The sequence below is a fragment of the Rhipicephalus microplus genome, chromosome 6, assembly GCF_043290135.1.
Source record: "Rhipicephalus microplus isolate Deutch F79 chromosome 6, USDA_Rmic, whole genome shotgun sequence".
Lineage (NCBI taxonomy): Eukaryota > Metazoa > Arthropoda > Arachnida > Ixodida > Ixodidae > Rhipicephalus > Rhipicephalus microplus.
Genome location: NC_134705.1, coordinates 118391486 through 118513381, shown reverse-complemented (window position 1 = coordinate 118513381; position 121896 = coordinate 118391486). Strand labels below are relative to the sequence as shown.

General features: G+C 44.0%; 1 protein-coding gene and 1 long non-coding RNA gene across 2 annotated transcripts; one reads left to right on the top strand and one right to left on the bottom strand.

Moving 5' to 3' along the window:
- The first annotated feature begins 17400 nt into the window (after positions 1 to 17400).
- On the top strand, positions 17401 to 67563 carry LOC142766004 (uncharacterized). The gene is made up of 3 exons (XM_075867815.1): positions 17401 to 17473; positions 26506 to 26725; positions 67188 to 67563. The coding sequence occupies exons 1-3, from the start codon at positions 17401 to 17403 to the stop codon at positions 67561 to 67563; spliced, it is 669 nt and encodes a 222-aa protein (XP_075723930.1).
- Positions 67564 to 102920: 35357 nt separating this feature from the next.
- LOC142764899 (uncharacterized) lies at positions 102921 to 109730 on the bottom strand. The gene is made up of 3 exons (XR_012883951.1): positions 109665 to 109730; positions 103785 to 103876; positions 102921 to 102983 (listed from the first exon to the last, which is right to left on the bottom strand). It is a non-coding gene; the product is annotated as an uncharacterized LOC142764899 (long non-coding RNA).
- Positions 109731 to 121896: the final 12166 nt, after the last annotated feature.

Genomic DNA, 121896 nt, shown 5'->3' with positions numbered 1-121896 from the left:
TCATATGCTATAATGACTGTATTCGGTTCTCACTGTCGTGTGTGCACTACGAAATCGCCTTTTCTTTTTTCTTGTTATCGCCTGTTAACTTCAACTTATATTGCAAACCACGTCATATTTTCATTGTGCTGATACGCTTTGTGACGCGTGAATTAATTTTGTGTGATCTGTAAAACTTCACCAATTACCCCCCTTACTCAATGCCCTGTAAAGGGCCTCTAAGGAATTTTAAATAAATAAATAAATAGAGTCCGTTTCTCACGTCTTTTTCCAATGGAAAGAAAATCTATGTTAACGTCACAGGCCACGACTACTAATGAATGACTGGGACTATTTCTGTACATAGATATGTACAGTGGGGACAGGAGGACAGCTTAGAAGTCTCCTTTCTATCACTTTCTTCACAGCATGCCTGTTTAATATGTTTAATATTTGATGACCTACACTCTAAAAAAATATCGAGTAAAAAGGTTGCCTTTTTGTCCCGCAACAATAATCGTCATCAGGCTTGCGTGCGCTTCCTTTCTTGAAAACTCGGCGCTGGCCATTTTCCTATCGAGAATACAATGTAACCCTGATGTTGGGCATGTCGATCGTGACCGGAATGTACCGGGCGCGGGGCGATAGCGCAAGGATGGAACGCAATATAGGTGACGATTATTGTTGTGGGACAAAAAGACAGCCTTTTTACTCGCTCTTTTTTTAGAGTGTAGTCTACGCTGAGGTTTCATATATATATATATATATATATATATATATATATATATATATATATATATATATATATATATATATATATATATATATATATATATATATATATATATATATATATATATATATATATATATATATATATATATATATATATACATATATATATATATATATATATATATTTATATATATATATATATATGTGTGTGTGTGTGTGTGTTGGGAGGGGTAATTATGAGGTTCAGGGCAATTACGCATACCCGCTGTACACTGTACGTGTACATACGTATAACATTTTTCGCATTAAAAATGATTGTGAAATAGCTATTCCTGGGAGTGTGCGTGTTGTATGTGCTCTAATGAATTCAGGCTTCGCAGTTTATCATAAAATGCTTTCTTCAAATGTAAAGGCCAACAAGACGAAATGAGTGCTAACAGCGCTAATACAGTTACACGTTTTGAGATATTAAACGAGAAAACATGCTTAAATATGAGTGTTTTAATGGTACTTGAAATAATTCTTGCAACAAGGTGATTTGTAGTCACTACAAGAACATGTCATTATGTCCTAGCGCTGCGTTGGAACATGCTTCTCAGCAAAAAAAAAATAAACTAAGTATTGCTGCTCTAATTACGGTGGTGTAGAGGATCACTTGGTTCCACTGAAGCACCTATTTGTTTCCAGGCTAGCGAGCCTCCCCGACTCCACACATTTTTTCGAGCTTATTAGGCAGAGGCTGCGTGCGTACTATAGCCCCTACCTCAGTTGTTCCTCGCCAGCACCCTGTTCTTTGCCATTTTTGTGACATTGCTTCATAAGAACCTCGTAACAGATCTTACATAGAGTTTTAGTGGTTTTGTAACAGTAACCTGACATGTTGCGTTTTTTTTCAGAAATGGCTGAGCAATCAGAAATGTCGGAGTACGCTGTGGAATCGTCTGAGATGTCCGGTATGTAAATACTTAGTTGCTTGTATCAACAGAAAAGTAACATCGTTTGGTGCACCCTAGCCTGGTGCACGTTGAAAAACTTCAGGCGGTCGAAATTTCCGGAGCCCTCCACTACGGCGTCTTTCATAATCGTATGATGGTTTTCGGACGTTAAACACACACACACACACACACATATATATATATATATATATATATATATATATATATATATATATATATATATATATATATATATATATATATATATATATATATATATATATATATATATATATATATATATATATATATATATATATATATATATAATGAGATCTAACAGACAGTAATGCCAAGGAATGTACAGGGGAAGGTATTAGAAGCAATGGAATGTAAATAAGAAGAAAGAGGAAAGAAAAGTGGATGAAAAAATAACCAGCCGTGAAGAGGAATCGAACCTACGACCTTCGAATAACGCGTTCGATTCCTGCTCACGGCTGGTTATTTTTTCATCCACTTTTCTTTCTTCTTTCTTCTTATTTACATTCCATTGGTTCTAATAACTTCCCCTGTACATTCCTTGGCATTACTGTCTGTTAGACCTCATTATTATTGTGTTAAAAACACGGAAAAAACGAGCCCTTAGGTATACACTTCTTTCCCTTATATATATATATATATATATATATATATATATATCTTGGTACACCCTAATTGTGGTAAATTAAAATGGCTCTATTACTTCCGTCTGAGCATCTGTCGGAGAATCTTGAATACAAAGGAAGAGGAAGGAAGGATTCGTAAACTAAGGTTCTGTTTGAAACAAAAGTTAGTAGGTATAAAAGTATCGTTATTTATAGATGTTCGCATATTATAGGATGTTCTACAGGTTCAATGCATCATTTTAGCACTTTATGGGCTGCTAAATTATCTTTACGCTGCTCCTCATCCTGTATGTAGAATTCTTGAGAATATTTTGTTGCTAGACAAGTAACAGTCGGCGAAATATCTAAAACAAAAAATTAATGTTCGATAAAATGCCAAAAGAAGGGCGTTTTTATAAGTGATTGCATGATTACAAAGTAGAGAGCCCTCCTTCCCTTCCAACCTACCTATGTCGCAACCAGACGGGCTAATTTACGTAGAAGTCACTGCGTCATATCTGAAGGCAAAGCCCACCGTCGTTAACACAACGCAATTGAAAACGATTTCAATATTTGCAATCAGCACGAAGAACTTCTGAAAAGTGATTTTAAAAAGGACACCTTATTCTACTCATGAAAATGAAATAGTAGTCGAATAAGCATGACAAACTGTGCAGCCTGTGTGACTAAATCGTGAGGTGCTGTAGTCGGAGCTTATCAAGGGGGCCAGGTTTATTGGGAATTTAAATTAGCCGTGCATCTACAGCCTCTGTTTTTTTTTTGGCTGAAAAATGCTCATTCACTTGCCCGTTTGAGATCTATTTTATCATTTTGTAAATTCTGCAGGCGTTGGACTGTGCTTACATGCTCCGAAGTAATTCCTAAAGTGCTTCAGGTTCCCTTGAAGTGTATGATAAAACATCGCTTTTTTCTTTACAGTTTCGACTGAACCTTCTCAGCAAGCAGATAAATGAACACAAAAAATTGACATACCGATACATTGTATTTATCTCACCAGAACTTCATCTTACCATAACCCTTTCAATCCCAGCGCACACATTTGTGTACGTAAACATTGAAGGCGCGTCACACGCCACATATTTCTTGAAATGACCTGAGAAAATTGTGCACATTACTGCAGGCTTCCTGAGTGGCCAACCAGTGGTCAATTTAGATTTTAGTGCTGCTTAATGCTGTAACAGATCACTTTTCTAGAGACACTGCCATGTTGGACAATATTTCATCCCGCTGCGTTCTAGGACCACCGAAAAAACAGTTCTTTTTTTTTCCGCTGGAATCGAGTACAACCAAAAAACAGTGTGAATGTTTTTGAGGCCCAATACTTGATCAATTTTATCAAAGTACAAAAGCTGACTGGTGGCCGAATAATTACATAAATGGTTATATGCTCGTCACCATTATTTGCTGAAACTTGCAAAAAACAATCCTTTATTGTATGTTTTTTAATATAATACTGAGTACCTCATAATTATGCCATGTAGATTTTATGCGTTTTTGGCAGGGCATCATAATTCGTTACTGTAGGGGACGAAATGAAATAAGGAAAAAATCAAAGGTACTGTTTTATTTTCTGAGCTTTACTTTGCTTGGTGGGAGATGGTGCCGTCACCAGAAATCTGTGGGCGAAAACAAGCGGACAAATTACGTAGTTTTTGGTGTAACTGAGAAACAGAAAAGCATGCAGTTTGTACGAGTGGCGCACGACAAGAACCGGCAGTGGAGATAGTGTTCGACCTAGCTCAAGGTTGCCAGTATTGCCATGCGTTGGTAGAGACGTTAGTTTGTTTTCTGATTGTGCTAGCTGGTAGTACTAATTTATTAGAGAATTGGCTGCTCTCCCATGTCAGTTTGTTGCCCTATAAGTCACGTGTCACGTATTTTGGTGGCAACGTGTCATGTTATTAGTTACGTTATGTAGCATGATTCTATTCCCATGACTAGTACACAACTTACGTTACGTGCCTTCAGTCATGTGACTTGCGGTTACGAGGTTATTGGCCAAATAATGTCACGTGACATGTTGTCACGTGATGTTACGTGATTGTAGTCACGTAACCAATTGCTTCATAAGCTGTCTTTAGTCACGTGCATAAATATTACGTGATTTTACGTGAATTTTTCGTCATGTAATTCACTCGCCTATCATAACTAATGCACTCCACGCCAAACCAATCGGCACACGTGTGATGGAAGCGGAGAAAAAGTTGCAGAGGGCAAAGTCTCTTGGTTCACGGTGATGATAATTAATGTTTACCCTACCCGGCTCACTCAACAAGCTATTATCTTCGTACTTACAATCAATTCGATGGTCTGAGCTATCGACCCCGCTATACCACTTCGCAGTAAGTACCTGATCGCTGCAACAGGGCACCTTGATGAATGGCCTCGAAAAAAATCACGCGATAAAAATTCTCATGCTTCTGAATAACAGGATGACGCATAATAATGAGTGGCATTACCGTCGCTGTTCTTGACTCCACATCATCTCAAGTTCAAATGTTCGAATCTACTAGGTCACAAAAGCATGGCCGGTGGAGCCAGTTAACAGCTAAAGAAGTGGAAGGCGTTCGCAAAAGGAGTCACTTCTGCGGGGGAACGTTGACTGTCCCAGTTGCCAGCAAAGTGAAATGTATAGCGAGTGGTTGCGCAGCTTTGACAGAGTGGCGGCCGTTGTGGCGTGACAACGTACACAGAGCAGCTATGTAGAATGGCCTAAGCTTTTCACGAACTTTAGTTTGCCTCGAGCTCGCACTACGTCGGTCACAACACGAGAGGAGCGCGGAGCGTGTGAAAGCAGCGTTGAGCAAAAAAATTAGCGTCCCAAATGCATGTATAGTAGCGATTGAGGAGGTTTTCGAAGGAAAACCACGTGCGAACGCGTCAGCGCTGCCACTCAGTCAACATTTCAACAGTGCAGCAAGTCACTGTGATTGTCGAACTATCTCTACGAGATGAATCTCACCGCTTACCGGCATGTCCGTGGGTGTCAATATACCTCTAGGTGAGGTCTTTCGTTTCACCCAGAGCATGGAATTTTCCACTCTCGATTACCAAAAGAGTGCATACGCAGCACTTTTGTGCTGCTCGTCTCAATTCTATCGAGTATTACACGCGAATATATTGACAGGTTACTGTTATTTACAATACACGTCTGAAGATTTTTTTCTGGAGAAAAGAATTAGTAGAAGCAATGCCTCGAAAGTCATTATTCGCCCCAAATGTCAATGGGGGTGGCCGTTTCATCACAGCAACGCGATTGTGAGTGGTACTTCGTGAGCGTGGTGAAATAGATTGCCTTACGTGGTAGCCAAATGATGAAAGGAATTATAGAGAAGAACTTGTATGGAAGAGCTTATCCCTGTTTTCTTCGTGCGTGAGTGCATTGCCTGCGCAATCGTCTTACAGCTGAACCATATCAGCTGAACCATATCACTCGCTGGCGTAGTGGCATGAGCACAGATCATCTGCAAGCGCCAACGTGGTGGGTGGGCTCAACCTTGCGCTGGTCGTACGTTAACCTGGTTGACAGGTGAATTCGGGTTCAAAACTGTTGATTCTAGAGTGCTCCCGTAAAACTCGTGACTGTCACAAGGCCGGTAAACTATCAAGCGTTCCCAACTCTAAAATATCAGTGGACAAGCACTGTTCGTACGCTTGCAGGTCCCGAGATTGGCCTAGGTGTCATCATAGTTCTTATCTCTACAAAATCTATGGAGGCATGCACTGTCAACTTGAACATTGCAAATGAACTGAGGTAACATGATCGTAACAGTTAGGTGTCTTATTGCTTTGTGGTAAGTTGCACATATTTTCGTTTATTTGGAAACTCCCCCTCCTTTTCAAGTGCGTTAGCACTGCCTGGTAGATATGAGTATTTTTGGGAACCCCTCGTTAATTCATGTTTATATCAAATTTAGTTTAAGAGTGATGTATAAGACAATGTTTTATGTGTTAAGTGATGTGAGCAGCTAGTTAGCGTGATTTCTGGAGATTTTCGTTTACTCTGGCATTTGTGTGCAAATCGTTCATGTGAAGAACGATTCTGCGGTTCATTTCTCATAAATGTAGTAATTAAATCAAGATGTCATTTGTTCGAGAGAAACTCGCACTTTGTTCCAAATAAAATACAAGCCTTGGCCGGTGTCCACTAATTGTGTCACTAATTGCACCGTCAACCCTTTTGCAGAAAGCACGTAAGTCATGGAATGTTGTTGATCTACTTCTTCATCTTTATCAATTGTGCTGCCCTTGAAACCGAGAAAGCGTGATTGGTAGAGAACTAAATATATAAGCTGCCTGCAACTTTACACTCGTGTGCTCATATGATGCGCGTGAAAGAGCAGATTAACAGTACTGTTTTCTTTCCAACCCTGTTCTATACATTAGCTCCCCAGCACGCATTTGCGTTATTCTCAGCTTTTAATATTGATGTTCTAACACGCTATATGAAACTTCTGCACTCATTTCAACAATGCACTATGTTTGTCTTCATAGATAGGTTCGTGGCTGTATGTTATGCATCTATTGAAGTGCTTCTACAACAATCGAAGTTGAAAGATTATCTGAAGAGGAATCTACGCTTGCGTACTCCGAGAGATTATCTGAAGAAGCATTTACGCTTGTCTTTCCACACGAAGGCTTTTATATAAGCAGTCAATAGAAATAAAAAAATAAAGAACAGGCATTCTGAGTTTCTTAACAGAAACAGCAAAAAGTAGCACTAAATAGAGCTTTGCGTAGCTTTTCTGAAAATACCACAGCAATAGGTGATTGCAATTCCTGATTGGCTACGTCATTGCATGCCAGGGTCCACCATGGCTCCACTGACGTATTGCCGTCATGAAAATGACGTTGTAAAATATATGCTGACTGATTGCAAAGAAAAAAATGTGGCTGATTCCTATATCTAATAATCGGTAAAACACGAAAGTGAAACATCTTTTTACGGACGTAGTTTATACTTATTCGAACAAATACTTCACAGGTCCCTACGTTTGGAACATTGTATGAGAGAGGAAAAAGACAGTAATAATCAAGAACTAGAAAATGGTACAAAATATGACGAATTCAATAATTAACTACAAAAAAATGCACGATTAACAAAAACATTGATAGGCATGGAATGAAGCAAAGCAAAACACGCGTTTCTTGTGCAGTGCAGCGTTTATGGTGCATTTTTTCGCCACAAGGCCAAATGCTACCACAACAAACTGCAATGTCATGCAAAGAACGGAGAGCATCAGCAGCTCAAAATTTACAGAGCGCACATCAAGCGGAAACCACGCATAAAATGAGCATACACAGGACGAGCGTGGACTGACAACTGTCACCACAGCTCGACCCTCAAAGCGCGCTCTACAAACAAAAAGAAAGGCGCACGAAACGAACGCTCATTTATACACAAGACAAGCGCAAACACTTCTTTGTGTGCGACCAGCAAGTTCCTTTCGTAAATACGGCCGCAACAGCGAGCGAACCGACCTTCGAGCTCACTCGAAACACAATTCTGATAAGCGTGCGCGCAGGAGAGACCACGCTCCTTGGAGGCGGTGCTCTCCAGAGAAACGACAACTTTCAGAACGGGCCCAACGCGTGCTCACAACGCCAACTCACCCCTGATGACGAAAACGCAGTGAATCTGTGGAGCTCTGAGGACCGCCAAATCACATATGGTGTATATGTATAAATGGCTTACTGTTAGCTCTCTTGCCTGCATGCGCACTGCGGCGTGGTGGCTATAGCGCCGCGCGCTGCTGTTATAGAATTCACTGGTTCGACGCCCCGGAGCAGAGCTGCTGCCTACCGATTTTTTCTTTGCGATCTGTTGTATAGATTGTACAATGTCATATTCGCGACGGAAAAACGTGAGTGGAGCTGCGGTAGAACCCGCATAGAACACATTCGTGTTAAAAAAAAGAATACGAAAAATTCCTTTGCGCAGCTTAAAACTCGACGTCCAGGAGGCCATCCTGGCTTAGGCAGAGAAGGTTGCAGAGGACTACCGAGCGTAGCAACCTCTTCTTATTTCTGTCTCATTGTCCCTTTTCTTTACAAAGAAAAATGAAGCTTTACCTAACTAACAACCTAGCGTGGTGTGGAACCAGCAACTTCTAGATTCACAGCGCGCAGCCCTATAATACTATGCGACGAAGCGTGAGTTGTCGAAGATGCTAACGGCAAGCCATTTATATACACCATGTACCGTTCGGCGGCCTTCAGAGCTCCGAAACGTTAGCGCATTTTCGTTATCAGTAGCGAGATGGCGTGACGGGCGAAGTTGGGCGCTCTCCACAGGTTGTCGTCTCCACAGAGCGTGGTCTCATCAGCACGCGCGCTAATCAGACTCGTAGAAAGACTCGGGATAGATTCGGCAAAGGACGAAGGTCCCTTTGGTTGCTGCTGGGGCCACATTTACGAGAGGAGCGGGATGCTAACAGACGTTGATGTAAGAATTCGGACAGTTGTTCGTGCTTGTCCCGTGTATACCTGGGCGCTCGTTTCGGGCATCTACCTTTGTTTTAAGAGCGCGCTTAAAGTGTCGAGCGGTGACAGTTTTAGAAAGTACTCACTCTTCATATGCTAATTTTGTGCATGCTTTCTAATTGAGGTGTGTGCTACAAGTTCTGAGCCGTTTGCCGTTACTGTTGCTGAAACAATGCTCTGTAAACACTCGACTACCTGTGTAAAGACACGCTTCGTTTTCGTGTTATACCAATTTTCAGAAAAAGGAATCAGCCACGTTTTTTGAACATTTCGCAGATTTGAGCCCTACTTAGACATACCAGCATGTATTATTACACTAATTTTGTAATTTCGTGAACCTGAATCGGAGGAACATGTCCCTAATTGCACGCATTAAGAGTTAAAAACATGCATGCTTACCAAAAAGTACGTCCACTTGTAGGTATACTTGTATTAGCATGTCTTGGGGGGAGGGCATGGTGTATGCGTGTGTCTCTCAGTGTACTTGGACTGTTTTACAGAACCCTGTTTGTGACATTGTAATGCAGCATGAACACACAGAAATACCTTCTTGTAATTTGAAATGAACCAACGAAACTTTTTATGTTACGCTGCTATATAGTGAGCTATTTCTGTAGTTTGCTTCATACGTGTTAAAGTAGAATTGTAGGTTTTTAGGCTTCAGATGATTATCGGTTTTTCTTTTTTTCGCTGTAAAAGACAGTCAAGAAAAAATGACGCATCTTTTCAATACTTAAAACAAAATAAAACCACGTGAGACCTGACAATTTAAAGAAGCAAAACTAGTACTTTCATTCCCAAGCTGCGCAGCGAAATTAGCGAGGGCACAAGTTAACAATGCTGCCTGTACGGGTTCTCTATAAGAAAATTTACACAAACTAGCCTATAATAGTAAATAGTATAGGTCGTTTTGTAATTTATTTATTTTTATTTTCGAAAGTACTGATTGTAGAAAGCGTAGTAAAATTTCAATACAGAGTAGCATTGATAAAAGAGTGCGTGAGGACATAAAAAAAACAAAAAGTATCATCCAAACTTGCTCCTATAAAAATCTAGCTCGAAAACTTTCTAGAAGGGCGGATTGAGCAAATGCTTTCCTTGTTATGATTGGTGTCTGTTTTGTAATTGGCAATGAGCTGTGGGCTCTATATCCCTGATGTGGCAAAATATGCATGGATGCAGGTGTGCTACAGGTGGAATATGAAGCATTCAACTATGTTCCCGTTTGTACAAAATTATATAGAGCCATTACATTAAGAATCAGTTAAAGTTGACGTCCACCTTTGGGGTGCCCAAATGACTTCTTTGGAAGGAACCATTGGCTGGGAACGCAATAAGGACCGCATTATCTTGAGAAGAAGAATATTCTGGAAAATGATAGCAAATTATTATTGTATCATTGGTATGCAGTTATGATGCTGGGTATGTTTGTTTCATATGACTAACACTAGTGAATATCTTCGAGCAGATGGTTCCTGTGATCTCGTTTTTTGCCTACATTGTTTTTGCTTAAAATTAGAGAAATACTTTTTAAGCTTTGTCACACAATGCAACAAGATGTGACACGTTTATCATTAACTGCAATGAATAAAGGCATAATAATAAAGCCAACGAATAAAGCCATAATTTACTGTTGCAGTGTATATCATAGGCTGATCGCAACAGTTACGTCAGAACAATTACTTTTACCGCAGACAACTTCTCAGAATGAAGAATTTTTTTTCGAATGACTTCGACAGGGGCCAACTTCTTTCTCCGTAGCTCAATGGTCATTAAATTATATGAGGTATATTGAGGCAGTTCAGGCTCTCTCATATTTGTGGTTGAATACTACGTTTGAAACGCTTCGTTTTAGTTGCAGATCTATTGAACTCCATTGCACGAGTTTACGAGAAGCGATGGAACGTTGCAGTGACGCTAATTGGTTAAGCAGGCCTCTCCGTGACAATAAGTTGTGTAGTCAATAGCCAGTTTGAAACAGTTAATTGTGCTTAAAAATAGAGGTCATGGAAGGATCGTGCATAGAAACATTGTTAAAGGCATTATCTTCAGCACCATTCTAACAGAAACCATTCTCAAGGTGGTTTCTATGGCGATTGAATAAAGCATTAGCAAGCATTGTTCGCGCTGCAAGTCAGTTTATATGCTGGATTGTTCCGAGTTGCCCCTGATGACTGACTTTGTCATTTTTCTCCGGACAGTGACAATCGAAAGATTTGGGCGGGATTGTGTTGTTTCCTGATCGCAGCCCTCGTTCTATTGTCGCTACTGTCTTCTTCGGAGGAGACTCGTGAGTATGCAAATTTTTAATTACGAAGTGGTGTAGAATATCAATTTCATATTCAACATAGAGATTAAAAGGTAGGTTCTTGTCCTAAAGCTCTATTGAAGGTCTTTTTTTCTTGGTTCACTCAAAAATAGGCACAAGAAACTGATTCACCGTGATCTGTTTCTTGTACCCGTTGCTGACGACTTTGCCGGTTTTGTAAAGCTGCATGCACAGTGTAGAGGCTCTGTATCTCCAACGTGATAAGTGACGTTTAAGGAAACGCTCACGCTAAACTTCTTCTTATTCACATTTTTTTTACAATAACAGGCAATTACTGTATGTACGCAAAACTAATCGCCAACGTTACGCATCAACTTGAGAAATGACACAGACGACAGCGATCTCGTTTTTTTACGTCCATCATTGCGAGCTTGTTTATTTGTTTAAGGTTGCATATATTACAGGTCCCAAGTATACATTGTCACAGAAACATATACGAGAAGGGATAGGCTTAATTACGGCAGGTGCCTCAATGATGCAGTAGGTTCGAATTTTGTCACCGTTGTTCTTGATTGAATGATAACCTTTTACATAACCAGGTCAGCGCGTAGATGTCTAGTAAAGCTGCAAAGCCATAGTGGCTGAAAAATCTCTAATAACACACCATGTGACGTTCACTTTTGTCAATTTTTGTGTCAAGAATGAAAAAAAGTCAATGTCAAATGGTGCCTTATTAAAAATAAGAAACTTCGAGTAATCTTTTACAACGTGTGCTATGAAAGTGGGTGAAGTTGGTTGCTCTCTTGAATATTGTGTTCTATTGCAAAGAGATACGTTTGCTGCAATGGAATTACGAAAAGCATCAATTCATATATAGGCCACCATGTACCAATTTAGGTGCATCTTTAAAAACGCTGAGAGGTTTTGCGTATTATCTGGCTTATTATCATACACCAGATCGCGCGCTGTTCACAACAATCCTACACCCTATTTATTTAATAGTTTCTGGAATTACATGACAGGGGGGAGGGGTAATTGAAATGAGCACGAGCTCATTTGCTGGCATACGCGTGTCAGTTGGTCGCCGTGGAATTTATCCGGATCAACTGTTGGACTTCTGCTGTTTCGTACATCAGGTGCGACGCTGTGTATTTTAGGGAGGCTTCTAACAGTATAGGCATTCACTTCAAGAAATAGTCCAATGGCTTTACCACTCGTAAAATGATTTCATTTCCTCTTTAGCTTGAGCAATAAATTTAAGATGATTTGTACGTCAGATATGAACAAACACCGCCATTGCTTTAACAATAGGTCGTTTTGGACCACTTGGAGTCGCTTTCTTTTCGCTCTTTAGTGTTGTATGTGTAGCGCGTCATGACGAATCGTGTGCGCGCACATGCTCGGTTCGCACGAGCGTTTACAACGACAAAAGACAAGCGCAATGACACATCTCACTGACCGAATTTTTCGCAAAGCTTCCGCAACATTGCACCTGATGTATGAAACAGAGTATAGTCGTTCACCTACCACCAAATACCTACATCACGTATTATAACTGACAACGCTCATCCTACAGTTAGCTGCTTGGTGTGCCATTGTCTTATCACGTATAAGAACAAATTTCAGCAAAGGCTATAAATTCTGTTAGGCCAAGTTTATGCTTAGGCTTAAATAATGTTGAAAACTATATTAAGTGAAAATGCATGCAAAAAAGAAAGCTTGACGGCGAGTGTGCTCATTGATTTATATGATTTTACTTTCAAGTTGACGGTGTTCTTCTCAACGTAATGAATAAAATAATTCCTAAGCATTTTGATTCACTCTAATCACGTTTGCCCAATTAGATGAGTGTTATTGTGCCTTACCCATTCAGAGAGTGCGAGTTTGAAATTTTAATGGCTAGTGAAACGGTAAATACGTTGCACTGTATGTGAAACAAGTGACACTCAGATTATGCGAAACTCAGATTTTGGAGCAGTGAGAATCACATGAAATTAAGCTCGACATTTTGTAGGATTTCGGATCCACGCGAAGTAAATTGGGATGCAACTCGAATCTACGAAAGAAAACCGTAACTCTGAAAGAAACTTCGCGATTTTCAAGAAATGTAAACTGCGAAGATTCACGGCCTTAGTGATAAAACTACAATTTCTTGTTATACCGGTCATTGCGACGTCCGTGGGGCGACACTATAAATATTCGCTCATTTTCTTCCTCATAGACGTGACTGATGAAGGCGGTGATGGAGGTGATAGCGATGCCCGCTACGCTAATTATCCTCCGTCGTCCGGCAACACACCTCCTGCCGTAAGTAACGGTCAGCGCTGCATGAGTTGGGATTTTGGCAACAGGGACAAGTGGGCTAGTTGGTCGTATTTCATAATGAATGGCAGTGCAAGCACACGTCAGCAGGGAAAAGAAGGCACCCGAAACACAGCGCATAACTCGGGAGTGAATCTCGTATTTCATAAACGACACTTATGACAAAACCATACACGTCGCGCAAACTGAAGGAATTAAAAAGGGTTATATAGGCGTGTGTTGCCACCGCGGCTCTACGAAGAAAACACGATGGGGACAGAGCAACGGTCAAGCAGGTGCCGGCGACGATCAGCATGAGGCGAGCTGGAGGAGCCCAGGACCCAGTACCCAAGCGGCAGCGATGTTCTTGCCAACGATGCGTTTTTTTCTTCACGATTTGCCCCCGAAAAAAACGAGCCATCCTGGCGACCAAAGAGTCTGGAGGCATAGGGCTGTGATATAGCTTAAGGCGAGCGACGTGTACGATGTCACGTCCATGCCTGCGCATGTCGTCAGATGGGGAAAGATGCTCAATGAGAAAGTTCACCGGCAAGGTTTGTTCCAAAACGCGGTAGGGGCCCTCGTAATTAGGGACGAGTTTCGAGGAAAGGTTGGGGGTTTCATAAAGAACAGCCAGCCAGACAATTGATCCTGGAGAATAACTGTGGCTTCGTGAAGAGTCGGCGTTGTTTTTATTATGGCGCTGCTGTTCTTGTGCCGTAAAGGTGCGTGCGAGTTCACGACACTCTTCCGCTTTTCGGGCAGCTTCCGAATGCACATAGATGGGCATTAGGATGTGTCAGGACGGTATGGAAGGAGAGTGTCGATAGTGTGGGAAGGTTCGCATTCACCAAAAAGAAAGAAAGTTGAAAATACAGTGGTAGATTGTGCCATGGTGTTGTATGCGAACGTGATGAGTGGAAGAATGCGATCCCAGTTAGTATGATCAGATATCACATACATCGCGATCATATAGCCGACGGTGCGGTTAAATCTCTCCATGAGCCTGTTAGTCTGCGGGTGTTAGTCTGCGGGTGGTAGTCTGCGGGTGGATGAACAATATGGCATTCAGAAAGCAGAGCCGTGACGACTTCTGATAGGAAGGCTCGACCTCGGTCACTGACTAGTTCTCGAGGTGCACCATGTCGTAGTATGAAGCGACGGAGGACGAAAGACGCTACGTCCTGCGCAGTGGCACTTGGAAGGGCGGTGGTCTCAGCGTAGCAAGTTAAATAGTCCACAGTGACTATGATACACCAATTTTCACCTGATGTTATCGGTAGAGCACCATAGAGAATAATTTCGATCCGATCAAAAGGTTTGGCAGGGCACGGAAGCGGCAGAAGCGCACCCGACGAGTGGAAAGGCGATGATTTGCGGCGCTGACAGTCAGGGCAGCTCATAACAAAGTTTCTAACAAAATTAGACATGCCGTGCCTGTAGAAGGGATGCCGAATTCGTTCGTAAGTTTTGAAAACTCCGGCATGGCCACATTAGGAATCGTCATAAAAGGAGGCGCATATTTGTGATCGCAAGTGGCGGGGGACAACGAAGAGCCGCTTACGACCTTCAGGGGCGTAGTTGTGTCGGTGTAGCAGCTGATCACGAATGGCGAAATGAGCAGCTTGACGTCGGAGAAATCGTCATACCGCAGTGGTCGACGATCAAGAGAGACAGTCAAAGAGGGAAGCGATCCACTGGTCCTTGTGTTGTTCACTGGCAAAAAAGTCAAGGTCGAGAGATGCGACGGAGTTGGTACCATTGGTTCCGCGGGCCGAGTCGGGAGGTAAGGGCGAACGGGACAGGGCGTCGGCGTCAGAGTGATTTCGTCCGCTGCCATAGATGACGCGAACGTCGTACTCGTGGATTTGCAGAGCCCCCCGAGCTAGGCGGCCAGAAGGATCTTTGAATGTGGCGAGGCAACAAAGTCCACAGTGGTGCGTTACCAGGTCGAATGTGTGACCGTACAAATTCGGGCGGGACTTGCCAAGCACCCACACTAGCGCTAAGCACTCCTTTTCAGGGAAGCTGTAATAGGCCTCAGCTTTAGTGAGCGTGCGACTCGCATAAGCGACGACGTATTCAGAGTAGCCCGGCTTGCGTTGGACGAGGACAGCGCCAAGACCAACCCCACAAGCGTCTGCGTGAACTTCCGTCACAGCTGTTGGGTCAAAATTCCGGAAAATGGGAGGAGAGGTTAGCGGACTACGGAGCGTAGCAAACGCGACTTCGCAGTCGGGAGACCAGGATGAAAGGTCTGCGTCACCGCGATGGAGGTTGGTCAGTGGTTTCACATCATCGATGTGAAATTTTGAACGAAGCACTGGAAGTACGAGCATAGTCCGACGAAACTGCGTAATTCCTTCAGTGTAGTATGTTTCGGGAACTTTTTGACTGCTCAAAGTTTTGCAGGATCGGGTAGAACAGCATGCTTGGACATGATGTGTCCTATGATGGACAGCTCTTACGCAGCGAAGCGGCATATTTTAAGGTTCAGCTGGAGCCCAGCGTTGGCTAAACACGCCAGAAACAGTGGAAGCCGAAGCAGATGTGTAGGAAAATCGGGAGAGAAAATGGCAATGTCGTCGAGGTAGCATAGACACACAGACCACTGCAGTCCACGCAGTGTGTTGTACATGAGTCGTTAAAACATGGCAGGAGCATTACAAAGCCCAAATGGCATTGCGTTAAATTCATAATGGCCATCTGGTGTGATGAACGCAGTTCTCTGGCGATCAGCTTCTGCCATAGTAACCTTCCAGTATCCAGATTGTAAGTCTAAGGAGGAGAAGAATTCAGCTTCTGCCGTCAAGGGCGTCGTCGATGCGCGGTAATGGATAGATGTCTTTTGGCGTCACCTTGTTTAATCGCCCATAGTCGACGCAAAATCGAATCGATCCATCCTTCTTCGAACTAGAACGACATGAGATGCTTAAAGACTGTGCGATGGCTGAATAACGCGACGGCGTAGCATCTCTTCGACCTCGTCGTTGGTGAGGTGATGTTCTGCAGCAGAGAGACGGTATGGTCTTTGACGCAATGGCTGATGTGAACCAGTGGCAATGTAGTGGAGCACAGGGGAAGTGCGACCCAATTGCGGCTGAGAAGTGTCGAACAAATTCGCGAAGTGCTGGAGGAGATGAAGAAGCTCGGAATGTGCTTGAGCACATAAGATTTCGGCAATAGAACTAAAGAAAATGTCTTTCGAAGAACATTCCTGTGGGAAATGGGCATGAAGTTCGGTCGAGGCGCTACTGGACATATATCTGGCATGTTAAAGAAGGAAGAAGAATTAAGGTACTCCACTCGACCGAGGCATTCGCCGGCAAGTAGCGTACGCGGTGGAGAAGGTGGTTGTGGACGAAAATATTGCTTTGGCCAGCAGTGACGTCATGTGAAGTGAAATGCAAGGAAATGGCTCTGCGGTGCATAAAAATGTCCGAAGGCGTAAACGTTACTGTAGCATCGTTATGGTCATCGACACAAACAGAGACAACGATAAGAGAGGCTGGCAGAATTTCAGTGTCCTCCCGCACGACGAGTTTTGGCAACCACTCAAGAGTTTCGTGCAAAGGTTTGTCACACAGGTGCGAAAATTGAGCTTCACCGCGTGCGCAGTCGATGACGGCATGATGATGTGACAGAAAGTCCCACCCGAGGATAATGTCATGCGAGCACACCGAAAGGACGATGAACTCGACAACGTACACAGAGCCTTCGATGAATATGCGGGCCGTACAGGTGCCGAGAGGTCAAACTGGTTGTGTGCTAGGAGTACGAAGTGATAGTCCAGAGAGTGACGTGGTCACTTTGCGTAGGAAGTGGTAGAGCTGGGCGGCCATAACAGAAGCGGCAGCACCTGTGTCGATGAGGGCAAAGGTAAAAATACCATCAACAGATATGGCGACGACATTAGCAGGTGAAGTGTGAGGACTTGGGCGTTTCGACGACAGCGCAGTTCTTGCCCCTAGAACTGCGGCGTTCAATTTTCCCGGTTAGAGGAAGCGGGTTGGGGACGCATTGGGGACAGTGATGGCCTGCGGGGAGACGAGGAGCGGGGACAGTGAGTCTGAGGTGGGGGCTGGGGTGGCTGAGACTTGGGAAGGTTAGTGTAGCCATACTGCGGTAAGGGATAAGGAGCAGGTAGGTGCATTGGCTGTGGGTCATACGGGAACGGCCGAGTAGCGTCGTGGAGTGGTTGGAAGCGACGGCGACAATATCGTGCCACGCATCCTGGAGTACCGCAGGCGTAGCAAATCAATCATTGTCAGAAGTTCGCCAGGAATTGCCGACTCGCAGTGCGGCCCAATGTCTTGAAAGAGAATTGGAGCGGGGAGAAGTGAAGACATGGGCAGGAAATGCTGCTGGCGGGGTCTGCTGCGTACCACCTGGGCATACGTAATAGGCGCGGCTACGGGCTGCATAGCAGGCGCATGCTGAGCAGGCATGGCCACAGAATGCTGGTGGGCAGCGACGGGAACAGCCTGAGCTACCTCTTCGGCAATAACGTCGTGGAGTGGTGAGGGCAGACGAGAGGATGGCGGCTGCTGCATGAAGGGAATCAACGACTGTTGCCGAGCTACTTCTTCACACACAAAGTCTTTTATCTCTTGCAGAGTTGGCGAGTGATCGGGAACAGAAGTAAGACTAGAGAGCGAGTGGGCGTGTGAGGAAAATGGCCAAGTCAGGGCGCGCTGCTTCCTCAACTCGTCGAAATTTGGACACAAAGTGACAATTTGCGCAACGGTGGCAGGATTACGGGCCAGGAGCATCTGAAATGCGCCGTCATTTATCCCTTTGAGGATGTGCTGAATCTTCTCCGACTCGGGCATGGTGGTGTTCACATGGTTGCAAAGACCAATAATGTCTTCAATGTAGCTGGTGAACGACTCCGTTGGCTTCTGTGCGCGAGTCCGCAAGTGTTGTTCGGCTCTGGAATTGCGGACAGCGGGTCGGCCAAAAACATCAACAAACGACGTTTTGAAGATGAACCACGTCGTAATGTCGTTTTTGTGGTTATACAACATTTCGGCCACGTAGACGAGGTAAAAGGTGATAGTCAACTTGTCCGCGTCATCCCACTTGTTGTTTGCACTCAGCGGCTCGTAGTTAGTGAACCAGTCTTCCGCGTCGGTCTCATCAGCTTCGCTAAAGACCTTCGGCTCTCGCAAGCGAAGGACGCTGGGGTTGCTGGAGGATGGAGTGGAAGAGCCAAGTTGTGCGTGTTGGTGGCCATGATGGGAGGTAGCGTTCGGGTGCGCAGATCCAGGTTCAGGCGATGGCGAATGGCAGCACCCAAGTTCAATTGGCGGGGAATGTAAGCACCCTCCACCAATTGAAAAGGGGTTTATTGGCGTGTCTTGTGACCGTGGCCCTAAAATGAAAACATGATCGGGACAGAGCAACGGTCAAGCATATGCCGGTGATGATCAGCACGAGGCGAGCGAGAGAAGCCCAGGACACAGTGCTTGCTAACGATGCGTTTTCTTCACAATATATATATATATATATATATGTATATATACATATATATATATATTTATATATATATATATATATATATATATATATATATATATATATATATAGAGAGAGAGAGAGAGAGAGAGAGAGAGACTGTTTGGCGTGTGGATCCTATTACGCTTCAAGCCACCTTACCTTGACAATCCCAAAAGCTTTTGAACGCCTTTTATTTACACAAACAAGCTTCTACTTCTGTAAATGATTTTGAAGGGAAATACCACAGTACAAACACATAACTTCTGAGGTGGTAGTTAAATGTTAATGACTTCATTGTAATGTGGTGGTGACGCCTTTAGCGAATTACTCATTGAGAGAATGGCCCTACAGAAAAAATTATTGATAGATATGTGGGGCTTAACATCCTAAAACCACCATATGCGTATGAGAGACGCCGTAGTGGAGAGCTCCGGAAGTTTGGACCACCTGGAGTTCTTGAATGGGCACCCAAATCTGAGCGCGCAGGCCTACAGCCCTTGAGACAAGGCCCCACGCGAGCAAACGCAGTCAGATAATAGGGGAGTTTTCGAAACAGCAAGTTTTTTAGGGTGCTTAAATCTTCTATATAATCTTGTTGGACCGTAGACATAACTTATAGGTATTTAATGGCTTTCCTTGTGTGGCCAGCAGACACTCTGTAGTAACAATTATAAGTGATGCATTAACTTCAGTGTAACTAGAGCAGCTTTTGTTTAAAAATAGCTTTTGCTTCACCCAAGTCTTTTTAGACAATCGACGTAGACGTTCTCTAATAGCAGTGGGAACACCAGATGGGCCGCTTTCCAATGGGGTGCACCGGCGAAAATATACTGCGATTGACTGTACATGCGCGGGCTTATGTGTTTAAGGGGCATTATTCTGAGACAAGCATTAGGGACCTACTAGCGTTAGGTCTCCCCACAGCTCCTTCAGAAAAAAAAGTCACAAATTAGCCGCAAAGGCGAATCAATGAACGCGATAGCAACAAATTGGAAGGTCACGCGCTGAATGGAAAGCATATCGAAAGGTGCCCCGTGTTTCTCCCACACAAAATATGCACGAAACGTACTAACAGGTGCAAATGCACGCGAATAAGCGTCTCAGTTCTTCCTTCGATGTGTCTGAAAAGCGAGCGCCTTTCGCAAACCGAGAGTGTAATGATTGCAGTGATTTTTAATTGTGCTCTCAGTAAGTACAACAGAATTTTTCCAGTTAAGGCCCGTGGCCAGCCAAGACGTATGACTCTCACCTCCTTCCCACCGCGAGAGAAAGGCGCGCGAGGGAGCGTCGCCTCCCTCCTCTGAGCGGGACTAAGTACGCGTGGAGGATTAGAACGCACGCCGCCGCGCGATATGCTGACGTACGCTCATCGCGCCACCTCGCTGGTAATACCGAAAACACAATTACCCCAGATATGCCCGTCAGCGGCGGTAAGTGGTAGATATAAATAGCTTGCCGTTTCAACGGTGGGGAACGTGCTTCTCGGTGGCGCAGTAGTTAAAGCCTTCCACTCTCGATTCAGAGGACCCAAGTCCAACTCCGTGCGGTGAAGTCTTTCTTTCGGAATTTTTTCTTTCTTGCACTTCCAATATATAGATACGTATAAATTTATGTTGAGTGACGGTGACGCCAACGCTTACGCTGGCGGTGAAATCCCGCCGAGAGGGTTCATATAATTGCTATCACAATTAAAAAAACGCCAATGCTACAGTCGCAGTCACGTTCCGAATGTACACTGACGAATGAGGCGAGTGGTGCTTATATTATTAAGTGGTACTACATTGGTGTGATCGCATAGGCCTTCCAAAGAACGTGTATACACAGCATGTTGCAGGCCGGATCTGGCCAGCTAGCTGTTCTGGGGGAAACTACCCAGACACCTAACTCTAGCATATTGTACCGAGGTATCACAAGTGTTGTTTCAACTTAGAGCGGTGCTTCTTTGTTCTAAGGAGACTGAGCGCGCACACGTATGTATGCGCATGAGGGGACCACGTAGAGGAAGGCGCCCACCTATGTATCGAGAGGTTGCGTTCCTATTCTTGAAGAGCATCGTAGTCAGTCTACGCAGACAGTCTAGAAGACAGCACCGAGCCCACGTTGTCCGAGATATGAAACACGTCTAGACAGCTTCTACGCGATGAGGCGCCACCTAGCGTTGAAAAGAGAAAGCTAAAATAAACTTGACTGTTGATTTTTTTAGCTTATTGTGAGTTAAAATCTAAGACAAATTAACTGTACTCGCATTGAGTGTCTGGAGAAGCGTTTGTTTGTATGCAGACGGCTATTCCGGCGAAATCCCAGCTATCCGCTACAACCCGAGTAATTTGCTCAGCCACCATCACGGAGGAAGGAAAGGTAGGAGAGGCCCTGACGTCACTCGTTGTGAAGCCGCGATGGAGCCGGAAGTCAGCCATATTACTATCAAATTACCTATCTGATAGGACACAGTACGTCGAGATAAATAATGAAACTTCCTCTATAGCAGCAGTAACTTCCGGGGTACCTCAAGGCTGCGTCCTAGCACCTTTGCTGTTTCTTATATTTATTAATGACTTACCGCTGAATATTCCTGTTACTGTAAAGCTTTTCGCCGACTATTGCATACTGTACAATGAAATTAACTCCCACGAAGATCATATAGCGCTAAACAATGCCCTAGAAACCGTGTCAAAATGATGCGATGATTGGCAAATGACAATTAACGCCAATAAATCCGCTCTTCTGACAATAACTAGAAAAAAAAAACAGGTCTACTTTCTCCTACATCATTAATAACATTCCCCTGCTACGAGGTTACGAACATAAATACCTCGGACTAACAATAACCCAGGATCTCAGGTGGGACTCCCACATATCCATAGTAACCTCAGCTGCGTTACGGCGCTTGATGTTCCTTAGACGACGCCTTCGATTAGCTCCTGCAGAAACAAAACTAATTGCGTACAAAACGTTCGTCAGACCTGTGTTAGAATACGCCAATATTGTCTGGTTCCCATTTTCTGTCACCAAAATTAACAAGTTAGAAGGAATTCAGAGGAAAGCAATTAGGTTTATTTACAATAAGTATCGATTTTCTGACTCACCCACTGAACTTATTAAAAAAGCTAGAATCCTAACTCTTCAAAACCAAGCCAAATTAGCACGACGACGGTTCATGTACCAACTGATACATGGAGAGATAAAGATTAATACATCCAAATACATTTCTATTGCACAAACAAGACTGACACGTCACACACATTCTGAAATGCTTGACGAGTGCTCATTTCACACAGATTCATTTAAATATTCATTCTTTTCATTGACAATAAGGGAATGGAACCGGCTGAGACCTTCTATACTTCACTGTACTTCACTGGATAATTTTACCGCAGCAGTAAAAGAGCATTTACAGGGCGACAACGAATAACCCGTCTACATTGCAGACTCTCTGAATTACTCGTATTCTGTACGAATTTTGTGTTTTTGTTAAATCAATAAAAAAAGTAGTTGTTGTCAGGTTGTCATGGGTACGAGTATCAACATTGATTGTTGTTTTATTCTATATACTGCGGGACTTGTTTGTCATGCTCGTCACACTAGGTACGATGCAAATTATGTTACGCCTTTACTGTTCATTCCTTTTTCAAACAATTACCCTGTGCTAAAAAGTGCCTAGCCCTCAACATGTATTCCCCTCGTGTATGTATGTGTTATAACTTGAAAGCCCAAATGATTTTTTTTCTTTCTTTCTATTGTTCACATTCTATGAAATGCCCTTCTTGCTAAAATCCCAAATAGGATTAGCAGGATCTGTAAATAAATAAATAAAATATTGACTGCGCAAATTCTTCTCTCTTGTTTGCATTCGATATGTAAAGCAGAAGGCACGGCTCTCTTTCCGGCTCGGAAAGCCCGTGAGCTGCGCAGCGCGCGTGTCGTGACGATTTGAAACTAATGAAACGGGGCTCAACACTCTGGGCCAGTGCAACACCTTCGGCGAAATCATTTCGTCACAGTATTACCAGCGAGTAACAGCTCACTGAAAACGAAGCAAGTACAAGAGAAAACCGCACTAGATGCATTGACAACGGTGAGTGTTCTCACGTAATTAATTCAGAAACTGTACAGACAACATGATCAGTCGTGCGCCTTCTACTGTTGCAATCCGCCACGCGGCCGACGCAGCGTCCGGCCACTGAGTCCGTGTCCCGCGTGAAACTCACCGGCGTCAGCCATCTGCGACCGTGGTGACTTTGAGCACAGTGCAAGTGACACTTGAACGCGGTTGCTGTTACGTGTAGATTACATGCAATGCTTGGGGAGAGTATACGAAGCGGAAGGGAAAAGGTGTTTTAATACGCACATGCAAGTTGTTACTGTACACACACAACATGAAACTGCATATGTGCACATGGTCTTCTTTGCGTCTTGCTGGGCTCAACAGCGTCGTCCGTTGTCACAAGCAGGAGCACTGCGCAACCGTCACCGACCTGCAAGGCGTTGGTCGTCGTTCCGCTTCGTCATGGTGCCCAGCGCAATTTCGCTGAACACTAATTGCTTCATCCGCGTCATCCGCCACACGACATATGGATACGCACTCGTTCTACGAACTGTTAAAACCCCGTTATGGACAAAAGGATTTGTAAACGTTGTTAAGTGTACAGTAACTCCCAGGAGAACACTGCGTAAACAATAACGTGGCGCAGAGCACGGATATTGTCCGCCATGGCTCAGCACGAGACCTGGGGAGGCACACAAGCCACCGCCAGCCACGACCGCTCACTGCTAGACCAGCTCCAATGCGAAACGCGTAACCATAGCAACGCCGCCATTGTGCCCAGTGAATATGGCCGCCATGATGTCATTTTCTCCACACTTTTCACGCCGCGCGCTGGCTGGGCATGCCCTGTCCTACATTTCCTTCCTCCGTGGCCACCATCTTGCTTGGACAGCAAAGTAGCCTGCATCGTATTTGTCTATGATGCAGTCTTCTCGAAGCCGTCCATTTGCCGGCTACGTCAGAATTGGAATCAGACTTAAGATGGCCGCCGCCCATGGCGACTTTCTGAACACACCCTAGAGATAGAAACCATCGCGATTAGCGCCACGAAGCAGGACACATGAAAAAAAAGCCCCGCAAAAGAGCACTCAAACGACTGATTTTGTTGAAATCATCCGCGAGGAGGGCGCAACGTTAGTGCCGTGTGATTACTCGGTTATGGCCATGCACGTTCTTAACAACAATTTTAGCCGAAAGTCCTGGTGAAACGTGTAAAGAACTCTTTGCTTGCCATTTTCATTTCAGAAAAGCAAACGCTGGGAGGTATTTATCAGATGCACGCCATCGATTTGTTCTAATTTTTTTTTCAGCCATCGCAATGCTTGTAGTCTTTTGACTTGACCAATGGCAGGTTAGAGCTGTGGGATCCCACTTTGAACTCCTCCAAAAATGGGAAACACTGCGAACGCTTATGGAAGCACAGACCACGTCACATTTTCTTAATCTGAATGCTCAGACAGTGAGCACTCACCACACTCGTGTTGCTAGTTAACTCTGGATAGCCCAAGTATGTTCATTGTCCTTATTTTGACAAAGACACTCGGGGACAGCAGGCAAACCGATGGAAAGTGACGTTTAAAATAGAACCAGGTATTTAAATTTGTAGTTTGCCGAAAAACTGAAAATCGCATATTCCGGGAAGCACCACGATAGACTGCCTGTACGGGAATAATGTGGCAAATCTGGCCAGTGCATCCTTGAAGACAGCATCCATAACACTGTATGAGTTAATGACGAGTTCTAGTGCATACACGCCCCTGCTTAGCGGGGCGTGTATGCGCTGAACAACCAACTGCTTAGCGGGCAGTTGGTTGTTCAGCTGTTCAGCTAAACTCATATCAAATCTTTGTGTGGGCATTTAAGATCAGAACATGAGCATTATTGACATGCACTAAGACTTAGGTGCCAAGCGTCAGGTGAGCCCGGGATAAAAAGTCATAGCATATCCATGGAGTGAATGATGAGAGGGGCGAAGCGTCTGTCTGTCTGTCTGTCTGTCTGTCTGTCTGTCTGTCTGTCTGTCTGTCTGTCTGTCTGTCTGTCTGTCTGTCTGTCGAAAAAACTCGAACGATGCGCGCGCCATTTTGTGAATACTTCGCGCACAAGGAATGGCTACGGCAGACAATCCTTACGCCTTATGAAGCTTCACCCCCGAAAAAATACTTCTTCCTTTTATAGCGTAGCAACGGTTTTCTACACAGCCGCAGCTCTGCTGATCGCTGGTGTCCGTGGTACCAGGACCGGGCTCAGCTTTTATTTTTCTGTTCGTGTATCAGCTTATTGCGAAATTTCATATAGCATTTTGCTGAAAATTATCACAATCTACCATATTTTTTTTCATGCAGACACCGCCTTCGACTGAAAAACCTCCTCCATCTCCTCCTTCGAACTCAAGCAAATCAACTACAACCGAAAAGACCACACCATCTAAGACTGCATCAACTAAGACCGGATCAACTAAGACCAGAAAAAACTACGACCACGAGTAAGTAGTGCTTACTCTTAACAAGCAGATAAACGGCTAAGATAAAATATAAAGGCTAAAGGAGGTCAATAAAAATAGGGTAGAGCATATTCAGCAACTATTATCAAATAACAAATGTTAGTTTGTCTCTATCTCTCAAGATGAAGACATGCGACAACCGAGTGTTGCCCCTACTTACCTGCGATGCAGAAACCTTGTGGATTACAACGTCGTTTGTACTCAAATTGAGGACAACGTAGCGAGCAATGAAATGAGAAATGATAGGTCAAACTTGAAAAGAGAAGTGGAGTGCGGAGTCGGCCAGAGTTCAAATGAGTGTTTTGCACACCTCAGTTTAAATTAAGCAGAAGAAATAGACGTGGGCCAAGCACGCAGCATGTAAGAAAGGCAACAGCTGCTTTTTAAAGAGGACATGAAGACCTCCTCGAGCCTGTTGAAGTAACAAATCCGTTGGAAGGAAGACACGGCTATGAACTGCTTAGCCAAATATTGCAGTCATCATCGCTGCGTAAAGGTTACAAGCGGAGCGTTAAGTTGCTGTTTTGGCAGTCAAGCAACTCGCAAGCAGAAGCTGCCTGCGTCGGCGTTTTCGAAGTTAGAGAGGGGGGAGCATTGGAGCGGAGAGAAGGGGTAGAAGACGCGCATGCACTGCGAAGGTGGTCATGCTGCACACGAGATTCAGCTCGGCGCTAAGGTGCTTGGCATCTAAATCCGTCACTATTATCGGCGTTGTGATATTTCAAAACCTTGTGCGACTTTCAACGCAGCTCCGACATGTCTGTCTAAATGCTGCTATTATTTCTCTCTGACTGCTCTGACTCTCTGACTGCTCTGACCTATCTATTGTCTAAACTGCTCTGACCTCCATTTCGCCACCATATGGACCACTTTTCATTATAAATAATAGTGTCTAGTTAAAGGGATCGGAAAAATTCGCCATTATAGCCACAGACTCATCATATACGCGGAATGGTCCTTGCGTTAGTTCTGTCATATTCATTTCTTTCACAGCAATATTTCTTTTTCTCCATCTTCAGCGAAAGCTTTATTTTAATATTTTTGTATTATTGAAATCAGAGTGAAGTGTCAATTGTTTACGCGAATGCAGCGACGACTCCTCCTCCACCACTGATGTGCTCGGTCAGCGAAACGGCCACTCATCAGACCATGTACCCGGGTGACGGCATTTGCGACATCCTCATGTACACCGACGTGCGACTCCTGAATCAGACGTTTGAAGAGCTGATCGTGCCCGCCTCTTATCAACTGTTTCTCGAGCTCTCTTCTAAGACATATATGAAAACGACGTGTGGATCACTAGACGTGCGGTAAGTGCAGCGACTGGCGCTAGCGAAAACCGAAAACGGGAGGCCACGAGGAGTGTTTGTACAAAACCTTTAGGTAGAGGCAATGCTTTGTCGTTTATTTATTCATTTTTTTTTCATTCCAGTGAAGGTTGTTTTGAGTGAACAAATACAGTAGATTTTAGAACGTAGTTGTGCGCCACCACCAGTGTTCTTAAACATCAACGCGCGAAATAAAAAAAAAGAAAAGGCCGGTGATCTCCACGCTTCGCTGCAAATGTCCTCCATATCGACAAATTCCACCGGACTTACGTCACGAAAGTGCATGCGGTGGCGCTGTCTTGGTAGACAAAAAGTGCTCTACCTACCACAGTTTCTGCTGGGTTTGTAATAGTGCATACAGTGTTCTTAGTCGTACAACGAGAAAAACGATTGGCAGCATATCCACGGAGTGCATGATGGAGAGTGGGGCGAAGCATTCGTCCGTTCATTTGTTCTTGCTTCCGTCCATCCATGCGTCCGTCTGTGTGACCGTCCATGCATCCATCTGCCCGTCGGTGCGTGCCTCTGTTCGTGCGTACATCCCTGTGGTTGTCCATGCATCCGCCCCTGCGTCCGTTCATGCGTCCATCCATGCATCTGCCTGTGTGTCCGTTTGCCCATCTATTTAACACTCCATGTACCACCTCTCGCATCTTTTCATCATATATTCCCCATATAGAAGCACCACCATCCAGCGGACATTCCAAGGACTAAACGAGAGGTGGCACACGCACACTTTCTTACGGCTTGCGCTTCGGGTCTACTTTCCACCTTTAACCACATCGAGTTCATGGTATATACTAGTTCACTGTATTCATGACACTGCGGCCGAACGCTTGCTAAACCTTTAGAAAACCAAGGAGGTTACGCCCAGCGAGTATGACGTAGCAAACTTTTTCAGTCAGATTGTGCTCAATGTACATGCCAATGGCTGCTAATGGGAAATGAGAGGCTGAGAATTCGCCTTTTACTTTCTTACGGCTTGCGCTTCGTATCTACTTCCTATTTTTAACCACCTCGAGTTCATTCATGGTATATACAAGTTCATTGTATTCATGGCACTGCGGCTCAATGCTCGCTAAACCTTTCTAAAGCTGAGGAGGTTACACCCAGCTACTATAGCGTAGCAACCCTTTCTTGTCAGATAGTGCGCAATGTACATGCCTATGGCTGCTAATGGTGATGACAGCCTGCGCGTTAACTAAAAGCCGAATGCTCCTGTCTCTCATTCCCCATTAGCAGCCATTGACATGTACATTGAGCACTATTTTTTATTGTTCAACAACGCACAGAAGAAGTCTCTCACCGGCACCACCTTGGAGGTCAAAATGTTATACTTGTTACACACTACGGGGGACGAACGGGTGCCGCTATAAGGAGTTTCGCCCCTAAAAGGGGTGGTGCACATTCGAGAAGGAACCTCTACTGACAAATAGTATATTGCCAATATGTGTCGACATCTGTTATACTTGTTGAATTTGAATTTTGTGTCCCCTCATTCAAAAGCAGAATGAAATTTGTACCCTTTGTTCCACTTCACCTGAGCAAATGTATGGGTGGAGGGACCTTAGTCAGGCAGACGTAATCTGCCTTTAGTCCCTTCAACCTAGGCAATCATTGTTTTTGTCTGAACAAACAGTGAAGGAATGAATGAATGAATGATTATCCATCAAGAGGAATGTATAAAAGAGCACCGCCTTACCCGTACGTACCTATGGAGCAAAAAACTTGTAGGAATACTGGAAATAGGCATATATTTATATATAAGGCCATGCATGGTGAAAACGTTAGTCTTGAAGTGCTTTCCCGCTTCTTTGCCGCTACATACCGGCAGGATCCTGTCCACGGCAAGTTATATTTTCACCCTCTTTTCCTTCTTCTCCTTTACATTACAATTGGCCTAATACCTTCCTCTATGCTTTCCTTGGCATTATTGTCTGTTGGATATCATTATTATTGTGTAAAAAAAAACGAAAAACTAGCCCTTCAATACACTTGTTTCTCTGATTCATTACGAGGGTCTTGTACTGGCAGACTTGGTGCCTTTAGGTTGTATACGGGGGACTATTGGTCAGCTGCCAGTAAGTAATAAGTTCACGTGCTACGTGATGCCAAAGAGGCTCATAAAGAGTTTCCCACACTCGCAGCCATGGATACTAGTGGCGCTGGCTGACACTCTCACGTTTAAATTGACATAGATACCCAAAAAATTGGCTGGGGGGATAGCTGTCGTGGTTGCTCAGTGGTAGAGCATCGAACGCTCTATTCGAAGGTCGCAGGTTCGGATCCTGCCCACGGCAAGTTACCTTTCAACCACTTTTCTTTCTTCTCATTTACATCACAATCGGCCTAATAACTTTTCCTATACTTTCCTTGGCATTATTGTCTGTTAGATCTCATTAATATTGTGTAGAACACGAAAAATGAGACCTTAAGTATAAACTTGTTTCTCTTATACATATATATATATATATATATATATATATATATATATATATATATATATATATATATATATATATATATATATATATATATATATATATATATATTGTGAAGAAGAAGATGTGCCAGCAGCAAGCAGCATCGCCAACGCCCGGCTCTCTCGGCTCGTGCTTCGGTTCGTTGCTGTGCCGATCGCTGGACGGTTCTTCACGCTGTCTCGTCGCTGCCTTTAACGGCTAATAAACCTCTTCACATTTGGTGGAAGGTGCTGTTAATCCCCGTTGCTACACCCTGGAGCTGCGAAGCCGCACGTTACCACCTGTCATGACTGCCAACGCCACTACATCGACGCCTTCGCTCCAGTTCAACTGCCCTGGCCATCCTACGCTACGGGAGCCGAAGGTCTTCAGTGGTGCGGATGGGACCGACGTCGAAGACTGGCTCGAGCACTACGAACTGGTGAGCGCCAACAATAAGTGGGATGAAGCCGACAAGCTGGGCCACGTGATATTTTATCTCACTGGCGTCGCCGAATTGTGGTTTAATAACCACAAACACAACATCCCCACATGGAGTGTCTTCAAGACGTCATGTGCCGAAGTGTTCGGTCGGCCGGCTGTCCGCAAGCAGAGGGCAGAACAGCGCTTGCGCGTCCGCTCTCAGCAGACTGGCGAAACCTTCACCAGCTATATTGAGGACGTCGTCGACCTTTGTCGACGTGTGAATGACACCATGCCCGAATCTCACAAGGTCAAAAACATCCTGAAGGGCATCGACGACGGCGCATTTCAAATGCTCTTGGCAAGAAATCCGAGCACAGTTTCCGAAGTCGTCAGCTTGTGTCAGAGCTACGACGAGTTAAAGAAGCAACGCACTCTGACTCGACAGCCTCAGCATGGTGGTGAGTCATTGTCCAGTTTCGACACCCTGCCGGACAATTCACCACTGCTTCAGCAAGTTCGAGCCTTCGTCCGTGAGGAAGTCGCCCGCCAACTTTCTTTAGTGCCCTTCACTCACGAGACCACCACCCGTCTACCTGCCCCGCTTCGCACTGCTATTTCGGAAGAGGTTGCCCAAGCTGTGCCTGTTGCGCACCACGAGCCGCCTCTATCCAGCCTTGCCCACTGCCAGCGTGCCGCGCAGCCGGTAGGCCCTCCTGTCGCCTATCCGCCAGCCGTGCAGCCTGTGGCCGCGCCCCTAACGTATGCAGCGCAGCCTGTGGCTCCTCCTGTCACCTGCTCGCAAGTGATGCAGCCTGTAGCAGCGCCGTTCACATATGCAGACGCTGTGCGTAGGCTTCCGCAACCATCCTACACCACGCGCTCACAGCCCGCACACCCGGCTGCTTACACTGCACCTTGGGCGGCAGCACCAGTCGCCAATCCCCGGAGGACGCCCGATAACCGCCCGATTTGCTACGCCTGCTTCACTCCCGGACACGTTGCTCGCTACTGCCGCCGTCGACCTCAGGCGTTCGGCGACTATGTCCGATCGTCGCAAACCGGCAGCCAACCCTTCGCGCAATACGGGCCGGTCTCGTCACCTCGCTATGCCCCTCCTAACGACCCCGACTTCGTGACGCCGCGCGCACCCTCTCCTCGTCGGCGATCGCCCTCCCCCATGCGTCGCCGGCCCAGACCTGACCAGGAAAACTAAGCACCGCAGTTCAAGAGGCAATAACTGCGCCATTTTCGAACTGTCTAAGCCCTCGCCCCTCTCCTGCTAACGTGGTCGCAGTAACTGTTGAAGGTTATTCTACTTTCGCCCTTGTAGACACCGGCGCCGCTGTTTCTGTAATTGCCGCTAATGTCTGCCGTGTATTACGTAAAGTCACGACGCCGCTTTCTGGACTGTCACTCCACACCGCAAGTGCACAGCAAGTAACGCCTCTCGCAGCCTGCACTGCAAGAGTGTCCATCGAAGGCATTGTTTACACTGTGGAGTTTATTGTCCTTGCTGTCTGTTCGCATGATGTCATCCTCGGATGGGACTTCCTATCCCGCCATAATGCCGTCATCGACTGTGCACGCGCTGAAGTGGAGTTTTCACCCTTTTGTGATGTCCCATTACTTGACGCTCTTCATCAGCCGCCGAAGTTGTTTGTGCATGAAGACACCGATATTCCGCCTGAAAACTTCGCACTTGTTCCGATTTCATGCAACGCCTACACTGACGCTACAGTCTTTTTTATGCCTTCCGATATCTTCACGAGTCGTCGAGCTCTGCCGCTGCCTTTCGCAACGATTGACCTTGCCGCCGGAAGAAGCAATATGTTCATACTCAACCCGCTTTCCACAACTGTCACTTTGCTTGCGGGAGAATGTCTCGGCCGCGTGCAGGATCTCGACCCTTCGTCTTTGGTTGATGTCCCGGATGAATACTGCGACCACCCAAAATCACTGTCGGCCCTCGAGGAGTCGTCTAAGGATACGTTTTCCAGCGCCATCGCCGACACCCTTACTCCCACCGAACATGCCGACCTGCTTGATCTTCTGCATGAGTTCCGGAATTCCTTCGATGTGTCCCAACCTCAACTAGGCCGCACGTCGCAAGTCAAGCATCATGTTGACACCGGCCTACACCAGCCACTGCGTCAAAGACCATAACGTGTCTCCACTGAAGAGCGCCGCGTCATCAACGATCAAGTCGAAGATATGCTTCGTAGAGAGGTTATTCGACCATCTCACAGTCCCTGGGCGTCTCCTGTCGTCTTGGTGCGTAAGAAAGACGGATCTATCCGATTTTGCGTAGACTATCGTCGTTTGAATAAGATAACCCGCAAGGACGTATATCCTTTGCCGCGCATTGATGACGCCATCGACACCCTTCACGGAGCGGAATTCTTCTCGTCGCTGGATTTGCGGTCTGGCTACTGGCAAGTTCCAATGGCTGAAGCCGATCGCCAAAAAACTGCATTTATTACACCTGACGGACTATACGAGTTTAACGTCATGCCCTTTGGGCTTTGTAACGCGCCCGCCACGTTTGAACGACTTATGGATAATACGCTACGTGGCCTCAAGTGGAATATGTGCCTCTGCTACCTCGACGATGTCGTGGTTTTCTCGCACGACTTTCCTACGCACCTCCTTCGCCTCAGGCAGGTTTTGACTTGTCTGACCGACGCTGGCCTGCAGCTTAACCTGAAAAAATGCCGCTTCGCTGCACGCGAGCTCGTCATCCTAGGCCACATCGTGTCGAAGCACGGCGTATTACCTGACCCAGCAAAACTTCGAGCAGTCGCAGAATTTCCCAAGCCGACGACCATGAAGGAACTTCGCAGTTTTGTAGGCCTATGCTCATATTTCCGGCGCTTTGTTCGCAATTTCGCATCCATCATGTCACCATTAACCCAGCTTCTTCGCGGTGACGTGAACCTCTCCTCCTGGTCCCCTGCATGTGACGTTGCCTTCACTACTCTGCGCCGTCTGCTCACCTCGCCACCTATTCTTCGCCACTTCGACCCGACGGCTCCTACCGAAGTGCACACCGACGCCAGCGGCGTCGGGCTAGGTGCTGTCCTCGCGCAACGAAAACCCGGTTATTCAGAATACGTTGTAGCCTACGCTAGCCGCACTCTGACGAAAGCCGAAACTAATTACAGCGTGACAGAAAAAGAGTGTTTGGCTCTGGTGTGGGCGCTTGGAAAGTTCCGGCCGTACTTATACGGCCGCCCGTTCGATCTAGTAACTGATCACCACGCGCTTTGCTGGCTCTCCACGCTGAAAGACCCTTCTGGCCGCCTTGCGCGATGGGCACTCCGCATCCAGGAGTACGACATTCGCGTCGTATACCGCTGTGGACGCAAACACTCTGACGCTGACGCCCTGTCCCGCTCACCTTTGCCACCAGATCCGACGTGCGGAAACACGTGCCTCCAGTACTTGTCATCGTTAAATCTTGACTCAATTGCCACCGAACAACGTCGTGACCCGTGGATCGCATCTCTTCTCGAATATCTATCCGGTACGCCCAACCTTCCGGTATCTCGATCCCTCCGACGTCAAGCTTTCCATTTTGCCATCCGCGATCAACTTCTCCATCGACGCAACTACTCTCCTGATGGCCGCCGGTGGCTACTGGTCATTCCACGCGCTTTGCGATCGCAGGTATGCGCTTCTCTTCACGACGATCCACAATGTGGCCACGCCGGGGTGTTCAAAACATATGAACGCCTTCGCCATCGCTATTACTGGCGCGGCATGTACAATTTCGTACGCAAATTTGTGCAGTGCTGTCCTGACTGCCAGCGACGCAAATCAACACCGCTACGTGCTACTGGCGAATTGCAGCCACTTCCGTGCCCTGCCAAGCCTTTTGATCGCGTTGGCGTTGACCTCTACGGCCCCCTTCCATTGACATCAGATGGCAATCGGTGGATTATAGTGGCGGTCGACCATCTAACACGCTACGCCGAAACCGCCGCTTTACCGAGCGCTACCACTCAGGATGTCGCCTCTTTCATTTTACGTCAATTTATCCTTCGACATGGCGCACCTCGAGAGCTCCTTAGTGACAGAGGCCGCGCTTTTCTCTCCGAGGTCGTCGAAGCTCTGCTTTCAGAATGCCACGTCATTCATCGGAAAACGACAGCATACCACCCGCAGACTAATGGGCTAACGGAACGGTTTAACCGCACGCTGGGTGATATGCTCTCGATGTACGTGGCATCTAATCATAGCAACTGGGACCATGTTCTCCCATACGTGACATTTGCATACAATACTGCAATACAAGCAACCACGGGATTTTCACCTTTTTTTCTTCTTTATGGACGTGACCCTTCCCATACAATTGATACTCTACTTCCCTACCATCCTGATGCTTCAGAATGTCCACCTATTTCCGATGCTGCTCGACAAGCCGAAGAGTGCCGCCAGCTCGCCCGTGCGTTCACCTCGGACGAGCAGCAACGCCAGAAAGAAAACCGTTGCACCTCTATTCCGGATCCCAGCTATGCCCCAGGGTCTCTCGTGTGGCTTGCCATCCCATACCAAACTCCGGGACTCTCATCAAAACTTGTCCCCCGGTACGAGGGGCCTTACACCGTTTTAGAGAAAACCTCTCCGGTTAATTACCTAATTGAGCCAGTTTCCCGATCGGATGACATGCGCCGGCGTGCACGTGACATCGTCCATGTTTCCCGCCTAAAACCGTATCATGAGCCTCTCCCTGAAACCTCTTAGGTCGCCAGGATGGCTCTTTTTTCAGCGGGGCCGATTGTGAAGAAGAAGATGTGCCAGCAGCAAGCAGCATCGCCAACGCCCGGCTCTCTCGGCTCGTGCTTCGGTTCGTTGCTGTGCCGATCGCTGGACGGTTCTTCACGCTGTCTCGTCGCTGCCTTTAACGGCTAATAAACCTCTTCACAATATATATATATATATATATATATATATATATATATATATATATATATATATATATATATATATATATATATATATAGATGTCACTACGTGGTATGCTATATTGCTATCTTCACTGGTAGCGTACGCCCCTAGCCGACCCCAAGATCACAAGAGGCACCGTGGGAATTTGCTTTACGTCCCATTTATGAACGAATGATTGCAGTGGTTGAACTGCGCAATATCACTACCTTATGGGGAGAAAAAAACTACAGAGGGCGTTAGTGCGCAGTGTGAGCTTGAGTGCGCGAACACGAAACACCGTAGCCTGCTTATCCCTAAGTCTGTGACCTATAGTAAGATGAATCGAAACATCTTTTTCGCCGATGTAGATACCGCTGCAATTGAGGTCTCATGAGGTTTTCTCACGCTGTCGCAAGGATAACGCGACCGTGGTAGTTATTATTACGTGCGTCTTGACGGTGCGCAGCCTGTCAACCTGCAAAGCAATGCCTGCAAGTGCCTGGGACCCAAAAAACAATATGGTCTCATCGATGGTAAGTGAGCCTCCGTCCTGGGCACTGTATTTAGCGCTCAGTCCCTCACAAGTGAAGATTTCAGAAGTTCTTGTTTTTATTGCGAAATACAAGTACTGTGGGCATTTAGTATACCAATCCTCTTCATCTGTACATTATCATCATCTTGGTTCGTTCATCTCAGCTGTCGGCTTATGATGGACCAAGCAGCCTTATGATGGACCAACCAGTGTTGGTCCATCATAAGGCGTCGTGACTTTTTGAAGACGGGTACACAAATCAGCACGAATAATTGAAAACCCAGCCCCAGTCTCCACCAAAGCATCAACGTTCACTCCCTCAACTGACACTGCAATCATACTGTAAGGGCGCGCTGGGGGAATCGGAGTACTGTGTTGGAATGCAGCCCGACAGCAAGACAGAAAGCTGGTTTATGATGAATCGCATCGTGCTGTATCCTTTCAACCTGGAGACGAAGTGCTACTTTTGACGCCTATCCGCACACCTGGTTTGTGCGACAAATTTCAGCCACGATTTATCGGGCCGTACACAGTTCTTGAAGAAACTTCATCAGTGAATTATCGCGTGACGCCACTTGTAGCCCCAGCAGATCGCCGTTATCGAACTACTGAGGTCGTCCATGTCTCCCTTATGAAGCCCTTCATGCGACGTTCTTTGTCCCCTTCACTTGCCGCGGCCAGGCTGGCCGCTTTCACTTGGGGGGAATCAGTGTGGGCATTTAGTATACCAATCCTCTTCATCTGTACATTATCTGTATCTTGGTTCGTTCATCTGAGCTGTCGGCTGCCTGTTCCTCGGGCCTAATAAAGGTCTTCAAAACCAAGACTTCGTAGTACATTATATCATATTTTCCCACTCGTGGAGTGTGTTAGATGTGGTCAGAGTAAACTGTATTCATTGTTGACGTGTCTAAAACAGTTGTGTGCTTCGGCTGTGTGTTTCTCTTTGTTGTATATGATGGCCTTTTGTGTGACAGCTATAGATGAAGAGTGTTTTGTTCCCACTAACAAAAACAACAACAACGAAAAAAAACAGAATGACCTCTTTCACCCGTTGCTGATGCTTTGTTTATCATGTTGTCTTGTGACACTCATCGATGTATCGATTACCCTACGCCCTCACAGTACCTGAGAAATAGCTGTTTTTTAGCGGTGCGTTCCATTTGTTTTCGTTAGCTGTAGCAGTCGATGTCTTAAATGTCATACGTGTATCCGTAATCATTGCATGTAGCAGGAACCATTGCTCAATGTCTACAAAAAGCATGCCTTTATAATCCTAAATGTTATTTAGGCGAGAAGCCACAGTCTCGAGAGCCGCTTCCATGCATTGACATGGAAGTATAATGCGGTGATATGTCGCTTAATTGTTGACATTTCAGGAACTGCAACTGTAGTGCGAGTATACGAAGAATAAAATGATATTTCTGCTGCGTTCTTTCATAATTTCTAATAAAGAACTCTTGAATTCCAATGTATTATAGCTGACTTCTTTTGTTGTTCAAATAGTGCATTCAGTTCTTGTGTAAAGCTGTAAATCACTAAGGGCCAGTACTAAAGTGTCCTTTATTGGAAATTAAAAATAATGTGAAATGAATTTAGAAGATCAGTTTTCTGAAGGGGTTACGAAACTTCGCTTCTTAGGTAGCTTTTTGCCTATGGCACAGCGCGATGATTGAATAAATTTCAGTTTAAGCCACGGGCACGTACGGTATTTTCGCGATGACGCCCACATATTGTATTTCGGGAGGCATTTTTATGAAATCCTCTGTCACGTGTGATGTTACTTGTAAAGGTGTGCTCGAAATTCACAATTAACCAATAATGACTTCATGACGACCACCTGAAATAACCTCAGTTAAAATGATTCGACTTTCTATCATAACCACGTTTAGAATCAAGAAAAATAGGGCTTTAAAAGTGGTCTCAGTTCGAATAACTGTATATGCTTCTGACGCAGACACAGCATTCTTTCAAGCATGCCGCGACGTAAAAGCTTCGGCAAAGGACTTACAAATTGTGCACATTCTCTGTTACAGAAGAATACGATCCCCATGACGACTACATCGTTCGCTACCAACGCAAAAATAGTTGCTTTCGCATTCCAGCTGGGCGTGTTGAATTTCCATATGCCCGTAAGGTTTATGAAGCCGGAGTACGCGGCGTATCGACGTTGTACCCGTTTTGCTATAGGCAGCAAGCCAGAGGTAAGGGTGTGCTACTTAGCATACGGTTTCTGGTAGTCACTGCTGCGGGTGAACCTGCTCGAGAAAATTCGATTCGAGCATCGTAATGTGCATGTACAAAAGTGTCGCAAATGCAAGGCACAGGAAAGCTTATCGTTTAAGTCCGGTATTCCGATACACTTGGGCTTCCACCGCAAGTTAGCAACCCTAACACTAATTGCTCATTCTTGTGCCCGCATAGTACAGTGCCCGCACCAAATTTTCGTCATACTCTCGACAATGTTGATCGACATGTGGGGTTTAACATCCCTAAACCACCCTATGCTTATGAGAGACGCTGTAGTGGAGGGCTCCAGAAATTTCGACCACTTGGGTTCTTTAACGGGCACTCAAATTTGAGCACACGGGCCTACAGCATTTTCGCCTCCATCAAAAATGCAGCCTCCGCAGCCGGGATTCGAACCCGCGACCTGTGGGTCAGAAGCCGAGTACCTTAGCTACTTGACCACCACGGCGGGGCGACTGTTGACAATGTAAGAGTATACATGTGAGAAGTATACGTGTATACATGAGAAGTATACATATAAAGTATACATGTGTATACATGTATGCAAGTATACATGTGTATACATGTGCCTGAACAGTTATTGGCCAAGCACACCCACGCATGTAAAACATTTACAGGCAGCACTGCCATATTTTTGGAAAGACAGATAACTTATTTCGTGTTCTTTATTTTACCATAATCGTGAAAAGCCTTTTGTGGATAGTTGGCGTTAGTGTCGTCTTGCTTTCTTTTGATTTGTCCATGTTGCTTCGCACTATATTCTTTCCTAAGCCTTCGATGCCAACTCAACTATCTGCTGGTAATTGTGCCCCGTGATTCGAAGCCTTCCTATGTTATCCATATTCATACCTTTGCCTTACTCGTTCTTACGTTCGAGTACTCATCCATTGGTGTTAACTTTTGTTTTTCACACTAGCACTAGGCGAAGGAACACTGACAAGCAACATTAATAGGAAAATAAATGATGTACCTATAACGCTAATATAGTCACACAGGACGATGTCGAACTAGTAATCCATGCAGTCACATCATCACATATAAATGCATCTGCGTAGACAACACTCGAGTGCTTCGTAAATGTGAATACCTGCGATGTGCTCTAACATGACGAAGAAGCCCCGAAAACCACGGACGAGGCCTTCTGTAATGTGGGAAACATTGGCAAGATGGAGCTGCTTTGAGTATATAATCAGAGAGCTCTTCCAAAAAGGGTCTTAGTGTTATGCTGGTACGTATACAGTGTCTAATATTGTGCTTGCGCATACACCAATGTTACGCGTGCACAATCACCGTAATATTAGGGTTCAGAACAACTGTCCTAAAGATCGATCAACAGAAGTGCTAAGAGTGATGCCTTATCAATTACGTAACCTTTGCAATACCCTATCCAGAAAAAAGAAAGGAACAGATATAAAAAACATAAACTCTAAAAATGGTGGCTACCTGCCTCACTGCAGTCCGCCCTTGTATGACAAATTTTCGATCCTGAACTAATACTGAAGTGGAACAATGAAGCATGTAGGCAAATAATTTTGCATACATGATTCTGTGCGTGCCTTGTCGTAAGCAGCACCTAAGTAGCTAACACCAAAAAGCTATCAATGTCCCAATCAAGCAATTCTGCGTGTCATGGCTCTTGCGAATAAACATTACAATTGCACTATTACCGTACTGTCGAAGTTGAGGTACAGAAAAAAAGCAATGCTTAGGACTCTTTTGTTGATGACGCATCGAAGATGGTTAAATTGGCACAATAGTACTTAACATTAGTACTTACGCTCGGAAGATAGTCGGTATTTTTCAAACCGTTCGAGTGCAGCGTCAGCATGTTCACCGCGCTGCTGCTACCACGCCAAGAAACAGTCATGTTTCGTGTGGAGATGAGTCCTTTCATCGACTCACAATTTTCAATTCAAAGGAGGGACATGCCTTTTGGACAAGCTTTGAGAGTGCATGATGAAGGCTAGAAAGATGACATCTGTGGTTGGTGGAACAAAACGTGAATGTCTTTCCGTTTTGTCACATGTTTGCGACAAGCTCAGCACTCATGCAAGTACAGGGGGATGAATTATTTCTAGGTCACTATCCCATGTATTTTTATGAGAGCATGGCATGGGAGCTTTTGACCCCCCTCCCCCCAAGCATTGGCAGTGCTGTCGCAAGTAATGCTCCCTTATAATTTAGAGGGCAATTTATGAGGTGCGACTTCCAGCGGATTATCAAGTTTAGACTGGGCTATAGAGATTTCCTAATTGTACTCGAGAAGAAAATTTGGTGTTATTTTCTATGAAAGCTTCAACGTACGAGGCTTCAACCATCACCCGAGAGATGGGTAGCACACGGATTTGTCTAATCTTCGTTCTTTGATTTTGTCGTTCCAGCGTGTGGCCGTGTGGCCTTCAGCCACTTTGTCTCAAAACGAAGTTCAGAAATAGGTCAGCAGTCTCTCTTCTGCACCTTCAAATATTTAGGTCCATCATTTCAAATCGGTACATGAAGTTGAGAACGATCCACTGTTTTGTTCGAAAAAAAATATGCCTAACACAACAAATAAAGCTGCAAGTGTGTTACAAGACAAGAACACAGCATTTAGACAAATCCTTGCACCACCTATCGTTCATGAGGGCTGAACAGCCATAGTGCCAGAGTTACAGTGAGTATTGCAGGAAACTGAATGGTCTAGACAGACGTATAGACGGGGTTTCTTGTGAGCGCGACGACCACCTTAGTGAGTTTGAAGGGTTATTCAGGAGACCGTTGGGAGATTTGTGTAAGAGTGACGAGTCAGGTAATGTTATCGGCATTGGTCATGAAGCATGCAATATCCGTTGCAGCCAGTGAGTCCGACTGGGAGGAGGCACTCAGGAGCCCCAATCTCCGAAACCAACTTAAGGCAGTCCAGAGGGCCCAAGAACTGGCGGAACGCCACCACGTTCCCGCCCCGACTCGGGCGTCGCCTACGGTAGCGGCTGCTAGGATGTCCCACGTGGGCACCCTGGTGGCTTAAACTCCTCAGGACCATATATTAAAGTTCTTGACTGACTGACTGACTTCGTTTTTTTCGCATAAATATACCTAACAATGCGTGTGACAAAAAAACATGCACCAATTAAATATTGTTCAAGCATTGACGATGCAACGGGGTTTTTTGTTTTCAGCATAAAACTGTTTATCAACATGAAAGCGTGGTGATTCATTTCGCTAATGAGCAGTTACGTGCTAGAATGTTTGCGCCGTTTCAGCACGTGACACCTCGTCGTTTTGGTAGTGCAACTTCGACATGCAGCAGCTTCGCAGGGTCTTACACTGCCAGTGCAGCAGCAGCGACTGACAAAACTGTTTAGGCGCCACATAAAGGCTACAACATCTTTAGGCGAATATCATGCAATACATGCATCAGTGGAGTGAGAACCATGTAAGGAAAAATTGGAACGGCTAACTACGTTCAGGGTTCAATCTAGGAACCTAGGAAATCTAGTGTTGGTGAAGCACTTTGTGGTACACATAGGCACAGGCATAGCTTCCTGTATAATCAGGTGAGGGCACCTGATGGCGTTTCTGTTCTCAGTTGAGGACGTTTTAAGCTAGCTTATATGGATCATCCGGGTTTGTCATGCACTTATGGATGTCATCTTTGTGCGGAATTTAACAGACGATGCTAACTACTTCAGTTGCCAGAAATGTTTATTCATGAGCATGGTCACTAGTCATCGGGATGGCGATGCGCCACCATTCGTCAACGTTGGCGCATCCGCGTTAACCGGTGCAATAGCTGCCATAAAATTACAGGCACTGTGCAATCTTACCTATATCAATGAACAACAAAGCACCAACTAGCAGTGGGACGACATGGCTCTGTTTTGTATTCTACCGACTTTTCTATTTGAAGGACAACCATGTTCTTTTATTTTTCGCGCGTAGTTGATTTCAGTTTTATAGCAGCAGTTACTATATAAGATATAAACAAATAGGTATATTTGATGTGCTATCACGTTCACTGCCATAAAGCTAGTCATACGAAGCATACCGTGCCCCTAACAAAAATTATTTGTGATAATCTGCGCAAATGAGAACCTCAGCTTTTGATTTACACGTCTTTTTCATCCGTTCTAGTCATGCGAAGGCAATAACACGGAACTACAAAATGAGAAGGTAATGGCTGGCATTAATACAGCTGTCAACAAAACTTTTTTCATTACCTTTGATTCGCTGGACACAATGAAGGAAAAAGGTAAGACTTCTCATTATTTCGATAATACTGCTTGCCGCGCTAACTTTAGTTTCGCTTGAGGTGACATCCTCATACGTTTCTTTGTTTTATAAATAAAGATGACTGCAGGTAAGGTAATTTTTAAAGTTACATTTGACTTCCTTGACTGCGTGACAGGTGCATAGATTGGAAAGTATCAAAAATTCATCTGATCACCGATGCATAGAATCATGGTTTCGCCCTGAAGATGTGGGCTTGTTTAGCATAAATCATTTCGAAGAGGAAACTAACAGCAGAAAACAAACCTATAGAGGATGTTTTCAGGCTGCTACACGTCACAAAAGAAACGCGAATGCCGAGTGCCAGACATTGTTGTAATAATATATAGAGTTATACACGGAAGGACTGTGGTTTGAGTATGAGGTGTGTCGTAGTGTGGCTCTCAGAAAATTTAGACCAACTGGAGGTCTTCAATTGCACTGAAAGTATGCTATACACGAGTCTCTAAGATCGCAGCAGGTTATATTTACCAGTGAAAGGAAATATTTTAAGCAAATATCTTCATCGGAAACTGTATATTTCAGCATGACTGTTCGCGCAAGCCCCATGAAATATACGCTAGTGTCACTGTAGGAATGAATAAATGAAAGCGATAGGAACAAATTGTATTGTTCATATATACAAAGCGAGAGATTATCTCTATAATAGTAATTGCGATACTTTTGTCACCATTATATTAAGAGATACATGAGTTAAAATCAGAAAGACAACCAGAAACCGCTATTACCTTTTTTATGGCTGTGAGATATCACGTTGATTGTCACGATAAGTTAAACGTACTGAACTGGTTTGGCACAACAATAAACTTCCAAGCCAGAATATGTACCTGTGGTACTCTTGTGAAATAAATGTCCACACGCAAATGAAAGATATAGAAGATGTGATTTATTTCATGCTCATGGATGAAAGCACAGTGGAAAAATTTATTCTGCTTGTGTACAAAGTATGCCCTACCACTCACAGCCATGTAAATAATCATGACGCACCTTTTTTGTCCTAAACAGCACTTCAATATAATAAAACAAAGCCTACAAAGATGAAGTTGGCTCTCCCCATTGGGCTCGAGGAATGAGAATGTGTTTAAATACATCGCCCAGCTGATGATTTTGAATCACTGTTGAAGCACTATTTCTTATCTCAAAATCAGTGCCTCTAAGAACAAAAAGAGATGATGTTGGGTGTGATGGAACTAGCTAGGTGATTCAGAGATTAAGACATCTACTCTATATTATTGTAAGTGTTCATATTTCTGAATTGCAATGCTCGGCAGTAATGAACTCATCGTGTCTGACTGATTGCCGAGTCATTTGTTTTTCAAGCAATTATTGAGCTCTTCTTAATCTTCTTTTGCAGGCTCATTTAGTTATGAGTAGCAAGGACAGAAAACACAAATTCACTTGGTTTCTCTTCAATGTGCACTTGACGGACGTCACCAATGTTTGCTTCACACCAAAGCCAGGAGTAGCTCCCAGTACGGAGATGCAACGCTTGAAAAAATTCAGAGAGTTCTACTACGCAGTGAGCCAGAAGGACATATCTGGATATACAAGCGAAACGGTGGCCACCGATTATTTGCGTAAAACATGCAGCCCGAGTTGTTTGGTTTTTCGTTTTTCATGGGGAGGGGGGTCGCATGAATCTATTCTCATTCTCACAAAGATAATCCGCGTACAACGCCATACAATGGCGGTGTACGTGGGTCTCTGAGATAGTTTGGTTACGTTAATTAAAATAGTCGCCACATAGTCTAAGCAGCTGTTGAATGTGCTGTCTGTGCACTAGGTGCACACAGATATCATCTTTGTGGAAAGAGGATATATATGTGTACGCCTCTTCATGGTGCAGCACTTCTGGACGGTATCGAATGTGCATGTAATATACGAAGGCATCTGGCAAAGTGTTATCTGCATATGTATTTCATACACAAGAAACAATGCGTCGTGCACCTCAAATATATGATACTTATGTGTCAACGTGACAGAACGATTAGGGTTAAAGGTGGGCTGAGCGCGGCCTTCCGAGTGAATACTGCAGTTGTAGAGATAAAAGTGCAAAATATGTCTATGCTTCAGGAAGAATCCTTTAGCGGCAAACGGCAATAGGTTCGGCACACCCGAATTCGTGGAGCAGAGTTATGCAGTGACGCTTGCTCCTTGTTGACGAAAACATGCGAGCGATCCTTCGCGTACAGCCTACTTTGTGTTTCTTTCATATTTTGTTTTTAACATGAAAGTATCTTTGACACGGTTCACCAAAACATTAGTGACATATTTCAGTCAAGGATATGACGTGAATAAAATGAACGCTACCAAATCTGAAAGAGTCATTTTCTTAGAAAAACAAATGACCCCGTATCTGCACATTTCACTGCAAATGTCGTCTAAAGACGATAGTTTTGCGTCTGAAGAGAGGGAACGAAACACTTATTTGATGCTCTGCGCTAGAAAATTAGTGAATCTTGTTCTAGAGGCGCTGTGTTAGAGTGTCTCGATTCGTGCAGCGAAGGCGAACTAGCGCATTGAGGCACGTTAGACACGAGCGCTATCTGGCACTTATCTTCAAAAAAGAAGGAAGGCGTGCGCGCCTGTCTCAGAGGCGATCAGGTATAGAACGCAAAGCGACGGGCAGGCGCCACCACTATGTCGTCTTAGAGAAGCGTTGAAAACACTCGCCTTTTTGAGCTAGGTGTTGCGTAGTCAGCGCAGCGTGATAAACGCTATGGTCTTTAGAATTGTTTATGTATGCCTTCCTTAGTATTAAAACACACATAAGAATAGTGACTTGTTGTTATAGTGCCTAGCATATGCGGAATAATCGATTTTTAATTGACAATCACACAAGTATGAACGCTTAAACTTGAGCGATATTTGTGGGTGCTGCAGATGGGGTTGGCCATTTGGGGTACCGTTACGGCGATCAAGCAGACAGAGAGACAGTTAGACCAAAACTTTTGCGTCGAGGTGGTCCAAGAGAGACTATTGTCTTTAAAAAAACCACGGGGAATAAAATCTACGACTGCTCGGGCAGCGATGGTATGCGCCCGACGCTGTGCTAACTAGGGTATTGCAACAGGTCAAGGGCATCCTACAAACGTGCCTTGTACCACTCAGACGTTCCCTCTCGCAAGGTTCTCTCTGGTAGCAGGGCGGGGTGGCACTGTCGTCTGTCTGTGAGCGATGATGAGGAGCATTGCGGCATACACCTGATGGGGTCAATAGAGACCATTCGTGGACGAAGCAGCTAAAACATGGCTTCCTAGAATGCACGCCGGCGAGCAATCATGTGATCGTTTAATCATGGCGATAGCAGCAAAAAGCCCCCGACGCGCTCGCTTTGGGGGCTCACTTTCGGCGCAGTTATGGTCTTTGCCTTTCGCTTCGTGTAAACTTGTTACGCGTCGTTCTCGAAGCAACTTTCATGTGCACCAACGGTGCTTCACCACCATTTACCTCGAGTGCGATAGCGCAGACCAATCAAAATCCTGCAGTAAGTGTTGCATAAGGGCAATGATGTCGGCGGGAGTATGGCGTACCTTGGTGGAGCGAAACAGGAGCCTGCAGGACGTTGAACGTCTGCCCGTGTTCACGGCTCAAGCTACGAATCTCTACCTCCCATATTCCTGTGGCGCATTGGGCTAGTGTGCGGATGAGCACAGGCGTAGATTACACAACTACTCGAGAGTGCTCACTATTACCCAACACATGTAATTAGATTGCTAAAACAAGTGATTGGTGAAGGTGAAAAAACCGTAGGCACGACACCGATGCATGTGAACTTTAAAACACGCACACAAAAAGAACGACGTTTTGGCTTCAACAAGGGAGCTTCTTCACAAGTAAAATGCGAACATGTGAGTGACCAGATAGCGTCATATAAGCTATATATAATATATCACTCGGGCAGTGCACATACACTGGCGATGTAGACTGTCATCATTCCTCGTGTGCAGTACTGCATGCCGAGCAGCACAGAGGCCGCTTGCTTATGCAGAGTTACATAGCGCGACGCGCGAGTTTTTAAGGCATTCTCATGCTTATATAAAAAAGAAGCAATTAATAACACGATATTAGTTAGAATTAGCAAGAAGGAAACAGGGCAGGGTGGTTGGTGATTCCCTGCAAGTTTCGCAACGCTATTGATCCGCCGGCTAACTAACACCGTCCTAATCCAAACCCTAAATCATCGTTCTTGCCGAGAGTGCGTGCAGTTGTCTCTATTATGAATAACCCAAGATAAAGGTCATCGCGAGGTCTTTTTCTCTAGCAAAAGTATTTGTGTTCCCCCCGTCATTTAAGTGTCTCCCTGAATCGCGCTCAGAGATGACACCGGAATAATCAATTGTCTGCTTCACGTCATCGTGTTGCTGCTTGAGAAGCATTTAAAAGCAACCATTCCTGTCAATATACATGTTGTGAGAATCCTGGTGCAGTAAAACGTACACCACACCGGGGAACTTTGGGTAGTTTGTCCTTCCCACTGACGAGTCACTGTCAATGTTTCTGGCCTAGAACATGTATCACTTGGTCTTTGTAGGAACGTAAAATGTGGCTGAAGGCTTAGCTAATAAAAGGATATAAGGTATTCTCGTGCACTTTCCACCAAAGGCAGCACAGGGCATGTGCGGATGTGCCATTTGTCATTCGACAGCGTTCAAGAGAGATTTGGGAGAGCCACAAGTTCACAATTCCTGCCGAATTAAGCTTACGTTGGTAGCGTATAGTCTTCTTGCCGTGTGCAGCTTTTCTGCGCGTGTCGTAGAAGTGCCTACGGCTTGTTACTTGCACCATGCATCATTCTAACCAGACCCACCTCCGTCAAACTTCAAACTTCAAAATAAGTGATGGATCAAGCTTCTTCTAGGAGGTGTTTGTTTCCAGCGGAACAATGCGAGCTTCCACGGAAATGTCAGTTTAGCTCATATAGAACAAAGCAACGAGAGTGATAGAATCAGTTTAGAACGTCATACGATGAACGGGAAGCAACTTGATACTTGCGGAGCTTCGCTCAAGTCAAAAGAACACACACACACACACACACACACACACACACACACACACAAACACACACACACACACACACACACACACACACACACACACACACACACACACACACACACACATACATGCACACACACACACACACACGCGCACGCGCACACGTACACGCGCGCACGCACGCACACACACATGCGCACACGCACGCAAGCACACACGCACGCACGCGCGCGCACACACACGCACACACACACGCACACACACACGCACGCACACACGCACCACACACACGCACACACACACACACACGCACACACACGCACACACACACGCACCACACACACACACACGCACCACACACACACACACACGCGCACACGTGCACGCGCACACGCGCACACGCGCACACGCACGCAAGCACGCAAGCACACACGTACACACGCGCACACGTGCACGCGCACACGCGCACACGCACGCAAGCACACACGCACACACGCACGCACGCGCGCGCACACACACGCACACGCGCACACGCACACACACACATACGCACGCACACACGCACCACACACACATACACACACACACACACGAACGCACACACACACACACGCACGCACACAAACACACACAGGCACACACACACATGCGCACACGTGCACGCGCACACGCGCACACGCATACATGCACGCACACACACACACACGCACACATGCGCGCACACACACACACACGCACACACGCACCACACAAAAACACGCACACACGCACACACGCACGCACGCACGCACACACCACACACCACACACACACGCACACACACACACACGCGCGCACACGCCAGGACAGTGAATTACTTGCTGTCACAGCTCGACTCCCACACCAAGCTGTTCCAAGAAGGATGCTTGAACCTAGAGCATAGGTATACAAGGACAGATGAAAAACCAACAACTGCCGCATTTGTAATTTCAACGTTTTTTATTGTCAGACTGCGAGCGTCTACGGCACCGAAACCTTCTTGTTGAGCACTGCGGATCGTGGTGTGACTCCGTTGTGATGCTGCTGTGCGTGGTGTTCGAAAAATCGCCAGGCATTCCACATCGTGAATGAGTACAGAAAAGGACCACATTTAGAAATAAAGCTTCTTGGGAACTCTAGATCTTCATACGGGTTCATTCCGCCCGGACACCGTGCACTGTCGAAGCGCAGGTGGAAAACGTCTCGGCGCAAAGCTGTCTACACAGCGTACATAAAATGAACCATCATCCCGTCTATCCGCGCGTTTGTCCGCTCGTCCTTTCATTTATCCGTCTTTCGTTCTAGTCGATGACTTCAACCCAGATGTATTGAACCTTAGGACCCAGTTTTGCTCTATCATCAGCATCCACTTCATCTACTTTCATTGCACGTATCAAAACCTGTTGTAAATAAATCAATGAGCGTTGCTTTAAAGGGCAGCCTTTGCACCACCTCGCTGCCGCTTATGACCACGTCGAAGCACTTCCGAAATCTGCGTACCGGTAGCGCTAATTGATTGCCGCTAGCATTCAAAGAATGACTGGCGTGTGGCATAGCTGTCTAGCGTGGCATGCAGGGTTCAGAGTGAATAGGGAGAAGTCCGAAAGTTGGTGGCGCACATAGAAAACTGTTACATGGTTTGTTTAGGCTTTTTATTTAAATATATATACCCGGAACTTGATGGTGACGGCGATGGCAAAAACTTCTGTGAATAGTTCTATATAATTGCTATCACAATCAAAACACGTAACGTCGTTGAGGGAGCAGTCGAGTATTTGTAACCTTGAAGTGGGGCATCTTGCTCTCTCTGGAGTGGCGGATGAAAGTAATGTACAGAAAAAAGAGCTGTCAGGAACTTTACATTTACAATAACGAAAGCGTCTGTCCATGCCTTCCTCGAAGGAGCGAGTAGGGTACATATCAAATTTCTATTAGCGCCACTTTACATCTCTGTTTACGTCGCTTGAAGGCACACTATATAATGAATAGTGTTGCTGTATCAATTGATCTGTGTATGCACGTGTTCCTTACTCTCTATGCATCACTAAGATTTTTTATTGCATAAGCATTTAGATGTCAACTTCATTAAAACCCTGTGCGTCGTGGTATCGGTCATAGGAGACATAGCAAAAGAACTGCGTAAAAAATAGTCTGAGTGGTAGTGGGCTTGAAAACATGAAATTTATGCCTGCACGCACCGGAGACGGGAGTTTTCAATATCGCTAACGTCCATGTTTGCCAAATCTTGAAGAATGTAAACCCTGTCAATGCTGGAAATGCTGTGTACTGTTTATAAGATGGAATAGCCAGCGCTGGAACAAAAATGACGTTTCACGAACATTACGGTCTGCTTGAAAACCACTTCCGAGACCTAGCCTGGCTGTGCGGCAGAATACGTGATTGCCACGCATAATGTGGGGTTGCATTGCTGCTGGAGCCATGATATTTATTCTATGCGTTCGTCGCTCGCCTGTGCCAATGCCAGATTTTCGAGGCGAAGCTTCTTAGCACCGACCTAGTTGGCGTCCATCACGCACCTCAAAACACAAACCGAAACTAAACACCTGCAAGAGAAATGGGAAGATATGTGTAAACAACCAACCTTGTTTTTAATAAACTATATGGCAGCACAATAAACGATCACCCCTGCCGTCCATCTGTCCGTTCGTTCATGCATCTGTCCGTCCGTTCGTGCATGCGTGCACACGTCCACATGTCCGTCTGTTCATCCATGCGTCCATCTGTCCGCACTTTATACTAGTCGGCGACTTCAATGTAGAAATCATGGATGTTAAAACCTACAGGTTCGACCACTCATCTTCGTAGTAGTTGCGAGACGTGGCGTGGCTCTGTGGCAGAATACTTGGTTGCCACGCAGAACGCAAGGCTTTGATTCCTGCTGGGACCCTGGCATATTTTTCTTTACATTCGTTGGATCAACGCAGCCGATGTCAGCTTTTTCTTAGCGCTCACGCGTTCAAGTTGCACATATGTTTTACTAACTGTCAATCACCAGTGGCACATACTCGCCCGCGCTTATGTAGATAGATAGTCATCTAGATACATAGACATACGCCAAACTTGCTTGCAGTACGCAAAGCAATGCTTCGCAGTTAATATGGCACAATCGAGGCACTTGCGATAAGTAATCAATTTGTCTTCTGTAGCAGTCCCACTTACAATTCGAATGTGTGCTCATTGATATCACACTAGTTGTCATTAGCAATAAAGTGGTCACTATTCAGACGCCAATCAATCCTTCCTATTCGCGATCGCAAGTAATTCGGTCGGTAGGTTGATGTCATACATTCTTGTAACATTGAATCATGGACATCAAAGGAAGACTCAATAAAAAAGCGATTCATTTTCTTTGTGTAAACTGTGACATGACCAAGTCACTAGTGATAAGAAGCCACTTCGTTTTTTATATCGTTTCCAGTTACACTTTGAAGGTGTTCAAATCGATATGAAATGAACTGCCAATAAGTGAAAACTGCTATTGTCACCTTTGCGAGGTGAATTTCTCCAACCTCTATCGAATTTCTAGTGACGTTCTCAGATGAATGATCTTGTACAATTTTGTAACATTGTGTCCTGAGTATCAAATAAATGGTCATTCAAATGGTGGTAAAGTTTGGCACGTAATATAGAGCATGACTTAGACAATTGGGTTAACAACTGGGATCACCTTTATGGTAGTCGTACATCTAATTTAAGTCAATGTGTGACATCAAACGTTGTCGTTAAGGGAGCACTGTGGTAGTGATCGCTAATCACCCCGATGCATTTGCGATCACGACTACTATTTTTAATGATAGTCTCGCACATTCCTGTAACAGTAGTAGGAAATGTCACTTTGGTTACAGGAATTTTTAGTAGCATTGACTATCAAAGCTGGGTTTTGAGGCACCTTTGAATTAAATTGAACGCTATTCTTCACCGCCTTTTTTAACAAATGGTGCAATATCTTCGGAAAGTAACGAAAAAAATCTAACAAAAACTCAGTAACGTTTGCTTGCATGCTCTTTATCTGTTGCCCGGCACTTCCTTGAAGTACTGTATACGCATAATGGCCCCACAAATTTTGTAAAATATAAACATACTGTGGTTGGCCAAGTACAACTGATTTTCATTGCAAGTTGAAAAAAACTAACAGTTCTACATGAAACTTCTTCTTGCAACCCGTTTCACTTAGTTCTTGCAGTGGTATTTTTGCGATTAACGATTGTGCAACAACAAATGAGTGCAATAAACATCTTTCATTGATTGATTGAAGGAGATGCTGGTGCACAATTATGGTACCGGCTATACTCCTTAGCCCTTGAGTGAAACTTGAACACGTATCTTAAAGTAAAAACATAAACATCCTAATCATGTAAGACTACGCATGAGTTTTTATTATGCTGGAGGTACTCCGCTGAAACTTTGTTTTCTCTTCTTCTTCGAGAGGGCATTATGTTTTTCATGTAGGCCAGCCAATGCCAAATGGCACTTGTGAAAAGTAGTACACCATGAACTGGTAACTGAGAATGTCGCATATATATCTAGAGTTTTTGTTTCCTGAAAAAAATCAAACTGCGGCGGTGAATTTATTGGATATACCTCCCCTTTTACTCTTTTTTCTTTTCCCTCTATTTTGCGCTCTTCCCTAATTCCCATTATCGGGGAGCCAAGAAGACGTCTTTCTGGTTAGCCTCCCTGCCTTCTCCCTTTTTGTCTACTTGTTTGCTGCCTTTTCCGTGATGATTCAATATTGTGGATAAATAAATTGAGGAGGCCTACGTTGTTGACACATTTTTGAGATTTCACGAAAAACTCGCTTGGACATTCTGGTATTTTAAGCTGTTTCGGCGCTAATTTATAAGCGCTGAATATCTCCCAGTGGAGTCAAGAGCACTAAAATGGGCGTTAATGTCCTTGTGCTAACATGGAAATAGAGCATCAGACACCATTCTTAACTGTTGTAATTATCGTGAACAAAATGTATTGCGCTACTCCTAACAGAGGTGCGACTTCTGGCTCAATTTAATAATTCTTTCGATGGGGAAGAAATGAACTATATGTCGGCGACCTTGAACGGCCCGCCACGGTGATCTGTGCCTACGGTGCACGGCTGCGGATACAGCCTTCGTTCTGGGTTCGATCACGACCAAGGCGTTTGAATCGGGGTAGATGAGAAATGACAGAGGCCTGTTTACTGAGGGATGTCAGCGAATAATAAAGAGCGCTGGTTGGTCAAAACTTCTAGAGCCCTCCACACCAGGGTCTCTCATTATAGCATTTCGGCTTTGTAACGTAAAACCACAGATGACATCATGATTATTGCGACCTGAAAATATAGATGATGTCCCAGAAATGATGTAGTTTAAAATAAGTTGGTAGTCGGACGCTTTGGCTTGCGCCAGACTAACGTTGTGAAAACTCAATAATTTGATGTACTAAGTTTTGATAAGTCCCTAACGCGTACGCTAAATGTGCATGACATGAAGTAAGGCTTTAGCCATTGTTTTTAGTGCTTTCTTTCTTGTTGCCGCTGATATTGCTATTTGCTACTTAAGTTATTCGCTAAATTTTTCTATTCCTCAATGAATAACTGTACAAATAAAGTTCAGGCTTTGGCCACGATCTTGGTCACTTCGTAATTGCGGGAAGGATCTTACATCCCGAGAAAGCTGAACTTTCAAAGAAGTGTGCTTTAGGTTCTTCAGTAGATGTTAGTGTATGCACGCAGTACTGAACTTCGATATTTTTTGAATATTTGTCGTCAAGCAGCACACACCAAAGAACTGATTCCACCAAAAATCTTATGAAAGAAAACAATATACCCACACTTGAAAAACGTCAAAAAGTTCACAGGCTCATTTGTCTTTTTCTTTTAAATAACAAGAAGCAGTCAGTAAACCGTGATTTATATCTGAAACCGCTTACGACAAGACAAACCCTGTATCGGCAAACTCATTCATTAACACCGTATTTTGCTAGAACAAACATTTTCAAATACTCTTTCTTTCCTCGAACCATAAACGACTGGAACTGCCTACCTCAATTGTTAACCGGCTCTGTAGAGGCACTTGAGCGTATTTAAACATGACCTATGTTTTTGTATCTTTTGTATATGATGTGTCTTTTTATTTTTCTTGCTGTTTTACACCTGTGTGCAATGTTATGATCTTGCGCCTTCTTCTGGGGCCCTTAATTGGGCCTGCAGTGTTTTGTAAATAAATAACAAATAAATTACCACCAGGTCCGAGTAATTGCAAGCAGCTTGCTTTCCATCCTCTATGTCCCAACGCCGAAATATTTTAAGAATGAAGGCAGCCAACTCACATTAGATAGTGTGCCTTCCTGTAACGGTTACAAGAAAACATAACTCTGCCTGCTTATGTTTTGGGATGATATAGCGTTTCTGATAATATTACACAGCGATACCACGTGAAAATAGATATTTGAATAAATTCAACACTCTTCTTATTTTACTCGTAATAGAGGGCACAAAGCTACCGCTTTACTTTCGGTATAATTCCACTGACCGGCTCTAAGTTAGCCTTGTGTGGTTGATATGGAGAAATAACGAAAACCCAAGAAATCATTCAACAAAGTGTCCTGGGATTAGAGCAAAAAGGACGCAAATAATTATTTTTCATTTGCAAGAAGAAGACAGAATAGAATATATGTCTCTTTTTGATAGCTGTAAGGTAACTTGAGCCACATGTAGCGAAGCTATATATCTTGATAAGCAATGTGTTCATCCGCGAAATGGCACAATTTTGAACATAAATATTTCCAAATGTTCTGCTTGAAGCATTCCAGAATACATAAATGCTTGAGCAGGGTGAATTCATACCACCAAGACAAAAATTCTAGATGTAGAGTGGTTTTCGTTGCCCAAATGCTTCGAAGCGTGTTTGCACTCCTCTGTTATTGCTGCATTAAAGCTTGGTGTACATTTTACTGTCGAATTGTATTCGTCCAATAAGACGGGGTGAGCTTGCTGTGCACTTCATATAGCTGATAAGCACAAAGACAATATGAAGCTTCTATATCTTTCCTTATCATCATTGTGTCACCTGTAATGCCCTTTGATGAGCAACGATAAATCTTGGATGTGAATGGTTTATAGAACAGCACATTGCGCGTGGCGATATAGCGCATTTCGACGAATGACATAACGCATTGCGACAAAACGCCAGAGAGGATGGCGCCACACAGGCAGCACAATGTTTACTCTTTTGCCCTGTCCCTAACCTGTCGCGGGGCACAGCTCCTTCATGTATATCAGCATCTACCCCACCATAATTGTTTTCTGAATGCTTGCTGCCTTCAGTCACGATTTATGATGCACTGCCAGAAAAGTTTCCAATTCGCAAGACCGAATTTTGATGAAGTCATTATCTTCTTCCAAGAAGAGAAATGAAAGATTATGACGTTCTGCGCGAGTTTTAGTAAAAAATGTTAACGAGTCTGTAACTAACTGCCTAAATATTCTACCACAACCAAGCTCAATTACTTCCTGCATGAAAATAATCAACTATTTGGCGTGAATGGTTTACACAATTTGCTTTTCGGTTGTATTCATTTCTAACGGACAAGAAAAAAAAACTTTTCAGATGTGTTCTCGAATGCAGCACGTCAAATGATCGTCGAACACGGTAGTGTCTCCAGTGCAGTGGTCTTATGCAGCAGTATGGAGTGCAATGAAATCAATTGACGAATAGCTGTCCACTGAGATTAATTTTAAGACCTACCTTTCTGCTGTCCTTGTCTAACTCCGTAATCATGAGTTGTAATTCATCCCCTGAGTTACTCAGCAATGCAATGTCATCGGCGAAGCGCAGGTTACTAAGGTACTCTCCATTAACTCTTATCCCTAACTGTTCCCATTCTAGGCTTCTGAAAACCTCCTGTAAGCACGCGGTAAATAGCATTGGGAAGATTGTGTCTCCCTGCCTTACACCCTTCTTGATTGGTATTCTGCTGCTTTCTTTATGAAGCACTATGGTAGCAGTTGATTCCCTGTACATTTGTTCCAGAATGTTTATATATATTTCATCTACGCCCTGATTCCGCAGTGTCTGCATGACGGCTGATTTCTACTGAATCAAACGCCTTTTCGTAATCTATGAAGGCTATGTATAGTGGTTGGTTATACTCTGAGCATTTATCTATTACCTGACTGATAGTATGAATGTGGTCAATTGTTGAGTAGCCTGTCCGAAATTCTGCTTGTTGCTTTGGTTGATTGAATTCAATGTTTTCTTTACTCTGTTAGGAATTACCATTGTAAATAGCTTGTATACTACAGAGAGCAAGCTGATCGGTCTGTAATTCTTTGAGTTCTTGTCATCTCCTTTCTTATGTATTAAGATGATGTTAGCGTTCTTCCAAGACTCTGGTACTCTTCCCGTCAGAAGACACGTCATAAACAGGGTGGATAGTTTTTCTAACACAATCTGTCCTCCATCTTTCAGCATATCTGATGTTACCTGATCCTCACCAGCAGCTTTGCCTCTTTGCATGCTCTCTAAAGCTTTTCTGACTTCTTCTATCATTACTGGTGGGGTGTCATCGGGGTTACTGCGAGTTCTTAAGTATTAATCAGAAAGGTGGGTCTTAAAATTAATCTGCAGAAAACGAAAGTAATGTACAACAACCTCGTAAAGGAGCAGCGCTTGGAGATAGGTAATAGTGCACTTGAAGTTGTAAAAGAATATGTCTACTTAGGGCAGGTAATAACCGTAGAGCCGAACAACGAGATTGAAGTAACTAGAAGAATAAGAATGGGGTGGAGCACATTCGGCAAGCACTCTCAAATTATGACAGGTAGATTGCCGCTATCCCTCAAGAGGAAGGTATGTAACAGCTGTATCTTGCCTGTACTTAGCTACGGAGCAGAAACCTGGAGACTTACAAAGATGGTTCAGCTTAAATTGAGGACGACGCAGAGAGCAATGAAAAAAAAATGGTAGGTGTAACCTTAAGAGACAAGACGAGAGCAGAGTGGATTAGGGGACAAATGGGGTTTAAGGATATAGTTGAAATAAAGAAGAGGAAATGGACATTGGCCGGGCATGTAGCGCGTAGACAAGATAACCGCTGGTCATTAAGAGTAACTAACTGGATTCCCAGAGAAGGGAAGTGGGTTAGGAGAAGACAGAAAGTTAGGTGGACAGATGAGATTAAGAAGTTTAGGGGTCTAATTTGGCAGCAGCAGCACAGGACCGGGTTAACTGGCGGAACATGGAAGAGGCCTTTGTCCTGCAATGGACGTAGTCAGGCTGATGATGATGATGATGATGATGATGATGATGTCCACTCAGAAAGGCTACAGGAATGTTCAAGCTGAGTTTCAGGCCATTTGAACAAACACCCGGCGTGTGACGCATTTTTGAATTTCACGTACACAATTCTGCACACCCTTCATAAAGGGGTTTAACAAGGGACAATTACTTTTTTGACCCCTGGTATTATATCTGTGAACATAACTTTGCAGGTGCTAAGATCAGGTTATTAGGTACTGATCCACAGCTTCTTCACATCCAAAAGCTAGATGGCAGCACTTGTCTTGCGCTCTTGGTAGTGTTACGTGTCTCTCGAGCTTAGAGAAGCTATGCATCCATCAAGGCACATAGTGCGAGTACTGAGGGGCTGGTCAATTGGTTTCTAGCGTAAGATAGAAGTTACAAGTCTGAGAATCTATTGGAGCGTTGATAAAGGGCAATATTCTTGCATGTTTGAACAAGAAGAAACTCACCACTACATCTGTCCATGCATTGATAACAACTTCTGAACTTGTTCGAGTTTCCACTGAACCCGCTGTACAGGAACACTTGACATTGGTCTTGTGTAGCATTATATGACCACACGATAATGCCCCCAATCCCTTTTCCTTTTTCAGCAGCCAAGCTACAGATTGGTTTCTCTGGAACACCACCTGTGCAAAAAAAATAGTAGTGTTGAATACGAGATCTTAGGCAACATTTTTCTTAGCCCTCGATTTAGCAAGATGCCATGGCATATCTCACTAAAGCGCATAAAACATTAGCCTCTGTTATTTTCGCGTTATTTGTGATTGTTCACGCGTCACTCTTTTTTTCCTGTCCTGGATGCTTTATGCCGTTGGCAGTTACGACGAACTACAACAAAACCAACGTGCAATATTAGTTCGAATGAACTCATCAATGCTTGCGTTGTGTAATGTCGTTTGAAATTGTCATGATGCCAATTGAGAGAAAAACGTTTTTTTTTTGTTGTAAAAACAAGGTATAATTTGGACGTACCTATACTCTGGCATACTTGTGTGTAGTAATTTTTTTCAGCTGATGTTACGCGCATTCGACTGCTCGCTGAATATCAGTATTGACAAATATGTGACTCAAAAATTTGCATATTGTAATTTACAGCATTACTACTACTGTTTATTCTTCGATAGAAAACATGCCATACTCTCCTAATACGCCAGTTTGGTAACTGCGGATCTGCTTTGCTTTATTCCTTGTATTTAAATGCTGTCAAGTTCTTTAAAATTTTTTCTATTTGTTTCTGGTTTTGTACATGCTATGTAATATATGTTTATTACTGAAATGAGCTGGTAATTTCGCTAATCTAGAGCTCTTTAATATATTAAGTGTTTGCTTAAAATAGTGTAAATCTGATTATGTTCAAATATTTAACACGCAACACAGTAGGATGCCTAAGTACAGAGTGTGAGTGCTAATGTGAACGAATGACCCTATTACGAATATATCTCCCACGGATACTTTTTGATGCTTTTCTACATTCACCTAACGCCGTGCTTTTCCATACAGCTGGATAGAGAACCGCCAATGTAGAGAAGGTATTCAGTTACGTAAGCACCAGCGTTGGCACTGTCCTTCCGAAGAAAACCTGTTTAGGTTGCCGTTGCATCCGCCGAAGGTGAAAGCCTTGCATTTGCGGCTCTCAGAATCAAAATACCATGAAGTAAACGGACCTCTCCCACATGCGTTCCCCGGAGCTTTCGGCTTCAAGCAGTAACTGGGGGTTTTTTGACTGGCCCCTATCAAATGATGTAGAAGAATTAAACGATTGACATGATTAGAGAACCTAAATACTGCAGAAGCAACTAAAAACTTGAAACTCTAGACTAAAAACAGTCTGTGGTGCTGAAAGACACGAACAGAACTTGCATCGTAAGCGTATTTAAAACGCGAACAATGAAGACGTTATTTGAAATATTTCTTACTTGATAGCTGTGTTTCGAAGTTTTGATACTTGTAACATACCACGCCGTGCGACACAGAACCAAGAAAAAATTGTGTGCTAACATATACACTCTGCATGTAGATTATGAGTGGTTCGGAAACTCTTATTGAAAAGAAAGCTTGTTCCTCGTTTGCGAGCATATGAGATCATATCGTTGTGAGTCCTTTCATGCTGAGAGTTTGCAGTTTCATCTTTAGTATTAAGGTTTCATGGACGTGCAATTCAATCTGAAGTACTGCGCTCTTTGAATGTGCATACATCCATTAGACACTAAAACATAACCCCCGTACTCCCAGGCACAGTAATGGCAGGCAATGTTCGCATTTCGTTAGCACCATATGTATGCTGACGCCGAAGGTACAGCTGAACATCATGGGCTGTGTCATTTAATTACTTCATTCGTGGCTGTTTGCGTTGAAGTGTCGCCACAGTTTCCCAGATGGAGCAGGTTGTTACAGCCTCCGGGAAATGAGTTATTGACTTATGCCCTATACATGTTCAGTCCATACAGCAAATAAGTATAGCTGAAGTAGGTGGTAATTACATGTATTGAAGTACTAGTGCTCAATATAATTGTTGGACTTACTGTACTGCTTACGGAAACTATACTGTATTTTGTTTGAGTTACATTTCCTCCCACAGAGAACATTTGTATGTTGAGCGTGATGGTGTTCAGTAAACCTTCATTTCGTCCAGAGAGGTTGCAGAACAGACCTCACGCCACCCGGATAGTTCCACGCAGGCACCGTTAAGCCGAGCTTGGAGGGCCAATCGTGTGAACTATGGGTGTTAAGCATTGTTTAATTTTGAGGACATCACGCCAAATAATATTGAATATGGCAACTGCTCATCAAAAAAAAAGCAAACCAAAATACAAGTACTGTGTTTTATATAGCTTTACGGATCCGCAAGATATTTTTGTACGCGACATGGTGTTCTCATATAATGTAATTCCCTGATTACGTGTGCCCTATTGATAGCAACCGCCCCTGTGAAGGTCCTTATAAAAGTGGTGATGACCCACTTGTAGATAGTACATGCTGAGTCATACGCGCATAGTATCTAAACTGAACACCCTAAGTGTGCTTCAGATTGGCAAGCTATGGATTCCGTAGTCCACCTGAAATCATTTTACTCCTGGGAAATTTTCCTGCACTGATGTGCGCGGTGCTTAGCAACTATACTTCCAAATAACAAAACGTGAATAAACATTGATGTTATAACAAATTATTAAAGAATTTTTTATGTAGTCGTTAGTACCATGGACGCAGCATCTAGTCAAACGACTTACCATAAATGTGGCAGACCCTAGCAAGACACACAAGAAGTACAGGCGTACTATTCATGCTTAGGCGCATGTTCTTTAAATCTGTGGATATCAAGCTTTAAGATATCACTTCAAGATTCCTCCTCAGTTCATAAAATTATGTGACCAAATTTTCAGGTTTATTTTGTGTGGGAATATACCTGAAATGAATAAAAAATTTCAAATGTACATAATACAAACTTCTGCTTATAAAAACACTATTCTCAAAAATATACAGTATAGTCATGTTTACACCAATGTGCGCCGTCTTCTTTCATTAATTTTCTCAGAAACTAAATTTGAATAATGAATGTACTTTTCAGCATATAGTAATGAACAGTGTTTCAGAGGGTGTGATTATCATTCCAAACATTTATTTATTTATCTCACAATACCTCTAAAGGCCCCAGGAAGGGCTATTACGTAGAGGAACAGACACATGAATAAAACTATGTATGTTTTCGGCCAAAGAAAGTATACAAAATGACAAGAGCACGCTATGCATTAAAATCAAACAAATATTAGAAAGGGAACACTAAAAGCACCACAAATATTGAAAATACAGGAAATACAGAAAATATTGAAAAAGGTGAGAAGAAAAAATGAACCAAACTAAGGGCACTAAGAAATGCAGTACACAAGTAAAAATTATAATGCAATCATAACTGTACAAAGCACACGTTCGCAATAGATTGAATAAATACAAAGCATCATAAACAATAAATTAAAAAAATTGTGGACAAATGATGTGAACAAAAACATTGAATAACACTTGATGGTGTCTAAAAGAGCACTCGTGGTGGATATTTAATTATAAATATTGCGTAAAACTTCCTGAAAAGTTGAGAAATTGGGTTCAGTGGTAATGTGGGATAGCAGATTATTCCTCGGAACAATTGTTCAGGATTGAAATATATGCATAATGAGTTCAGCGACATGTTATACGTTTTATCTTGAAGATACAAACTGTGCGTGAAAAGATAGCTGCTGGTGTTTTGAAAATGCGGTGTGGGCACGAGTGGTGATAAAATTTATGGAGAAGTGAAGTGAAAGACGGACAGTTCTGTGGAGATGAGAGAAGTCTTCAAGTTGTGCGCGAGATTTTAGTGCTGAAAGACGGGTGTAGGGTGAATAATAAAATAATTATGAAACGCACTACACGGTTATGCAAAGACTCGATGTCATGGGTGATGTAGATTTGTGTGGGATCCAACATAGCTGATGCATATTCAATTTTAGGGCGTATTTGATGTAAGCTAGCCTACGGAGAGTATCTGAAGCATACATTGAGGTTACGTTTGAGCAGACCTAATGAGCCGTTATTTGATGCCAACGTCAGGAGAATGTGATGATTCCATGTGAGGTCTGACTGCACGTGAACACCAAGATAGTTATATGAAGCTGTATGTTCAATTATGTTGTTATTGATTACGTATGATTTCGGAATGTGGTGGATGCACCGTGTAAATGACAGTAGCTGTGTTCTATCTCTATTAAGTGTCATCAGCCAAGTTAGAACACCAGGCCCCGCCGCGGCGGTGTAGTGGCTAAGTTACTCGGCTGCTGACCCGCAGGTCGCGGGTTCGAATCTCGGCTGTGGCGGCTGTATTTCCGTGGAAGCGGAAATGTTGTAGGCCCGTGTGCTCAGATTTGGGTGCACGTTAAAGAACCCCAGATGGTCGAAATTTCCGGAGCCCTCCACTACGGCGTCTCTCATAATCATATGGTGGTTTTGGGACGTTGAACCCCACATATCAATCAAATCAATCAAGTTAGAACACCACGTGTTTATTGCATTAAGATCAGCTTGAAGAATGTGTTTATCATCGTTACATAAAAATATTCTATCAATTACGCAGTCATCTGCGACAAGTCTGCTGTGAGAGCACGCGCAGTTAGGCAAGTCTTTAATATAGATCAAGAAAAGTAAAGGGCAAAGAACACTGCGCTGCAAAACACCGGAGGTTACGCTAGTGGAAGACAAGGTGCTGTTGTTAACAGACGTGTATTGTGATCTGGATGAGAGAAAATTTCTAATCCATCCAATAACGATTGAATCTATATTAGGGTGTTAGTTTTATTTTTAGTCTATGTTGAGGGACGCGATTGAAAGCTTTTGAAAAGTGAAGAAATATGGCATCAACTTGACGTGCTTAGTGTAAACATGAATTAAGTAAAAAGCTGGCTAACTGCGTTTCGTATGAATAACCTCAACGGAAGCCAAGTTAGTACTAGAAATGATGTTGTAATCTACTGTATCCTTAATCATTTCAGTGTAGATGACATGTTGAAGTAACTTGCAATTGGTACTGATTAGAGAAATGGGTTGATGATTTAATAGATGAGTCCGTTCTGCAGACTAGATATTTGTATTACTTTATCTACCTTCCAGTCGCTTGGAATAGTGTCAGTAGATAGAGACTGTCAGAAGAGTGCGTACAATAATGTTGATAAGCTAGGAGACAAAACTTTCAACAGTTTATTAATAATGCCGTTGTAACCGGATGCTGAAGATGTTTTAAGGTTATTTAGAAGAGAAGAAATTCCTGCCTCACTAATGGCTATTTCAGGCATAGATAGGTCGGTGAGGTGGACAACAAAGAGTGATATTGTGGTGTCTTCATTTGTAAATACGGATGAGAAGGCTTTATTCAATAGATCCGCATATTCTGAGTCATAAACCATATCGCCGGGCTCGTCAACAAGCATTCTGTCAGGGGAGCTCTCAGGATTTACTACACGCCAAAAGCGTTGTCGATTGTAGGTGAGAATGGAGGCATGAGCGAAGAAAGTCATGAGCGAAGAAATGTCGTTTTGATGATTTCAAGAGCGACCGATATTGCCCATTACAGAACTTGTAACGATGCCAGGAATCGAAGAGGCGGTCTTTGTCGGTTGAACGAGGCGTCGAAGCTTTGAGGTAAACCAAGGTAATGTTGAAGAGCAGGCTATTTTTGTTAGTGGAATGAAACGATTGATCAGGTTGGTAAAAGTGGTTTTAATCATAACCAGTTACGTTCAACAGTTTGAGCTTTGTAATTTTTAAGGAAAGCTAAAGTAAACGCATAAATTTCGAAGTTTATGCTGTTGAAATCAGCTCTGTTATAGCATCGCATGTATTTATCTAAACAGTGACGCCTTGGAAAGAAAACTGTTAAAGTGCCTGTTATGATGTCATGATAAGAAAGCACATTTTGAAGAGTTAGGTCAGAGCAAACGTCAGGACCATCGGTTAGAATAAGATCTAAAATGTTGGCTGAAGTAGTTGAAGACCGAATGGGATGAGTGATAAGCTGTGTCAGAGAAAAGTCGAGGCGTGACTCCAAAAAACCACGAGCCTCCGATGGGTAGGTTATTGAAAAGCAATACTATAGACGATTTGTTTACAAGAAGATATTGTTACAGAACGGACAGATACTTATGGCGTATTCATTACACATTTTCAAGTATATTTTGTGGACGCTTGTCACACTTGATGTTACAATTTGGATCTTGTGAAAAGCGAGAGGCACAAGAATAGTTCAGAACAATGCCAGTTTTTTTAGTTGAGTCATTTTTTTTTTGTTTCAAGAAAATGCCTTCGCACTTCATGTTATATATTTCCTCAAGCAAGGAAACAAGCCACTAGGTGAAAAAAGGGCGTAAATAACTACAATGAGGGTTGTAGATTGTGCCTAAGCCTCTGTATCTCCGCGTGATGTTTTCTTCTACACGTACGTCTCACTAACAATAGTTTGTAGAACACTATTACGTGTTCTAGTTAGAAATGTATGCACACATAGGTACACGGATGTCTAGGAACGTGCCAGCACATTATAACATTGGGGTCTCTATGAAAATGAGTATTTTTTATAAAATTTTACATTTCAACGAGAAAGCACCCCTGTAGTAAGCCTAGCTGTGCTGAGATTTGTGTTCTTACTCACTCGTGTCACACGTTCCACTCTTTCCATTTTTTTCGCAAAGTCTTCATACATTGTTGCTGACCTAGTGTTGTCAATGTGTGGAGGCATATTCCTTCGTGCCGCATGACTGGGTGATTGCGTTTCGTGCTATTTGGCGGTGTTGCACGCATGAAAGTATTGAGTGCACCACTGAGAGCAGCATGACCACTGCTGTGGAACTAGGTTGGCTAGAATGGGGAGGTGTGATGAGCACGGCGCTTTTCGCTTGCCGGAGAAGGCTCTTTGGTGCGCCGATGCCACTAGGGGCGCTGATGGCAGCGGCGTGGGTAGTGAGCGGTGCAATTCGCAGAATTTTCCTCGGGTGCACTACTTTTTTTTTCACAGGCGGTAGCTGCTTTACAAGTACTTAGTCAACCGATGATTGCGCTGGTTGTCTCTGAATTGCCTGAAGGTGTCAACGACAAAAAGGTAGATCTAGCGTCGCTGCATTATGCTTGTCCGCAAAACTTAATGCTTTAGCTCAGCCTCTTGAAGAGACCCAAGGGTGGCAACGCGGATCACTTAGTGGAGGAGTCTCTCAGTCTGTAGAAAAACTGCTGCATGAGATGGAATAAAATGAGGAAAGACATCCATCTGATGCACTAGCAGTGTCTGTCGCCCATGAATTGTACACCGCTGAGCGGTGGATGCCCACCCTCTATAATATGTGGCAAGCTACGCTGTGAGAAATCTGGTACTGTGTAATAATCGTGATGAGTGCAAGAACGCCCACCTTGTTTCCAGTGTTGGTGGTTACGCGTTATAAGTAACACCGTGACTGGTATAGCACGTTACTTCGGCAATTAGTATTTGACGCACTCGTTATACATGTAGAAATAGAGCTGCTGCGTAAATTGTGTGAGTTGTAGTTGTCAGCAAGTCGTTCCTGCAACACGGTAGCACTATTTATCAGTTATGTTTCCAAAATAAAATTTGCTTCTGCTGATAGTTTGTAGTACGTGGAAAAGCAAGGCTCACGTTTCCATAAACAGTTCCAATTCTTGCGGGCTTTGTAAAGGTTAAAGGGGCAAAAAGTATTTACACTGCAAATATTTTACACTGCAAGTAGTTGCGACTATGATCCGCCAGCAGATGCAAGCTGCCGGAATTACTGTAGGCTTTTTTTGAGGTCAGTAATCATATATTTTCAGAGAGGGTTGCCGGTTAAATAATATTTCGGCTGGCTTTCTGTGACAATGAAAAATGGATTTAACACGCGCCACGATGTTATAAGCCTTCACATGCAACTCTCCGGTGCACATTAGGCCACTGTGTTATACGTCCGGCAACTTGTGCAAAATTTGCTAGTTTAATACACCTAAACTAGCTATAGTTGTTTTGGTCACAGACTTCATTTCGTTTCTATCAATAGGTCGGGAAGCACGGGACTAAAAGCTCGAGGGATTGACAAAGTACCGACCCAGTCATAAGTTAGCAAAGCAGCAATAAACGACAGACATTTATACATGTAGAATAAAAAATAAACTTTACAAGTATAAAATGACACCAAGTACGAATGCAAAAGTTATGAAACAAAGATCTACAAATAGAGAGCGAGGGAATACATATGTATCATGGCTTGGCGTGAACATGAAAACCAAAATAAATAAGTAGAGTGACCGAAATTCCGGGAGATGTACTATTCGGGAAAGTGAATAAGCTGGGCGAAGCATCTAATGTGACAATTTTGATTACTTAAAATTACATATATCTACAGCGCTCTAGTTGGGCATCAATCTTAAGGAATTATGAAACATAATATTATAATGAAGTGTCACAAATCATCACGACCAAAACTATACACTGGCACACAGAGACATCACAGTAAAAGATACCATGCAGTATAAGAATTATAAAAAATTCGCAAGACAGCCAATTCTAGCGAAGTTTCTTGAAATATATAAATAGATTCATCGCAAGCTCTCAATGGCAGAAGAAAGTACGAAGTATGAAAGTCTTTATGGTTTAAGATGGTCAATACGTAAAATACCCTGTAAGACAATGTTCATCCTATACACTTTTAGGAATAGGTAAAATCCACAGGTAATTCTTCATGCCTAGTGAGAAAAAAATTGGGGTTTATGTTCATCTTAGCAAGATTATTTATGGTGCTAGAACCATGTTTGCCGAATGCTTTATGACTTGCTAAATAAAAATACGAGGTTTATTAAAACGATATTCTAGCTCCCGCAGTGGGGCGCATTATTTCAAACTTCTGATCTTGAATTATAATCGATTAAGAAGCTCAGGTGGTCGAAATTTCTGGAGCCCTCCACTACGGCGTCTCTCATAATCATTTCGGGACGTTAACCCCTTCCCCCCCCTATATAAATCAAGGAGTATAATCGAAGAAGACGTACGTTATTTTTGTTTTGGTAACGGTAACCCGTTGTCTTTCCTGCAGGTAACGTAGGATGGTAACGCGAATGTTTATTGTTAGCGTAGCAAGTAACCTGTCTGGTTACGTTTTTTCAGTATTATATACAACACTACTTTTAAATGCGAAGCATTTCTTAGTTAACTTCAGTGACTTTGAGCGTATCTATCTATCTATCTATCTATCTATCTATCTATCTATCTATCTATCTATCTATCTATCTATCTATCTATCTATCTATCTATATATCTATCTATCTATCTATCTATCTATCTATCTATCTATCTATCTATCTATCTATCTATCTATCTATCTATCTATCTATCTATCTGTCTGTCTATCTATCCAGCCACTTACGTTTGGGGGCTCTCGTGGTCACCCCCTCAACTTGTCGTGAACCAAAATGGGTTTGGTAGGTTAAAGTGGTTTGGCGAATATGATGCGCTGGTCACAATCCCATCACGTGCGTACGTCGTCAACACATACCGCCTGACCGCTGGTATTTGGGTATGTGCCACAGGTGATTGACACTTAGTATCCGCCAAGGAACGACGACAACACACATGGGAAATTTTAACGCACGAGCGTTAATACCCGACATCAGTAACGTCGACCTGACGAATGCATAAAATAATTGTCAGGGTCCCAGCTTGAATCGAACCTAAGCATTCTGAGTTGCATTGAGAATTTTAGCACACAGCTACGCCAGGTCTCGGAACTACTTTTCAAATAGATACTAATCTTCGTGAAACGTCCATAGTGGTTGCAGTGGTGCCTATTTTATAAACATTACATATGTACTCCTTTGATACAGCCGTCGCGTCGGGTTGATGCCAATCGTGATTAGTTGCCATGCCCTGAAGCTTGTTTATGGAGCAATGTCCAGGGCCAGCATCCTCGCGAGCATCAGCGCTTCATACCAGCTTCTGGTATTGCTAATACGCATGTTACATATAACATCGTTGCGCAAGTGCAAACAATTGGTTATATAAACATCTGCAACTCTTCAACATATGTTTGTGCGTGAAACATTTGTACATATATTTAACGACATTTCATGACGTGTTGCTCAATAAAAAATTGCAACACGGTCACCTTCCTTTTGCATGCTTCCCATAACGTCGATTCTCAGGCACGTGGGATCTGCCGAATTTTTTCAGCACTAGCTCATTAACCGCTTCGCTATAGTGCGTGCTGGCAGGGTAGTCAAGTAAACGGTACTGATGTTTTTACATCGATCACACGTTTTGTAGCGCAACCTGGCCAACGAGATGTCACCTCTTGTCCAGTGTTGGTATTCTGGTGCTGGGAGTTTGTTGCATACAAATGGCTCAAGCTTGCTCTCTTCAAAGAACTGTGCTGGCCTGATACTCGAGATCGCATATTTTTGAAAGGTGGGTGGGTGGCAGGACAGGAACACGCCCGACGCTTTAGCTGAATTTGTAGAATAACAGAGACGTTATCCGAAGGTTCTAGGTTTGGTTCCTACCGTCAGCAACTTGTCCGTTCATCCACTTCAATTTCTTCACGTTAATGCTTCATTGTCTGTCAGTCTCATTGAGTGGTGTCTGGTAAAAAAAAGCCAGGGCTTCATCAACTCCTGTTGCTTCACGCAGACGTGTATGCAATAATTTGTGAGGAGTGAATATCTTAAGTTTTCTATAGGACTTACCAACAACTTATCCTGCTACCCAGGTCATTGCACACGGAACACGGCTTCGTGTTGGTCTGCAAGACGTACTACAGCGAAATCCAGTCCTGGTTCGTGGCTCAAGGTTTCAGCTTGTTCGACCTGATGATCAGCGGCCTCCTCCCCGACGATCCAACCATGTTTGCAAACGTCGCCGAACGCACCATTACGAAGCACTTCCGCTGCTACATGACTAGTCTGGAGATGTCCATGAACTCGATGGCCGCCATGTTCAGCTGGACGAAAGGAATGCTACGCAGTACCAAGCTGGACAACGACTCCAGGCCAGTCGACTTTGCCAGGATGCTAGAGAAGGCGGTTGCCCAGCTTTTCCTGTCCAGATACATGACGCAAGACATCGAAATGTGTTCCGAAGGGTAGGGCACCGTGTGCAAGAGGGACTATTTGAACACACTTGAATCAATCGCCAACGTAGCCGTGCAAATGGCGTCAGTGTACAAGCAAGTCTTCATGGAAGGGGCAATCGCCATAATAGTCGCCATCTCCCAGCACAGGGCTGCACAGCACGTGTTACGTATCTGTCTGCGATTTGCCGTTTCTGTGGGAAATCACTTGATTTTTTAAGTCTCTTTCTCTCAGTTACTACGGCGTTGGACTTTGTTTTGAGTAGGATAATTTTTTTGTTTCGGTAGATGGAAGCACCGGCAAGCAAAACGAGCTGATCAATCTTTTATTTGCTAAGTCGTTCGTTTCGTTAGACGAATGCAACTACAAGTAGCAAGCGCTGGTTGCTTTCCGTTGTTATAATCTAAGAAATGAAAGAAACTTTACGATCAAAACGCCCGTCTCATTTTTAACGCGTTGAATAACTCGTTGTGCGTTAGTTTTGAGAGAGAACTGTTTTCCGCGAACCAAATACAAAAGATGCAAACAAATTTAGTAGTTTTTTTGCTTTGATTGAAAATCGAACCATGTTTAAGAATCCCATCGCTAGCCATTTCCCCTCACCCGAAATGTGATCACCGCCACTGGGATGTGACCACCGCCATCATCGGGTTAGCAGCTGAGTACCTTAGCAACTTATCCACCACAGCAGATCATTCAGATACATATCCAATCCCTCAGAGTATTCTCAAGTGAAAGCAATGGGTTCGTTAGTTCGAATAGTTTTCTTGATAATACAAGTGAATATTTTATCCATCAATTCTGTAATGCAATGTCCTTACAATCCGCTCAACCCTTTGAGTACGTAGTTTTAATGGTCTCAGCTCGAGGCATTATTAACGTCATCACCAGCTGGCCGATTCCGCGGAAGATCAAAAAACGTGGTATACTTGATATCTCCTATTTTTCTCGTACGTTTTATACCATGCCCGTGTGATTTAACAGCTTGAAATTACAATTTTTTCTCAACTGACATTTTTTTTTGAATCAAGGAAAAATTGAGAAGCATCGCCGGGGCACGACGGCCATTTTTTTAAAAGTGGGTTTTCGGGAATTCGCGATCATGCTAACAGTGGCGCAAGCTAAATATCAGAAATTCTTTTTGCTTATCACAGCTAGAAGTAATGAAGAAATAGCTTATATGATTTTATCAAGCTCTTGGCAACCTAGGTATTTCTAAATATTATCGAAAAACGCCATGTTTATAAAGGTCGCTCGTTTTTTGGGGGCCAGATTCTGTTTCTGTGAATGTTATAGCTTGTTCATACTTCCAGCATTGATAGCACCTTAAATGAGTAATTATTCTCTGCATTTTAATTTGTCCAGTAGTTTTCAAAGGAGTGAATTTTGTCGCTCTAAACATAAAAACCTATATAAAAAACACACTCTCAATTTCGCTCAATGTTTTTTTAAGTTGTACTCGGTAAACTGCGTTATTATATTCTAAAAAAACATGTTTGCTCAATTTGATGAGAACAAACTTCGTTATTTTCAAACATTGCGTTTTCAGAGTGTGTTCACTTCCATGTATATGATATATTTTTTGGCAAAAAATACAATAACGCTGTTTTTCTTTTTTTGATTGTGTGAAATAACATTAGTGTGATATTTACTGAGAGTATGAATGTTCTCCTGAAAAACGACATTTCGAATGAAATGCATACTAGTATATTTCTTTAAGATTACGCAAAAATAAAAAAAGGACGGCACAAGAATCAACACCGACACGAGCAGCATTAACAACTCTTCTGTGGGTACTTTCCATCCCTATATTTTCTTGCGCAAACTGGTTAAAATAAACTTTTTCAACTCTGAAGATATAAAAAATACGAGCAAACCAGGTGGTATTAAGTATAGCACGTTTTTCGGTCTTTCGTGGAATCGACCAGCAGCATCGGCAACAGTAGCACCCTGACTATACGCGCTGCATGTTCCTCCAATCAAGCCCGTCCTGTACTTTCTGCGGGCGCGTCTTAGGCGTAAACTTTCTTCTTAATCTCATCTGTCCTCGCTAATTTTTTGTCTCCCTCTCACGTGGTTGGCTTCTCTTGGAATCCAGTCTAATGCCATTTAGATAACTTCAGGCCTGATCACTGTGACTGCCTCGTCCTCTGGCGTCACTCCGTTGTGACCAGCGTGTTTTCGCTGCACAGAAGTGCCTACACTTGCTCTCGTTGCTCGGTAGACAGATTGGCAAGCCAGGCGAACGTTTCCGTGGCGGGCTGGTGTGCTTGTTGGTGACGTGAGAAGACCGTCTTTTTCTGTGTCCGTACTCCGTAACCTGCTGCGTGAATAGGTGATGTGTTTTGTGCACTGGATATTCGCAATCTGTACGGCTGCAAATCTGAACGGTTGGGCGACGCTGCGTGCCGAATTTTCTTGGCAAATAGATCGATGTTGCGAGCGTTCTCGTTTCCTGAGGACAACCGAAGAACGAAATGGGAGTGTGTCGTACGTCAAACTGACGTCGACATTCGTTTTCTTGGTGACCTGAAGGTACGTGTGCCCGTACTACATATTACTAATTGGTTCCGATTGCCCCATCTTGACTATGTTCTGTTCTTGCTCTAAAATAAAGGTGTCATGTGTGCTTCTGACTTGTTGGCGTAAGCCCTGGCATTAAAATATTGAACGCGCATGCCAGAACGCTCTTCAAACAGGCGTGTTTACTTCAGGATGGGCAAGCATTTTTCTATCGGCGATTAGCGCCACGGACTTGTGCTACTTTAATTAACTTGGTCGACAAAAATGGAAGAAATGACTTAGTGCATCGGTTTTGTGCATATAGTATTTTCTTTCCGGTATCCACAACACTTTATTGCGGTCAGCACCTTAGCATAATTTGTTTGTTTTAAATTTAGGTTAGTGTCTACACTTACAGTAAAACGCTTCCTTAATTGGTTTTTAGTTATGATTTTTACCAAAAGTATATCGATACAAAAATCGGCAGTGAAGTAGAAGCGCCCAAGGGGGCTACATGATTTATTATAGACCAAGTACTAATACGTTTCTCAAGACCTAAAGTATATCACCAACTACGCACCACTGCGAGAGTACCCAAAGCAAAAGAGGAAATGCTGCTTCTTGTGTCAATCGCAACATTGTTTTTTTGAAACACTTTGTTTTTGTGTTTCTGTTGCAATGGTCATGACCCTGATAATATGCTGAATACCATACTTGTGGCAGCAGCACAAACTCTGCTCAATAACTACGTGTCTATGAAGACAGATGTTCAAGAGAGTACACATTAAACTGCAAAAGCTTTCCAGCTGAGTAAGAACAGATTCTCTGCATGCGCTACATAGTGTGTTTGTTTGCGAGTGTGTGAATAAATAATGATTAAAATTCGCCTTATTTATTTTGTCCGTTTGTTGGTTCCTCGAATTTTGCTTTTATAGATCGACCACACGTTCTATAGCGTACAATCTTTGACCTTATTGCGAAAAAAAAATGACTCACACGTGAATTTCTAAATGATTTGAAGCGCAATAATTCACTTCAACCAGCAACCTTTTTGATCCAAAAGGCAGGATAAAGCTGTTAAGCGTGTAAAACGCGCCGCGAAGGCTTAATATTTTTACCGGGAGACGATGGTGGCAGTGGATTCACAGCCTCCCGTACGCGCACTCGTTCGGGCAAAACGAGTGACGTCACAGTGGGAGCGAGCAGGCCTGATAATTTTCTAGGTGGCGTTGGTCCAGTCACGCAACATAGCAATGAAAGAAAGACAAAAGAGTACTGATTGATTGATATGTGGGGTTTAACGTCCCAAAACCACCATATGCTTATGAGAGACGCCGTAGTGGAGGGCTCTGGAAATTTCGACCACCTGGGGTTCTTAAACGTGCACCCAAATCTGAGCACACGGGCCTACAACATTCCCACCTCCATCGAAAATGCAGCCGCTGCAGACAAAAAAGTACTACATCGCAAACAATACAATTCGTGGCCAAGCACATGTTTTTTTTTCCTTATGAGCTTCAGAAACTACGGGGATAAGAACTCGCCGAAATTTGGTAGCTTCACCCAAACGTTTCACTAGAAGACGTTCCCGCGAGTAGAAAAGATAAATGCGTAGTAGAAAAAATCGTAAGGGGGAAATAAATGGTATAGCAGGCCAGTAGTCTGAATTTTTTTTTTGTCTGAACGGGTGTGGGGCACTTGCTGACGGCCTTGTCTGTTTGAGACACGTTCATTATTTATTCTCGGTTTAACAGCCCTCTATATCGAAAAAAAAGGGGGGGGGGATACATGGGTTTCTAGTGACACCGCGGCTAGGGGTCTCCTGAGTAGTACGATGGCCCGGTGGTAAAACAATGATCTGTTAAAGCGTTGGAAAATCTGGTGAGCGTTTCTACACTTTACGTTATCTTGCCGGGTAAGTGCATAATGTTTTCGCAATAGAACACCGTAGAGATGCTGCGCAGTACGTGATTTTATTACGACATTTGGGGAGACAAAAGCATGGTAAAGCCCACAGCTATACAGTAAAGGAAGGCTTTATACTTGTATAGTGACGCACAGAGCATTTATGCTAGGTCATACTTAAAGGGTAAAAAGAAACATAGAAGCATGATATAGCTCACAGCTACGGTAAAGAATACTTTATAACTTGTCTAGTAATAGCGCAGAACGTTAATAAAATATTATGCTATCACGTTAATAATAAAAACATATACACGATGACGCTTCCCACAATCACTGGGGAGATAAGGTTGAGGCAGGAAGTACAGATTGTCCCGCACCACGTACACCAGTCAAGTTTCACGATTTGTTGTTCCTGTAGTCCTTCCAACAAATATGGCTGAACATCGACGGCACTATCTTCAGAAGCCACGTCGGCTTATGTTGAGGAAAAATTTTCTAAACTCTTTGAGGCGCTCGAAAGGACCGGTGGGGTGGCACTTCTTGGAGAGATCAGTGAGATGGACGTTGAAAAGAAACCACGTCAAATTGGCCCTCCTCCTTCTGCTGTTCATGACAAACCCCGCCTGATAAAGAGGTGGAGGGAAAGAGAGAGAGAGAGCGATTACGGTAGGTTATATCAAGCGGAAATGTTCATGTACAAGCGCTTCAAAATTAGCCTCTATATGGACCCTTTTCATAGTTTTCAAGTGTGCTTCTCTGCACTGCATATTGGAACAAGTATTGGCGGCAGCTTTCGTGCCTCAAGTGGAGACGCAGTCCTACTTGAACGCTCTAGGACTTGTCTAATGTAAGTGTTTATATTAAAGAAGGTGACTCAATATTGTCCATGACATTGCGTAAGTAAACTAGCTTTGAACAGGCTATTTCCACCAAGTGACAAGCTGCAATTAGTTGTTCAAACTGCATGGCACAAAAACTAACCTTACAATTTTGAAAAGGGTCTATAACGATCACATGAATGAACGTTATACGGTCGAACATGGATGTATATAACGTGTAGGGGATCGCGATAAATTTATAAATATAAGCAACTTCAGATATCAAAAGTTCTTACAAAACAAAATACAGTCAACTAATTTTTTCAACAATAAGATAGCTACAGTACGATACACTGTTAAAGAGAACACTGCAGTGAGCTCCTCTATTTATTTTATTTATTTATTAATTTACAATACTGCTAGCCCTTACGGGCTGTAGCAGGGGTGGGAGGTGAACAATACACAAACAATGTTAGGCAAAAAACAAGTCCAGTCGTCGCTGAAAATCCTGTGAGGAACTACATCCTGTAAGTACCTCGGAAGGAAGCGCATTCCAGTCAACAATAGATCGCACCAGAAACGAAAACCCCTTTCGTATTGTTGGCACTCTACAAGTGAAAGTGGATGTGGAAACTGTTCTTGCACCGCACGAGTTGGCCAAAAAAGAAGTCAGTATTGTCTGCCACAAGTAGTCTTAAGCTAATTTAAGTCATTACCCTTTTGCGAGTCCACACACACCCCGCACGCAAGTGTTTTATTTATCAGTTTACACGTATGAGCAATAATTTGGTATATGTGGTTTCTGCCACATAATCATTGCGAAGAGCTAGGTGACTCGATTGATTGATTTGCTTTGAAATTATGAGAGACGCCACAGTGGAGTGCTGCAGGAGTTTGGACCACCCCGGGTTCTTTAACGTGGACCCAAATCTGAGCACACGGGCCTAAAGCATTTCCTCCTCTATCAAAAATGCAGCCGCCGCAGCCGGAATTCGATCCCGCGATTTGCGTGTCAGCAGCCGAGTACCTTAGCCACTAGACCACCGCGGCGGGGTGAGCTACGTGACTCGTCGAATGTGGAAATTAAGGAGTTTTCAATTAGGGGTCCCATAAGTTTGGGGCCCCAAAGCGCATTGCGTGTGCTCGCTTTGGCTCAACCAGAAGCTAAGAGTTTTCGAATAGGACTCGCCTTATCCGTCACTTCAGTGGGTGCCGTGGCGTTTTTCTGACGCAAAGCTTCGAGGGCATGCTTTGATGCTCCCGCTAAGTTCGAGAAATAGCGTTTTACAACTAAAACCTAAACCTTGTTTAGATTTCCCGCATGCGTGGAAGCCTCGACGCCATTTCTTCGGGGATCCAATACAATGGGGGTCCCAATTAAAAAACAAACTCCCCATTACGCAAGACATGGTTGGCAAAAGTAGTGGAGTCTCCTGAACGCCGCAATGGCAACAGAAGGCGCTGACTTCATGACTCTCCCACGCTTAATGCACATATACACCCCATAAACTGGAGAGGTAGATAGTTGCCGTGGTAGATGAGTCGATAGAGCATCGGACGTGCTATTCGAAGCTCACAGGTTTGGTCCCTGCCTACGGTAAGTTATTTTTTTCGTCTATTTGGCTTTGTTCACATTTACATAATAATATTACCGTCCCCTATAATTTTTTTGGTGTCATTGTCTGTTAGCTTTCCTTAACAATGTACATAACAAAAAAGGAGCCCTCAATGAAGTCGGGCGATATTTTTGCGACAGCTTTCTTTAGCATCAGCACGCGTGCAGCAATGATTGCTGAGGCGACTACAACAAGAATGATGGAAGTGGGTGCACGAAAAGCGAAGTTATGACTCCGCAAAGTTCAGAACTCGAGCAGACAAAAACGGGAAACGTTCTCTTTCACATTTCACTCGCCTGCTGACGCCAAAGACTGTCGAGTTTCGTAAAGGCATACCAGAAGTATCGCCTCATGGTAGCCTTCACACAATACCTCGCTACAGCATCTTTTGACGGCGTCGTCAGCATGGTTACGACTAACAACGTGCGTCGTGTAGCACGCGCTACCGTGGTCACACGAAAGATACATGCATGCACTTAGGTTGGGTTCATTTCTCGCTTTGCATGCAAGACACGTTTGACGGCAACGCTGGCGTCCGTTGAATATCGCATTTTTGATGGCGCGCGTTTCGGCCCTTAGATGATGGCGTACCATAGCCTCGATTAGGCACGCGGGGTACACATAAAGGGGCACTCCTGTCTCCTGTGCTTTTTAACCTGGCAATGATGAACCTCCCCTCTCTTCTAAGCGAGGTCGAGGGAATACAACACGCACTATATGCGGACGATTTCACAATCTGGACCAACACCGGCTCCTTAGCGCAAATCGAAGAACGCCTGCAAAAGGCTGCCCTTCTGGTGGACACCTACGCAGGTTCGTGCGGCCTGGAGTGCTATCCAGCTAAATCGGCTCTTCTTTTAGTCTCTCCGCTACCGCCACCTCAAATTTTTCTTCCGTCCAGGCCCGTCCCGTCAGTGCAAAATATTCGGGTTCTTGGCCTTCACCTCACATTGTCCTTGGATCCAAAGGGCACAATACCAGGCCTCAGACGCACTAGCGAACAGGTGAGCCGCATGATACGGCGAGTTTCTACCAAGCGCGGCGGCCTCCGCGGGTCTCAGTCCCTCCGATTGGCCCACGCGTTTGTGACCAGTCGCGTCCTCTACGCCTTGCCTTACCTTCGCCTGCGTCGTCGACACGAGCACCAGCTGGACGTCCTTCTTCGTTCAGTATACAAACGCGCTCTGGACCTACCTATTGCAACTTCCAACAGCCGATTCGCGGCTCGGGGGGTACACAACACCTTTGCAGAGATGCGCGAAGCTCTTCGCGTTAACCAAATCAATCGACTGTCGCAGATGCCTTCAGGGCGCCGTCTTCTACACAGACTTGGCCTTAACCCGATATCTGACCAAGACCCTCTGCAGCCGGTACCAGAGCTCTGGCGTCAAAAGCTATGGGTGAAACCTCCACCCCGTAATATGAACCCCGACCTCCATCCTGGCCGTAGACTAGCACGCGCCGCGACCCTTCATACGTGACACTCCGATCGTCCTGGTGTTTTCTACGTGGACGTCTCGGGTCCCTCCCCCTCGGGTCACTTCACGGCTGCCGTGATTACAGAGGGCAAACACGTAGAAGGCCTCTCCTTTCAAGCAGACACAGTAACGCACGCTGAAGAGGTTGCCATAGCTTTGGCCACCTCTCACCCTGCCTCATGCACCATCCTGACGGACTCGCGCTCGGCCTGTTCTCAGTACCTTCAGGGTTCCATTGCCCCGCTGGCAGCTAGCCTGCTACAGGCAGCCTCTTGGCGCTTTAACCCTCATCCCATTCGTACAGTCTGGACCCCAGGCCCCTCGGGCCTGCCCGGCAACGAGGCGACAAATGCCGCTGCCCGCACTTCTGCTGTCCGGGCCGTTGCCCCTCCATGTCCCGAGACAAAATCTGGCAATACCAACCTGACGCGCTTTCGCGAAATTTTGGCTTATTGCCGGGCTTCGCGCCGCCTCTACCCGGACCCCGCACGCGGTTTGGAGAAAGCGGACGAACGACGGCTACGCCGCCTGCAGACAAACACCTTTATCAGTCCGGCGGTCGCCAGGCAGTTTTTGCCGGAAATAAATGGCACCTGCTCGACCTGTCATGTCCTCGCCGACACATGTCACTTCGTAGCATCGTGCCCAGTAAATCCCGTCCCTTTCTCGTCCCCTTTTCCTATCCCAACTAGAGAGGCTTGGGAGGAGCACCTGCTCGGCTGCTCTACCTTGGCTGCACAACGCTTCTTGGTGGAGCGCGAACGGGCAGCTTCCTGCTGCACTGGCGTCCCGGAATAGGGTCTTGCCACTTTAGCACGCCGATGGGCCACGTCGGCACTCTCTGGTAGAATTTTTCTGAAATAAATGTTTTTTACCACCACTACCACCATAGCCTCGCTCGCATTGTAAACACCGTATACAGAAACGGTACTTGACTTGACTTGAGACCGCCTTCAATGCAGTGCGTTCGCAACGCGTCTGTGTGTTTGTGCTGCCTTGGCACGGCCTAAAGACATAGCGTTCGAAACGCGCTTGTGCAGCACCAAAGTCGGTGGCAAGTCAAGATCAAGTCAAGCAGCATTTCTGAATGCGGGGGTAAGAGTCATGTGCATTGTTCTGAAAGTGCATCATTTAGAAACAGGAATATTTCTTCCCGAGAAAGTATAAAAAGCGTTTTTGCTGCTTTTAGCATTCACTCACATGGCCTAAATACTAACACATGAATACTGCGCGCTACTTCTCTTGTCGAGCCAATCAAAAGCGAACTGTCTTTGTCGTCACGTCGCATGAGATAACGTCCCCTCTCATTACAAAAAATAACCGATGTGTGTCACCGTAGTCCAAAATCGAAGTAATTTGTCCCGTGAAATAAAATAATAACAGCTTCCATTTCGGCGTTGCCACTCGCGCAACAATATCGGCGCATCCCCTAGCACCAGAAGAACTGATGTGAAATGCATGCTCCACTTGTGTCGCAGGGCCCCTTTTCAATGTACACTTTATTTCATGGTGGTCGCTGCAGGCTCACTAAATGGCACTCTATGACGGCGTAAAGAAAATTTAAGGTGACCCAAGTTTGTAACTTATAGGAGCCCGGTGGTGGCACGAGCACATCAATGATTGGGTGCCATGGTGTACTACTAAAGATAACTTTGCATTTTGTAGCGCCACTGAAGTGTCTCTCAGAGGATGCATGAAGAGAAGCAAGGGTTTGAGAAGCGCTGTGCCAGGTTTAGCATTAATCCTAGCTGCACAAGACAACCACCTAGTATTTGAATAAACCCGTTAAATAAAATTGAATTAACTGACAGTCAATTGGACCAAAGTGTGAACGTATGCCCCGATATTGACCGCATTCAACATAACTCTGTAAACTTCAACGAAGACTTTCGATATTGTTCCAGTTTGATTTTTTTGCAAGAATTTTCGAAATGTTTAGAAAACCCGAAATGAGAGCTTGACTTGAGGCGCTTGGAAGAGAAAGATCAGAATCACTGGTTACTCGTGACTGATAAGTGACAGACAAAATGTTTGCACAAGTAAGTCAGGCAAAAGACTCTACCATACACACGCTCTGCACTGCTACAAGATTTTGCAGCAGACAAATTAGGGAAAGCTGATACCTTTTCCTTCATCGTTTGTACGGTGTCGTAGGTGTAGAATAGCTTTCTGTATTGCATAGAAGCCATGCCGCCGATTGCATACTCGCCAGTCAGCAGCGTTTCTTCCCGTTCGCAGATCTGGGAGCAAAACGAAACAAAACAAAACGCAGGTTTTTAATACAACATGCAAGAATGCATGGTTACATATATAGAGATAATGATGAATCGGAGGTTCTGGATAAAATAATCTTTTAAATGCACTTGGCAGATGTTAGTACGTACTATTGGATGTGGATTTGTTTGGTGAGAATCGGTTATGGAAGCCAAAGTTCGTTACAATTGGTTATGCTAGTATGCCCTCAATGTCGAAGCAAAGTTTGCCAAGAAAATGATATTGCTCCGGCAGCACGTTGCTGGAGCTAATCTTGAAGGTTACGCTTGAGTGGCAATAATGCGTCACTGAATCTCTGGCCAGCAGGAGCATAGCGAGAACTTTTTTGGAGGGGTGTTCAACCAATCTTGCATGCAACAAACGCAAGCGTAATTGAAAATTTTCGGGATCGGATAACCTTTTCTGGCTACGCCACTGCTGGCCGGTGTTGCGACAACACGCGAGGTGTGTGCATCGGATCAAATCGCTGATACGCTGGAGAAATGTAGGCCAGAAATCAGCGGCTAAGGAACATTGCGCGAACTCATGGGCAGACAATCTGTAAAAATCTGGACCCTCACATCCGCTCAGGGAGACTGGCATGACCTTGGGTTAGCTCGAAGGTTGCATTCGCGCATAAGGCCTTTACTGTGTTGCTATACTTGCAGGAATAAAGCTATTTCTTATAAATAGATCAAGGTCGCTATGAATAATTTCCATTAACTAAGATTGATGGTTCCAACAAATGAACAGATAGGGCTGTGGCGTGCAAGGTGACCAAGTCATCAAAAGACAAGCTGACCTGTGAACTGTCGCTGACAATGAAGCCAGTACAAGTCTTGTATAGCGCATCGGTGGGTAACCGGTACTCTTCGGTCATGTTGTAAATTAGGGTTCCCATCTGGAATGAGAACGCCAGAACCTGGCTCGGGGAGTCGAATTTCTCTTCAGCCATCGCCACTGCCCGATCCTGTACCGGTAGCAGAATACAAAAAAGAAAAGTTCGCGGTATGGGAAATTTTACGTCAGCAAACTTGCCATTTTGTAGATTTATACACTCCTACACTTAAAAACTCTGTTCATTTTCTTTCTGATCCGGCGTGCTTGGCAAAGACTTGATTTCTGTTTCATATGTAAGTCTTTTTCAATTAGTTGAAGCAGGTGGTGATCTCAAATAGAAGCATTAAAGTTCTTCATGCCAAGAACCCATAAGAAACTTGAGATTCAGAAAAAGTGGCACATAGCAATTATTGTGGTGAAATGAAATTCAACCAAGTTCAATGGCGAAGTAGACATTGAAGCGCCGATGAGCGTGTACAAGCTGACGATCAGAATGACGTCACTGGTCAAGACAACGGCTACAGAGGTTATTTCGTGTTCACTGAGGTATGTGTGTCATGCCCCACACAACTGAGTCGGTTGATGACTGATGTAACATCGCTCACTCATTCTGGATGTCTGAATATGGCATTTGCACTCTTCCGCTTTTTCAGTTTCGTTTCCGGCGCTGAATATGGCTGGCGTCATTACATAGGATTTGAGCGTGTGCTTTAAGATTATAACATTACGCAAGAACTCCACTCAAACACAAATTGTTAATGAAATTATGTTGTTGCACATAATAATATTGAAATGTTTGGATCAATTGCTAGGAAAACAATGACCTTTGTTTATTATTGCTCGCTTTCGCGAAGTTTTTTTGTGTGTGAAGTAGTGGCCGCAACTAATGCAGAAATTAGGTGGAACTAATCAACACGTTATGCTCAGTGCTCTCATAGGCAAAGGTAGCAAGATGTGTCGCGTATACGAACACGACATACAACGATAATATGTGGTGTTCGTTGGCACAAGGGCCGAACCGATACAGAACTGAAGTAGGCTACGCTCACGTGTAACGGAACCATTAGAAGACGAAGTACGTGAGTGAGTGAGTGAGTGAGTGAAAACAACCTTATTATGGTTCAGGGCAGACGCTGAGGTTGCCACGCGTTACCCGGCTACTCTCACGTGGGGACCAGCAGGTCTAGCCTGACGGCCCTGTCGCGGGCACACTGGACGGCCATGTACTGTGCATTCTTTCTATAGATAATTTTAATTTGTTGTTCTTTGTTTTGGTTGTAATTTTGAACCTTTTACAGAATACCTTTACAAAAAAGCTTATTTTTATGTTGAATACTGGCTCAGCTGCACAAACTGCGTTTACCAACAATTCTAATTTATCCATTCGTCTTTTTAATTTTATCGTGTATGGTTAACGTTTTTTTTATTCATTTACTTTTGTCTTTCGTCGACCAGTTTTTCAGAGGACTCTCTCAAGACATGATAAATGAAGAGCGCCGCGTGTCTGAAGGTGCACATGATACAGGAGATCACCCAATAGTTTACTTAGATTGGCGGACAAAGATGCTTGACCCAGCTACACACACGCCTAAAAAGCCCGACCACATGTACGCGTTGCAGGGTGCCAGCGTGTGGTATTCTGACGCGGCGCCGCGCGCCTTCTTCCTGTGTAGAGAGAGGGCACGTATCTGCAAAGTTGTGCACCCTTTCTCTTCGTAGGGAGAGGGTGAGACATCGTGTTACAAAAGCACTAATAAGTGATTCTAAAAGAGGGAAAAAGAAGAGCAAAGTGAGCCCCGTAACTGTCTGCATCACGGTGCGACACCTCAACAGTAGCTCACAGGGGATGGGGGTGAGGAGGGATTAAAAGGATAAAAGTAAAGGTATAGAGAAAGAGGTGTGCTAGGCCAGCGAGCGAGGACATATCGAGGGGATAAGAGAGACAGGAAAAATGAAAACACGGTCACAAGAGTCTGAGGACGGGGCACCACTTGTGAGAGCTCTTCAAAAGCGCGTGCTGACACGCTGCAACGCGTACATGTGGTCGGGTCTTAAGAGCTGCGCTCTAAAGAAGTGCAGAGTGGTCCCGTAAGTGACGTCCACACTCACGAATCTGGGAGGAATGTCGCTGACGCTTCTCAGCGCAGTTGGTGGCAAAGCGATGCATTTGGTCGCACTGGGTACGCTCAGCACGCAGGTGATGACAACGATTATGTCCTTCCTGCCCGTGGAGGAAAAAGAAATGGAGACAAAGGAACAGTTGTTAGAATTACATGTGTTCGAGATGTCAGCGCAAGTATGAGTGTATTGAATTCATTTTTTGTACAGAGTGAGTAGTGGTTTTGTGCGGAGATTGAAGAACGTTTTCATCTTTATGTATCTGTCGTACGCGGTCGTGATGGAATCACTTGGTCTTTACACAATCGGGGCATCGGTGCCTTAAAAAATTGACTTGCGTTGGGTAGGTAAGAGAGTAGTTAAATTTCGACTCATCTTGAACGACGTGATAAATTTTAGGGCTTCACGCAATGCTCTAAAGAAAGCTGATTTTGCTCGGTAGCGCAGCCACTTAGACGACTCTTGAAGTAGAGCAGATCTGAAAGAAAATTTCCGTATTTATGAGATTACCAAAGAGGGAAATAAACGCTAGACATGGACATGGCGTATGCCCAAACAGGCCAGCCGACTGAAACGCTAGCATTGACCACGAGCCATTTCGTCTCGTCGTCCATTTTCGTACGGAGTAGACTAATTCGCACTGAACTTCCGCTCTTACTCTCAGCTTACGAGAGAAGCTTCTATCAGTTTTCCTCAAAACTATCACTAATGACTGCTATGACAATTACTACTTACACTTACCACCAAGAGAAAGTGGAAGTACCCAGGTAAAATCTTTACTACCACAGTAGTCATCATCTCTTTAGTAGAGTTAAAGCTCGTCCCTACGTGCGACTGGCCAAGGTCGCATGAAGAATTTATCCGCAATGGAACATGTCGCAAATAAGCAAGAGTCACATATCGGCCTTATCTTGTCATACTGAGTAATAATCACTTATTACTTGGCATGATCGCACTGGCAGATACACACCAGTGACATCTTCAGTTAACCGTGTATAGAACAGACGCTTGTTGCCAATTATGACCAAAAATGCACACGCACATGCAAGCACGGAATATCAATGATTCTACGCGCAACACACCCCAAAAGATACTTATGGACTCCTTGTTGCACGAATTTGGGACAGCAATTATGGAAAGAAAGAGAAGACATGAAAATATAAATTAACTTTCAAACCGATTCCAAATATAGTATGGGCAACAGAAATAGGAATAATTACAAACACGTGACGCGTCAGAGCAGTTCCTTTTACTAAGCCTGAGACAATGGTAAAGAGAAGGCTTACTATTTCTCGCCAATTTCATTGAAGCTAGTGATGCTTTAGCGTAGTGCATTGAAGTTAGAACTGCGCTACTAATTTTTCACCTTTTTAAGCGTTTAGTTTAGTTCATAAGAAGTGGCACATAGGTTTACCGACGCTTCTTTGATTCCTAGCACAACAGCAGCAATTTAGTGGATGAAATTCAGAAACAGCCATGAAACCAAACTAGATTGCGCATTGATGATCCACAGATTATCAAAAATATTCAGGCGTGTGTTTTCAGCAAATTGTGGTATTAGAGCACGCAATCCCCTGATTCGGCTTTCAACCACAAATTACGCGCTTTTTTCAAAACATTCAACCTATTCAGTATCCCACACAATCATCTTTCCAGAACTATAGCAACAATAAGGTACACTGTAAAGCAGTGAAATAATGATGACCAGCATGCGCGCATGGCGGTCCCTTCCATCTTGCTGAAGCATGTATTTCAAATAAATGTCGTGAGACAAATGAATCTCACGAAATGCTACTTACGCTGCAGTCGCCGCAAGGACCAAAACCTGCAGATTCTGCCAGGAGCTGTTGTCGTTGTAATAGAAAAAGCCAATGCCATAAATAATCCTCGACGTCGGTCCCTTCAACGCTGCCATTTTCTGATATAAAAAATAGAAAATGATAAGAACTGTTATTGGAACGCTCGAGCTTTTTTGTTCGAAGATGTACAGTCGCGCTCAATAAAAGTTGTAACACGCTGTTTGTGGTTTACGGCCTCAAGGCTGAACGACAAAACCAGCAAACGCGTAATTGGTTCATAAAGTACCGCTCACTTGGACAGCTTAATTTACAAACTTTTTTTATACACATCCTTATTTGCAGCGTTCTCGCCATTTTGAGCCCAAAGAGCGAGTAGGAAGATGTATTGAGCGTGACTGTCAGGGGCGGCTCCAGGATTGTTTTACCGGATCAGTTCCTTCAGAGAGGCACCAAGGCGGAGGACTTAGCCATTGTGTTATGACTATAGTTGCCTTTGGGAGGGAGGCAACGAAGAGGACAGGTGAAGTTTGGGGAAGCTCCAGCCACCCTGTGCCCACCCCAGGTACCACCTCCGGCGACTGTACTATCAGCAGCAAATGTTTGCGAAGTGTTCGGTAAAGCTGAATTTCCGATTTGTCCGCGAATGTCACTTCGAATTAAGTGTTCCACACTGCACTTGGAATTCCGACCTACGCAGTCACCAGCTTGATTACAAGCACTAGGCACTGATATAAAAAAAACTCGCATTTGTTGTGGATCAAACATTCCGCAAACATTCACTGTTGATAGTGCAGATGTGATGAATAAAAAATTCGCTAAAAATGTGCGAAAAACGGAGAAGGCTGCTGAACTACCAAACTCATCCAACAGTCTATTGTTAGAAAAATGTACAGCTGCGCACAACCGTAGGCACGCACTGTGAAAGAAATTCGCTGGTCGCACCGACGACCCCTTGATTTGTAACCAAAGCAATTCTTAAGGGAATAGCATTGCTTTCTTTTACGAACGTTTTCCTGAAATTGTCGCTTGGCTCCAAGCCCTTACAAGCTAATACCAACGGTGTTCTAAATATGCCTATTTTGTTTTCTCAAAATCTCTGGATTCGATTAAGAGAATGCTTCACACAAGATGATAGAAAAGTAATGAAACAGTGTTCCTTATGCATCCTCCGAAAGTGTACATCACGACTGTATTGCGAAGGACAAGTTCTTCGTCTTTTTCTCATTCTTCTTATCAGTATAGGCTCCCGTGCCCCTCCGACGCTTTTAGCACCTCCTCCGGGACAGGTTTGCCTTTGACCGAGTTACAGTAAGATTCTTATTCAACAATTGGAACAGCAAAAACAACTTCATAACATAAAAAATCGTAACTGCAAAAACAAAAAAAAGAGAACACCCTAAAAGTTAAACCGAACCGACAAGGCAGAAACGTGAACCTGAAAGATAAAATATTTCTAGTATAATTGAATAACTTATCGCGCACAGATGACAAAACAGAAATAAAGTACAATATAACGAAATAGACCACGAAAGTTCGAACAACCAAGTCGAAGGAGGAGATGGAGTGTTGTTCAATATATAGAAATGTATGAACATTCACCTTTGCCGAAACTTGCTTTAAAGGGACCGATAACTATAGCTATAACGTGCAATTAGATCGCAGCATACATAATTGTAAAAAGCATAAAATATAGCGAAATATTCCAGCATTCCTTTTGCGTTGAGACCAGGATTTATATTTTTAAAATCACTCTTAAAATTACCAAAAACCGTTTTGTTGTGCAGCCTAGCGGAAGAACATTGAAGCTGGCTCATGGAATATGGAGTCCATCACTTTGCTGAACGTGGGTTCGTAGTGTGATGCTGTCGTGCGTGCCAGTCCTCAAAGTTTATTATTACTACGTTCATTATCAGCCATCTCCGCTCGATTTCGTGCTGTAAAAAAACTGGCATCGTGAAAAGCAGCGCTGTCGTCATGGCCGTCAGTGCACCAAGTCAAGCTGTTGCGCATGCGCGCGGAGTGCAAGCATGCGCAGTAGAGCACCGCGCTCAAACACGAACTGCCCGTGCACTCACTGTTTGCAGCGTGTGAGCATACGACTTACATATGCGCTGCAAATATTAGAACTCTAATTACAAATATTACGCGGCGTTTTCCACTTTACCGTTACGAAATCTGACTCACTGATGGGTAAAATTTCCTTCGTGTTAAAAAAAAGTTAGGCACCATAAAAAAAGTTGCTGTTCTCTTTAACATGCTAAAGAAGCATAATGATTGGGTACTAAGGGAGTTTTTCGTTCTCCCCTCTGAAGTATTTTCTTCAGTAGTTGCTGCAAGAGGTTTATTAATACGTGTGTGTTCTTTTCATTGGCCACACTTTATTGTAACAAAAAAGTGAAAGAGTAAAACTTCTAGCGTTAAGGAGATTACGATTTCGCAACACTAAAACCACCCCTCTTCCCACGAGAAATCTAGTAAGTGATAAAACGCATTAAATGAATTGTGCATAAAGACGCCATTTTCAAATGGCCGTATCGAACGCCATGACGTCATAGATGTCTGATAAGTCATAGGTTTTTCCCAATCAATAAACATGAGCAAAATTGTTATCTGATCAGACTCTTAAGTTAACACGCCACGTTTCGTGAAATTTTATCGAGCCAGTATCACCAAAGCACGAAAACTTTGCAATGAAATACAAGACGCTAAATGCAGAAGTTTCAGCATGAAATTTATTATTGAAACTCAGACCTTCTTGTTTTACTCTAGTAATAAATGTATAGTTGTGAAATGAACAAAACTCAAGTTCTCGGAGTACCATTCATCAATCTGACCCGACTAATTGTTCAAACTTAGTGCCCTTCATTTGCCACTATTCACGAATAAAATCGTTTAAATATGTCACGTCACAAACAATGCCAAAACTATGGGTGTTAAAGAAGGTGTCTTACTTCGAGAGCTGACTCTGTTAAGGGTGCGTAGTGCTTGACTCTGGAGGGGTAGTCGTACATGTTGAGGATTCCTAAGTGAACGACGTTCTTCTGTCGAAGCTGGGCGAGCTGCTCGGATACTTTGGTCGTGAAATACGAGGGATCTGCGAAGCTGTGAATGAAGAGAATGAGCTCTCACACATCTTTGAAATTGACTCTAACAGCCCTCTGATATGGAATAAATATTTGCTTACTCGAGAGAGTAAGGTCATGCATGTACCTATATGCAGAATACATATGAGTCGATGACCGCTATTGTCTGCTTTTCCGGTGACGGTTCCAAGAACAGTGCATACAGAAGTGAACAAACGAAGCGATTTCATTCTTGCTTCTTTGAAATGAAGTTTGTCTCTAAACATTTTGTGAGTGTGTGGATTCCACAAGCTGCCAGTGACAGTCACGCGAAACGACCAGTCCTATAGGCTTGCTGAGCCCTGCCGCAGATTACTGGTAAGATGAGGCGTGGTTGTCGTTCTCATAATATTTAGAGCTAGAAGCCTGCAAATATTTCGTGACTTAGCCCCCCCCCCCCTTCTTCTCATGTCGCATTTGATTTTTTCATAGGCCACCACTGCAAAACCAACGGCCCAGTTTTTATATATACTGAGTATTTACAGCCCTAAGAAACAAGAACAAAGAAGACAAACGACACCGACTTGTGCTTCGACCCCGTTTCTTACTCGGCATACAGCAAGACAAGTACCAACTAGCCCTTCAAGGAATTTTCGTTGGGGCAGTTTTGCCTAGGTTGTTCTGATAATAGGAACGACAGTAATGTGGATGTGAACAGCATTTTACCTTATGTGAAGTTTAATTCTTCTAACGCTTCCCGATAGATCTCGTCTACACCAGCACGGAAAATACCTCGGCGGCTCTCCGCTTTTCCTCTGCTTCAGCAGTCAAGAGTAGGAACCTGGGAACGATATATGCGGCAGATTGTAATTGATGACGCCTGTTCGCTGTTTTCCCCCCTCTGTTTCTCTTATTGGCTGCCTCCTCTATAATATTGTGGAAATCTACGACGCTGTTAGTGCCGAATTCAAGGGACTACGGGCTTGATTGATATATAGGGTTTAACGTCCCAAAACCACTATATGATTATGAGAGACGCCGTAGTGAAGGGCTCCGGAAATTTAGACCACCTGGGGTTCTTTAACGTGCACCCAAATCTGAGCACACGGGCCTACAACATTTCCGCCTCCATCGGAAATGCAGCCGCCGCAGCCGGGATTCAAACCCGCGCCCTGTGGGTCAGCAGCCGAGTACCTTAGCCACTAGACCACCGCGGCAGGGCAAGGGACTATGGGCTACGTGAAGCCAGCTGTTTGGTGACTAGCAACAGCATTGAAAGTTGGGTAGCTTGGTGAGGTAGCATTTTAGGTATATGCCCCGTCGCGGTGGTCTAGTGGCTAAGGTACTCGGCTGCTGACCCGCAGGTCGCGGGATCAAATCCCGGCTGTGGCGGCTGCATTTCCGATGGAGGCGGAAATGTTGTAGGCCCGTGTGCTCTGATTGTGGTGCACATTAAATAACCCTAGGTGGTCGAAATTTCCGGAGCCCTCCACCACTGCGTCTCTCATAATCATATGGTGGTGTTGGGACCCTATACCGGCGTCATGTCGAAAAGTGACCACATTAACACGTGTAATGTAGCATGATAGAACAGTAAAATAACAACCTGGTGACAGAGAACGTGAATTTCGTAATTAGTTTGTCACTGAGTCCTTCCAACTTATTGGAAAAGGCTCAACTGTAATTCGCCGTCGTCATCAGCTGTAGTATCAACAATGTGCCCATAATGCCTTTTATTTGTGTAGCGGGTACCTCACTCCTCCACAGAATGACAGCTAATGGCGTTGTCGGGCCTTCCCAACTTGAGAAACTTTATGATTTATGGCGAAGTACGTACCTTGCCTGGATTAAGAGCCCCAGAAGAGTTTAGAACAAGTTCTGTAAGGGCAGTTCATCCAAGCTTTTGCTGTGACCAGCTTTGTCGCGCAGGCCTGGCGTTCTTTTTTACCCGCTGTGAAGATTTTTACCTATGATGCACACGCAAAAGATGTGTGTGTGTGTGTGTGCGAAGGGGGAGGGGGCATGAGTGCGCTGTGGTAGAACTTCACCACTCGTGAAGGAAAGATAACTCCGTAGACACGCCGATTGTACCGCCGACCTTGCTTCTCAAGAAGGCTCACTTACCGCGCGTCGAAGGAGACACCACAGCTTGTCGTGGAATATACTGTGGAGCAGACCATGGTGAACGTCGTGTAGCTATCCGCGTCGTCAACCGGCGCAATGGTGCCTTGGTCCACGCGAACGTGCGTGTACATAATGATGTCACATAGGTTGTCGCCCGGGTACATTGAAGCCACCGTAGCCGTCTCGGACACCGAGCAGAGTAGAGGTTGCCCATTGTATGGGGCTGCGCAAAAAACCCGTTTCGGATCGCGTTTGAAGAATTTGTTAGTGAAAGTCATTACAAGGATGTTGGCAAACCTAGAATGACCACCATTCGTATAGGCTCGCGAAGAAATACCTGCGATGCAGTGTTACAATGACATTTGTTACATTCTACTTGCAGCCACATTCACGTATACATCCAAAATGAAATAATGAAATGCATTTAGCGGCTTTCCCTATGGGTAAGGATAGTGCTGCATTGATTACAATGTTTATTCGAAGTTTTCGACCCAAGCAATCCAAGGAATTTCCACGAGGCCCAGTTGCTGTTTTCAAAGGGGTGAGGTATTGCACACGTGTAAATATATATATATATATATATATATATATATATATATATATGACGTATGAAGGTAGCGATGGTTGGTAGAAGCCGAGAAGGAAGAAGAGAGAATGCAATAAACATGGGGTATGAGCCAGGCCACGTCACCCAGTCATCATAGCGTCACACAAGTCGACAGGATGAAGACCTCGCAACCACTTCATCGCCCGGCCATCATCATCGAAGACCTCAGCGAGAAGCAGTGACCGAACGCGGACCACCAACACCACCAAGCATCATGACAGCAGCATCAGACGACCTTCCCATCCCCAAGTACACCGGAGCAGCGGACGATGGACCTGTACAGGACTGGTTCGACCTGTTCGAGTTCCACGCTACTTCTGCATCTTGGTCGGAACGGGAGATGGTTACGAACTTCAGCGACTACGTCACCGGTGAGGCATTTAAATTTTACCTCACTCACATATTCGACAACGACGAGTCTTGGCAAAAAATAAAAGAAGAAATGATCGCCTGGTTTCAAGACTCCAAGGAAGATTAGATTAAAACACACGCTCTCAGTCCATTCGATCTCAGTCATCGCAGTCATAAGCAGCCTTCACGCGTTCGAGCACAGAGCAGAAGTTTACGATTCCCGTCAGGCAAAGTCAGTCATCTGCTCATAGAAAGACATCCTAGCCGTCTTTCTACAAGGCCGAACCTTCCACCTGGTTTCCCATGTACACAAATATCACCAACGCTAAACTCTTCCATACAATTCACAAATCAAGACAACATTCAAGCACCGAATGTACTTGACTCTTCATCTTCCTTACGTAAGCCACCACCTGGTTTTGTGCCAAGTAGCTCGTCTGGTGCTTGTCACTCTCATCGCACCCTTCAAGATATCGCCACATACGCAACTCACCACCTGAAATATCGGCCAAATACCTTGTCAAGCCACTGCCATTCCGAAAGCGATGGTACTTCAGGAACGCTTGGCTCAATTCTCCCGCAAAGAAACGAACCTACGAAATCGGAAACACGTCAAGCGATGTTTGCGGCGATGTCATTCTCAGGAACCGGACCAACCGAAAGTGGAAACATTACGGAGTCACCATTCCATGCGAGTCTCGCCGATAAAAACGAAAATGTATCTACTGCTTTTCTTGACAGAAATCATGCTTGCATCCCACTCGTAAAGAATGCTGGCAATACCGACAGCGTCTCCTTATTCAACGACGATGACCAACCACAATTTTCTCAGAGCTATCACCAAACCAAGAAAATACGACGACGAACGAAAACTTCAACGGAAGCACACTAACGACTTGAACAACTAAAAAAATTAAGGACTTTGATCCAAGGGTAATTTCAAGAAGTAGGACGTTTCCGTATGAAGGAACATCGCCACAGACGCTCTCTGCGTCTGCGGTTACACAGACAACACCACGGAAAACGCCCAGAAAGACGCGGAAGCACTTTTTGCACGCCGCCAGCTCACAGGCATCTGGCCGTCACGATCTCTCAAAAAGCACGCATTCTGGATACAATGCGTCTGTCGCAGTCACGACTCAAAATCCAACGCATTAGACATCCAACCTTCCAACGCTACAAGGACTCCCAACCTTGTTCGTTTTTCGCTACTATCCAGGCTGTGTCATCACCATTTTCCACGTCGAATGCAGGGTTATGCTCTCCAGAACGCAACAGCCAACCTCGCCCACCTTAGGTTTCCTAGATGTCACTGGACTGCCTTCCCTGTGAAGATTTTTGTGCAAGTGCATGGAACTGCCGTGTTACATGGAACTACTCTATTTTGTGATATTTTTTCCTATGATGAGACACCACTTGTTCATGCTTCATAGTTTGTAGCTCGCGCATTATTTCGGGGAGAGGGGGAATCATGTGACGTATGAAGGTAGCGATGGTTGGTAGAAGCCGAGAAGGAAAAAGAGAGAATGCAATAAACATGGGGTATGAGCCAGGCCACGTCACCCAGTCATCAGAGCGTCACACACACACACACACACACACATATATATATATATATATATATATATATATATATATATATATATATATATAACTATATATATATATATATATATATATATATATATATATATATATATATATATATATATATATATATATATATATATAACAGGGTTGCTGTTGGGCAAGATGCAACCCTGTGCACAGCCGGGAGGCCCCCACTACCCGCGTAATCCAGAAGCGGGCAAGGAATTCGCATTGCACCCGCTTGCACAGCCTACCGCAATACGGGGCAACCCTCTTTTTACGACGAAATGTTGACAGGGCGCGGAGTAGTTAAAGGCTTAGAACTTCCTAAAATGCCCGCTTACCAGCCTCTGCCACAATACGCAGCACCCCTCCTTCTACGACGAATTGTTTACGGGACTCCGAGTAGTTAAAGGCTTAGGACTTCCTGAAAAGCTCTTTTTGGCCCCACACCGAACCGCCAGTGCCAGGAGGGGCCGTCTAATCGGGAGGAATGCGTTAGTGAACGGAAACATACACAGACCGCTGACATGAGAAAGGTGAAGGGGAGAAGGGGGAGGTGGAGGGAGGAGGGGGGAAGTGGAAGGAAGAGTGGAAGGGGGGCGCCGGAAGGGCGTCCACCGTATATTATTTTTCTCTTCTTCTTGTCTTTTTCTTGTTTTTCTTTTTTTTCCTTTTTTCCTTTTTTTCTTTTCTGTCTTTTTTTCCTCTTTCTTTGCCCTCTGATTTGAGATTGTATAAAGCTGAGCACCAACAAACTGTATCTTTAATCCTGATGAAGGTGAGACTCTAGGCCGAAACGTCGAAGTAAACCACGTTGTGACCGCTCACAGAGGATCTACTGGACTATATAAAACGCTACGGCCACTCTACTACCATGCCTGCCTATATATATATATATATATATATATATATATATATATATATATATATATATATATATATATATATATATATATATATATATATATATATATATATATATATATATATATATATATATATATATATATATATATATATATATATATATATATATATATATATGGAAGCCTCAACGGAAGGTGTCACAGTTTACAGGGGCTGTCATTCGTTTATAATGCAGGGACCAAGAAATCGCGAGTAAAACTTTTCGCACAATCCAAGAACACGAGCAGGTGACCAAAGGAGCACTTCGTCGCCGGAATAAAAAAAGACGTCGCGATGCAAGCAGCCGTAACGCTGTTTTCGATCCTGTTGACTAGCTTCTGTGCTCAGCCGAACAAGTTGCCGACATTTTTGAAGTCTCAGAATCAACTGTTCGGGTGGGGTTGTGGAATTGTCAGTTTATGTGCGAAAGAAAAATAGCATCGATTGTGAATGTTTCAGAACGACCATAAAATAATTGGTATTCATGTAGCGCCAGTGAAATTTGTCATATGCATAATTGCATCTTGCCTAGAGTACATTTTTAATCTTTGTTTGACAACAGGCATTTCCCCTGGAGGCTTGCAGATTCCAAAGGCCACAGTAATATTTTATAAAAAAGGCGACAAGAATGATCTTTCAAATTACCGCTCTGTATCTGTGCTGTCTGTTTTCTGAAAGGTTTAGAGAAAGGGAAATTGGAGCAATTTCGTTCTTTGGGTTACCACTTTATTGTCATAAGTCCTGCACAATTCGGTTTTCGTAAAATACAAGTCAACTGATTTAGCCCTTATGACCCAAAAAGTGTTGATATTGCAAAAACTTGAGAAAAAAAAGTGCTCAGAATTTCTCTCAATATTTCAAAGCCCTTTGGCGTTATAAGTCATAATGCCATGCTTAAGAAACTTGATCACTATGGTATTCGGGGCGTATCTCATTCTCTACATCCTACCTTCAACACAGATGCCCATTCGTAGCTATAGGTGGGGACCATTCGCAGCTTGAATATTTAAAAACAGGCGTCCCGCAGGGGAGCATATTGGGTCCGTACCTCTTCATATTGTCCATCAATGGTCATAGTCAATGTTGACCCATTGGCAATGTGCGTATTTATGCAGACGATAAAAACATGTTTTATGAGGATGACTTAAGTTCCTAAATGTCAAATCGAGCCAATAGGACGCTTGCCAGTTTATACATGTGGGAAATGAGCAATTATGCTAAAATTATGGTAGAAAAAACAAATGCAGTAATGTTTCATTCGCGTAATAAACAATTTCAACTAAGCCTCATTAAGTTGATCAGTACTGAAATAGAAATAGTACCGTTGTTCAAATGACTTGGCGTATATTTTTCTGAAACATTGTCATGGGATTGCCGAGGGAATCGCTTAGTAACTTATCTAGAGCAATAGGTACTATGCGCCACCATTGCAGTTATCTTCTTACATCAATTAAAATATTTTATTTAATTCATTGTTTCTTTTTTGGTTCAATACAAAGCTCTAGAACTGGGGACCACTACAGCCCAAAATATCACTGAGTCGTAGTACACACACACAAAAAAAGCCATGCGCCTTGTTTGCAGGGTGCCATATATTTGGCATACAGCTCCTTTGTTCGAAAGCTTCGTACCATAAAAATTGAATCTTTGTAAACGTATAGGCTTTGTCTCATGTGCAGACAGGGAAATATTAAAAATGATGACTCCCTAATACAGCTGGCATCCTTACAGCAACAAAATTATTTTTATAAAGTTTAAAACTATGGATTGTTATCAAAAACGAAACTCTATACGGTGGCGAAATGCTACAGTTTCGCTTACCGGCTATTTTAAATTGGTTGCACAAAAAAACGGTCTTAGTGTATCCACTCTGTCACTAAAACGCCTACGTGACATATTTGTACGAGTGCTTGTGCTGCCATAGGTGTATCTGATGTTTTTTTGTTTTTTTGCTGCCTTCATCACTAGAGATATTTTTTTCTCTTGGTGTTGGAAATGTTTACACAATACCCTTGTTCATTATTTACCGTGTTTGTTTACGGTTCTCGCAGTTGTGTACATGCATTAGATACAGAGCATGCTTTCAACCGCTGTAACCACTCAGTGTGTGAGGTGGCCAGATTCTCCTCAAACTGCTCAGATCAACTTTTTCGCTTGGTCTCCTCGAAACGTTGTTGCGCAATAAACTCCATTGAATTCGATTCAATAAACGAGGTAGAATGGTGAATAGCCAGCAGTACGTTGCACTCTGGTATTGTGAGCAAACGTCACAAATGACAGGATGGTGTCGCAGTTGCCGTGAGCTGCTCCACTATACAAGAATATCATTTCAGTTAGTGTGTGGTGAAAGCTTTAAGCACTTCTTCAATAACTCTGGACAGAAAAGTCTTGCCGAAATCGCTAGCTAGAGTGCGAAGCGCACTTTAGCGCAAGACAATGTCTTCAAGGAAGAAGGTGACCATGTCTTAGGTAGAGCAAGAGTGCAGAGGAGTGATCTCCACGTACTGACACATGCCGGATGGTCGATCACTGTCATGACCCAGCAAAATACGGCCGACGTTACGGGAAGATGTTCATTCCAACAGTGGCAAAAATTTAGTTCCTCTAAACATGGTATCGGTTGTAACAAGCCAGCGGGAGGTGAAGTCGGCCACTTGAGCCATTGACGTAATGCGCACGAAGAGACGTACTAGGTAGACGAAATTGAGAGGTCAAGCGCGAAGAAGCGGCTCCTAATTAGGCTGTATGTTTTATGGAATCCGATGTTGCCAGCTAGGGGTTGTCATGGAAGGCCTCAAGAACTTGCGCACTAAGCAAGCGTGGTAGCACTGGAGTACTTCAGCGTAAACGTGCCGATGCAGCACGTCGCTGTCAAGTTTGAATTGCCTGAGTTCTCAATGTGATATGGCATTGGTCGAGGAGACTTTCTCCGGGGGCATTGAACATGCAATGGCAGTACGGATTTCACTGTTTACAGGACGACAACTGAGTGTAGGAAGGCGAAAACAGTACGTCAACAACCAATAGTTCTGATAACATAAGCGGATGGTGAGCCTCATCATTGGACGCGCTTTGAAGAAGCTTGTACAAACAAAATAGCAGTGGTGGCCCCGCCATGGTGATCTAGTGGCTAAGCTACTCGGCTGCTGACCCGCAGGTCGCGGGATCGAATCCCGGCTCCAGCGGCTGAATTTTTGAGAGAGGCGAAAATCCTGCAGGCGCGTGTGCTTAGATTTGGGTGCACGTTAAAGAACCCCAGGCGATCAAAATTTCCGGATCCCTGCACTATGGCATCTCTCATAATCATGTAGTGATTTTGAAACGTTAAACCACATATATGAAGACAGCAGTGGTAGTGAGCAACGAGATAGGATGATTTTATGTGTGGGATTAAATGTCCCCAAATCACCATATGATTATGACAGACGCCGTAGTGGAGGACTCCGGAAATTTTGACCACCTGGGGTGCTTTAACGTGCAATTAAATTGGAGCACCCGGGCATACGAAATTTTCGCCTCATTCGAAAATGCAGCCGCCGCAGCCGGGATTCGATCTCGCAACCTGCGGGTAACAGTTGAGTACCTTAGCCACTACAGTACCGCAGCGGGGCAGGCAATGAAATAGGGCGTCAGCATCTTGGTGATTTTTTCCAGATTTGTAAATAAACGTCAGCTGTGTACTCTTGCCGCCGGAAAACCCAGCAGCCGAGGCGTCCGGGCAAATTTTTCAGTGATGACAACCAGCACAAAACGTGGTGGTTGGTAATCACTGTAGGATGACGTCCATAAAAATATGGGTGGAATTTATGTACGGCCCAAACGACAGTCAAGCACTCTTGTTCTGTAATTGAGCAGTTTCATTCAGCATTCGTGAGTGCCCAGCTGACGTAAGGGACAACTCGAGATAGTCGTCGTTTACGGTCTGTTGTGTCACATTGCAGTACGACGGCACCGATGCTAGGGCCAATAGCATCAATGTGCAGGCCGGTATGGGCATGCTCATGGAGCTGTCTGAGAACGGGATCAGATGTAAGCGCCGAACTTAGGGTGTCAAAAGCAACGTCGCAATCGGTTGTCAAAGTGAAGGCAGTGTCCGACATCAGCAGCTTGTGCAATGACGACGCAATAGAGGCGAAGTCGTGAATGAAACAGCGAAAATAAGATGTAAGGCTCAGAAAAATTTGTAACTGCCTCTAAAGTGTGTCACAGCAATTACCTTGTCAGGATCTGGGTGAACGCCATCTCTACTAACAAAGAAGCCCAACATTGTGATGTTCGTTCTGGCGAAACGATTTTTTTTCGTATTGAGTGGCAGGCCAGCGTTTGATATACACGTCTAAACGTCGTCCAGCTGCTCTAGATGCTGAAGGAAAGTTATGGTCATCATTAGTATTTGGCGGCCATAGTGCATCCGTGTGAAGACGCATCAGGGCAAGAGGTTCGGTGTCTGCAAAACAGGCCACAACGGTAGCTTGGGAGAAAACAAGTGGCTTAGATGTAGTATTACACTCAGTAACAAACGCACTACTGTCATGAAATCCGGCCAAACTAGGCCCAATTACCATTATAACAGACAGCCACCAATCATAAGGTGCGAGAAACACATCACCATTAACGGTCGTGTTGGACGTCATTGCCAGAACATTCTCGTCGCCAGATGGTATAAAACAGTGGGAAACTGTGACAAAATGCAGTTTGCCAGCGTAATCAGAGGAAAGTTTTCTGTCTATCAAGTGAAGGACTCGCTGATGACAAGGCATCACGGCTGATGTTGTGACTAAGTCTCATCCTAAATTAAGTACGTGAGTACATGGCAACTGAACGAGAGCCTCAATGTGATGAAGTATGCCGTCGATGAAAACTCGAACAGTGCACACCCCAACAAGGTCAACAAGAACTGCATTGGCACACCGAAGGGGAGGTTCAGTATGCGGCGTTTATGCTTTCTTTAAAGCGAGCACAGAGTTCATTAGTAATAACGCAAAACGCTTTAGCCGTGTCTACCAACGCCTCAATCTATGTTTTCAACACAAACTAACAGTAAATTTTAGGGCTGCTGCAGAGGAGTTTACATAGCCTGAAAGATTTAGTTTTCTACCCGAAGCTGCAATATTTAGTTTTCTGGGTGTTGACCCGCGGTCGAAGTAGCTGGCCGAATGGGATAAGAGGAGCGGCGCATTGATAACAGATAGCGGCGACGCGGTAAACTAGAACCACTTGCTTCGTCGAGGCTCCGCAGAGATTGTGAGCGATGTTCGTAGCGTTGTTAAGAGGTACCGTGTTGTGGGAACAGCCGCACGAAACTAGTGTCTTTCGTAGTAGTCGTAACCGCGTCTCTCGTTCGTCTGATAGCGCCGAGAAAAGCTGAAAACGTGGCCGCAGGTTCCACATTAGTTGCAAACTGGTCAAGTCGGGCGCCAGGCGTTGGAGAATAGAGGCGACGGTGGTAGAACGTTTGCCGACCCGTGCATTGCGGGTGCGTAGGGTGGTTGCTGCTCAGGTGACGCGAGGGCCGCTAGGTGAGCGTAAGTTGGCGTCGGTACATGGTCACACCCGGTAGTCTCTGTACAGCTCATAGAAACAAGCTTACCCCTCACAATGTTCTGGAAGCTGTTGGCAGGAGGCGTAGGGAGCTCAAATGGGCAGTGAGTAGCCTTTGCTTGAAGTTTCTTGCGCATGATGGAACGAGTCAACGCTCGTAAGTCACTGTATTTGGTTGCGGTAAGATGAGATAAGTTAGGCTGTAAATGTAGAAGATGGAGTTCATTAAGGCTCTGTCTCGTGGCGATGACTTCTTCAGTGGTAGTGTGGTTTAGCACTGCAAGGGTGTTGAATGTCGCAGCCCCACCTGTGGCCCTCTATCATTGAGTCGTTTGCGCGTCGAGCATCGACAAAGTGCGAGAACATCTGTGTAGGAAGTGTGCGACTCGCCGGTACGACACGCTCCGATAACTTTTTTTACGCGATGTCGCAGCGGATGGACGGGTACGAGATAATCTCTCGTAACTGGTGTCCAGTTATGAAATCCAGTCGATGAAATCCAGCTCGAGGTTAAAAAACCAAGGGTTCGCTACAGCAGTCAGGTGGAATGCCACGCGCACGAGTTTCGCAGATTGGCTCAGCAGTTCAGTGCATTTACATAATCGAACTGCTTCAACCGGTCGTCAACGTCGTCTCTACGAAGTCCTGTGAACATTGGCGGGTCCTTCTGGGGTATGGTGACCAAGTAGGTGTGTGGGCGTAAATGGTGACCTCAACGAAGCTCTAGGGGCGTATTGGAGTGGGACTCGTAAAAACACCGGTAGAACGAGAGGACTGAGGGACCAAACAGCGTGATCCACAATTTGTGAGACTACGTTCAAGCAGCAAGCCGCTTCTTTATTGCCCTTGAGCCTGGGCCCCTCTGCTCATAGGCGGTTATGATGAGTATATACAGGTGATAGGATTCACATGCATAGATATTTTCTATTTATCTTTCTCTCTCTTTTTCTCTCTCTTCCTACATATAGATATACATAAATCATACTAAACCTAAAATCTCCAGTATACTTTCCTACATGGAGAAGTAGTTGGCCCGGTAGGAGCAGTAGGGCGTAGTGTAGGCAGTACTTCGGTGGACCAGCCTTCAGGGCCTCCGGTTCTGTGTGAGTAGCTCGTGATAGTCTTGAAGCTTGAAATACTCTGGGTTTTATAAGAGTGTGTAGGCAAAACCTGAAAAATTTCCACTTAATAATGAACGCACAAATGTACATTAATTCATTTTTGCGTGATACCCAACTTATTGCAGACTGCATGGCTCCCAAGCTGACACAAGTATATCAGGTGCGTCAATCATTCTTGAAGGGCTTGATTTGTTTAAAAATCATTACAGTACGATAACGTGACCACGAGAATTGCCTTAGAATCTGACCACGTTTACGAAAGCATTTATATAAAGATATCTCTATTTTCTTCGTGAAACAACAACCGAACACACATCACTGTCCTTCCCAATCTCTTCACTTTGAGGTACTATACAATAATACCAGGGAAAATATTTAAATCACATAAGCCAATGCGCGCTGCCACATAAATGACGCAATAGTCGTACCTACCGGGAGGCCGAGGGGAACAGAGAGTTCTTGCTGTCTCCCCATCACACTGTACCAGAAATGGGGAGCATATATTTTTTGAAAGATGTTCCTGTGTAACTCACTGACAAATATCGAACTTGAGGCCACATTTTTCTTCTGTTTGCAGCAGGGGAGTTGCGTAATGATATATTTTATTGGAATAGCAATTTACGGACACAATTTCATTTTCCGCTGTCACTACCATCACCACTGTCGCCGTGAGGCACTGTGTAACGTCGCAGGGCGATAGTGTCGACCCACTGATTGCATTTTCCATGTTGCAGTGAAAGTGTGCGAGAGAATCGCGAAGCGAAAAGAGGCGCAGCATAGATAAACAGAAACGACTGACACAAGAACAAGAAACAGAGAAAGACCCAATGTACTCATCGGTTTTGCGTGATTGTGTCATTCGGGTCTGTTCATCTATGGAGCACATAGTTTCACTTGGCAATGTCATACCAACTAGCTACAGTCGAAGCAAACGTGTGAGGGCAGCCAAATATTAGGCTTCAACCGGAAAGCAAATGCACAGGCATTCTTCGCTCCTGCAAAAGTCCGATGGGGGAGGACGGAGGAGGGGCTGCTTAACTCCAACAGAAAAATCACGGCATGGTATTGACAGGAAACAGGAGATGACTCATGTGCTTGTACTTGGATGTATGGTAACAGCCCTTTTTGCGTTGCATCCATCAACAACAAGTAGGATTGTTTCAATGACTACAGTGTCCCAAGGAGCGTTCGCGCACACCCTATTTTGAAAGGAATTAGCAGGAATTAGCAGGAATCACGCAGGTGTTCTGGTGTAAATAGCCTGCTAGCCTTTGAGCGGTCTACAACACTCAGAATCGATTGGCTTACTACAAGGGCTGCGTGGTCTAACGGCAGAGTTTTGTTGCATAGGACAGCTCGAATGCATAAGCACAAAACCTGCCGACGCACATGCGCAAGGCTTTACAAGCCCTATTTGTATCAATGACATCCTTTCGGAATGGCTTCCCGGGTACAGAACGCCTTCCTGCGTTCACGGTTCAAAATGTCACCTCACGTTCTTGAAGCACTGTGCCGTACATGTATGATGAGCACAGGCATACGTTACCTTATAACAGGGGAGCGTGCGCACAGGCGTCTCAAATGATGGCACTTTGACGCTTTGAACGAGTGCGAATCGATTAGCGGTCCGTATTGTGTGCTTCTTGATGCCATCTTTGCTCAGGATTCACCATATACAATGAACATGTGTATCTTGGCTACTTCAGCTACCGCAAAGGTTCATTCATTACCATGGACGATAGTTATCGGGATTGTGTTATGTGCTGCCTGGCGTCAATGGGGGGGGGGGGGGGGGGCATGCACATAAAGCATGCTATATAGCTGCCAAACACTAATATTGTGCAATCAATCCTTCGTATCTTCCCGCACATTTTAAAAGTAAACCACTTTTGTGAAGAAAAGTTATACTTTCTTGTTACACGGATTTATATGACAAATGGATCTACCATGTTTTTGTGCAACAAGAACAATCATCATCCGGCTTGCTCATGCTGCCATTTCTTATTATTTGTACCTCACCAATTACCTACCAAGAATGCTACGCCATGCTGCTCTATGACGCCGAGTGAGAGAGAAAGAAAAAAATAAGGAGAAAGGTGGGGATGTTAACCAGGGCTTAGCCCCGGTAGGCTACCCTGCACTAGAGAAGGGGAAAGGGGTAAAGAAAGGTATAGAGGAAGAGAAAAAATTCACTGACTGGGACTACGCGTAACAGCTTCACGTTTCACATCACAAGCGATGAAACAGACTGGTGTCTTTGAGAAAACGCAACAGCGCGCTCGTTGCCTCTCGGAATTTGGATGGGCAGTGCATAGGCTAGGAAAGATCAGTGCAGCCAATACGGTCCTTTCGGGCATACGACAAGGAAACACATTTTGTGAACTATCTGCCTAAGCTCACGCAACGTACCTATATTGGAACAACCAGCCCTGCTACATAACTACCAGGAAGTAGTCGAGTCAAGCAGTGCCTACACGTTTTGACAGACATGTTGGTACTAACAGCTCGACAGAATCTCATTGTGATAATAGAGTTTTCTGTGAATATACTACAGGGAACTCTCGCGTAGCGTCTTAGGGTGTTGCAACGCATGTCACTTCAGGAAGCTTAGGAATGGTGAGCAATACTTGGATTGCTCTAATCTTCATACTTTCGGCTTGGATATGCTTCGTCAATGCGTAACTTCGAATTGTCAGTGGTTATGCTTCACTCGCTTAACTTTTCGGGCTCACCTATTTATATCAGGTAACGAAGTTCAAAACAGTTCGTTCTTTCATTTCATAAACAACCAAAGCACTGCAATAAGCAAAGCCATCGTGCACAAGTGCGTTGGAAGCCCGCAAGCACAAATACTGTGCAAATCTATGTACTATATATCATGTTCCCCGCTGGCTGAACGATCGCAGCACCTGAGTCCCCTCTAGTTTACTTTAGGAAACTCTATAGCTGCGACACGCATATGATGCACGAAAAAGCTACACCAAGTTGGGATGTGGCACGAAGAAAATTTGTGCGCAAAACTCTTTGACAAAAGCGTTGGCATGTCATCGGCTTTAAAACCGAATTTGCGCTACGCTTAGTGTTTACATTCCTGTGATGCAATCTTGTACACGTTCCAGATCCGGATGGAGGCATCTGGCTAAACCCTTGCACTGCAGTCTTTTTTTACTATAGGGATGCATAACACGACATCAAAGAATCGGAGTAGCCAGCTTAGAAAATCCGGTTACCACAAATCTGAACATATGTCGGTAATCCACTATTTGTGCCAAATAACTATGAAGGAATCGTGTATTCATTGGGCCGTGCTATAGCTGTGCTCAGTGCTGAAATTTACCATTTCGACTTATAAGCAATCATATCTGTGTGCACGCAGTACGCAGTCATATCAATACACTGACGCACGTTTATTCAACACTTGAAGTGCCTTCCCACAGGGACAGTTAAAGGACACGATTACTTTTCTTCGACCCACTCGGAAATCATGAAATTTATTTTAGTCCGGCGTAGGTGTAACAAAAAAAAATTGAGAAATGTTCAATCGTTTTCGAAATTTCGTGCACTTGGTGTAGTGGTTGCCTGGGTATACAAGAACACGCCTCTTTTTTGCGTGTTCAATGCACTGCCAGTACTAGACGGCTATAGCGTTCAACTTCCCGTGGTCGTTGTTCGTATTTTAGCTTTTTCTATGTATTAACATAGGAGGTTCCGCCTGTGGTTTACTACTTTGTGAACTCTTCTTGCATACTTACTCGCAATGTACATTTTTGACGCTAATAAAGAAAGATTGATTGATAAAAAAAACTAGCCATGTTAATGTTGAAGAAACTACAGAGAACAGATGTTTTCTTATACATATTTAGGCAGAGATCTTACATGTAATTGGAGTACTGTTGTGATTGTGGCGCTCTTGTGCCAGGCTAACCATACATACACTAGCTGACAACCATTTTGTTCAATTGTGCAAGAATATTTCTGAATTAATTCAATATGCTTGGGAGACTACAAACAATACACAGTTTATGAACCGAATCATCAATGCAATAGATAAGATAAAAATAGATTCTACTAATTTGAAATCAGTTCTACCTCGCACGTTGTCCATGTATTTATAGTACTTAATGTTATAATTGCTGGCCGTATAGCATTTTATTTGCAAGCATTTTCATGTATGTGAAATGGTTCTAATTCAGTGCGCACTTAGTTTTTATCGGTAAGAAACAGCTCTGCTGGCATATTTGTCTCATATTTCTCCCACCTCTACAGCATTTCTCGCTTAGTTGTTGGTTGTATGCGTATTATCGTAGTGTGTATGTGTCAACGTGATGAGGCTTCATGAGGCTCCTGAGAAGCCTCATGAAGAGCGGGTGAAGTCGAGAGACAGACTGTCTCCTCTTGCCCACAACCCTTCGTGGGCATTTTACGAAATGCCCAAATAAATGAAATGAAAAGATAAACATGCTTGCAATCAGCATAATAGTAAGCGCAATGCTTGGTCTGGAGAGAGTTTTTCGAAATCTGGCCGCATCCTTTCACACAGCAATGCTCACGAAAGTCAAATGCATTATGAAGCAACTTTTACCGTTCACCGCTCATTACTGTGCAACTATACGATTGATGAATAAGAGGTGACTTACGGGAGTGGAGCGATTTGGAGGTGGCTCGGGCACAATGAGTTCACCACCTGCACTTCCCCCGCCGCCTCCACCACCTCCGCCACCTCCACCACCTCCGCCGCCTCCGCCACCACCACCTCCACTGGAAACGTCAAAGCCGCCATACTCGTTTTCATCCAGACTCACTGAAACAAAATAGAATAAAAGAAATAGATAGATATATAGATAGATAGATAGATAGATAGATAGATAGATAGATAGATAGATAGATAGATAGATAGATAGATAGATAGATAGATAGATAGATAGATAGATGTAGACAGGGGTGGACATTTCTTTGGCCAGACGGTAGTAGGAAACAGTTTCGTGAAAAGTGAAAACAGATCTCTATAGAAATTGACCTCATTAGAAGCCTGGGTAACGGTGACAGTGGGGTACGTGAAATAGCGAACTCTCTGGTGATCCTACTTGTTATATAGGGTTACGTGTGAGGTGGTTAACTGAGCCGTGTAAATAGGCTGGGCACAGGGGCCGCGCCAGGTCTTCTAACTGAAGGGGCACCCACGAGTTCGAATAAGACCGAAATGTGGCCACTCGTCTATTCATGTCTAAAGGTCTTTTTTTTCAAAAATTGAACGAAAATGTGGGAGCACTGCGTGAACGCGCTTAGGTTTTACCAATATTTGGGTGTAGCCAACTGTGAATGGTGCATACATACAGTTCTCCGCTATTATGCAGGCTCAGGTGACTCGCCCACAGCACGTGACCGAGTTTTCTAACGTGGCGAATCGGGGTACGAGCGGCCATTTCTTTGTGCCGTTTCTCTGTATGCACGTCCACATGCATACATGGGGCATGACAGAGAGAGCTGAAATCTACCTACAGTCTCTCGAAAATTGCTCCTGCATTAATACATCATTACCACTTCAAACTCCTCTACAAACAGAGCTTCGAAAACAAAGCATAAAGAAAGAAAACACACTCACGATCATCGTTGAGGACGAAGATTACCAGGCCTACCAAGAAGATTCCCGTGGTCAAAAGGCAGCAGGTCATAGCGAACCACACCTTGGCATTACTACAGAGGTGGGAAAGAATTTTGAATTGGTCTTGCGCGGTAAAAATGGCCTAAAGTTTAACCAAAAATTGTATATTGATTGGTTTTTTGAACAAGGTTAAACAATATGATGCTTTCGCGAGAAGTATAAGAGGGCTTTGAATTTCAATAACGTATGCAATGCGACGTAACATAACAGAGCAATAACCTATGTCTTACTGTTTTAAGACCGATTGTTTAACGATTGTCACCGATTGTTACTGTTTTAAGACAAGACCGACCGACCGACCGACCGACCGACCGACCGACCGACCGACCGACCGACCGACCGACCGACCGACCGACCGACCGATCTATCTATCTATCTATCTACTTTTGTAATTCACTGCGCAATGCTCTATTTTGCCGTTTTCCTTCCTTCACGACGGAAAGAAGACCGTCATATGTTTGCTTAGCAGTACAACACTTCAGTTTCTATATCAGCAGCGACGGCGATAATATTACAGTAACAATGAAGCATCCGATGGTAATCGACAAATCAACTCGACAGAAGGGCAGATCTACCTATAAGAAAAGCTTGACCATCGACAAGCCCACGATCGAAAAAAACACGAGATACGGGGATTCGGCACACGAATGTAACAAGCACACAATAGACCCCCCCTCTTCTATAACGGTCACAGATGCCGTGTTTGTTGTGTGCCGTGCCGAAACATCCAAGTTGCGCAAGCTTCACTTCATAAAATATGGAAACAGAACACCGCTTTCAAACGACAGCTTGTTCAATTGGCATTGGACTGCAGGCGATTGAAGCATTTGTTACAATTTCATTTTATAGATTTATCCAGCAAAAAAAAGCCGGAGAAAAAAACAGCCATCTTGCGATAATAAGAAGGTGCAACTAACTTCTTTATGATAGCAGTGAACAGTCCTTAGTTGCATAGACATACACATGGTTATTAAGGCAAAAGCTCTCGACGACAGATCGAGCGCCAAAAGACAGGGAGATGAGAAAGACAACATCGCGATGCGCTATGTCGAAAAAACAATGCATCGTCTCTCTCATGTTCCTGTCTGTTAGCGCTCAATATTGTCGCAGTACAACGCGAACAAAGCAAAGTACGCCTTGAGGCAGCGAGAGCAGCGTGTTTTGAACAGCTAAGCCGCAAGATTGTCTTCTTTGTTGTTGAGTCAAGCCAGAGGCCCACTACTTGGTGTCTGCTAAATCCCCACATCATCGTTGTCGTTCACACGCAGACACGGGTCATTTGCCTCCCATCGAAGAGCATCGACCCGATGCGAAGTCAATAATGCAGTTTTTTTTAAAAAAGAAAAGTCTCACGCAATCATTCGCTGACGTAAGGCTTCATGCGCACTACGTGAACGAGTTCCGGATGGTGCTGGCGACGATTGGTACTAGACGAACTGTCGGGAACAACTTCGTAAGTAACCTCACTCAGTTGTCGCAGCACTCGGTAAGGCCCAAAGTATCTCCTTAAAAGCTTTTCGAAAAGTCCTCGTTTCCGTACGGGTGTCCAAACCCATACTTTGTCGCCAGTTTGATAGACTACTGTTCTTCGGTGAGCATTGTAGCGGCCTGCATCGTACTCTTGTTGCTGGTGGATCCGTAAACGTGCAAGCTGCCTAGCTTCTTCCGCGCGTTCCGTAAACGTGTTGGCGTATGGGTCGATGCCGTCACCTTCGTGCGGTAGCATCGCATCTAACATAGTTCGTACTTCTCGTCCATGAACGAGGCTGAACGGGGTCAGGCTCGTCGTTTCTTGCTTTGCCGTATTGTACGCAAACGTTATGTACGGCAAGATTTCATCTCAATTTTTGTGTTCAACGTCTACGTAGATCGAAAGCATGTCTTCAATGGTTTTGTTTAGACGCTCTGTCAGCCCGTTCGTTTGTGGGTGGTAGGCGGTGGTCTTACAATGCACTGTTCCGCTCAGCATGAGGACGTGATCCAAAAGAGCTGCCATAAATGCGGCTCCTCTGTCTGTGATCACGACGGATGGTGCACCATGCCTCAGTACAATGTTCTCGATGAAAAATGTTGCCACCTCTGCTGCTGTACCTCTTTGGATAGCCTTTGTCTCGGCATAACGGGTCAGATAATCCGTCGCGACGATAACCCAGCGGTTCCCTGCAGTAGAAGTAGGTAGTGGGCCCAAAATGTCCATGCCGATCTGGTAGAATGGAGCTGTTGGGACCTGTACGGGTTGCAGGAGGCCAGCTGGTTTAGTCGGTGGTGACTTGCGTCGCTGGCAGTCGAGACAGGCACGGACGTGGTGCTTCACGGCTGTGGTTAGTCTCGGCCAGTAATACTTTTGCTGTATTCTGGCCAACGTTCTCGTGTAACCCAAATGGCCAGAGCTCAGCTCGTTGTGGCATGCTTGGAGTACTTCGGTACGAAGGGCTGCTGGGATGACGAGCAGATAGGCAGATCCCGTCGGCGAAAAGTTTCTTTCGTAGAGTACTCCGTCCCGTAAACAAAATGATGACAACACTCTTGCGAAAACTTTTGGCGCCTTCTGAGATCTGCCATCCAAGTAGTTAATTAGGCCAAGCAACTCAGCGTCGTCACGTTGTTGCTGCGCAATGGCGGTCGTGTCGAGGACACCGAGAAATGCCATTTCCTCCTCTTCAGGTAGGGTTGCCGACCCAATGGGTGAACGGGACAGACAGTCGGCGTCCATATGTCGCTTGCCTGACTTGTGTGCGACTACAATATCGAATTCTTGCAGCCTGAGACTCCAACGCGCTAATCGCCCGGTAGGGTCTTTTAGACTTGTTAACCAGCACAATGAGTGGTGGTCGCTAATTACTTTGAAGGGGCGGCCATATAAATACGGGCGAAATTTTAAAACCGCCCATACCACGGCGAGACATTCCTTCTCAGTTGTAGAGTAATTAGCCTCGGCACGTGTTAACGTTCTGCTTGCGTAAGCGATTACCCTTTCTGTGCCCTCTTGCTGCTGCACAAGCACAGCTCCCAGACCAACATTGCTCGCGTCTGTGTGAAGCATTGTCGGGGCTTCTTCATCGAAGTGGGCAAGCACTGGGGGCGTTTGAAGACGTTGACGCAGGTCATTAAAGGCAGCCTCCTGTTCTTCGTTCCACTCAAAGGCAACGTCGTCTCTTGTGAGACGAGTTAGTGGCGACGCGATGCGGCCAAAGTCTGCGATAAATCGGCGATAATAGGCACAAAGTCCCAGGAAGCGTCTGACAGCCTTCCTATTGGAGGGTACTGGGAACCGTGCGACAGCGGCAATTTTTCCAGGATCGGGTCGGATGCCTACGTTACTGACGACGTGACCGAGAAACTGAAGTTCGTGGAAACAGAAATGACACTTTTCCGGTTTCAATGTTAGGCCCGCAGACCGTATGGCACGTAAAACAACTTCCAGCCTTTGGAGATGCTCGTCAAAAGTCGTTGAAAATACTACAACGTCGTCCAGATAGACTAGCCACGTCTTCCACTTCAATCCCGAAATTACCGTGTCCATAAGCCTTCGAAATGTCGCGGGCGCGGAGCACAAACCGAAAGGCAAGACTTTAAACTCGTATAAACCATCTGGCGTCACAAAAGCGGTTTTCTCTCGGTCTCTTGGGTCTACCTCGATCTGCCAGTATCCACTCCTCAAGTCCATGGAAGAAAAGTAGCGAGCGTGCCGAAGTCTGTCAAGGGAGTCATCAATACGTGGGAGCGTTCACACGCAGACACGGGTCAATATGTCGTCTAGTTTCGCTTACGAACATGCCCAATAATGGCAAGGCGAAATCCTCAGTCTTTTCATTAGGGGGAGAAAAAGTCGGTCTGCAGCGACCTCCACTATACCATATTGGTTGAGTCCGAGAAAACGTAGGCACCGCAAACGTTTTAAAAAGACAAAATAAATAAAATGAAGTTAAGACCAGTTTCTCACAATGGACCATGAGTACCCGGATTTTTGGGAATATACTTGGGAAGTAAACAGTTATAGCAAGGTTAAGAACACTCGGTCGTGATTGCCGTCAAAAACATGCAGTGACTAAAACCTGCGCTAATCAACAATTACTAGTCATGTCTGATTAAGTAAGGTATGAGGAAGAAATAAAAAAGGGCAGCGCTAGGACGACATAAAAGATAAGATGACGACACGACACAGCGCATTCCAGTCGTCATTCCGTCTGTTGTATTGGTCCCAGCACTACCCTTCCTCATTTCGTTATGAATCCGAACCTACCCGCCCATCTGTAATTCTTTATTGTATGAAGAAGACTTGACGCCCCTCTTGGAGGATTTGAAAGGATGGCCGTTATCGCTGCCTCCCTCCCCATGTCTGCGCCTCTTAGTGCCCCGCTGTGTTTAGTTGCCTAACATTACACTAACATTACAAAGAGGATATACTACTTGCGTTTTGCCTGTAAGGTGTCACATCGCTGCGACACAGCAGAATTGTTTAAAAAACAGTGAATCATTCAGGTTGAATCAATATATGATTACAAACTACGACGTTTATATGAATTCGGTTTATTCAAAAAATAATGATATAATGGCTAGAATAGCTAGGTTGGTGAAAACGTTTTCTGCTTATGTATGTCATCCGGAAGTGACTGATTGATATGGGGGGTTTAACATCCGAAAGTCACCAGATGATTATGAGAGACGCTGTAGTGGGGGCTCAGGAGATTTTGACCACTTGGGTTCTTTAACGTGCACCCAAATCTGAGTACACGGGCCTTCAACATTTCCGCCTCCATCGGAAATGCAGCCGCCGCAGCCGGGAATCGAACCCGCGACCTGCGGGTCAGCAGCCGAGTACCTTAGCCACTAGACCACCGCGGCGGGGCCATCCTGAAGTGTGGTACATATAAAAATGTAGAAGAAAATACGGAAATCAAATGTCAAACTTTCAACTGCCTACACTTCTAAACTGCCTAATTAAGGAATATAACATTCACATATCTAGCATATCACTAAAACAGTGGCAATTAGTGTTTACATAATGGTGCAACCTGATGACTACATTTTTATTCCTGCATTGTACTCTTTCATTGTTTCCTTTTTAATGCACATTTTGAAACACCTTTATTTTGGTTTTCCTTAGCCACACGTCTTCTGTGCTATGTTGTGTACTATCGAGTCAGGGCTACTCAAGCTGTTCTCGTAGCTTTTCCCTTCGCTCCTCGTAACATTTCTTTGTTGCGGAATAAATTTCAATTTCCATTTCAAATTGAGGACGAAGCAAGAAAAATGATGGGAGCAACCTTGAGAGACGGGAAGATAGCAGAGTGGATCCGGGAACATACAGGGATTAAGGATACCGTAGTTGAAATCATGATGAAGAAATTCACAAGGCCCAGACACGTAGCTCGTTGGTATGTTAACTACTGGTGATTAAGGGTAACTGATTGGATTCCAACACAAATCAAGTGCGTGAAAGGGAGAGTGAAACGTACTTAGACGGATGAGATTAAGAAGTTTACAGGTACAATATGACAGCAGAGAGCAAAAGATTGGGTAGATTGTAGTAACATGGGAGATGCCTTTGCCCTGCAGTGGGCGTTGTCAGACTGATGATGATAACAGTATGCATAATAGAAACGCAAATGTAAAACGGGCAGTTGCACTCACTAACGCATGACTGTTGTAAATGTCAGTAGTTCTATCGGGAAAATGTGGATTGTGAGAATAAGAAAGGTTGTCAGAAAATGCAGTTTGTATGTCGAGGGTGACGTTGCACAGCAGGTCCTCACTTCCCTGGTGTAAAACATCATATTTCGCTAAAGCCAAACATCTAGAAACACAGATAACACGTACATTCCCCTTGGTTCAGGCCGTTCGATCCTCCTCACTACCGGCACTTCAGCGGCCACCAATGCATTCCTGCAGAACACGCAGAACCAGTTATAACAGTTATTGGGCAGCGCAATAAGCTTGTTTATGAAAGCGACAAACCTTACATTCTTGCCAGAATATAAGAGTGTTATGAACAAACATATCAAAGACGAGTTTTGATCAGCTACTATGAGAGCGATGTTTAGAATAATTGTAAATATATCACAGAAGTATGCAGCTCTGAAAAAACTAAAGGCGGCAGAAATAAAATCGGTACACTGAAGACTTGGTGTGCATTACTCCAACACATCGCATGAGCAAAATTCGTATAACTTTTTTGAAAGGTGAAAGCATAGAAACAGTGATCCCACGTACATCTCACTTTGCCATGTCTGCTCTAAATTCTTGTCTAGCGCCGTTTTGTTGGGCTCCCATGGACTCCTGCAAAAAGGGTTATGGATTATAACAGGTAATTTAACACTTGGATAAATTGGAACATGCATCCATATGTTTGATAAAAAATGCTATTAATAAATCAATGAAAGCGTTCATTTGTGAACATACAAGCGCGTAATAGGCTTTTCTGATAAAAGAGAGAACACCAATCACCGGCATGTGGGATATTTATTATAAGCAAAAAGGAGGTTGCGGTGGGCCGTGATAAGGTGAGGTCATAAGTGTTAGATAATAGGCGGACTTCTTGAGGCCCTGGTTACCGCATATTGACGAGCATTGCTTACTGCAAGAAAAAAAAACATAGTAGACGAGAAAGGCACATAATTGGCACAAGCGCTTGTCCCTTTCCCGTTGTAGTAACCTACGGCGAGAAGCAGCCGCAGCATGAACGACACGCTAGCTGGTGGTGGAACAACGTTTATTGATAGCACCACTGCAGCATATATAGTGCAGGGGTGAAGGGATTAGGGAAATAGAAAGGTGATCATATCTCTGATATGAGCGTTGTTAACACAAGAGTGTGCATAAACGTGCGCGCGCACGGCGGGCTTGGATGGTTGGCAGCAACGAACACAAAAAAAACATAACACCCGTGTTCTGTGTTTTTTTTCTTTCGCTAAGTAATTTTCATCGAGTGTGACATCATACACAGACTAACATGGATCATCACATAGAACTTACATCAATTACATCAGACGACTATGGATCATCGCAAAAGAACGAACGTTCAGCCACAACAAAATCATTCTCTACCCTAGACGAAAATTGCTCAATACTTGGATAATTCGCTTCTGAAAACGTAATGCTTTTCTTTAAAACAAACAACTGATATGATGTAACACAGACAACATACACTGTGCTCGGTGTTGGGGTGGCACTGCTGCCCGGCGATAGTACTTTATACACCCAAGGCCTGCAAACATTATAAAAATATGAATATTCATGCACTGTGTAGTAAAATCGCGTCGACCATTTAACACGTCTTCCGCCAGCCACTCTGACGTGCAGAGCTTCTGGTTTGGTGCAGAGACATGATTTCTCAATGAACGTAATCTTCTAGTGCTCACTCAAAGAGGTAAATACAAAAAAATCATTGAGACAACGCGAACAGTAGGGACAATATCTGTTTTAATAAGGGTGTAACAATTAAGTCATAAAATAAAACGAATTGAATCAGGCAAAAGAAAAAGATACACTTTTCCTCGGTAGTATTCAAACCCACAAACGTCATTTTATTCCTTTGAAAAGAAGAAAATGACGTTCACTTGGCTATAAACAGCAAATTATGTTCTGCTATTTGTTTATTTGGCCATGTATTACTGCGACTCTGTTTTAGGCTACCCTGTGCTGTCATTTCGGCCTCTGCCGCCATCATCGTCATCGTATCATTGATTATAAATAATAATAATAATAATAATAATAATAATAATAATAATAATAATAATAATAATAATAATAATAATAATAATAATAATAATAATAATAACAACAATAATAATAATAATATTGTAGTATTCAAGAGCTCGACGAATGTTCGTCTGATAAGGTATTATGATGAGGATGTCGATGTGGTCACTGACCAAGTCAAGGTGATAAAACACAAACATTTCGGGATACCAACGGCTTCTTTGTTCACGGGACAAGCCATTCGAGTGCCGAAATGTCTCAGCGAGTTTTCTTTTTGACTTTGTCAGTGACCGTATCTACATCCTCAATAATAAAAACTGGCTGCGTACTTGCGTGCTTCGGTGCAAATGTCGTCGAAAGACTCTTCTGCCAGCCCCGCATATATGTTTTTCCGTGCCTCAGACAGCACCTCCTCTATGTTGAACCGGCCTCATCTGATTCGCATTGATAAAATAGAGGAGGAACTGCGTGGGATATGAACGCCATCTGGCAGTGGCATCGGGAGACATGAGCTTGTGCAGAACCCAGGGTCACTGCCAGGTGGCAGCATCATATCGTCAGAAGAGCACTTTTTCGTGCGTAGCGTCGCAATTTCTGCGTAGCATAAGAAACACTAAGGTGATGACAATTACATTTCTGTGTATTTTCTAGTAAAGCAACACACGACCTAATACCTAAATACGAATGTCGTGTGTCAGATATGCCTAATATTTGCGTTTCGCTCGAGAATGTTCACAAATATGAACGCCGCCCCCAGTCCCAGATGGCTGGGCACTGAGCAAGTGCTTAAACATTGGGCGAGTGGCTTACTCATTTACAGTGCCAGATAAATAGAAAGGTCGAAATTTCTGTGTACAAGTATCCTATAAAAGATTATAATCTTTGTAGTTGGAGCAGTAGTAGAGTAGTAGTAGTAGTGGTAGTAGTAGAAGTAGAAGAAGTAGTAGTAGTAGTAGTAGTAACCATGCAGGTCGCGAGACTAGAGGGAAAATTCATGAAGTGAGAAAAAAGTGATGGTGATGACCTTTTTACACTAAAATATTAATTAACATATTCATCACAGCTTTGCCATTCTTTTGAAAGCACTAAAGAACTCAAATTGAAACAGAGCAGACAATTTGCAAAGCTACTGTCAAATACTAGCTCAACATATTGCATTTCCCCGACATTTGGAAAGAAATTGATTACAGTAGGAAGAACCTGAAAAAGTATTCGGGAGATTTGAACCGAATTCAACATGGATTATTGGTTTTTACACTTTCTGAAGCACCTTCGAATATACGTCTTTGTTGTGAACGAAGCGACACGTGCGAAGGAAGTGACCCTCCTGCTGTACCTTTTGGTTCGGCAGTATGCTAGCCACGGGAAAGAGTTCAGGCGGTTTTTCAAAAGTTTAATAATTGTTACTGCAGAACCTAACACTCTCAGTGACCTTATTCACCCTTATTGCAATGCACATCTCCCAGAACGCTTCGCTATCGCAGTCACAAAAGCAGTGAATATGAAGGTCGGAAATAATACTTTCAGGTTGGTCTACAACCATTGTCTCTGTTCTATAAAATGAAGTCAATAAACATCTGTGATGACGACTCGATACGGGAGATAAGGCTAAACAATGAATGATATTTTTCAATGAATAGAAAAAAAAAACAGCAAACATCAATTCGTTCTACGGCTTGTTACCTTCCTAGCAATGCAAAAAGCTTTCGATCATATAATCGATACCTTACTAATTCCAACTTGGCAAAAATTCAGATACTACACGAAAAACCAGCAAAGATTTTTGTGAATACTTATTAGTAAGCTTGTCGGGTAAGAAAGCAAATGCTTTGCAGCATTAAAGGCTAGACAGTGAATGTTAAAAGTTTCGCACACGAATATGCGTATACAAGTTTGAAAGTCTCATTTTTATAGCGTAGGCACCTCCATACTGGCGCATCAATGGTGTGATATTTCTAATCTGGTACTTCCAAACTTTGAGAAAGGTAGTACATATTTGTCTATGGGGACGTAGAGAACATCATAGCGTAAAGCAAGAAGGCCTCAAAAAAGATTGGTGGCTCACTTTGAGGTTGACGGTTGAGCGACAGCCCCTTGAAGAAAACATCAGTACAAATTAGTTTATGCAGACTAACAAAGAATCTTAGATGTCGTTAATGTGCATTTAAAATATTGAATCGAATGTATCTTTAAACTGCCAACCAACTCAGATATATTGTAACTATACTGATTGTTGGCCTAGTTAGTACATGCTTACTGACATGCTTTGGACGCAAATAACACACACACAAAGTAAAGAAACACACAACGACAAGCACAAGCGGCACTTCCAACAAAAGTGGACCGGGCGCAAATCCAGCCTTAACTAACAGCATGCAGACATGCCCAGTCTTCACACAGCCTTACGCTATCCAGCTATTGAACAATATCCAGCTATAGAACAATCTCTTTACTTTGTGTATGCATTTCCGATGGAGGCGGAAATGTCGAGGCCCGTGTGCTCAGATTTGGGTGCACGTTAAAGAACCCAGGTGGTCAAAATTTCCGGAGCCCTCCACTACGGCGTCTCTCATAATCATATGGTGGTTTTGGGACGTTAAAACCCACAAATCAATCAATCATTACTTTGTGTAAAGCATGTCAGTAAGCAATTCAAATATACATCTCAACCAGTCCAACAATAAGTGTTACGGATACATCGTCTTCATCACCTCTTACAGCTGACGTTATCAGTTGTGTTGCATATGTTTCTTTGTAGTATTTACGTATAAGTTGTACTGTCATAAAAAAGGTTTCAACCTATATCATTTTCAGATTTTCTGAACCTGATAACTATCGCGTACCTATCGTTCACACGAACTACAGTAGCTTCAATACCAAACTTGAAATTCCCATCGTGACATCATTGAATCGTCAGCCTTATCTTCTTGGTTCATTGCCTCTCTCGTCATACGTAAGAGACGACGTGGTTGTACTCATTACGAAAGAGATCACACACGAAAAGTCTTATACTGTAAATATTTTTAAAAAGTTATGTATGTTATTCAAAACTCGGCTATAGGCCTTAGCGCCAAATGTTTCTTTCACTTGCAGAGCGAAAACGTGTGGCCAGAATCTTTGCACTTGGCAGAATCTTGTGATTGCAACGTTTGCCTTACCAACCCCTGGCGGTGCTGTGTCATCTGCGGGAAAGAGTCAAAAAAAAAAAACGGGCAAGATATTGTGAATGTTGGTTGGTTGGTTGCGCAACAGCTTAGCGCAACCCACACGGGGGGATAGGTCATGAATCGGACGGCGTGTAACTTGTTAAACTAATTCACTACTTGAAGAAAATAGTTGAAATTATTAGGTATTACAGGTAATGATTTAAACTTGTGAGAATTCAATTCAAAAAAGTTTGAAAGGAATGGCATAACACACACACACACACACACACGCGCGCACACACACACACACACACACACACACACACACACACACACAAAATGGGTAACAACGTTGAAAACGCTGTTTCTAGCACGAAAACGGGCCACTAAGCAAAGGAGTAGGATGAGACGTTTTAATTGCTGTTCTCGCTTACAAGACATGTGGGAGTGCCAAGCGATCATTTCAGCCTCATTCATCGCTCGCCAGGACGACGTACCTGAAAAAAATAACACAATTGTAAGCCTGCTAGTCACTGTGGCGTTATTATTTATGACTTCCGTGGAACACAAGAGCACAAGCGCAAAAGCAATTAGGATGAGACGACAACTTAGTACTGAGGCAGTTCCATAGAACCCAGAATCACATTCTTGTCTCTTTCCTGTTATCCCCCCCCCCCACTATGTATTTGTCGTTGAAGAACTCACACTGGAAGAACATAGTTCTCTTGCAAGACGCATGTTTGAGATGCCTCATACGAGTTGGAAAGTGACAGTGAACAGCATTGGTGACACGAGTGATGCAGAAAGGAGACGAATTCAGCCTTGTTTGTGAGACTTGGCGCAAAGTCATGCAAGAACGAAAAAGGAGGACACAACGCGTGCACTCACTTCCAACAAAAACATTAATGTACTGTTAAAAGTTAGCGCACGTGTTGAGTGTCCTCCCTTCTCGCCCTTCTTGGGTATTCGCGCTGAAGATTGCCTGAAGCAAAAACTCAGTGCACCGTTGTCACGTAACTATGTAACGCCATCATGACGTCACAGGTCGCCAACGCTTTTTTTGCATTATCGTAACGCCGTCATGATGTCACACAATGACACCGTCTCATGACTCGGTCAACTACTCAAAGGTCATTAAATTATGAAGGCTTTGAACAAGTACGTGAGATCAAGAAAAGTTTCAACGTTTCTGATCCTGGAGGAAGTGCACATTTAGTAAAATGACTTGTTGTTGGGAAAGTTAGTTGCTCATTAAAAATGTAATTAGAGCGTGAAAAAATGGCACATTCACACACACATACGCACACCAAGGCACCAAACGCGCACAGTAGAAACAGGTGGAAATGATCGCTGTACGTAATCAGTGTCTGGGTGTGTACGTGTGTGAATGTGCCGCGTGTTTGTGCTCCAATTACATTTTCTTAAAAACAGACAACTAGCAGGATGCTGAAAACTTTCAGGCAAAGCGGTGAGGAGGAGGAGGTGAGGTGCTGAAGGAGGTGATCAAGATGTATTTGACCTTTAAGTTATCTTAGGAACTTGTTTGTCTTGAGTGTCTTCAAAAGTGACTTAGACAAACTACCACCTCGTTGACGTTTTTATCTCGGTGAATGTAATTTATATGGTGAAAGAAAACACAATCATGTAACTAGGCAGAGCCCGATAAAAACAAGAGGTTACATAAACGGCTTCAGATTTGGACGTGGTTGGTATTCCGTTCAGAATGTACCTGAAACCGCAGGTTGGTGCACTCTTGAAATTAAAACTATGGGTACAAGAACACTACTCTATGAGTATTAAGGTGAGCTCAATAATCACAGGTGGAGAACAATAACTAAAGTCACTATCTTTATGGGATTCTCCTTGTGCTATGGTGGGTTGTGAAAAGGTAAACTCAACAGGCACGCTTTTTTATTATTAAAAATGCACTCCTAAACTTCTTTTGTCACTAACAGAGTGCTTCAGCTAACCAGTGCACTAAGACTTGTACCAACATAAAAAATATGCACATTGATCAGTTCTACATACGATATAATTCATCTCTGATTTGATTTGATCTCGATTGTTACCTTGAGCACTCATGCTGCCGGCTGTCGTACCTGCAAGAAAAAGCATGCAGAAAGAAGTGCTACACGACTTATAATTGCACGTACCATGATGAGAATTGCCCAAGCCCAATAGCACGAAAAATACTGCTCCCATGTTATCGTTGTGGAACAAGAGTGTGGTAGTTTACCACCAGGGTCATGGAATCCAAAAACCCATTGCATGATCTTCGTATTTCACACTTCTGCAACAACGATCTGTATCCGAACAGCTATCTAACCAAATGAGCAATCGCTTAGCGAGTGCTGAACATTTAAGCAAGCCTGCACTATAAGCTCTAGCTGGATGGCGATTGTCTGTAGACAACTAAAAAATGACATTGTTTAAATTGCTACAAGCCGTCGCCTCTAATGTGGGAACTGGACAATCCCTTATAGTTATTGTAAAGATTGGAATGCAGACAAGCGAGCTTACAGTGCTCAGTGCTTCAGAATCCCGAAAAGCCGAAGTCGAAGCGACAGCTGCAATGGCAAAGCTTTTCTTCTTCTTGACTAGTTCTGGTTTATGCCCACTACAGTGACGAGTGACCGTGATTGCGATGATGGTGACTATTCTAGGAAGAATGGCACAACCCACCATTGGTAATCGGGGACGACATGTGCGGAAGTAGACTACTTCGCTGAAGGAAATAATGTGTCTTGGAAGTCAACTTTCATTAACACATCTTGCAAATCAGCGGCGAGAATTATTTTTTTTGCGTCTAGTTGTCGAGCTGATACTTTTGGCCATGGCGGCCACTTACAAAAGGTGTGAAAGACAAGGTGTCATACTGGTATGGTTGTTGAGGACGTCGTCAAAACAAACTTGGAGCTTTGCCTCGAGGGTCCCTTCTGAATAATTTACGTATAATGGCACAGCGCAATTTATCGTGCTATAAAGGTAAATACATTTCATTGAATTAGTGTGTTCAATGCCACCTTTTTGAGTTGGCGAATGTGCTACCCTTGCTCATAGGCATAAAAACTGAGTAAAGATAAATGGAAAGCCATCAATGTTTTCTGTGCACAATGAAAAAAAAAAATCATAGGGCTTTCTTTACCCCCTCAGAGTGCATGTACAGCTAAATAACGAGCTATTAAATATATTCGAATATTATGAGCCGAAATTATATGAGGTGCGCCACAGTGAAAGACGCCGATTTTTTTTTTGTCACCGCCGTACAACGTAATGTAACGACATGATTTCGCCACAAATAATACACACACAAAGTAAAAAAACACTCAACGACAAGCACAAGCGGCACTTTCAACTTACGCTTGTGCTTGTCGTTGAGTGTTTCTTTACTTTGTGTGTGTATTATTTGCGGCCAAATCATGTCAGTAAGCAAGTACCAACTAGGCCAACAATCAGTATTGTTATGGTAACAACATGCGCGCTTTTTGCCTAACGCCATCATCGAAATACCGTCAACCTGATTGATAATCGAACCCGCTTCCACTTCCCTAGCAAAGAGACGCATTTGCTGCTTTGCTGAGACACAAAGGTTTTTATCAGGAACACTATCAACGATTGCGATAAATTCTTGTGGCCACAGTGGAAGCCTGAACGGCGTTCTGCACACAATAAAGAAAAAAAAATGATGTAGATGATGACCTAAATGCATGGCTCATACCCACTCTTGGGCATTGATTAAGAAACGAGTACTTAAAGGAGATCACTTATTGCTTGTAGATGTAGGGAATTATAAAAAAAGTTGGAAAAAAATTTAAGTTTACTAATTGAGAGATGTGCAATCAAAACAGTCTTGATTCGGCTCGAAATATTTCTACAGCAGGACAGATATCCCGGCGACAATTACATAACGGCACTGATTTCACGGGTGTCTTTGTGGACTTTTTGGTCAAAGTCCTCTACGCGTTTGTGAACAACTTCTTTCTCCTAAAAGAATGTTCGCGCACTCGCCAGCTAAGAGTCAGCAATAGAAACGGAGAGCCACTGCAGTATCGTTACCTCTATGTTGCAATAAAATGCATTTCGCGGCACTGAAGAAATAAACGCCAGGCCTGCGCGAAGAGCGCAGCGCCGACACAGCGAATTGTGGAAGTGCGGAATTTCCAGAAACCGTAGCAAACTATTCTGGGGCTGCTAATGGAATTACGCTGGATGAAGAATCTGATTTTTTTACAAGTTTTCCAATGAAGATGACAATGTGGCGCCTTGCAATACTAGCGCCACATCTTTAAGACCCATCGAGGAGGCATTATACGAGCACTTCGTAAGTGGCTGCCGTATGTCAACAGTACTAAGAAAGGAACGAGCTCATAAGTCATTGGTCCGGCGATTTACACGTGTGAAGTTTCATTACCACATCATTGGCTTTCAATAATAAAAAAACAGCATTGTCTCGTCATTGTAGTGGGTATCAACAATAAGTGGTCGAGAAGAAAAAACGTTGTCACCGGCAGCGGCTGCATTTACTACGGCTGTTGAAATATTTCAGGCACTGAGAGGTAAGTCATATCGCACCGTATTCCAGCGTTAACAAGAAGTCACCGGCTGTGGGGTACGACAAAGCACATGACTGTTTGGAGCCTGTTAAACCGTGTCAATGTCCGAATTACCTGCTGACCCACTGAGAGCCAGCAATACGGTTACAGGCTCCAGTGAAGGCTTGCATGCAGTGAAACGTGTCAAGCAATGTAAAGGTGGCAGAACATATAATGAAGATAGCCACCAAAATAGGAATAAGTGTAGCAGGAGTGTCCATTTGCAGCGTCATGTACGGGCCGTTCGCACTCCACACTTGCCTGTCGCATAACCTCAATCTAATTTCAGAAGTATAAGGTGGGAAGAAATCACAGAATCTTGCTTTATTTAAGCTATGCAGGGCACAAAACGTCACTTAGCGCTCATTCTTCTGCTCTTTTTTTTTTGCAGGCACACCAGCCGACTGACTACATGTATGCCATTGGTAACTGTCGAGATCATATCTGTTACGAATAGATCAGCTTCGGACATGAACCGAGCTCTGCGCAAAAGTGGTCGGAATTTCTTTTTTATTTTCATGGACGGCTTTGTCTATCTCTTTCCAAACCACTATGTTGACGAGATTGTTACTAGAAGCTAAGTCTTAGGTCACTGAAAATTAACCCAACCTAACTACACATCTGTTCAGAGAGACATAGACAGGAGGAATAGCACTGAGGCAAGTGATTTTCAAGTATAACAGTTTTTTTATATGGTTCTTTAGAGCATCCTTCACTAACCTCTGAAAATACAAAAAAGTTAAGGAAACAAGCGTGTTGTTCTGTCCTGGCATTTCTCGTACTTCTGGCGCACTTAATGACACAAGAGCAGTGTTTCAATTGGCATCGTTTCGGTGCGTACTCTTGATTCGTCTATATACGCGAAACACCAACTGTGAATTGTATCCTAGAGTCCCTCGCTGTGCAGGCATCCACTTGCTTTTTTCTTTGACTTGCTTGACTATTGTGCGTGGCTCACTGATTTTCTGTCTTCATCTGCACATTTAAGCGCAAAGCCTGATAGGGTCCATACTTTATGTACAGAAAGGGGGGGGTCCAAAGGTCCCATGCCGCGCTGCCTTAGGCACACATAAGTTAATGCCATAGGAACTTTTGACCGCCTCTGTACTTTTAAGAAATAATTTGCGAGGAAAAGACATCGCCAGTAGCTAGGTTGGCGGAGACGACAAACAAACCACTTCATCGCCTTCGAACTCGGGGTGGTGGGGAGCTCTTTAGGTGAAACTATATCTACCTCAACGAGCATTATGTGCTTCATTTTAATTGAAAAGCGAGATGCCTTTGTACCAGTGTTTTCAAGTATCCACTGGTGAACAGTACGAGTTGCGTTTGCGCTAGCGGTTTTCTTTTCCTTTTAATTGGGTCATACGTGCAAGTCAGTCCTACACGCTGAGAAATCGTTCTGCATTGCTTTCAGAAACGTCTGCGTGGCGAGGGAGGACGGAGGCCGAACCGGTCGGGTGGAACTCTCATACAATCTGTAAGTGAGAACAGATAAATCGAACTTATAAACTTTTAAACTTGAAACTTAACAAACCCCCTGTTTTATTAACACTACCCATTCGCGTTCTCGCTACAGTAGAAAGTTTTGTGTATTTGTCTTTTTTGACAGATGATAAACCAGCACGTGAGAATGGTAAGACCACGTGTCTTCAATGGAAGATGCATGAAATGTACAAATATTTCGGCTACGCATCTTTATTTTCGTAACCGGATAAAAATGTGGTGCTGCTAAAAATACGAATAAAAAAAGCGTATTGCGTCTTGCATAACAATTTGTACATATGTAGAAATAATAATATTAATAATAATAATAATAATAATAATAATATACATTCATATATAATATGTACTATTCATTTTTCCCTTATTCTCTTTTATTATGCAAGAAGTTGGTGGGAGAAGTGTTTAATGCTGACACGACAGAATCGTTTGCCCCTCTCCTCAATAATCTCCCTCTTGATTTTTCAAATGCTGCTATATCTTATGTTCCTCATTGGCGCTGAGAATAGTACTCTTGTAATACTAATTATTTATTACATTCCTCATTCATGTTGCAAGTTCTCGTAACTTTTGTACCATTATTGATTTTTTTTATTCTCACTGACAGTTATGTACCCACTCCTGCTTGGGCCCGGAAAGGGCCTGCAGTATTTGTAAATGAATAAATAAAAGTGATATTATACATGTAATCTGAAGTTGAATCTACGCTAACCTACACCATTGATACAGTTCACACCGCGTGTTTCCTAAATTGTCTCCAAATCTTTTGTCTACATCAAAATATGTTCCTTTCTTCATATTTAAGAATGCTGCGTGCCTAGGATCATTCTTGAAGTGCAACAAGTGAAAATACTCGATTGCGCATTTTTCAGTAACAAGTTTGACGATGCTTGCGAAAGTGGCTTCTGGTACCTTGCTACATTACAGTTGACAACATTGATCATGTCACGACCTGAAGCGATTCAATAAGGACCTTCATTACACATCTTCTAAAACAAGTTTAATTGCGTGCAATCGGAATTATGAGAGCGATAAGAGAATGAATGCCGATATTAGTGTGGCAACGCCTTCTTGAACTTCCAGCACGTGGTTGCCATGATATCCGCTAAT

Excerpts from the sequence above, each read along its gene's own strand:
- LOC142766004 (XM_075867815.1), top strand. The coding sequence starts at position 17,401 with ATGGCCTGCGGGGAGACGAGGAGCGGGGACAGTGAGTCTGAGGTGGGG. Across the intron at positions 17,474-26,505 it reads GGTGGCTGAGACTTGGGAAG|CGACGACTCCTCCTCCACCA; the intron begins GTTAGTGTAGCC and ends ACGCGAATGCAG. Across the intron at positions 26,726-67,187 it reads TGTGGATCACTAGACGTGCG|GTCATTGCACACGGAACACG; the intron begins GTAAGTGCAGCG and ends CCTGCTACCCAG.